The 144,179-nt window shown below is 41.9% G+C and overlaps 1 protein-coding gene and 7 long non-coding RNA genes across 9 annotated transcripts in view; 1 reads left to right on the top strand and 7 right to left on the bottom strand.

The window, feature by feature from the left end:
• LOC121537378 overlaps positions 1–17,447 on the bottom strand; it is a 20,265-nt gene extending 2,818 nt beyond the window's left edge. Inside the window, exons 1-3 of one of the 2 annotated variants that reach the window (XR_005995057.1) lie at positions 17,338–17,447; positions 17,059–17,147; positions 16,139–16,541 (exon numbers count right to left, since the gene is read on the bottom strand). This is a non-coding gene — a long non-coding RNA (uncharacterized LOC121537378). Of the gene's footprint in view, positions 1–16,138; positions 16,542–17,058; positions 17,148–17,337 lie in introns of those variants that run through there. The other variant, XR_006657327.1, reaches the window with a different exon arrangement.
• Positions 17,448–32,245: 14,798 nt separating this feature from the next.
• LOC121537377 lies at positions 32,246–33,544 on the bottom strand. The gene is made up of 3 exons (XR_005995056.1): positions 33,443–33,544; positions 33,164–33,252; positions 32,246–32,648 (listed from the first exon to the last, which is right to left on the bottom strand). It is a non-coding gene; the product is annotated as an uncharacterized LOC121537377 (long non-coding RNA).
• An 8,164-nt stretch (positions 33,545–41,708) lies between these two features.
• Positions 41,709–42,998, bottom strand: LOC121537375. The gene is made up of 3 exons (XR_005995055.1): positions 42,908–42,998; positions 42,629–42,717; positions 41,709–42,106 (listed from the first exon to the last, which is right to left on the bottom strand). It is a non-coding gene; the product is annotated as an uncharacterized LOC121537375 (long non-coding RNA).
• A 5,115-nt stretch (positions 42,999–48,113) lies between these two features.
• On the bottom strand, positions 48,114–49,403 carry LOC121537374. The gene is made up of 3 exons (XR_005995054.1): positions 49,313–49,403; positions 49,034–49,122; positions 48,114–48,511 (listed from the first exon to the last, which is right to left on the bottom strand). It is a non-coding gene; the product is annotated as an uncharacterized LOC121537374 (long non-coding RNA).
• Positions 49,404–76,965: 27,562 nt separating this feature from the next.
• On the bottom strand, positions 76,966–78,255 carry LOC121537373. Its single transcript, XR_005995053.1, has 3 exons — positions 78,165–78,255; positions 77,886–77,974; positions 76,966–77,363 (listed from the first exon to the last, which is right to left on the bottom strand). It is a non-coding gene; the product is annotated as an uncharacterized LOC121537373 (long non-coding RNA).
• A 5,115-nt stretch (positions 78,256–83,370) lies between these two features.
• Positions 83,371–84,661, bottom strand: LOC121537372. Its single transcript, XR_005995052.1, has 3 exons — positions 84,571–84,661; positions 84,292–84,380; positions 83,371–83,768 (listed from the first exon to the last, which is right to left on the bottom strand). It is a non-coding gene; the product is annotated as an uncharacterized LOC121537372 (long non-coding RNA).
• Positions 84,662–90,009: 5,348 nt separating this feature from the next.
• Positions 90,010–91,067, bottom strand: LOC121537370. The gene is made up of 3 exons (XR_005995050.2): positions 90,981–91,067; positions 90,702–90,790; positions 90,010–90,179 (listed from the first exon to the last, which is right to left on the bottom strand). It is a non-coding gene; the product is annotated as an uncharacterized LOC121537370 (long non-coding RNA).
• Positions 91,068–92,171: 1,104 nt separating this feature from the next.
• Positions 92,172–107,621, top strand: LOC121538255 (tumor necrosis factor receptor superfamily member 14-like). Its single transcript, XM_045206932.1, has 7 exons — positions 92,172–92,183; positions 105,687–105,786; positions 106,175–106,300; positions 106,399–106,554; positions 106,776–106,863; positions 106,990–107,152; positions 107,601–107,621. Exons 1-7 carry the CDS (start codon positions 92,172–92,174, stop codon positions 107,619–107,621), a joined length of 666 nt encoding a protein of 221 aa, XP_045062867.1.
• Positions 107,622–144,179: the final 36,558 nt, after the last annotated feature.

Genomic DNA, 144,179 nt, shown 5'->3' with positions numbered 1-144,179 from the left:
CCCGTTCTTAAGTTTTATTTTTGCCCTTTTTACTTTTAGTTTTGTACACCAGCTTCAAGCAGGTAAAATACAATATTTTGTGTTATACAAAACGTTTCCCAGCGGTTTAGATGGTACAATGATTTTCTACACAATGACTGCTTGTTTTGTCACAAACTGAAATTAGGCAAAATATTTTATCAACCAGGAAATGGTGAAGCGATTTCTGCATACTTAATCTTTAAACGTTCTTTCAAGCAACAATACTCCCAATTGGTATTAGATAGAATGTCGTGTCCCCACCCACCTTGGTGGAAAACAACAAGTGGTTACCTCGGTTACCCCATGGCTCACAGCAAAAACGTAACCTTTTTCAAACTCTATAACTCCTATATCTCTACCACCAACATCTCAACTCTTTGCATGTGATTGTTAACCTGCCTAAATATATATGAAATAATAAACTAGTGGAGTGTTTGGTTTTTTCATAGTTTATACAGTACATCATTACATTGGGAAATGTATTTAATAGGGAAAATATTAAATGTGATGTAGATTCAAACATATGGCTATACAGACAGTAGCAAAACATTTGAACAGTCAATATACAACATGGAACACTTTTACAATTCCAGTAACAAAGTAGAAAACAGTGTCCTGTTTTGGTGCTTGATCCTAATTCAGACAACAAGAACACTATAAAACGTTTGATTACCATCTCGTACCATTTACTCTTGTTCATATATGAGGATGCAGCCCCCACCATGCTTGAAAATATGAACAGTGGTACTCTGTGATGTGTTGTGTTGGATTTGCCCCAAACATAACGCTTTGTATTCAGGATAAAAAGTTCATTTCTTGCAGTATTACTTAACTGCCTTGTTGCACACAGGATGCATGTTTTGGAATATTTGTATTCCTCAAATGGACGGAGATGGCGGACAATGGACAGAGATGGCGTCGGAGAAGATGGCTGCCGTTTTACAGCCCTCTAACCAATTCTACTATTATGTAAGTTTTTTTCGCGTTATTTGTAATTTATTCTGTACATAATGTTTCTGCCATCGTCTCTTATAACCAAAAAGAGCTTCAAGATATCAGGACAGCGATTACTCACCTCGTATTGGACGAAGATTTTTTCTTCAACGAGTCAGACGTGAAGGATATCCTACAGACACCTGACAAGGCCCAAATCCCCATCATTCGCAGGAGAAAGAGACTTAGATATCGTGGACGGGGTGCCTTGTAAGGATCCGACGGCGAGCGAGTAAACTGCCTCTTCCATCAATCCTATTAGCCAATGTTCAATCATTTGAAAATAAATTAGATGACCTAAGATTACGGTTATCCTACCAATGGAACATTAAAAACTGTAATATCTTGGCTGAACGACGACATGGACAACATACAGCTGACGGGATATACGCTACATCGGCAGGAGAGAACGGCTGACTCCGGTAAGACAAGGGGTTGCGGTCTGTGTATATTTGTAAACAACAGCTGGTGCACAAAATCAAATGCTAAGGAAGTCTCAAGGTTTTGCTCGCCTGAGGTAGAGTATCTTATGATAAGCTGTAGACCACACTATTTACCAAGAGAGTTTTCATCTATATTTTTCATAGCTGTCTATTTACCACCACAAACCAACGCTGGCATTAAGATTGCACTCAATGAGCTGTATAAGGCCATAAGTAAACAGGAAAACGCTCATCCAGAGGCAGCGTTCCTAGTGGCCGGGGACTTTAATGCAGGGAAACTTAAATCCGTTCTACCTAATTTCTACCAGCATGTTAAATGTGCAACCAGAGGAAAAAAAACTAGACCACCTTTACTCCACACACAGAGACCCATACAAAGCTCTCCCTCGCCCTCCATTTGGCAAATCTGACCATAACTCTATCCTCCTGATTCCTGCTTATAAGCAAAAACTAAAGCAGGAAGCACCAGTGACTCGGTTAATAAAAAAGTGGTAAGATGACGCAGATGCTAAGCTACAGGACTGTTTTGCTAGGACAGACTGGAACATGTTCTGGGATTCTTCAGATAGCATTGAGGAGTACACCACATCAGTCACTGGCTTCATCAATAAGTGCATCGATGATGTCGTCCCCACCGTGACCGTACGTACATACCCAAACCAGAAGCCATGGATTACAGACAACATTCGCACTGAACTAAAGGGTAGAGCTGCCGCTTTCAAGGAGCGGGACTCTAACCCGGACGCTTATAAGAAATCCCGCTATGCCCTCCGACGAACCATCAAACAGGCAAAGAGTCAATACAGGACTAAGATTGAATCGTACTACACCGGCTCTAACGCTCGTCGGATGTGGCAGGGCTTGAAAACTATTACAGACTACAAAGGGAAGCACAGCCGCAAGCTGCCCAGTGACACAAGCCTACCAGACGAGCTAAATTACTTCTATGCTCGCTTCGAGGCAAGCAACACTGAAGCATGCATGAGAGCACTAGCTGTTCCGGATGACTATGGGATCCCGCTCTCCGTAGCCGATGTGAGTAAGACTTTTAAGCAGGTCAACATTCACAAGACGGATTACCAGGACGTGTACTCCGAGCATGTGCTGACCAACTGGCAAGTGTCTTCACTGACATTTTCAACATGTCCCTGACTGAGTCTGTAATACCAACATGTTTCAAGCAGACCACCATAGTCCCCGTGCCCAAGGACACTAAGATAACCTGCCTAAATGACTACGGACCCGTAGCACTGACGTCTGTAGCCATGAAGTGCTTTGAAAGGCTGGTCATGGCTCACATCAACACCATTATCCCAGAAACCCTAGACCCACTCCAATTTGCATACCGCCTCAACAGATCCACAGATGATGCCCTTTCCCACCTGGACAAGGGGAACACCTACATGAGAATGCTATTCATTGACTAGAGCTCAGCGTTCAACACCATAGTGCCCTCAAAGCTCATCACTAAGCTAAGGGTCCTGGGACTAAACACCTCCCTTTGCAACTGGATCCTGGACTTCCTGACGGGCCGCCCCCAGGTGGTAAGGGTAGGTAACAACACATCTGCCAAGGGGGCCCCTCAGGGGTGCGTGCTCAGTCCCCTCCTGTACTCCCTGTTCACCCATGACTGCATGGCCAGGCACGACTCCAACACCATCATTAAGTTTGCCGACAACACAACAGTGGTAGGCCTGATCACCGACAACGATGAAACAGCCTGTAAGGAGGAGGTCAGAGACCTGGCCGTGTGGTGCCAGGATAACAACCTCTCCCTCAACGTGACCAAGACAAAGGAGATGATTGTGGACTATAGGAAAAAAAAGAGGACTGAGCACGCCCCCATTCTCATCGACGGGGCTGTAGTGGAACAGGTTGAGAGCTTCAAGTTCCTTGGTGTCCACATCACCAACGAACTATCATGGTCCAAACACACTAAGACAGTCGTGAAGAGGGCACGACAAAGCCTATTCCCCCTCAGGAGACTGAAAAGATTTGGCATGGGTCCTCAGATCCTCAAAAAGTTATACAGCTGCACCATCGAGAGCATCCTGACTGGTTGCATCACCGCATGGTATGGCAACTGCTTGGCCTCCAACCGCAAGGCACTACAGAGGGTCGTGGGTACGGCCCAGTACATCACTGGGGCCAAGCTTCCTGCCAACCAGGACCTCTATATCAGGGGGTGTCAGAGGAAGGCCCTCAAAATTGTCAAAGACTCCAGCCACCCTAGTTATAGACTGTTCTCTCTGCTACCGCACGGCAAGCGGTACCGGAGCTCCAAGTCTAGGTCCAAAAGGCTTCTCAACAGCTTCCACCCCCAAGCTATAAGACTCCTGAACAGCTAATCATGGCTACCCGGACTATTTGCACTATTATTTTACTTCAGCTCTTTTTTTTCTCAACACTTTTTTATAAAAAAATGTATGCATTGTTGGTTAAGGGCTGTAAGTAAGCATTTCACGGTAATGTCTACACCTGTTGTATTCGGGGGCATGTGGCAAATAAAATGTGATTTAGGTTAGTATTGTGGAGTAACTACAATGTGGTTGATCCATCCTCAGTTTTATCATATCACAGCCAATAAACTCTTTAAGTGTTTTAAAATCACCATTGGCCTCATGGTGAAATAACTGAGCGGTGTCCTTCCTCTTCGGCAACTGAGTAAGGAAGGACGCCTGTATCTTTGTAGTGACTGGGTGTATTGATACACCATCCAAAGTGTAATTAATAACTTCACCATGCTCAAAGGGATATTCAGCACCTGCAATTTTTCTTTTTACACATCTACCAATCGGTGCCCTTTTTTGCAAGGCATTGAAAAAACTCCCTGGTTTTTGTGGTTGAATCTGTGTTTGAAATTCACTACTCGATTGAGGGACCTTATGGATGCGTGGGGTACAGAGATGGGGTAGTCTTTCAAAAATTATATTAACCACTATTATTGAACATGGAATGAGTCCATACAACTTATTATGCAATTTGCTAAGCACATTTTTACTCCTGAACTTATTTAAGCTTGCCTTCTCAAAGGGAGTGAATACTTATTGACTCAAGACATTTCAGCTAAACATTTTTTTCTTAATTTCTCAAATGTTCCACAAACAAAAATTCCACTTGGACATGTTTGTGATGAGGTGTGAATGAAGGAGTCAGGCGCAGGAGGTAAAACACAGAAGTAAAGAGTTTATTCCATTTACATAAATAAAACGCACCCAGCGTCAATACGAAACTATCACAAGGGAAATATTCCACCTTGGCAAAACAAATGGAAGAGTGGCTCAACCGAGCTAGTCGCTCTCACAATGAAACAATCACTCACTCACAAAGACAAGGGGAACAGAGGGAACACTTATACACATACTAATTAGGGAAATGAGCACCAGGTGTGTGTGATTGACAAGACATGACATGACAAGTGGAGTGATGAGAATGGGATCGGCAGTAGCTAGTAAGCCGGTGACGACGAACGCCGAAACCTGCTCGAACAAGGAGGGGAGGCAGCCTCGGCGGAAGTCGTGACAATTATGGGGTATTGTGTGTAGATCAGTGACACAACATCTCAATGTAATTAATTTAAAATTCAGGTTGTAACATCAAAATGTGGAAAAAGAAAAGGGGGTGTGAATACTTCCGGAAGTTACTGTATCTAAGTTTTCAGGTTGTGTTAGTTAATATTGCAAAATAAATCTTCTCATTGGTTGACAAATGGTACTGTTTTGATAGTTATTTAATGTTGTGACAGGTATTGTAAGTTTTGATGTTGTTAGTGCATTTTGCAAAATAAATGTGTTGTTTTTGGCAAACGCACTTCACTTTATTGGGCTTAACGCTTTTGCAAAGGTGAACCCTGATTCCAGAAAAGTGTTCAAGAAATCGTGACAAACTGTAATATATTTGTTGCCATAATGTAATGAATGGTGAGACTACTTTGTCATTAGATAACAAATTCAACTGTTGAGATACTTGTATGTATTTTAAGTTGAAGCACCAATCATAAATGTCATCTCAGGCCTACAGCGTGTTCTCGGCCAAGATAAACCAATAACATCTGTACTTAGGTAACACATTCTTTGAGGGATAGTCAATATGCGGACGTCGGTAAGGGCCTGGAGACGTCCTGGTAGAGAATACACTGTAGGGTAAACATCACTGTCATGTGAGGCCTACAGTGTGTTGTATGATAAGCTATTGCCGATAACAATTGAGGGTTTTAGTTAATTCAAATACATTTTCTAATTATACTGTTTTTATAGTTATTTAAAAGGACATATATGTAATAATGGGTAACGGACAAGGAAACCCTTCACCAATCACCATAGTATTATTTTTCAGTCTATTATAAACATTTGACCCAAAATGTTTGATAAATATGAATTTTAATCTAACGGTTTGAAAAGTACTTTTAAAACTAGAATAAATAACTTTTTGGGCGACATAACCAAATTCACATAGAAATGTGAGTTATAGGTATTTTATTTGAATTGAAAACAAGTTTCAGAAGCGGTAGATCTGTTCTATGTGTGCTATTGTCACGATCGTCGGGAACAGAGGACCAATGCGCAGCGTTGAAGGCGAACATAGTTTTTATTTAATGATTACACAAACAAAACAACAAACGATAACGTGATGTCCTCGGTCTAACACAAACCACACTGGAACAAGATCCCACAAATACTGTGGAAAAACAGACTGTTTAAATATGGTTCCCAATCAGAGACAACCAGCAACAGCTGACACTCGTTGCCTCTGATTGAGAACCACTCTGGCCAACATAGAAACACAATAACTAGAACACCCTAGAAACACAAAACACAAAGAACACTCACACCCTGGCTCAACATACAAGCGTCCCCAGAGCCAGGGCATGACAGTACCCCCCAAAGGCACGGAGTGAAGGATCGGTAGGATAGTCAGTTTTACGAGGGCATGTTTGGCAGCATGAGTGATCATCCTTGAGATGTTTCCAATCAGGCCTTTATGGTAGAGTGGCCAGAAGGAAGCCACTCCTCAGTAAAAGGCACATGACAGCCCACTTGGAGTTTCCAAAAGGCTCCTAAAGGACTCTCAGACCATAAGAAACAAGATTCTCTGGTCTGATGAAACCAAGATTGAACTCTTTGGCCTGAATGCCAAGCGTCACATCTGGAAGAAATCTGGCACCATCCCTACGGTGAAGCATGGTGGTGGCAGCATCATGCTGTGGGGATGTTTTTCAGCGGCAGGGACATGGAGACTAGTCAGGATGGAGGGAAAGATGAACGGAGCAAAGTACAGAGAGATCCTTGATGAAATCCTGCTCCAGAACGCTCAGGACCTTAGACTGGGCTGAAGGGTCAACTTCCAATAGGACAACAACCCTAATACTGAGTAAAGGGTCTGAATACTTATGTAAATTTGGTATTTCAGTTTTTAATTTTTTGTACATTTGCAAGAATTTCTAAAAACGTGTTATTGCTTTGTCATTATGGGGTATTGTGTGTAGATTGATGAGGGGATAAAAACAATTTAATCAATTTTAGAATAAGGCTCTAACGTAACAAAATGTGGAAAACGTCAAGGGGTCTGAATACTTTCCGAATGCACTATACACTTCCTATATTTAGTTTTTATTGTGAGGCTTTTAGGCGAACTAGGGCAAAACAGAAAAAACGATCCTGTTCATGAGAGTCTGAGCTTTAGACAGAGGGGTCAGATTAGTGTAGACAGAAGTAGGAAGAAGAGACTGTACCAACTTCAGGTGAGCTGTCGTATATGATGAATGGTGGCAATTATTGCCGTCAACAAAGAGTCCGCTATGCTGCATCGTGTTCAAAGCTTTTATTAAAATCACGAGATTTACAGCATAGGTACAGACCCGCGGTGTCCGGAGAACGGCTCCTCAGATTGCCATGGCCGTTCTGCCGTCTCATCGTTTACCCCCTATTTATAAACAATGCAAAAAGAGGAGTGACTCCTCTCTTCTGGCCAATCACCAGTCTCCCCTGGGGCATCACCCTCCCAACGCTACATTTGAACTAAGATCATAAAACAACATTCTTTGTTCCTCCAAAACATTTAACAAAGGCATAATCTTCAGATACGATATTCCCCCCTTTCGAGACGAAATAAACGTCTCGAAAACAAACAGAATAAGATTATGACTATTAACCATTTATCTTATTGAGTATCTTTAACATTAAACCAAACACATTCTCCTCTAGAGTGTAAATACCTTTCTATTAAATACCTGTTTATGAAGTGTGAATACATTACTATGAAATATGAAGTGTGAATACATTACTATGAAATATGAAGTGTGAATACATTACTATGAAATATGAAGAAATCTCTATGGAGTGTAAGAGCGAAAAACTGTCTGGCAGCCATCCATCCATATCAATCAAGACAGTAAAATTCTCTCACGGTCCCTCTGCCCCAGGCAACCACCGTCGGTACTCCAGATAACCTCATAAACCATGTAAATGCATTTTGAAACTATGATGCAACTAAATACACATGTAAGGCCCTGCAAACAAAATCCTATCCATAAACATCCATTGTACGGCTGGTCAACCCATAGGACCGGACAATGAAACTCTCCCCTTCCTAGCCTCTCTGTCCCTAAACATTCACCGAAATAAACAAAAACATCTAAGATCCTTACATGTAATCAATAACATCAAACATCATTCTACAAAAATTAATCCCTGAGGCTATTACACAATTATGTATTACACATGTCTATATTTCATTGCAAACACTGGAATGTAGTCCACTACACTTCATCTCCCTGTAGTGTCCTCTTCCCATGGACTTGTTGATGATGGAATCAGCCACACCCTCCTTGTTTCATCTCCTCCAGTCATATTGTCCCTTCATATTGTCTTTGTTTGAGTATTCCAATCTCCACATGTTCTCCCAAATACTTCTGGAATGACAAGAAAATAAACGACCAAACAGTATCTTTTGCAAAACAACATTTTCAAATTAAACCTCAACATCAATTTAAGAATATAAAAATGACCTATAAATGATGTATGAATCACATTAACCTATCCCCCCCTTGATTCATAAATCATACCAACATCACCCTACTATTGAAAAAAATTCGAAAAATAATCAACTCATAAAAAAATGATATTTATCCATCAGTAGTCCATCCATCTTTATCCAGATCAGGAACAGTCAACACCGGCATCTGAGTGTTGTCTCCAGGAATCACTCTCCAACCTATCTCAATATCATAGCTCTCTCCAAGGTCAGTAACAAATTACAAACATCACAGTGTTATCAAAACTGAAACTAAAATCTGACCCATCACTGCCCCTACTGGCCTAATTGATCTTGCATCCTCTCAGATCTCCCAAACACCTCCCTTATAATGCATCTATAACCCCAGTGATATTATCTGAACTATCTGGACTCAAAGTATAACTAATATTTATCAATATTATCTTCCCAAATGTTACACCATACCATGAATGAAGTCCCCCCTTCTCCCTTAGACTTACCCTTCAATGATAGGCTTGAAGACTATGGACATGTAGCCATGTCTCTTTTCACCCCATTTTCAACCCTAGCGTCAGATTTCTGTGTTGGTACCACTCCTCTTTTAATGGTAAAAACCTCATATGGAAGCTTAAACGTTGACCTGTAACAACATCCTATCCCCCATAGGGTAAGAATATACTCTATCATCACAAACCCACCAAATATCTCTAAAATTCCCATAGTCACATTGTCAGTCAAAAGCTAATCTTTTAACCATCAAAGTCCTGCTCTTCTTACTACCTGATATATAAAAAGTAACCTATTATTTGTCATTACTTATCCAAGGTTATCCTATACTCATCACACTCTGATATTCCCATAAACATACCCCTTACCTCATATGTTTTATTAGAACAACAACAACTTTTATCTTCACTGGTTCACCTGAATACTTCAGGTTTCCACTGTTACCTGACTTTACTTTCCATCTAACAATTCCCATAGGGTAATCCATTTACCCAAGAACACTTAAACCCTAGGCTTAAACCACTGTTCTGACAACGACATTATTTTATCGGTCAATGACTGTTGCCGATACCACAGTCATGACAAAGCATAACTCTAACCCATACCTGACAGAGGCCGCGCGACCGTCTAACACGTCTTGGGCTGGCATCCCCAACAGACATCAACCCTCAAGATTCCTCACTGATTCTTACAGAATGAGTTAATCTATCTCTAATTTTCACAACAGAGGAACGAGCAGTACTGATCAGATACCCCCTCTGTCATCAAAATGAAAAGACCCCATCCTGCAGCTTCCATGGTGAATCTATATTCTCCATTTCAGATTAATCTATATTGTTTCTATCTGTTCTCTTATTTTAACCCCATTCGTACCATAACCTCCTTGTTTCCCTCTTGCTACCTCTACTTTCAGAACAGTTGTTGTCATCCTTCCTACATTTGCTATTACCATCGTATCATTAATCCCTTCCCAAAGTTACCATTAACGTTGTTGATTTAGTTGATGAATTAAAACCCTTAATTCCTTCTAGTGGAAAAGCTACCCATATCCCATGTGTATTATTCACTGTTGGAGTGACTACTGTAATAAACTTATCCTTAACTCCCTCTGTGACTGTGGAAACTTCTACAGACTTCAAATCTTCCATTATAAGCGTCACCTTACAAATTACATAGCCCTTTAACCAATAATTCTTAACCAAAACAAATTTTAATGCTTTCACTAGATAAGTACACATATTCTCCCTAATTATCTCTCTCTCTCTCTCTGTGTGAAAGAAACGTCATCATCCTAAATGGCATATTATAATTATTATTCTCCTAACCCTAATAACAGTATTTTCCCCCTATAATTGATGCTGGACTCCTATAAACAACCTAGTTTTCCCAAAGCTCTGAACTCTTTACTTGTACTTCCATCCATCACCACTAGTGTCACTTTTTCCCCCTTTCAGTTCTACCTCTAAACTTTAAACCTTTTGATTACACAAAATACACCTATAATGACCTTGATCTCCCTGCTGGAAACTGTAAATATAGATACTCCATCAACCTCAAATCATTCAGCAACACATACTTTCTCAATGCATCTGCTCCTAACCGATCTAAACTCCTACCCTATCTTCCCATTAAACTTTAAAATGTCCTTCCTCACTGTTCTCTCTCTGTCTTACTACTAACTTTGAAACTTAGCTTACTGTCTTAGAGTCCCTTCAACCTAACCTACCCCTAACTTATTTTAATCTAATCTTTTCTCTCATAACATTTAAAACCTTTTCCCCTGATTTATTGACAAAATCTCTTACCACCAAATTTTTGGAATATGTGATTGGGAAAGTTCCCCACCTGCTTCTGACTCATTACACACAGACTTGGCAAAACGACTAACCACCTTTTAGCCTAGCCTGAAATCCCTTAATGTAAGAATGTAACCCAGAATAACAGTCACCCTATTAAGTTTATTTTCCCAGACAGATTGTCTAATAGGCAATCTAATAGATTATCATCCTTCCTATGATATTATCTTTTTAAGCAAATGATTCCCAAAAACCCTACTTTTTAAAATATTCTACCAGACAGTCAGTCGTCTAGTGTACATCTTATTGTACGCTTCAATTTACACCATGCATCTCTTTCCCAACAATGCCATAGGTATATTGTCCTAATATTAGTATGTCTCTTTTACTTCCTCTTTGACTTTTATAGCAGAGCTCAATTGATTCCCTAAGAGTAATTAAACTGTTTTACTACATCAAACCCCTATCCTACCCTAATTAATTTTACATAGTGAGATGTTTAACCTCTTTAGGCCTAAACCCAAATAAGTTTTTCCCCTATTCACTATCACTTCTAATGGCCGGTTGTTTCAACTGTTAGCTATTTTCTCTTCTCCTCTAATCGAGGCTCTCAGCAATGCACCCCCCTTTCGGATCTTCTAGACACTAACAGGTGCCATTATGTGTCTGTCCAGAAACTGGCTTTGGATATGAATCAACTGGTACCCCCTTGGCTGGTACAATTGCATTATCAATATTGTTCAGTTGAAGCTGTAACAGTGATTGTTGATTTGGTTCACTCTGATTCTTCATAACCAAAACTTATCTTCTCCACCCGTTGTATGATTGAGTTTTCAGAGTTTCTTCTTCTCCAATTCTTGGAATCCTCTCAGCAGTTTTCTTAGTCCTGTTCCTTCTCGTCGTTGACATATCAGTATTCTTCAACCTTAGTTCTAAGTTCTGTCCTCGAAATATCATCTTCCATCATCTTCTTACTTTTCTTCTGTGCCAGTCCTTGTAGGACAAACTCCTCTTGAAAATAAAGCACCTTTAATCTCCAAATCTTCATCGCTTTCTTCATCTTCAACTTCCATCAGAGATCAAATCTCGTGTACCCTTCTTCGTTTCTCTCTTGCCAACTTCCTTCTGATCACAGAGTCATATCCACCCATGACCTCTCTCAATCACTCTCATCTTCATCATCCTCTTCTCCTTCACGTTCCAGACCTCTCATTTTCTTCCGTCTTCTGGATTCATCTTCATCGTTGTTTCTGCTGGTACCCTATCTATTATTTGTCTATATTTCTGATGCAATAATCACTCCTGGATGATCATTGTAAGCTGAGAATAAACATCCCTAAGCTCTACTTTTTAAACCTATCTTATCGCTGACATATTTTATCAATTTCTGTTTGAGAATGAAGGGCAACTTTTGTTTCACTTGCCGGATACCCTAGCAACACTTTAATTAAAGGATTACCACTATTTCAACCCGTATAATGACTTTCATAGTCCTGATATCTTTTTCCCCATTGTAACAAGCCTTTCTATTCCTTTATTGTGAACTATCCTATTTTAGACTATATAACTTATATAGGCTTCCCCCCTGTAATTCTTAATATAACCTAAACAAATCCATTAACAATCCTGAATAATTAACCCCAATTCCTATTCCTATGTCACCAATATCAATTAGTGTTAGCTATCTTACCACAACCCATCAACTGCAAGTAAATGCAAGTTAGTCATCTTCAGACTAAAATACCCATACACAAAGCCTTCTAACCTTACAACCCTTCAATACTCCAATTCCCATAACCCCTTGCTCTATTAGCTCTAATTATCTTAAATTTACAGAACAATCCTCAATCCATCCTTGATTCCCAACACATCTGTAATCAAACCCCAGTGATACACAGAGCCACCAAAATACAATTTTTAATGAAATAGTATTTGCCAAGCCTATGTAAAATTGTCATAACATCACATATTCTGTTAGGATGATTTTGTGTACTAGCCTGATCCGATCCTCTCGTCTGCCTCGTCACACCTTGTTCATGACGCACACGTCAGCCCCTTCTCTCTCTCTCCTCTCGTTCCATGTTCCTCTCATATTTCACAAAAACATAGAAACACACACGATTTCAGCAGTTAATGCAATCACTGAGTATTTCCAACCATTCAATATTCATTCATTCTACATTATTCACTCTAAGACTAAACTCAGAACTAAATAGATCGCTCACAAACATTTTGATTTTAATCCGTCATTTAATTATTTAATTCAATCTATTATAATCCGTTATCATATATTTAATTTATAAATTCAATAGGTCCCAAAACAAGTTTCATCTTAACCCACCGCCGTTTAAACTTATAAGATTCGGTGTTAAAATCTCTTTATGCGCATTTGTTCCGTCGTCTGTGTTCCTCTGTCTCCCCCTGCAGTTTAACCAATGTGTTGTTTTACAGAATTCCACACATGCGCAAATATCATTTTAAGCTCATGCTTGAGTTTCAGCATCCCATCGTGGTGCCGTCTAGTGCCGTACAACAAAACGTTCCCTAATCTCGTGCCATAAACTCCCCCCTTTCTGTAGTGTAGTGTCGCAAAATTAAACGCATGCCCATACATTTATTAAATAGATCGCTCCAAAACTTTTCATTTAATTTTAATCGTCTTAATTTAATTAATTATACTCCGTCAACATATATTTGATCTATAAATGTACTACATCTCGCCAAATAGTTTCACATTCAAACAACAGCCGTTTAACACCTAGGAGATTTTTTCCAAAATCTCTCTATTCTGTGACTATTGTCCCTTCCGACCCCCCACATGGGACCTATGACCCTTACCCATAATGCCGTGCTTTGTAGGCTTAGCACATAAACACATGTTGTAGTTTTAGCCCCGTAAAATCACACGCATGCGCACATCCCCCTTAAGCCCATGCTTACCACACAATAGACCGATAGCATTACGCTACAGCGTCACTATTTTATACGTTATACTCACACAATTACACATAACAGAGCTCACATTTGCGTAAAACTTTCAGTTCCACCACATACAAACAAGTTTAAGAGGCTTGAATCCATCGCAGTGGACCTCTAAGGTTGAGATTATCATGTAGCACGCAACACAATTAGCCTTTAGCATTAGCCTTTCGCTAACTGCGGCCTACAACATGTAACAAAACCCAGCATTGCGTTCCTTTAATTGAGTACTGTTTCGTTTGCCCTAAATTTATTCTGCCGTGGGTAAGGCTATTTAAGTGAGCGATCCCCCCCAATGCAACTATCCCGTCGAACAGAAGTTGAGCAAGCCATCCCCAATAAATTTTCAACCAAACCCCAGTCCAAGACTGACCTGAAAAGTCCTAACGCCCTTCCAGGATTTTGGCCCACCATGCGGTCGCCTCGTCACGAGGGCTTATCTAAACCTGCAATGCTCTAAAATGTATACATATCTGAATTTCCCATTGTCACCCGTTACCAATGGACCATCTTAATGCTCTAAATTATCATTGTCACTCGTTACCAATGAAATCTATCTTAATGCTCTAAAGTATCATTGTCTATTGTTACCAATGAAATAACATTTTAGCAGACTCCAGTCGACCGCAATAACGCCACCGAGGCCAAGTCGAAATGGAACATCTCTCCAGTGTACACAAGTCATATCCAATCTAACAAACTCCGAAGCGGTAAGAAAACACTCACCATTTTTGTTTTGTTTCCTCCCACGCTTCAGAGCGAGTCAGCCCGGCGATTGACTGAAACACAGAAGAGACGCAAACCCAGCCCCACGTTGGGCGCCATTATGTCGTATATGATGAATGGTGGCAATTATTGCCGTCAACAAAGAGTCCGCTATGCTGCATCGTGTTCAAAGCTTTTATTAAAATCACGAGATTTACAGCATAGGTACAGACCCGCGGTGTCCGGAGAACGGCTCCTCAGATTGCCATGGCCGTTCTGCCGTCTCATCGTTTACCCCCTATTTATAAACAATGCAAAAAGAGGAGTGACTCCCCTCTTCTGGCCAATCACCAGTCTCCCCTGGGGCATCACCCTCCCAACGCTACATTTGAACTAAGATCATAAAACAACATTCTTTGTTCCTCCAAAACATTTAACAAAGGCATAATCTTCAGATACGATGGAGCCTTGTGAGGCTTGTGAGCATCCTAGTGCCAAACAGAGTCTCAGCTTTCAATAGAGTGGTGATAATAGTTTGTAGGCCAAACCGGACGCTACAGACATTTTTGTGAGAAGACCAATTTTCGGGATGTCTCATGGTCTGACAAACACCGCTCTAGCTCTGCCACCTTCCACCGCAGATATCGGCAGATGCGGTGGATTGAGAAGCAACCAATGCAAAAACCCACATATCTCTATGTCACACCCTGATCTGTTTCACCTGTCTTTGTGATTGTCTCCACCCCCCTCCAGGTGTCGCCCATCTTCCCCATTATCCCCAGTGTATTTATACCTGTGTTCTCTGTTTGTCTGTTGCCAGTTTGTTTTGTTTCGTCAAAACTACCAGCGGTTTTCCCCTTGCGCCTGTCTTTCTCAAGTTCCTGTTTTCTAGTTTTCCCGGTATTGACCATTCTGCCTGCTCTGACGCTGAGACTGCCTGCCGTTCTGTACCTTTTGGACTCTGATCTGGGTTACTGACTTCTGCCTGCCCTTGACCTGTTGTTTGCCTGCCCCCTGTTTTTGTAATAAACTTTTGTTACTTCGACAATGTCTGCATCTGGGGCTTCTCCTGAAACGTGATACTCTAGCTTAAACAGACAGATTTTTATGGGGATTTTTGAATTATGTTAATTAGACTTATCCTGAAGCCACAGCGCTCTCTTCACAATATATATTTCCTTTTGTGGGAGCATTGCAAAATGTTGATTGGGACGTTTGACCTGGTTTGACGTACATTGTAAAATAAAGAAACTTTTCTGCATGGTTTTTTATTTCTGCATGACAAAAAAATCTACAAGGAAATTAGCTCTTTATCAATGGGGGTCAATGGGGAAGATGGATCGTTTTCCACAAAGGTGGGCGTGGTCTAGGGGAATGCCTTAACCGTGGTATATTGGCCATATACCACACCCACACATACCTTATTGCTTAATTATAGTATTTGTTGAGTTCTAATGAATGGTAAGAAAACCTTCCTATCCCATGACAAATGATACTGTTTTGATAGAGCTATTTAGTTTTGTGACAGGTATTAAGTTAGGACGGTGTAGTTTTGTCAAACACACTTCAGTTTAGTGGGTCTACATACAGTTTTTTGACAAAAGTGGTAGAGCAATAGAGAAATGAATATAATTGCAACACAAAACAAGAAACAACTGCACTAAACATGTATGATGAATTTAAAACAGTGCTAAACATGTATGAGGCTTGAAAGTAGTTTATTGGGCAATCAAAATACTACACGTCACCCATATAGAATTACACCATTTATTCACTTCATTTATCCAGTAACCAATCAATCATGTTTCAAGACAAAGTATGTTTATGCATAAAATGTACACTTCTTTCAGAAACACTAAACTAGTGCTACTCAGTATTTGAAGGACAGGCTTTTGTAATATAATTTTGTTTAATTTTTTGTTAATCAGTGATTGTTTGATTGATTGACTGATATAGTAGTCGTATTGATGATGTCACAGTTAGCTGATGGTTAATTCCATAAGGAGACTGGAGAGGATCTCCGACGGCCCCATGCTGGTCGCTTCTCACCCAAACAGGTTAAACAATTTAGAAAGCGTAGAAATAAATTCTTCATCTTCAGCCACTGAGGAAGATACATTTTCCATTTTAGCAAATCATTTCAAATAAAAACCAGACCACTCAAACACTTACACACGTAAAGTAGTATAATTATTGTTCACTTTACAAAAAGTTGTTTTCACTTTTCACCAAGTCTAATCACATGACATTACTGGTAAAGTCTTTGATCTCATCCAGCTGCAAAAACGGAATAATGCACAGCAGCATTTTACATCAGAACACTCAACATTAGATATTGTAGTTGAGAGGTAAGGAGTGCCAATTTGACTTAGGGCATGATTAGGTGCTATGACAGTACAATACAATATAATATTTTAAAATACATGCCAAAACTTTCCAATTGTATTTCCAACTAAATTCCAATATTCACCCTACTTGTATTTTTAAAGAACATTTTTCCAAATACTTGCTTCGAAATGTATTTGAAATTAATAGAAATAAAAATAAATAGTATTTGAACCCGGATTTGGTACTTTTTTCACACACATACGCACACGCACACACACACACACTAGACGTACCTTCCCTGGGGACAGCTTCATTGAGTGTACTTGCTGCTGACAGGACACTCACAAGAGCGAACAGCAGTATCACAATCTGGATCTTCATCCTTTATTAAAGCACAGATAGCACAACAGGTCAAAACACACACAGGGTCCTCTTTCTCTGCCAGAGCACAGAGAGCACACCAGGTTAACAAAAATGCACAGTCTGCTGTGACAGGGATGGAACGAGTAGTGTCCAGCTGTATACAGCTTTCACATTTGAGAAAAGAAGTGGCTCAGTGAAAGCAAACTTACCTCTGAGTTGGAAGATTCTGGTTGATGCTGGTTGTCTGCTGATGTCTTCTGGACCTCAGTAGTAGAGTAGTGGAGTGTCTCTCTGTCATCTACATCCCTGTCTTATACTCTCTCTGCAGATACCTGCCCCGTCCTGCCACACCTCTCACAGTCAAAACACAAACCAGTTTACATCACAGCCATGTCAATAATCTCTGTCATGAACCCCCCTTGGGGGTATTTCACCCCCTGAAAAAAGAATGTGTACGCTTGTTTTAGGTTTTTTTCAATTGGTTTTGCACATGCACTCAAAACAATCATGATATCCTCTATACAATAGTTTGTCATTTGTCATTGTTCACACACTAACAGCAAATGCTGAAAGTTTTTCTACAAATTACACAAAAGATTAGACACAACTCTATAAACATAAATCAAACATCTACTATGTAAAGAATGTGAAACTTAACAAAATATTTTGTTCACGGTCCATAATATCGATTATTCTCATAACGCTATATCTCTACCACCAACATGTCAACGCTTTGCATGTGATCGACGAGGATGTTTTTAGTTAGTGTTTCTTGAGCAATGATGTGACTAATGGTAAGATGACCTTATTTATTAATTTCTAAAATGTTCTATAAGCAAGAATCCACTTGGACTTTATGGGGTATTTTGTGTAGATCAGTGACACAAAATCTCAATTGAATTTATTTACATTTCAGGCTGTAACAATAAAATGTTGAAAAAGTAAAGGGGTGTGAATGCTTCCTGAAGGCACTGTATCTAAGTTTTCAGGGGGTGTTAGTTAATATAGCAAAATACATATTCTCATTAGATGACACATGGTACTGTTCTGGTAGTAATATACATTTGAGACAGGTTTTGTAAGTTCTGATGGTGTTAGTGCATTTTGCAAAATAAATGTGTTGTCTTTGGCAAACACACATCAGTTTAGTGGGCTGCATCAACTGTTTTGCAAAAGTGAACCCTGATTCCAGAAAAGTGTTCAAGCAATAGTAACAAACTATAATATATTTGTTGCCATAATGTAATGAATGGTGAGACTACTTTGTCATTAGATAACAAATTCCACTGTTGAGATACATGTATGTATTTTAAGTTGAAGCACCAATCATAAATGTCATCTCAGGCCTACAGCGTGTTCTCGGCTAAGATAAACCAATAACATCTGTACTTAGGTAACACATTCTTGAAGGGATAGTCAATATGCGGACGTCGGTAAGGGCCTGGAGACGTCCTGGTAGAGAATACACTGTAGGGCTAACATCACCGTCATGTGAGGCCTACAGTGTGTTGTATGCTAAGCTATTGCCGATAACAATTTTGAGGGTTTTAGTTAATTCAAATACATTTTCTAATTATACTGTTTTTATAGTTATTTAAAAGGACATATATGTAATAATGGGTAACGGACAAGGAAACCCTTCACCAATCACCATAGTATTATTTTTCGGTCTATTATAAACATTTGACAAATATGAATTTTAATCTAACGGTTTGAAAAGTACTTTTAAAACTAGAATAAATAACTTTTTGGGCGACATAACCAAATTCACATAGAAATGTGAGTTATAGGTATTTTATTTTAATTGAAAACAAGTTTCAGAAGCGGTAGATCTGTTCTATGTGTGCTATTGTCACGATCGTCGGGAACAGAGGACCAATGCGCAGCGTTGAAGGCGAACATACTTTTTATTTAATGATTACACAAACAAAACAACAAACGATAACGTGACGTCCTCGGTCTAACACAAACCACACTGGAACAAGATCCCACATACTGTGGAAAAACAGACTGTTTAAATATGGTTCCCAATCAGAGACAACCAGCAACAGCTGACACTCGTTGCCTCTGATTGAGAACCACTCTGGCCAACATAGAAACACAATAACTAGAACACCCTAGAAACACAAAACACAAAGAACACTCACACCCTGGCTCAACATACAAGCGTCCCCAGAGCCAGGGCGTGACAGTACCCCCCCCCAAAGGCACGGACTCCGACCGCACCAACAGAACACCACAGGGGAGGGACCGGGTGGGCACTCCGCCTTGGCGGCGGATCCGGCTCCGGGCATGATCCCCACTCCCTCTCTAACCCCCCACCGTACCCCTGGTCCGGTCTGGCCCTGCTGGCCGGAGCTGGACTGAACACTGGAGGAGCGGATTGCTCTAGCTCCGGAGTGGAGCAGCTGACCGGTACCGGACCAGGTACCGGTGGAACAGGCACAGGCCGGACCGGGCTGACGAAGCGCACTATGGGCTTGGTGCGGGGAGCAGGAACAGGCCGGGCCGGGCTGGCGACGTGCACCATAGGCTTGGTGCGGGGAGCAGGAACGGGCCGGACCGGGCTGACGAAGCGCACCACTGACTTGGTGCGGGGAGCAGGAGCGGGCCGGGCCGGGTTGGCAACGCGCACCATAGGCTTGGTGCGGGGAGCAGGAACAGGCCGGACCGGGCTGACGAAGCGCACCATAGGCTTGGTGCGGGGAGCAGGAACAGGTCGGGCCGGGCTGGCGACGCGCACCATAGGCTTGGTGTGGGGAGCAGGAACAGGCCGGGCCGGGCTGGCGACGCGCACCACAGGCTCGATGCGAGGAACAGGAACAGGCCGGACCGTACTGGGGACACACACCACTGGCCCTACGCAGGGATCAGGAACGGGCCGGACCGGACTGTTAACACACCCCAGTACCTCTCGCCGTGCCTCTACACTTTCCCTCTCCTCTGTGACCAGTGGCCCCCTTAACCTGGCGGCCTCCTATGCAAACCCGCTGGACCGCTCCATCGCGGCCTCCTGCTGCCCCGTCGTCCACGGCGTGAGCCCCCCCCTAATTTTTTTTGGGTGTCTCTCCTCCCCGTGGACCAAGCCTCCCTATCTCTCGCCAGACTCTTCCTCCACTGCTCCAAAGTCCAACCACTCTGCTCTTCATTTGGCTTGACCCAGTCGAGGTTGCCACGGAGATCCGCTAGCGATTCCCCTGGCGATGGCTCCTGGACACGCTGCTTGGTCCAGTTTTGGTGGGATCTTCTGTCACGATCGTCGGGAACAGAAGACCAATGCGCAGCGTTATTTGCAAACATATTTATTAAATAAAGATCACACGAACAAAAACGATAACGTGACATCCTTGGCTCAAACACAACCTACTTGGAACAAGATCCCACAAACACTGTGGGAAAACTGGCTACTTAAGTATGGTTCTAAATCAGAGACAACAAGCAACAGCTGATACACGTTGCCTCTGATTGAGAACCACACTGGCCAACATAGAAATACAATACTAGAATGGAAAACAAAGAGCACAAAACATACACTCTACACACCCTGGCTCAACATAAAAGAGTCCCTAGAGCCAGGGCGTGACAGCTATTGTAACAACAAAATGTGAAAAAAGTAAAGGGGTGTGAATGCTTCCTGAAGGCACTGTATCTAAGTTTTCAGGGGGTGTTAGTTAATATAGCAAAATACATATTCTCATTAGATGACAAATGGTACTGTTCTGGTAGTAATATACATTTGAGACAGGTTTTGTAAGTTCTGATGGTGTTAGTGCATTTTGCAAAATAAATGTGTTGTCTTTGGCAAACACACATCAGTTTAGTGGGCTGCATCAACTGTTTTGCAAAAGTGAACCCTGATTCCAGAAAAGTGTTCAAGCAATAGTAACAAACTATAATATATTTGTTGCCATAATGTAATGAATGGTGAGACTACTTTGTCATTAGATAACAAATTCCACTGTTGAGATACATGTATGTATTTTAATTTGAAGCACCAATCATAAATGTCATCTCAGGCCTACAGCGTGTTCTCGGCCAAGATAAACCAATAACGTCTGTACTTAGGTAACACATTCTTGAAGGGATAGTCAATATGCGGACGTCGGTAAGGGCCTGGAGACGTCCTGGTAGAGAAAACACTCTAGGGCTAACATCACCGTCATGTGAGGCCTACCGTGTGTTGTAGTGTGTTCGCTGCTCTGGCACCCCAATGGTGGAACAAGCTCCCTCACGACGCCAGGACAGCGGAGTCACTCACCACCTTCCGGAGACATTTGAAACCCCACCTCTTTAAGGAACACCTGGGATAGGATAAAGTAATCCTTCTACCCCCACCCCCCCCCCCCCAAAAAAAAAAAAAAAAAAAAGTATAATTGTAAAGTGGTTATCCCACTGGCTATAGGGTGAATGCACCAATTTGTAGTCGCTCTGGTTAAGAGCGTCTGCTAAATGACGTAAATGTGCCCTTGAGCAAGGCACTTAACCCTAATTGCTCCTGTAAGTCGCTCTGGATAAGAGCGTCTGCTAAATGACTAAAATGTCAATGTAAATGTTGTATGATAAGCTATTGCCAATAACAATTTTGAGGGTTTTAGTTAATGAAAAATACATTTTCCAATCAGAAAAAAACATTATACTGTTTCGATAGTTATTTAAAAGGAAACCCTTCACAGAGCACCACAGTATTCTTTTTCAGGCTATTTATAAACATTTGATCCCAAAATGTTTGAATAATATTAATTTTAATCCAACGGTTTGAAAACTACTTTTAAAACTATAAATAACTTATTGGGCGACATGACCAAATTCACATAGAAATTGAGTTATAGATCTTTCATTCTAATTGAAAGCAAGTCTCATAAGCGGTAGATCTGTTCTATGTGCGCTATTTCTATGCTTCCCGTTCTTAAGTTTTATTTTTGCCCTTTTTACTTTTAGTTTTGTACACCAGCTTCAAGCAGGTAAAATACAATATTTTGTGTTATACAAAATGTTTCCCAGCGGTTTAGATGGTACAATGATTTTCTACACAATGACTGCTTGTTTTGTCACAAACTGAAATTAGGCAAAATATTTTATCAACCAGGAAATGGTGAAGCGATTTCTGCATAGTTAATCTTTAAACGTTCTTTCAAGCAACAATACTCCCAATTGGTATTAGATAGAATGTCGTGTCCCCACCCACCTTGGTGGGAAAACAACACGTGGTTACCTCGGTTACCCCAATGGCTCACAGCAAAAACGTAACCTTTTTCAAACTCTATAACTCTATATCTCTACCACCAACATCTCAACTCTTTGCATGTGATTGTTAACCTCCTTAAATATATATGAAATAATAGTAACTAGTGGAGTGTTTGGTTTTTTTCATAGTTTATACAGTACATCATTACATTGGGAAATGTATTTAATAGGGAAAATATTAAATGTGATGTAAATTCAAACATATGGCTATACAGACAGTAGCAAAACATTTGAACAGTCAATATACAACATGGAACACTTTTACAATTCCAGTAACAAAGTAGAAAACAGTGTCCTGTTTTGGTGCTTGATCCTAATTCAGACAACAAGAACACTATAAAACGTTTGATTACCATCTCGTACCATTTACTCTTGTTCATATATGAGGATGCAGCCCCCACCATGCTTGAAAATATGAACAGTGGTACTCAGTGATGTGTTGTGTTGGATTTGCCCCAAACATAACGCTTTGTATTCAGGATAAAAAGTTCATTTCTTGCAGCATTACTTAAGTGCCTTGTTGCACACAGGATGCATGTTTTGGAATATTTGTATTCCTGAAATGGACGGAGATGGCGGACAATGGACAGAGATGGCGTCGGAGAAGATGGCTGCCGTTTTACAGCCCTCTAACCAATTCTACTATTATGTAAGTTTTTTTCGCGTTATTTGTAATTTATTCTGTACATAATGTTTCTGCCATCGTCTCTTATAACCAAAAATAGCTTCTAGATATCAGGACAGCGATTACTCATCTCGTATTGGACGAAGATTTTTTCTTCAACGAGTCAGACGTGAAGGATATCCTACAGACACCCGACAAGGCCCAAATCCCCGTCATTCGCAGGAGAAAGAGACTGAGATATCGTGGACGGGGTGCCTTGTAAGGATCCGACGGCGAGCGAGTAAACTGCCTCTTCCATCAATCCTATTAGCCAATGTTCAATCATTTGAAAATAAATTAGATGACCTAAGATTACGGTTATCCTACCAATGGAACATTAAAAACTGTAATATCTTGGCTGAACGACGACATGGACAACATACAGCTGACGGGATATACGCTACATCGGCAGGAGAGAACGGCTGACTCCGGTAAGAGAAGGGGTTGCGGTCTGTGTATATTTGTAAACAACAGCTGGTGCACAAAATCAAATACTAAGGAAGTCTCAAGGTTTTGCTCGCCTGAGGTAGAGTATCTTATGATAAGCTGTAGACCACACTATTTACCAAGAGAGTTTTCATCTATATTTTTCATAGCTGTCTATTTACCACCACAAACCAACGCTGGCATTAAGATTGCACTCAATGAGCTGTATAAGGCCATAAGTAAACAGGAAAACGCTCATCCAGAGGCAGCGTTCCTAGTGGCCGGGGACTTTAATGCAGGGAAACTTAAATCCGTTCTACCTAATTTCTACCAGCATGTTAAATGTGCAACCAGAGGAAAAAAAACTAGACCACCTTTACTCCACACACAGAGACCCATACAAAGCTCTCCCTCGCCCTGCATTTGGCAAATCTGACCATAACTCTATCCTCCTGATTCCTGCTTATAAGCAAAAACTAAAGCAGGAAGCACCAGTGACTCGGTTAATAAAAAAGTGGTAAGATGACGCAGATGCTAAGCTACAGGACTGTTTTGCTAGGAGAGACTGGAACATGTTCCGGGATTCTTCAGATAGCATTGAGGAGTACACCACATCAGTCACTGGCTTCATCAATAAGTGCATCGATGATGTCGTCCCCACCGTGACCGTATGTACATACCCCAACCAGAAGCCATGGATTACAGACAACATTCGCACTGAGCTAAAGGGTAGAGCTGCCGCTTTCAAGGAGCGGGACTCTAACCCGGACGCTTATAAGAAATCCCGCTATGCCCTCCGACGAACCATCAAACAGGCAAAGAGTCAATACAGGACTAAGATTGAATCGTACTACACCGGCTCTAACGCTCGTCGGATGTGGCAGGGCTTGAAAACTATTACAGACTACAAAGGGAAGCACAGCCGCGAGCTGCCCAGTGACACAAGCCTACCAGACGAGCTAAATTACTTCTATGCTCGCTTCGAGGCAAGCAACACTGAAGCATGCATGAGAGCACTAGCTGTTCCGGATGACTGTGATCCCGCTCTCCGTAGCCGATGTGAGTAAGACTTTTAAGCAGGTCAACATTCACAAGACGGATTACCAGGACGTGTACTCCGAGCATGTGCTGACCAACTGGCAAGTGTCTTCACTGATATTTTCACATGTCCCTGACTGAGTCTGTAATACCAACATGTTTCAAGCAGACCACCATAGTCCCCGTGCCCAAGGACACTAAGATAACCTGCCTAAATGACTACGGACCCGTAGCACTGACGTCTGTAGCCATGAAGTGCTTTGAAAGGCTGGTCATGGCTCACATCAACACCATTATTCCAGAAACCCTAGACCCACTCCAATTTGCATACCGCCTCAACAGATCCACAGATGATGCCCTTTCCCACCTGGACAAGAGGAACACCTACAGTGAGCTCCATAATTCATTGGACAGTGACCATTGTTTTGTTATTTTGGTTCTGTACTCTAGCACTTTGAGTTTGAAAGGATACAATGACAATGAGCGTGAAGTGCAGACTGTCAGCTTTAATTTGAGGGTATTTTCATACATATCGGATGAACCGTTTAGAAATGACAGCACCTTTTGTACATGGTCCCCCCATTTTAAGGTACTACAATTATTTGTTAAATTGGCTTCACAGATGTGTGTCGTTAGGCAGGTGTATTCATTTGTGTCGTTAGTGAATGCAGGAGAGCTGTTGATGAATAGTAATGATTCTAGACGTTGCTATTGCCTTTGGAGGTTGTTATTGGGGTGTGACAACATGAGGAAGACAGCAGTGTCGATGCAAATTTAGTTGGCCGTCATAAGGCTCAGAAATGAAAATCAATCATTCAGGAACATTGCAAAAACCCTGGCCATGCCCAAGTCAACAGTTTTGTTCATCATTAACAAGAAAAAAACAACCGGTGAACTCAATTATGTCGAAAGACCCGGTAGACAGAGGAAGACCACTGTAGTGGATGACCGGAGAATACTCTCTATGGTGAAGAAAAAACCCCTGATAACAGCCCAACAGATCAAAAACACTCTCCTGGATGCAGGTGTAGATGTGTCAAAGTCTACCATACGCAGAAGACTACACCAGCAGGACTACAGAGGGTACACTACAAGATGCAAACCACTGATAAGCCTGAAGAACAGAAAGGCGAGATTACAGTTTGCTAAAAAGCACCTAAAAGAGCCCCAAGAGTTCTGGAAAAAAGTATTGTGGACAGATGAGACAAAGATTAACATGTACCAGAGTGATGGAAAGACAAAAGTGTGGAGAAAAAAAAGAAATGCCCATGATCCAAAGCATACCACCTCATCCATGAAACATGGTGGAGGGGGTGTTATAGCTCGGGCCTGTATGGCTGCCAGTGGAACAGGCTCACTTGTCTTCATCGATGATGCGACTGCAGACAGAAGTAGAACAATGAATTCTGAAGTCTACAGAAATATTTTATCTGCTCAGATAAAACCAAATGCCTCCAAACTCATTGGACGGCACTTAATCATGCAACAAGACAATGACCCTAAACATACTGCTAGAGCAACAAAGGGGTTTTTGATGGCCAAAAAGTGGAAAATCCTTGACTGGCCGAGTCAATCACCAGATCTGAATCCAATTGAACATGCATTTTACATGCTGAAGAGGAGACTTAAGGCAATAAGTCCCCGAAACAAGCAGGAACTTAAGATGGCTGCAGTACAGGCCTGGCAGAGCATCACCAGGAAGATACCCAGCGTCTGGTGATGGCGATGCATCGCAGACTTCAAGCAGTCATTGCATGCAAAGGATATGCGACCAAATATTAACAATGATTACTTTATTCTACATTATGTTAAACTGTCCAATGTTTTTTGATGCCCGAAAATGGGGGGACCATGTACAAAAGCTTCTATAATTCGTAAACGGTTCATCCGATATGTATGAAAATACCCTCAAATTAAAGCTGACAGTCTGCACTTCACCCTCATTGTCATTGTATCCTTTCAAACTCAAAGTGCTAGAGTACAGAACCAAAATAACAAAATAATGGTCACTGTCCAGTGAATTATGGAGCTCACTGTACATGAGAATGCTATTCATTGACTACAGCTCAGCGTTCAACACCATAGTGCCCTCAAAGCTCATCACTAAGCTAAGGGTCCTGGGACTAAACACCTCCCTTTGCAACTGGATCCTGGACTTCCTGGCGGGCCGCCCCCAGGTGGTAAGGGTAGGTAACAACACATCTGCCAAGGGGGCCCCTCAGGGGTGCGTGCTCAGTCCCCTCCTGTACTCCCTGTTCACCCATGACTGCATGGCCAGGCACGACTCCAACACCATCATTAAGTTTGCCGACGACACAACAGTGGTAGGCCTGATCACCGACAACGATGAAACAGCCTGTAAGGAGGAGGTCAGAGACCTGGCCGTGTGGTGCCAGGATAACAACCTCTCCCTCAACGTGACCAAGAAAAAGGAGATGATTGTGGACTATAGGAAAAAAAAGAGGACTGAGCACGCCCCCATTCTCATCGACGGGGCTGTAGTGGAACAGGTTGAGAGCTTCAAGTTCCTTGGTGTCCACATCACCAACGAACTATCATGGTCCAAACACACTAAGACAGTCGTGAAGAGGGCACGACAAAGCATATTCCCCCTCAGGAGACTGAAAAGATTTGGCATGGGTCCTCAGATCCTCAAAAAGTTATACAGCTGCACCATCGAGAGCATCCTGACTGGTTGCATCACCGCATGGTATGGCAACTGCTTGGCCTCCAACCGCAAGGCACTACAGAGGGTCGTGGGTACGGCCCAGTACATCACTGGGGCCAAGCTTCCTGCCAACCAGGACCTCTATATCAGGGGGTGTCAGAGGAAGGCCCTCAAAATTGTCAAAGACTCCAGCCACCCTAGTCATAGACTGTTCTCTCTGCTACCGCACGGCAAGCGGTACCGGAGCGCCAAGTCTAGGTCCAAAAGGCTTCTCAACAGCTTCCACCCCCAAGCTATAAGACTCCTGAACAGCTAACCATGGCTACCCGGACTATTTGCACTGCCCCCCCCCATCTTTTTATACTGCTGCTACTCTGTTAATTATTTATGCATAGTCACTTTAACTCTACCCACATGTACATATTACCTCAACTACCTCAACTAGCCGTTGCCCCCACACATTGACTCTGCACCGGTACCCCCCTGTATATAGCCTCCCTACTGTTATTTTATTTTACTTCAGCTCTTTTTTTTCTCAACACTTTTTTATAAAAAAATGTATGCATTGTTGGTTAAGGGCTGTAAGTAAGCATTTCACGGTAATGTCTACACCTGTTGTATTCGGGGGCATGTGGCAAATAAAATGTGATTTAGGTTAGTATTGTGGAGTAACTACAATGTGGTTGATCCATCCTCAGTTTTATCATATCACAGCCAATAAACTCTTTAAGTGTTTTAAAATCACCATTGGCCTCATGGTGAAATAACTGAGCGGTGTCCTTCCTCTTCGGCAACTGAGTAAGGAAGGACGCCTGTATCTTTGTAGTGACTGGGTGTATTGATACACCATCCAAAGTGTAATTAATAACTTCACCATGCTCAAAGGGATATTCAGCACCTGCAATTTTTCTTTTACACATCTACCTATCGGTGCCCTTTTTTGCAAGGCATTGAAAAAACTCCCTGGTTTTTGTGGTTGAATCTGTGTTTGAAATTCACTACTCGATTGAGGGACCTTATGGATGCGTGGGGTACAGAGATGGGGTAGTCTTTCAAAAATTATATTAACCACTATTATTGAACATGGAATGAGTCCATACAACTTATTATGCAATTTGCTAAGCACATTTTTACTCCTGAACTTATTTAAGCTTGCCTTCTCAAAGGGAGTGAATACTTATTGACTCAAGACATTTCAGCTAAACATTTTTTCTTAATTTCTCAAATGTTCCACAAACAAAAATTCCACTTGGACATGTTTGTGATGAGGTGTGAATGAAGGAGTCAGGCGCAGGAGGTAAAACACAGAAGTAAAGAGTTTATTCCGTTTACATAAATAAAACGCACCCAGCGTCAATACGAAACTATCACAAGGGAAATATTCCACCTTGGCAAAACAAATGGAAGAGTGGCTCAACCGAGCTATTCGCTCTCACAATGAAACAATCACTCACAAAGACAAGGGGAACAGAGGGAACACTTATACACATACTAATTAGGGAAATGAGCACCAGGTGTGTGTGATTGACAAGACATGACATGACAAGTGGAGTGATGAGAATGGGATCGGCAGTAGCTAGTAAGCCGGGTGACTGACGAACGCCGAAACCTGCCCGAACAAGGAGGGGAGGCAGCCTCGGCGGAAGTCGTGACAATTATGGGGTATTGTGTGTAGATCAGTGACACAACATCTCAATGTAATTAATTTAAAATTCAGGTTGTAACATCAAAATGTGGAAAAAGAAAAGGGGGTGTGAATACTTCCGGGAAGTTACTGTATCTAAGTTTTCAGGTTGTGTTAGTTAATATTGCAAAATAAATATTCTCATTAGTTGACAAATGGTACTGTTTTGATAGTTATTTAATGTTGTGACAGGTATTGTAAGTTTTGATGTTGTTAGTTCATTTTGCAAAATAAATGTGTTGTTTTTGGCAAACGCACTTCACTTTATTGGGCTCAACGCTTTTGCAAAGGTGAACCCTGATTCCAGAAAAGTGTTCAAGCAATAGTAACAAACTATAATATATTTGTTGCCATAATGTAATGAATGGTGAGACTACTTTGTCATTAGATAACAAATTCCACTGTTGAGATACATGTATGTATTTTAAGTTGAAGCACCAATCATAAATGTCATCTCAGGCCTACAGCGTGTTCTCGGCCAAGATAAACCAATAACGTCTGTACTTAGGTAACACTTTCTTGAAGGGATAGTCAATATGCGGACGTCGGTAAGGGCCTGGAGACGTCCTGGTAGAGAATACACTCTAGGGCTAACATCACCGTCATGTGAGGCCTACAGTGTGTTCTATGCTAAGCTATTGCCGATAACAATTTTGAGGGTTTTAGTTAATTCAAATACATTTTCTAATTATACTGTTTTTATAGTTATTTAAAAGGACATATATGTAATAATGGGTAACGGACAAGGAAACCCTTCACCAATCACCATAGTATTATTTGTCAGTCTATTATAAACATTTGACCCAAAATGTTTGATAAATATGAATTTTAATCTAACGGTTTGAAAAGTACTTTTAAAACTAGAATAAATAACTTTTGGGGCGACATAACCAAATTCACATAGAAATGTGAGTTATAGGTATTTTATTTTAATTGAAAACAAGTTTCAGAAGCGGTAGATCTGTTATATGTGTGCTATTGTCACGATCGTGGGGAACAGAGGACCAATGCGCAGCGTTGAAGGCGAACATACTTTTTATTTAATGATTACACAAACAAAACAACAAACGATACCGTGACGTCCTCGGTCTAACACAAACCACACTGGAACAAGATCCCACAAATACTGTGGAAAAACAGACTGTTTAAATATGGTTCCCAATCAGAGACAACCAGCAACAGCTGACACTCGTTGCCTCTGATTGAGAACCACTCTGGCCAACATAGAAACACAATAACTAGAACACCCTAGAAACACAAAACACAAAGAACACTCACACCCTGGCTCAACATACAAGCGTCCCCCAGAGCCAGGGCATGACAATACCCCCCCCAAAAGGCACGGAGTCAAGGATCGGTAGGATAGTCAGTTTTACGAGGGCATGTTTGGCAGCATGAGTGATCATCCTTGAGATGTTTCCAATCAGGTCTTTATGGTAGAGTGGCCAGAAGGAAGCCACTCCTCAGTAAAAGGCACATGACAGCCCACTTGGAGTTTCCAAAAGGCTCTAAAGGACTCTCAGACCATGAGAAACAAAATTCTCTGGTCTGATGAAACCAAGATTGAACTCTTTGGCCTGAATGCCAAGCGTCACATCTGGAAGAAATCTGGCACCATCCCTACGGTGAAGCATGGTGGTGGCAGCATCATGCTGTGGGGATGTTTTTCAGCGGCAGGGACATGGAGACTAGTCAGGATGGAGGGAAAGATGAACGGAGCAAAGTACAGAGAGATCCTTGATGAAATCCTGCTCCAGAACGCTCAGGACCTTAGACTGGGCTGAAGGTTCAACTTCCAATAGGACAACAACCCTAAGTACTGAGTAAAGGGTCTGAATACTTATGTAAATTTGGTATTTCCGTTTTTTTATTTTTTTACATTTGCAAGAATTTCTAAAAACTTGTTATTGCTTTGTCATTATGGGGTATTGTGTGTAGATTGATGAGGGGATAAAAACAATTTAATCAATTTTAGAATAAGGCTCTAACGTAACAAAATGTGGAAAACGTCAAGGGGTCTGAATACTTTCCGAATGCACTGTACACTTCCATTATTTAGTTTTTATTGTGAGGCTTTTAGGCGAAGTAGGGCAAAACAGAAAAAAACATCCTGTTCATGAGAGTCTGAGCTTTAGACAGAGGGGTCAGATTAGTGTAGACAGAAGTAGGAAGAAGAGACTGTACCAACTTCAGGTGAGCCTTGTGAGGCTTGTGAGCATCCTAGTGCCAAACAGAGTCTCAGCTTTCAATAGAGTGGTGATAATAGTTTGTAGGCCAAACCGGACGCTACAGACATTTTTGTGAGAAGACCAATTTTCGGGATGTCTCATGGTCTGACAAACATCCCTCTAGCTCTGCCACCTTCCACCGCAGATATCGGCAGATGCGGTGGATTGAGAAGCAACCAATGCAAAAACCCACATATCTCTATGTCACACCCTGATCTGTTTCACCTGTCTTTGTGATTGTCTCCACCCCCCTCCAGGTGTCGCCCATCTTCCCCATTGTATTTATACCTGTGTTCTCTGTTTGTCTGTTGCCAGTTTGTTTTGTTTCGTCAAAACTACCAGCGGTTTTCCCCTTGCGCCTGTCTTTCTCAAGTTCCTGTTTTCCCGGTATTGACCATTCTGCCTGCTCTGACGCTGAGACTGCCTGCCGTTCTGTACCTTTTGGACTCTGATCTGGGTTACTGACTTCTGCCTGCCCCCTGTTTTTGTAATAAACTTTTGTTACTTCGACAATGTCTGCATCTGGGGCTTCTCCTGAAACGTGATACTCTAGCTTAAACAGACAGATTTTTATGGGGATTTTTGAATTATGTTAATTAGACTTATCCTGAAGCCACAGCGCTCTCTTCACAATATCTATTTCCTTTTGTGGGAGCATTGTAACATGTTGATTGGGATGTTTGACCTGGTTTGACGTACATTGTAAAATAAAGAAACTTTTCTGCATGGTTTTTTATTTCTGCATGACAAAAAAATCAACAAGGAAATTAGCTCTTTATCAATGGGGGTCAATGGGGAAGATGGATCGTTTTCCACAAAGGTGGGCGTGGTCTAGGGAATGCCTTAACCGTGGTATATTGGCCATATACCACACCCACACATACCTTATTGCTTAATTATAGTATTTGTTGAGTTCTAATGAATGGTAAGAAAACCTTCCTATCCCATGACAAATGATACTGTTTTGATAGAGCTATTTAGTTTTGTGACAGGTATTAAGTTAGGACGGTGTAGTTTTGTCAAACACACTTCAGTTTAGTGGGTCTACATACAGTTTTTTGACAAAAGTGGTAGAGCAATAGAGAAATGAATATAATTGCAACACAAAACAAGAAACAACTGCACTAAACATGTATGATGAATTTAAAACAGTGCTAAACATGTATGAGGCTTGAAAGTAGTTTATTGGGCAATCAAAATACTACACGTCACCCATATAGAATTACACCATTTATTCACTTCATTTATCCAGTAACCAATCAATCATGTTTCAAGACAAAGTATGTTTATGCATAAAATGTACACTTCTTTCAGAAACACTAAACTAGTGCTACTCAGTATTTGAAGGACAGGCTTTTGTAATATAATTTTGTTAAATGTTTTGTTAATCAGTGATTGTTTGATTGATTGACTGATATAGTAGTCTTATTGATGATGTCACAGTTAGCTGATGGTTAATTCCATAAGGAGACTGGAGAGGATCTCCGACGGCCCCATGCTGGTCGCTTCTCACCCAAATATGCGAAACAATTTAAAAAGCGTAGAAATAAATGCTTCATCTTCAGCCACTGAGGAAGAGAGATTTTCCATTTTAGCAAATCATTTCAAATAAAAACCAGACCACTCAAACACTTACACACGTAAAGTAGTATAATTATTGTTCACTTTACAAAAAGTTGTTTTCACTTTTCACCAAGTCTAATCACATGACATTACTGGTAAAGTCTTTGATCTCATCCAGCTGCAAAAACGGAATAATGCACAGCAGCATTTTACATCAGAACACTCAACATTAGATATTGTAGTTGAGAGGTAAGGAGTGCCAATTTGACTTAGGGCATGATTAGGTGCTATGACAGTACAATACAATATAATATTTTAAAATACATGCCAAAACTTTCCAATTGTATTTCCAACTAAATTCCAATATTCACCCTACTTGTATTTTTAAAGAACATTTTTCCAAATACTTGCTTCGAAATGTATTTGAAATTAATAGAAATAAAAATAAATAGTATTTGAACCCGGATTTGGTACTTTTTTCACACACATACGCACACGCACACACACACACTAGACGTACCTTCCCTGGGGACAGCTTCATTGAGTGTACTTGCTGCTGACAGGACACTCACAAGAGCGAACAGCAGTATCAAAATCTGGATCGTCATCCTTTATTAAAGCACAGATAGCACAACAGGTCAAAACACACACAGGGTCCTCTTTCTCTGCCAGAGCACAGAGAGCACACCAGGTTAACAAAAATGCACAGTCTGCTGTGACAGGGATGGACCGAGTAGTGTCCAGCTGTATACAGCTTTCACATTTGAGAAAAGAAGTGGCTCAGTGAAAGCAAACTTACCTCTGAGTTGGAAGATTCTGGTTGATGCTGGTTGTCTGCTGATGTCTTCTGGACCTCAGTAGTAGAGTAGTGGAGTGTCTCTCTGTCATCTACATCCCTGTCTTATACTCTCTCTGCAGATACCTGCCCCGTCCTGCCACACCTCTCACAGTCAAAACACAAACCAGTTTACATCACAGCCATGTCAATAATCTCTGTCATGAACCCCCTTGAGGGTTTTTCACCCCCTGAAAAAAGAATGTGTACGCTTGTTTTAGGTTTTTTTCAATTGGTTTTGCACATGCACTCAAAACAATCATGATATCCTCTATACAATAGTTTGTCATTTGTCATTGTTCACACACTAACAGCAAATGCTGAAAGTTTTTCTACAAATTACACAAAAGATTAGACACAACTCTATAAACATAAATCAAACATCTACTATGTAAAGAATGTGAAACTTAACAAAATATTTTGTTCACGGTCCATAATATCGATTATTCTCATAACGCTATATCTCTACCACCAACATGTCAACGCTTTGCATGTGATCGACGAGGATGTTTTTAGTTAGGGTTTCTTGAGCAATGATGTGACTAATGGTAAGATGACCTTATTTATTAATTTCTAAAATGTTCTATAAGCAAGAATCCACTTGGACTTTATGGGGTATTTTGTGTAGATCAGTGACACAAAATCTCAATTGAATTTATTTACATTTCAGGCTGTAACAATAAAATGTTGAAAAAGTAAAGGGGTGTGAATGCTTCCTGAAGGCACTGTATCTAAGTTTTCAGGGGGTGTTAGTTAATATAGCAAAATACATATTCTCATTAGATGACAAATGGTACTGTTCTGGTAGTAATATACATTTGAGACAGGTTTTGTAAGTTCTGATGGTGTTAGTGCATTTTGCAAAATAAATGTGTTGTCTTTGGCAAACACACATCAGTTTAGTGGGCTGCATCAACTGTTTTGCAAAAGTGAACCCTGATTCCAGAAAAGTGTTCAAGCAATAGTAACAAACTATAATATATTTGTTGCCATAATGTAATGAATGGTGAGACTACTTTGTCATTAGATAACAAATTCCACTGTTGAGATACATGTATGTATTTTAAGTTGAAGCACCAATCATAAATGTCATCTCAGGCCTACAGCGTGTTCTCGGCTAAGATAAACCAATAACATCTGTACTTAGGTAACACATTCTTGAAGGGATAGTCAATATGCGGACGTCGGTAAGGGCCTGGAGACGTCCTGGTAGAGAATACACTGTAGGGCTAACATCACCGTCATGTGAGGCCTACAGTGTGTTGTATGCTAAGCTATTGCCGATAACAATTTTGAGGGTTTTAGTTAATTCAAATACATTTTCTAATTATACTGTTTTTATAGTTATTTAAAAGGACATATATGTAATAATGGGTAACGGACAAGGAAACCCTTCACCAATCACCATAGTATTATTTTTCAGTCTATTATAAACATTTGACAAATATGAATTTTAATCTAACGGTTTGAAAAGTACTTTTAAAACTAGAATAAATAACTTTTTGGGCGACATAACCAAATTCACATAGAAATGTGAGTTATAGGTATTTTATTTTAATTGAAAACAAGTTTCAGAAGCGGTAGATCTGTTCTATGTGTGCTATTGTCACGATCGTCGGGAACAGAGGACCAATGCGCAGCGTTGAAGGCGAACATACTTTTTATTTAATGATTACACAAACAAAACAACAAACGATAACGTGACGTCCTCGGTCTAACACAAACCACACTGGAACAAGATCCCACATACTGTGGAAAAACAGACTGTTTAAATATGGTTCCCAATCAGAGACAACCAGCAACAGCTGACACTCGTTGCCTCTGATTGAGAACCACTCTGGCCAACATAGAAACACAATAACTAGAACACCCTAGAAACACAAAACACAAAGAACACTCACACCCTGGCTCAACATACAAGCGTCCCCCAGAGCCAGGGCGTGACAGTACCCCCAAAGGCACGGACTCCGACCGCACCAACAGAACACCACAGGGGAGGGACCGGGTGGGCACTCCGCCTTGGCGGCGGATCCGGCTCCGGGCATGATCCCCACTCCCTCTCTAACCCCCCACCGTACCCCTGGTCCGGTCTGGCCCTGCTGGCCGGAGCTGGACTGAACACTGGAGGAGCGGATTGCTCTAGCTCCGGAGTGGAGCAGCTGACCGGTACCGGACCAGGTACCGGTGGAACAGGCACAGGCCGGACCGGGCTGACGAAGCGCACTATGGGCTTGGTGCGGGGAGCAGGAACAGGCCGGGCCGGGCTGGCGACGTGCACCATAGGCTTGGTGCGGGGAGCAGGAACGGGCCGGACCGGGCTGACGAAGCGCACCACTGACTTGGTGCGGGGAGCAGGAGCGGGCCGGGCCGGGTTGGCAACGCGCACCATAGGCTTGGTGCGGGGAGCAGGAACAGGCCGGACCGGGCTGACGAAGCGCACCATAGGCTTGGTGCGGGGAGCAGGAACAGGTCGGGCCGGGCTGGCGACGCGCACCATAGGCTTGGTGTGGGGAGCAGGAACAGGCCGGGCCGGGCTGGCGACGCGCACCACAGGCTCGATGCGAGGAACAGGAACAGGCCGGACCGTACTGGGGACACACACCACTGGCCCTACGCAGGGATCAGGAACGGGCCGGACCGGACTGTTAACACACCCCAGTACCTCTCGCCGTGCCTCTACACTTTCCCTCTCCTCTGTGACCAGTGGCCCCCTTAACCTGGCGGCCTCCTATGCAAACCCGCTGGACCGCTCCATCGCGGCCTCCTGCTGCCCCGTCGTCCACGGCGTGAGCCCCCCTAATTTTTTTTTGGGTGTCTCTCCTCCCCGTGGACCAAGCCTCCCTATCTCTCGCCAGACTCTTCCTCCACTGCTCCAAAGTCCAACCACTCTGCTCTTCATTTGGCTTGACCCAGTCGAGGTTGCCACGGAGATCCGCTAGCGATTCCCCTGGCGATGGCTCCTGGACACGCTGCTTGGTCCAGTTTTGGTGGGATCTTCTGTCACGATCGTCGGGAACAGAAGACCAATGCGCAGCGTTATTTGCAAACATATTTATTAAATAAAGATCACACGAACAAAAACGATAACGTGACATCCTTGGCTCAAACACAACCTACTTGGAACAAGATCCCACAAACACTGTGGGAAAACTGGCTACTTAAGTATGGTTCTAAATCAGAGACAACAAGCAACAGCTGATACACGTTGCCTCTGATTGAGAACCACACTGGCCAACATAGAAATACAATACTAGAATGGAAAACAAAGAGCACAAAACATACACTCTACACACCCTGGCTCAACATAAAAGAGTCCCTAGAGCCAGGGCGTGACAGCTATTGTAACAACAAAATGTGAAAAAGTAAAGGGGGTGTGAATGCTTCCTGAAGGCACTGTATCTAAGTTTTCAGGGGGTGTTAGTTAATATAGCAAAATACATATTCTCATTAGATGACAAATGGTACTGTTCTGGTAGTAATATACATTTGAGACAGGTTTTGTAAGTTCTGATGGTGTTAGTGCATTTTGCAAAATAAATGTGTTGTCTTTGGCAAACACACATCAGTTTAGTGGGCTGCATCAACTGTTTTGCAAAAGTGAACCCTGATTCCAGAAAAGTGTTCAAGCAATAGTAACAAACTATAATATATTTGTTGCCATAATGTAATGAATGGTGAGACTACTTTGTCATTAGATAACAAATTCCACTGTTGAGATACATGTATGTATTTTAATTTGAAGCACCAATCATAAATGTCATCTCAGGCCTACAGCGTGTTCTCGGCCAAGATAAACCAATAACGTCTGTACTTAGGTAACACATTCTTGAAGGGATAGTCAATATGCGGACGTCGGTAAGGGCCTGGAGACGTCCTGGTAGAGAAAACACTCTAGGGCTAACATCACCGTCATGTGAGGCCTACCGTGTGTTGTAGTGTGTTCGCTGCTCTGGCACCCCAATGGTGGAACAAGCTCCCTCACGACGCCAGGACAGCGGAGTCACTCACCACCTTCCGGAGACATTTGAAACCCCACCTCTTTAAGGAACACCTGGGATAGGATAAAGTAATCCTTCTACCCCACCCCCCACCCCCCCCCAAAAAAATAATAAAAAAAAGTATAATTGTAAAGTGGTTATCCCACTGGCTATAGGGTGAATGCACCAATTTGTAGTCGCTCTGGTTAAGAGCGTCTGCTAAATGACGTAAATGTGCCCTTGAGCAAGGCACTTAACCCTAATTGCTCCTGTAAGTCGCTCTGGATAAGAGCGTCTGCTAAATGACTAAAATGTAAATGTAAATGTTGTATGATAAGCTATTGCCAATAACAATTTTGAGGGTTTTAGTTAATGAAAAATACATTTTCCAATCAGAAAAAAACATTATACTGTTTCGATAGTTATTTAAAAGGAAACCCTTCACAGAGCACCACAGTATTCTTTTTCAGGCTATTTATAAACATTTGATCCCAAAATGTTTGAATAATATTAATTTTAATCCAACGGTTTGAAAACTACTTTTAAAACTATAAATAACTTATTGGGCGACATGACCAAATTCACATAGAAATTGAGTTATAGATCTTTCATTCTAATTGAAAGCAAGTCTCATAAGCGGTAGATCTGTTCTATGTGCGCTATTTCTATGCTTCCCGTTCTTAAGTTTTATTTTTTGCCCTTTTTACTTTTAGTTTTGTACACCAGCTTCAAGCAGGTAAAATACAATATTTTGTGTTATACAAAATGTTTCCCAGCGGTTTAGATGGTACAATGATTTTCTACACAATGACTGCTTGTTTTGTCACAAACTGAAATTAGGCAAAATATTTTATCAACCAGGAAATGGTGAAGCGATTTCTGCATAGTTAATCTTTAAACGTTCTTTCAAGCAACAATACTCCCAATTGGTATTAGATAGAATGTCGTGTCCCCACCCACCTTGGTGGAAAACAACACGTGGTTACCTCGGTTACCCCAATGGCTCACAGCAAAAACGTAACCTTTTTCAAACTCTATAACTCTATATCTCTACCACCAACATCTCAACTCTTTGCATGTGATTGTTAACCTCCTTAAATATATATGAAATAATAGTAACTAGTGGAGTGTTTGGTTTTTTCATAGTTTATACAGTACATCATTACATTGGGAAATGTATTTAATAGGGAAAATATTAAATGTGATGTAAATTCAAACATATGGCTATACAGACAGTAGCAAAACATTTGAACAGTCAATATACAACATGGAACACTTTTACAATTCCAGTAACAAAGTAGAAAACAGTGTCCTGTTTTGGTGCTTGATCCTAATTCAGACAACAAGAACACTATAAAACGTTTGATTACCATCTCGTACCATTTACTCTTGTTCATATATGAGGATGCAGCCCCCACCATGCTTGAAAATATGAACAGTGGTACTCAGTGATGTGTTGTGTTGGATTTGCCCCAAACATAACGCTTTGTATTCAGGATAAAAAGTTCATTTCTTGCAGCATTACTTAAGTGCCTTGTTGCACACAGGATGCATGTTTTGGAATATTTGTATTCCTGAAATGGACGGAGATGGCGGACAATGGACAGAGATGGCGTCGGAGAAGATGGCTGCCGTTTTACAGCCCTCTAACCAATTCTACTATTATGTAAGTTTTTTTCGCGTTATTTGTAATTTATTCTGTACATAATGTTTCTGCCATCGTCTCTTATAACCAAAAAGAGCTTCTGGATATCAGGACAGCGATTACTCACCTCGTATTGGACCAAGATTTTTTCTTCAACGAGTCAGACGTGAAGGATATCCTACAGACACCCGACAAGGCCCAAATCCCCGTCATTCGCAGGAGAAAGAGACTGAGATATCGTGGACGGGGTGCCTTGTAAGGATCCGACGGCGAGCGAGTAAACTGCCTCTTCCATCAATCCTATTAGCCAATGTTCAATCATTTGAAAATAAATTAGATGACCTAAGATTACGGTTATCCTACCAATGGAACATTAAAAACTGTAATATCTTGGCTGAACGAACGACATGGACAACATACAGCTGACGGCTTTGGTGACTAAACGGATGGCACTGTGATAGACTACATCCAATTTGCTGAGTAGAGTGTTGGAGGCTATTTTGTTAATGACATCGCCGAAGTCAAGGATCGGTAGGATAGTCAGTTTTACGAGGGCATGTTTGGCAGCATGAGTGATCATCCTTGAGATGTTTCCAATCAGGCCTTTATGGTAGAGTGGCCAGAAGGAAGCCACTCCTCAGTAAAAGGCACATGACAGCCCACTTGGAGTTCCCAAAAGGCTCCTAAAGGACTCTCAGACCATGAGAAACAAGATTCTCTGGTCTGATGAAACCAAGATTGAACTCTTTGGCCTGAATGCCAAGCGTCACATCTGGAAGAAATCTGGCACCATCCCTACGGTGAAGCATGGTGGTGGCAGCATCATGCTGTGGGGATGTTTTTCAGCGGCAGGGACATGGAGACTAGTCAGGATCGAGGGAAAGATTAACGGAGCAAAGTACAGAGAGATCCTTGATGAAATCCTGCTCCAGAACGCTCAGGACCTTAGACTGGGCTGAAGGTTCACCTTCCAGTAGGACAACAACCCTAAGTACTGAGTAAAGGGTCTGAATACTTATGTACATTTGGTATTTCAGTTTTTTATTTTTGTACATTTGCAAGAATTTCTAAAAACGTGTTATTGCTTTGTCATTATGGGGTATTGTGTGTAGATTGATGAGGGGATAAAAACAATTTAATCAATTTTAGAATAAGGCTCTAACGTAACAAAATGTGGAAAACGTCAAGAGGTCTGAATACTTTCCGAATGCACTGTACACTTCCATTATTTAGTTTTTATTGTGAGGCTTTTGGGCGAACTAGGGCAAAACAGAGAAAACCATCCTGTTCATGAGAGTCTGAGCTTTAGACAGAGGGGTCAGATTAGTGTAGACAGAAGTAGGAAGAAGAGACTGTACCAACTTCAGGTGAGCCTTATGAGGCTTGTGAGCATCCTAGTGCCAAACGGAGTCTCAGCTTTCAATAGAGTGGTGATAATAGTTTGTAGGCCAAACCGGACGCTACAGACATTTTTGTGAGAAGACCAATTTTCGGGATGTCTCATGGTCTGACAAACACCGCTCTAGCTCTGCCACCTTCCACCGCAGATATCGGCAGATGTGGTGGATTGAGAAGCAACCAATGCAAAAACCCACATATCTCTATGTCACACCCTGATCTGTTTCACCTGTCTTTGTGATTGTCTCCACCCCCCTCCAGGTGTCGCCCATCTTCCCCAGTATCCCCAGTGTATTTATACCTGTGTTCTCTGTTTGTCTGTTGCCAGTTTGTTTTGTTTCGTCAAAACTACCAGCGGTTTTCCCCTTGCGCCTGTCTTTCTCAAGTTCCTGTTTTCTAGTTTTCCCGGTATTGACCATTCTGCCTGCCCTGACGCTGAGACTGCCTGCCGTTCTGTACCTTTTGGACTCTGATCTGGGTTACTGACTTCTGCCTGCCCTTGACCTGTTGTTTGCCTGCCCCCTGTTTTTGTAATACACTTTTGTTACTTCGACAATGTCTGCATCTGGGGCTTCTCCTGAAACGTGATACTCTAGCTTAAACAGACAGATTTTTATGGGGATTTTTGTATTATGTTAATTAGACTTATCCTGAAGCCACAGCGCTCTCTTCACAATATCTATTTCCTTTTGTGGGAGCATTGCAAAATGTTGATTGGGATGTTTGACCTGGTTTGACGTACATTGTAAAACAAAGAAACTTTTCTGCATGGTTTTTTATTTCTGCATGACAAAAAAATCTACAAGGAAATTAGCTCTTTATCAATGGGGGTCAATGGGGAAGATGGATCGTTTTCCACAAAGGTGGGCGTGGTCTAGGGGAATGCCTTAACCGTGGTATATTGGCCATATACCATACCCACACATACCTTATTGCTTAATTATAGTATTTGTTGAGTTCTAATGAATGGTAAGAAAACCTTCCTATCCCATGACAAATGATACTGTTTTGATAGAGCTATTTAGTTTTGTGACAGGTATTAAGTTAGGACGGTGTAGTTTTGTCAAACACACTTCAGTTTAGTGGGTCTACATACAGTTTTTTTGACAAAAGTGGTAGAGCAATAGAGAAATGAATATTATTGCAACACAAAACAAGAAACAACTGCACTAAACATGTATGATGAATTTAAAACAGTGCTAAACATGTATGAGGCTTGAAAGTAGTTTATTGGGCAATCAAAATACTACACGTCACCCATATAGAATTACACCATTTATTCACTTCATTTATCCAGTAACCAATCAATCATGTTTCAAGACAAAGTATGTTTATGCATAAAATGTACACTTCTTTCAGAAACACTAAACTAGTGCTACTCAGTATTTGAAGGACAGGCTTTTGTAATAATTTTGTTTAATTTTTTGTTAATCAGTGATTGTTTGATTGATTGACTGATATAGTAGTCTTATTGATGATGTCACAGTAAGCTGATGGTTAATTCCATAAGGAGACTGGAGAGGATCTCCGACGGCCCCATGCTGGTCGCTTCTCACCCCGTTCTGCGAAACAATTTAGAAAGCAATATAGCTGCTTCATCTTCAGCCACTGAGGAAGAGAGATTTTCCATTTTAGCAAATCATTTCAAATAAAAACCAGACCACTCAAACACTTACACAGATAAAGTAGTATAATTATTGTTCACTTTACAAAAAGTAGTTTTCACTTTTCACCAAGTCTAATCACATGACATTACTGGTAAAGTCTTTGATCTCATCCAGCTGCAATGTGTAAAAACGGAATAATGCACAGCAGCATTTTGCATCAGAACACTCAACATTAGATATTGTAGTTGAGAGGTAAGGAGTGCCAATTTGACTTAGGGCATGATTAGGTGCTATGACAGTACAATACAATATAATATTTTAAATACATGCCAAAACTTTCCAATTGTATTTCCAACTAAATTACAATATTCACCCCTACTTGTATTTTTAAAGAACATTTTTCCAAATACTTGCTTCGAAATGTATTTGAAATTAATAGAAATAAAAATAATTAGTATTTGAACCCGGATTTGGTACTTTTTTCACACACACACGCACACGCACACACACACACTAGACGTACCTTCCATGGGGACAGCTTCATTGAGTGTACTTGCTGCTAACAGGACACTCACAAGAGCGAACAGCAGTATCACAATCTGGATCTTCATCCTTTATTAAAGCACAGATAGCACAACAGGTCAAAACACACACAGGGTCCTCTTTCTCTGCCAGAGCACAGAGAGCACACCAGGTTAACAAAAATGCACAGTCTGCCGTGACAGGGATGGACCGAGTAGTGTCCAGCTGTATACAGCTTTCACATTTGAGAAAAGAAGTGGCTCAGTGAAAGCAAACTTACCTCTGAGTTGGAAGATTCTGGTTGATGCTGGTTGTCTGCTGATGTCTTCTGGACCTCAGTAGTAGAGTAGTGGAGTGTCTCTCTGTCATCTCTGTCTTATACTCTCTCTGCAGATACCTGCCCCGTCCTGCCACACCTCTCACAGTCAAAACACAAACCAGTTTACATCACAGCCATGTCAATAATCTCTGTCATGAACACCCTTGAGGGTATTTCACCCCCTGAAAAAAGAATGTGTACGCTTGTTTTAGTATTTTTTTTCAATTGGTTTTGCACATGCACTCAAAACAATCATGATATCCTCTATACAATAGTTTGTCATTTGTCATTGCAAATGCTCAACGGTTTTCTACAAATTACACAAAACATTAGACACAACCCTATACACATAAAGCAAACATCTACTATGTAAAGAATGTGAAACTTAATAAAATATTTTGTTCACGGTCCATATTATCGATTAATCTCATAACGCTATATCTCTACCACCAACATGTCAACTCTTTGCATGTGATCGACGAGGATGTTTTTAGTTAGTGTTTCTTGAGCAATGATGTGACTAATGGTAAGATGACCTTATTTATTAATTTCTAAAATGTTCTATAAGCAAAATCCACTTGGACTTTATGGGGTATTTTGTGTAGATCAGTGACACAAAATCTCAATTGAATTTATTTACATTTCAGGCTGTAACAATAAAATGTGGAAAAAGTAAAGGGGGTGTGAATGCTTCCTGAAGGCACTGTATCTAAGTTTTCAGGGGGTGTTAGTTAATATAGCAAAATAAATCTTCTCATTAGATGACAAATGGTACTGTTCTGGTAGTAATATACATTTGAGACAGGTTTTGTAAGTTCTGATGGTGTTAGTGCATTTTGCAAAATAAATGTGTTGTTTTTGGCAAACACACATCAGTTTAGTGGGCTGCATCAACTGTTTTGCAAAAGTGAACCCTGATTCCAGAAAAGTGTTCAAGCAATAGTAACAAACTATAATATATTTGTTGCCATAATGTAATGAATGGTGAGACTACTTTGTCATTAGATAACAAATTCCACTGTTGAGATACATGTATGTATTTTAAGTTGAAGCACCAATCATAAATGTCATCTCAGGCCTACAGCGTGTTCTCGGCCAAGATAAACCAATAACATCTGTACTTAGGTAACACTTTCTTTAAGGGATAGTCAATATGCGGACGTCGGTAAGGGCCTGGAGACGTCCTGGTAGAATACACTCTAGGGCTAACATCACCGTCATGTGAGGCCTACAGTGTGTTGTATGATAAGCTATTGCCAATAACAATTTTGAGGGTTTTAGTTAATGAAAAATACATTTTCTAATCAGATAAAAAATGATACTGTTTCGATAGTTATTTAAAAGGAAACCCTTCACCAATCACCATAGTATTATTTTTCAGGCTATTTATCAACATTTGATCCCAAAATGTTTGAATAATATTAATTTTAATCCAACGGTTTGAAAAGTACTTTTAAAACTATATATAACTTCTTGGGCGACATGACCAAATTCACATAGAAATTGAGTTATAGATCTTTCATTCTAATTGAAAGCAAGTCTCATAAGCGGTAGATCTGTTCTATGTGCGCTATTTCTATGCTTCCCTTCCCAGTTTTTTTTGTTGCCCTTTTTACTTTTAGTTTTGTACACCAGCTTCAAGCAGGTAAAATACAATATTTTGTGTTATACAAAATGTTTCCCAGCGGTTTAGATGGTACAGTGATTTTCTACACAATGACTGCTTGTTTTGTCACAAACTGAAATTAGGCAAAATATTTTATCAACCAGGAAATGGTGAAGCGATTTCTGCATAGTTAATCTTTAAACGTTCTTTCAAGCAACAATACTCCCAATTGGTATTAGATAGAATGTCGTGTCCCCACCCACCTTGGTGGAAAACAACACGTGGTTACCTCGGTTACCCCAATGGCTCACAGCAAAAACGTAACCTTTTTCAAACTCTATAACTCTATATCTCTACCACCAACATCTCAACTCTTTGCATGTGATTGTTAACCTCCCTAAATATATATCAAATAATAGTAACTAGTGGAGTGTTTGGTTTTTTCATAGTTTATACAGTACATCATTACATTGGGAAATGTATTTAATAGGGAAAATATTCAATGTGATGTAGATTAAAACCTATGGATATACAGACAGTAGCAAAACATTTGAACAGTCGTAATACAGCATGGAACACTTTTACAATTCCAGTAACAAAGTAGAAAACAGTGTCCTGTTTTGGTGCTTGATCCTAATTCAGACAAAAAGAACACTATAAAACGTTTGATTACCATCTCGTACCATTTACTCTTGTTCATATATGAGGATGCAGCCCCCACCATGCTTTAAAATATGAACAGTGGTACTCAGTGATGTGTTGTGTTGGATTTGCCCCAAACATAACGCTTTGTATTCAGGATAAAAAGTTCATTTCTTGCAGCATTACTTAACTGCCTTGTTGCACACAGGATGCATGTTTTGGAATATTTGTATTCCGCCATCTCAAATGGACGGAGATGGCGGACAATGGACAGAGATGGCGCCGGAGAAGATGGCTGCCGTTTTACAGCCCTCTAACCAATTCTACAATTATGTGAGTTTTTTCGCGTTATTTGTAATTTATTCTGTACATAATGTTTCTGCCATCGTCTCTTATAACCAAAAAGAGCTTCTGGATATCAGGACAGCGATTACTCACCTCGTATTGGACCAAGATTTTTTTCTTCAACGAGTCAGACGTGAAGGATATCCTACAGACACCCGACAAGGCCCAAATCCCCGTCATTCGCAGGAGAAAGAGACTGAGATATCGTGGACGGGGTGCCTTGTAAGGATCCGACGGCGAGCGAGTAAACTGCCTCTTCCATCAATCCTATTAGCCAATGTTCAATCATTTGAAAATAAATTAGATGACCTAAGATTACGGTTATCCTACCAATGGAACATTAAAAACTGTAATATCTTGGCTGAACGACGACATGGACAACATACAGCTGACGGCTTTGGTGACTAAACGGATGGCACTGTGATAGACTACATCCAATTTGCTGAGTAGAGTGTTGGAGGCTATTTTGTTAATGACATCGCCGAAGTCAAGGATCGGTAGGATAGTCAGTTTTACGAGGGCATGTTTGGCAGCATGAGTGATCATCCTTGAGATGTTTCCAATCAGGCCTTTATGGTAGAGTGGCCAGAAGGAAGCCACTCCTCAGTAAAAGGCACATGACAGCCCACTTGGAGTTCCCAAAAGGCTCCTAAAGGACTCTCAGACCATGAGAAACAAGATTCTCTGGTCTGATGAAACCAAGATTGAACTCTTTGGCCTGAATGCCAAGCGTCACATCTGGAAGAAATCTGGCACCATCCCTACGGTGAAGCATGGTGGTGGCAGCATCATGCTGTGGGGATGTTTTTCAGCGGCAGGGACATGGAGACTAGTCAGGATCGAGGGAAAGATTAACGGAGCAAAGTACAGAGAGATCCTTGATGAAATCCTGCTCCAGAACGCTCAGGACCTTAGACTGGGCTGAAGGTTCACCTTCCAGTAGGACAACAACCCTAAGTACTGAGTAAAGGGTCTGAATACTTATGTACATTTGGTATTTCAGTTTTTTATTTTTTGTACATTTGCAAGAATTTCTAAAAACGTGTTATTGCTTTGTCATTATGGGGTATTGTGTGTAGATTGATGAGGGGATAAAAACAATTTAATCAATTTTAGAATAAGGCTCTAACGTAACAAAATGTGGAAAACGTCAAGAGGTCTGAATACTTTCCGAATGCACTGTACACTTCCATTATTTAGTTTTTATTGTGAGGCTTTTGGGCGAACTAGGGCAAAACAGAGAAAACCATCCTGTTCATGAGAGTCTGAGCTTTAGACAGAGGGGTCAGATTAGTGTAGACAGAAGTAGGAAGAAGAGACTGTACCAACTTCAGGTGAGCCTTATGAGGCTTGTGAGCATCCTAGTGCCAAACGGAGTCTCAGCTTTCAATAGAGTGGTGATAATAGTTTGTAGGCCAAACCGGACGCTACAGACATTTTTGTGAGAAGACCAATTTTCGGGATGTCTCATGGTCTGACAAACACCGCTCTAGCTCTGCCACCTTCCACCGCAGATATCGGCAGATGTGGTGGATTGAGAAGCAACCAATGCAAAAACCCACATATCTCTATGTCACACCCTGATCTGTTTCACCTGTCTTTGTGATTGTCTCCACCCCCCTCCAGGTGTCGCCCATCTTCCCCAGTATCCCCAGTGTATTTATACCTGTGTTCTCTGTTTGTCTGTTGCCAGTTTGTTTTGTTTCGTCAAAACTACCAGCGGTTTTCCCCTTGCGCCTGTCTTTCTCAAGTTCCTGTTTTCTAGTTTTCCCGGTATTGACCATTCTGCCTGCCCTGACGCTGAGACTGCCTGCCGTTCTGTACCTTTTGGACTCTGATCTGGGTTACTGACTTCTGCCTGCCCTTGACCTGTTGTTTGCCTGCCCCCTGTTTTTGTAATACACTTTTGTTACTTCGACAATGTCTGCATCTGGGGCTTCTCCTGAAACGTGATACTCTAGCTTAAACAGACAGATTTTTATGGGGATTTTTGTATTATGTTAATTAGACTTATCCTGAAGCCACAGCGCTCTCTTCACAATATCTATTTCCTTTTGTGGGAGCATTGCAAAATGTTGATTGGGATGTTTGACCTGGTTTGACGTACATTGTAAAACAAAGAAACTTTTCTGCATGGTTTTTTATTTCTGCATGACAAAAAAATCTACAAGGAAATTAGCTCTTTATCAATGGGGGTCAATGGGGAAGATGGATCGTTTTCCACAAAGGTGGGCGTGGTCTAGGGGAATGCCTTAACCGTGGTATATTGGCCATATACCATACCCACACATACCTTATTGCTTAATTATAGTATTTGTTGAGTTCTAATGAATGGTAAGAAAACCTTCCTATCCCATGACAAATGATACTGTTTTGATAGAGCTATTTAGTTTTGTGACAGGTATTAAGTTAGGACGGTGTAGTTTTGTCAAACACACTTCAGTTTAGTGGGTCTACATACAGTTTTTTGACAAAAGTGGTAGAGCAATAGAGAAATGAATATTATTGCAACACAAAACAAGAAACAACTGCACTAAACATGTATGATGAATTTAAAACAGTGCTAAACATGTATGAGGCTTGAAAGTAGTTTATTGGGCAATCAAAATACTACACGTCACCCATATAGAATTACACCATTTATTCACTTCATTTATCCAGTAACCAATCAATCATGTTTCAAGACAAAGTATGTTTATGCATAAAATGTACACTTCTTTCAGAAACACTAAACTAGTGCTACTCAGTATTTGAAGGACAGGCTTTTGTAATAATTTTGTTTAATTTTTTGTTAATCAGTGATTGTTTGATTGATTGACTGATATAGTAGTCTTATTGATGATGTCACAGTAAGCTGATGGTTAATTCCATAAGGAGACTGGAGAGGATCTCCGACGGCCCCATGCTGGTCGCTTCTCACCCCGTTCTGCGAAACAATTTAGAAAGCAATATAGCTGCTTCATCTTCAGCCACTGAGGAAGAGAGATTTTCCATTTTAGCAAATCATTTCAAATAAAAACCAGACCACTCAAACACTTACACACGTAAAGTAGTATAATTATTGTTCACTTTACAAAAAGTAGTTTTCACTTTTCACCAAGTCTAATCACATGACATTACTGGTAAAGTCTTTGATCTCATCCAGCTGCAATGTGTAAAAACGGAATAATGCACAGCAGCATTTTGCATCAGAACACTCAACATTAGATATTGTAGTTGAGAGGTAAGGAGTGCCAATTTGACTTAGGGCATGATTAGGTGCTATGACAGTACAATACAATATAATATTTTAAAATACATGCCAAAACTTTCCAATTGTATTTCCAACTAAATTACAATATTCACCCTACTTGTATTTTTAAAGAACATTTTTCCAAATACTTGCTTCGAAATGTATTTGAAATTAATAGAAATAAAGATAATTAGTATTTGAACCCGGATTTGGTACTTTTTTCACACACACACGCACACGCACACACACACACTAGACGTACCTTCCATGGGGACAGCTTCATTGAGTGTACTTGCTGCTAACAGGACACTCACAAGAGCGAACAGCAGTATCACAATCTGGATCTTCATCCTTTATTAAAGCACAGATAGCACAACAGGTCAAAACACACACAGGGTCCTCTTTCTCTGCCAGAGCACAGAGAGCACACCAGGTTAACAAAAATGCACAGTCTGCCGTGACAGGGATGGACCGAGTAGTGTCCAGCTGTATACAGCTTTCACATTTGAGAAAAGAAGTGGCTCAGTGAAAGCAAACTTACCTCTGAGTTGGAAGATTCTGGTTGATGCTGGTTGTCTGCTGATGTCTTCTGGACCTCAGTAGTAGAGTAGTGGAGTGTCTCTCTGTCATCTCTGTCTTATACTCTCTCTGCAGATACCTGCCCCGTCCTGCCACACCTCTCACAGTCAAAACACAAACCAGTTTACATCACAGCCATGTCAATAATCTCTGTCATGAACCCCCTTGAGGGTATTTCACACCCTGAAAAAAGAATGTGTACGCTTGTTTTAGGTTTTTTTCAATTGGTTTTGCACATGCACTCAAAACAATCATGATATCCTCTATACAATAGTTTGTCATTTGTCATTGCAAATGCTCAACGTTTTTCTACAAATTACACAAAACATTAGACACAACCCTATACACATAAAGCAAACATCTACTATGTAAAGAATGTGAAACTTAATAAAATATTTTGTTCACGGTCCATAATATCGATTATTCTCATAACGCTATATCTCTACCACCAACATGTCAACTCTTTGCATGTGATCGACGAGGATGTTTTTAGTTAGTGTTTCTTGAGCAATGATGTGACTAATGGTAAGATGACCTTATTTATTAATTTCTAAAATGTTCTATAAGCAAGAATCCACTTGGACTTTATGGGGTATTTTGTGTAGATCAGTGACACAAAATCTCAATTGAATTTATTTACATTTCAGGCTGTAACAATAAAATGTTGAAAAAGTAAAGGGGTGTGAATGCTTCCTGAAGGCACTGTATCTAAGTTTTCAGGGGGTGTTAGTTAATATAGCAAAATAAATATTCTCATTAGATGACAAATGGTACTGTTCTGGTAGTAATATACATTTGAGACAGGTTTTGTAAGTTCTGATGGTGTTAGTGCATTTTGCAAAATAAATGTGTTGTTTTTGGCAAACACACATCAGTTTAGTGGGCTGCATCAACTGTTTTGCAAAAGTGAACCCTGATTCCAGAAAAGTGTTCAAGCAATAGTAACAAACTATAATATATTTGTTGCCATAATGTAATGAATGGTGAGACTACTTTGTCATTAGATAACAAATTCCACTGTTGAGATACATGTATGTATTTTAAGTTGAAGCACCAATCATAAATGTCATCTCAGGCCTACAGCGTGTTCTCGGCCAAGATAAACCAATAACATCTGTACTTAGGTAACACTTTCTTGAAGGGATAGTCAATATGCGGACGTCGGTAAGGGCCTGGAGACGTCCTGGTAGAGAATACACTCTAGGGCTAACATCACCGTCATGTGAGGCCTACAGTGTGTTGTATGATAAGCTATTGCCAATAACAATTTTGAGGGTTTTAGTTAATGAAAAATACATTTTCTAATCAGATAAAAAATGATACTGTTTCGATAGTTATTTAAAAGGAAACCCTTCACCAATCACCATAGTATTATTTTTCAGGCTATTTATCAACATTTGATCCCAAAATGTTTGAATAATATTAATTTTAATCCAACGGTTTGAAAAGTACTTTTAAAACTATATATAACTTCTTGGGCGACATGACCAAATTCACATAGAAATTGAGTTATAGATCTTTCATTCTAATTGAAAGCAAGTCTCATAAGCGGTAGATCTGTTCTATGTGCGCTATTTCTATGCTTCCCTTCCCAGTTTTTTTTGTTGCCCTTTTTACTTTTAGTTTTGTACACCAGCTTCAAGCAGGTAAAATACAATATTTTGTGTTATACAAAATGTGTCCCAGCGGTTTAGATGGTACAATGATTTTCTACACAATGACTGCTTGTTTTGTCACAAACTGAAATTAGGCAAAATATTTTATCAACCAGGAAATGGTGAAGCGATTTCTGCATAGTTAATCTTTAAACGTTCTTTCAAGCAACAATACTCCCAATTGGTATTAGATAGAATGTCGTGTCCCCACCCACCTTGGTGGAAAACAACACGTGGTTACCTCGGTTACCCCAATGGCTCACAGCAAAAACGTAACCTTTTTCAAACTCTATAACTCTATATCTCTACCACCAACATCTCAACTCTTTGCATGTGATTGTTAACCTCCCTAAATATATATCAAATAATAGTAACTAGTGGAGTGTTTGGTTTTTTCATAGTTTATACAGTACATCATTACATTGGGAAATGTATTTAATAGGGAAAATATTCAATGTGATGTAGATTAAAACCTATGGATATACAGACAGTAGCAAAACATTTGAACAGTCGTAATACAGCATGGAACACTTTTACAATTCCAGTAACAAAGTAGAAAACAGTGTCCTGTTTTGGTGCTTGATCCTAATTCAGACAAAAAGAACACTATAAAACGTTTGATTACCATCTCGTACCATTTACTCTTGTTCATATATGAGGATGCAGCCCCCACCATGCTTTAAAATATGAACAGTGGTACTCAGTGATGTGTTGTGTTGGATTTGCCCCAAACATAACGCTTTGTATTCAGGATAAAAAAGTTCATTTCTTGCAGCATTACTTAACTGCCTTGTTGCACACAGGATGCATGTTTTGGAATATTTGTATTCCGCCATCTCAAATGGACGGAGATGGCGGACAATGGACAGAGATGGCGCCGGAGAAGATGGCTGCCGTTTTACAGCCCTCTAACCAATTCTACAATTATGTGAGTTTTTTTCGCGTTATTTGTAATTTATTCTGTACATAATGTTTCTGCCATCGTCTCTTATAACCAAAAAGAGCTTCTGGATATCAGGACAGCGATTACTCACCTCGTATTGGACCAATATTTTTTCTTCAACGAGTCAGACGTGAAGGATATCCTACAGACACCCGACAAGGCCCAAATCCCCGTCATTCGCAGGAGAAAGAGACTGAGATATCGTGGACGGGGTGCCTTGTAAGGATCCGACGGCGAGCGAGTAAACTGCCTCTTCCATCAATCCTATTAGCCAATGTTCAATCATTTGAAAATAAATTAGATGACCTAAGATTACGGTTATCCTACCAATGGAACATTAAAAACTGTAATATCTTGGCTGAACGACGACATGGACAACATACAGCTGACGGCTTTGGTGACTAAACGGATGGCACTGTGATAGACTACATCCAATTTGCTGAGTAGAGTGTTGGAGGCTATTTTGTTAATGACATCGCCGAAGTCAAGGATCGGTAGGATAGTCAGTTTTACGAGGGCATGTTTGGCAGCATGAGTGATCATCCTTGAGATGTTTCCAATCAGGCCTTTATGGTAGAGTGGCCAGAAGGAAGCCACTCCTCAGTAAAAGGCACATGACAGCCCACTTGGAGTTCCCAAAAGGCTCCTAAAGGACTCTCAGACCATGAGAAACAAGATTCTCTGGTCTGATGAAACCAAGATTGAACTCTTTGGCCTGAATGCCAAGCGTCACATCTGGAAGAAATCTGGCACCATCCCTACGGTGAAGCATGGTGGTGGCAGCATCATGCTGTGGGGATGTTTTTCAGCGGCAGGGACATGGAGACTAGTCAGGATCGAGGGAAAGATTAACGGAGCAAAGTACAGAGAGATCCTTGATGAAATCCTGCTCCAGAACGCTCAGGACCTTAGACTGGGCTGAAGGTTCACCTTCCAGTAGGACAACAACCCTAAGTACTGAGTAAAGGGTCTGAATACTTATGTACATTTGGTATTTCAGTTTTTTATTTTTTGTACATTTGCAAGAATTTCTAAAAACGTGTTATTGCTTTGTCATTATGGGGTATTGTGTGTAGATTGATGAGGGGATAAAAACAATTTAATCAATTTTAGAATAAGGCTCTAACGTAACAAAATGTGGAAAACGTCAAGAGGTCTGAATACTTTCCGAATGCACTGTACACTTCCATTATTTAGTTTTTATTGTGAGGCTTTTGGGCGAACTAGGGCAAAACAGAGAAAACCATCCTGTTCATGAGAGTCTGAGCTTTAGACAGAGGGGTCAGATTAGTGTAGACAGAAGTAGGAAGAAGAGACTGTACCAACTTCAGGTGAGCCTTATGAGGCTTGTGAGCATCCTAGTGCCAAACGGAGTCTCAGCTTTCAATAGAGTGGTGATAATAGTTTGTAGGCCAAACCGGACGCTACAGACATTTTTGTGAGAAGACCAATTTTCGGGATGTCTCATGGTCTGACAAACACCGCTCTAGCTCTGCCACCTTCCACCGCAGATATCGGCAGATGTGGTGGATTGAGAAGCAACCAATGCAAAAACCCACATATCTCTATGTCACACCCTGATCTGTTTCACCTGTCTTTGTGATTGTCTCCACCCCCCTCCAGGTGTCGCCCATCTTCCCTAGTATCCCCAGTGTATTTATACCTGTGTTCTCTGTTTGTCTGTTGCCAGTTTGTTTTGTTTCGTCAAAACTACCAGCGGTTTTCCCCTTGCGCCTGTCTTTCTCAAGTTCCTGTTTTCTAGTTTTCCCGGTATTGACCATTCTGCCTGCCCTGACGCTGAGACTGCCTGCCGTTCTGTACCTTTTGGACTCTGATCTGGGTTACTGACTTCTGCCTGCCCTTGACCTGTTGTTTGCCTGCCCCCTGTTTTTGTAATACACTTTTGTTACTTCGACAATGTCTGCATCTGGGGCTTCTCCTGAAACGTGATACTCTAGCTTAAACAGACAGATTTTTATGGGTATTTTTGTATTATGTTAATTAGACTTATCCTGAAGCCACAGCGCTCTCTTCACAATATCTATTTCCTTTTGTGGGAGCATTGCAAAATGTTGATTGGGATGTTTGACCTGGTTTGACGTACATTGTAAAACAAATAAACTTTTCTGCATGGTTTTTTATTTCTGCATGACAAAAAAATCTACAAGGAAATTAGCTCTTTATCAATGGGGGTCAATGGGGAAGATGGATCGTTTTCCACAAAGGTGGGCGTGGTCTAGGGGAATGCCTTAACCGTGGTATATTGGCCATATACCATACCCACACATACCTTATTGCTTAATTATAGTATTTGTTGAGTTCTAATGAATGGTAAGAAAACCTTCCTATCCCATGACAAATGATACTGTTTTGATAGAGCTATTTAGTTTTGTGACAGGTATTAAGTTAGGACGGTGTAGTTTTGTCAAACACACTTCAGTTTAGTGGGTCTACATACAGTTTTTTGACAAAAGTGGTAGAGCAATAGAGAAATGAATATGATTGCAACACAAAACAAGAAACAACTGCACTAAACATGTATGATGAATTTAAAACAGTGCTAAACATGTATGAGGCTTGAAAGTAGTTTATTGGGCAATCAAAATACTACACGTCACCCATATAGAATTACACCATTTATTCACTTCATTTATCCAGTAACCAATCAATCATGTTTCAAGACAAAGTATGTTTATGCATAAAATGTACACTTCTTTCAGAAACACTAAACTAGTGCTACTCAGTATTTGAAGGACAGGCTTTTGTAATATAATTTTGTTAAATTTTTTGTTAATCAGTGATTGTTTGATTGATTGACTGATATAGTAGTCTTATTGATGATGTCACAGTTAGCTGATGGTTAATTCCATAAGGAGACTGGAGAGGATCTCCGACGGCCCGATGCTGGTCGCTTCTCACCCAAATAGGTTAAACAATTTAGAAAGCGTAGAAATAAATTCTTCATCTTCAGCCACTGAGGAAGAGAGATTTTCCATTTTAGCAAATCATTTCAAATAAAAACCAGACCCCTCAAACACTTACACACGTAAAGTAGTATAATTATTGTTCACTTTACAAAAAGTTGTTTTCACTTTTCACCAAGTCTAATCACATGACATTACTGGTAAAGTCTTTGATCTCATCCAGCTGCAAAGTGTAAAAACGGAATAATGCACAGCAGCATTTTGCATCAGAACACTCAACATTAGATATTGTAGTTGAGAGGTAAGGAGTGCCAATTTGACTTAGGGCATGATTAGGTGCTATGACAGTACAATACAATATAATATTTTAAAATACAGTTGATGGGATATACGCTACATCGGCAGGAGAGAACGGCTGACTCCGGTAAGACAAGGGGTTGCGGTCTGTGTATATTTGTAAACAACAGCTGGTGCACAAAATCAAATACTAAGGAAGTCTCAAGGTTTTGCTCGTCTGAGGTAGAGTATCTTATGATAAGCTGTAGACCACACTATTTACCAAGAGAGTTTTCATCTATATTTTTCATAGCTGTCTATTTACCACCACAAACCAACGCTGGCATTAAGATTGCACTCAATGAGATGTATAAGGCCATAAGTAAACAGGAAAACGCTCATCCAGAGGCAGCGTTCCTAGTGGCCGGGGACTTTAATGCAGGGAAACTTAAATCCGTTCTACCTAATTTCTACCAGCATGTTAAATGTGCAACCAGAGGAAAAAAAACTCTAGACCACCTTTACTCCACACACAGAGACCCATACAAAGCTCTCCCTCGCCCTCCATTTGGCAAATCTGACCATAACTCTATCCTCCTGATTCCTGCTTATAAGCAAAAACTAAAGCAGGAAGCACAAGTGACTCGGTTAATAAAAAAGTGGTAAGATGACGCAGATGCTAAGCTACAGGACTGTTTTGCTAGTACAGACTGGAACATGTTCCGGGATTCTTCAGATAGCATTGAGGAGTACACCACATCAGTCACTGGCTTCATCAATAAGTGCATTGATGATGTCGTCCCCACCGTGACCGTACGTACATACCCCAACCAGAAGCCATGGATTACAGACAACATTCGCACTGAGCTAAAGGGTAGAGCTGCCGCTTTCAAGGAGCGGGACTCTAACCCGGACGCTTATAAGAAATCCCGCTATGCCCTCCGACGAACCATCAAACAGGCAAAGAGTCAATACAGGACTAATATTGAATCGTACTACACCGGCTCTAACGCTCGTCGGATGTGGCAGGGCTTGAAAACTATTACAGACTACAAAGGGAAGCACAGCCGCGAGCTGCCCAGTGACACGAGCCTACCAGACGAGCTAAATTACTTCTATGCTTGCTTCGAGGCAAGCAACACTGAAGCATGCATGAGAGCACTAGCTGTTCCGGATGACTATGTGATCCCGCTCTCCGTAGCCGATGTGAGTAAGACTTTTAAGCAGGTCAACATTCACAAGACGAATTACCAGGACGTGTACTCCGAGCATGTGCTGACCAACTGGCAAGTGTCTTCACTGACATTTTCAACCTGTCCCTGACTGAGTCTGTAATACCAACATGTTTCAAGCAGACCACCATAGTCCCCGTGCCCAAGGACACTAAGATAACCTGCCTAAATGACTACGGACCCGTAGCACTGACGTCTGTAGCCATGAAGTGCTTTGAAAGGCTGGTCATGGCTCACATCAACACCATTATCCCAGAAACCCTAGACCCACTCCAATTTGCATACCGCCTCAACAGATCCACAGATGATGCCCTTTCCCACCTGGACAAGAGGAACACCTACATGAGAATGCTATTCATTTACTACAGCTCAGCGTTCAACACCATAGTGCCCTCAAAGCTCATCACTAAGCTAAGGGTCCTGGGACTAAACACCTCCCTTTGCAACTGGATCCTGGACTTCCTGACGGGCCGCCCCCAGGTGGTAAGGGTAGGTAACAACACATCTGCCAAGGGGGCCCCTCAGGGGTGCGTGCTCAGTCCCCTCCTGTACTCCCTGTTCACCCATGACTGCATGGCCAGGCACGACTCCAACACCATCATTAAGTTTGCCGACGACACAACAGTGGTAGGCCTGATCACCGACAACGATGAGACAGCCTGTAAGGAGGAGGTCAGAGACCTGGCCGAGTGGTGCCAGGATAACAACCACTCCCTCAACGTGACCAAGACAAAGGAGATGATTGTGGACTATAGGAAAAAAAAGAGGACTGAGCACGCCCCCATTCTCATCGACGGGGCTGTAGTGGAACAGGTTGAGAGCTTCAAGTTCCTTGGTGTCCACATCACCAACGAACTATCATGGTCCAAACACACTAAGACAGCCGTGAAGAGGGCACGACAAAGCCAATAGGCCCTTTTCACGTGACGTCAGACAACTTCCGTTCTGCCGCGATGCAGGTTATGTTTACATCCGGTGTCGCTCATCTACATGGATGTCTTCTTAAGTTATAAAACATAAGGCAGAATTTTATGTGTAAATAGTGTTAAGGTAAATGTGGAAGGTGAACCTTTGACATTTTTTTCTTTAACTGCAAATTAACTTGTCATATACTGTATATCTCCTATGTACTGAAACACACATTTTGAAAAGGATTGTGATGTAAATGTCGACATGTTTTTCTTTAACTGCAAATGAACTTAATTGTGTTATATACTGTATATCTATGTATTGAAATACAAATTTTGAAAAGGATTGCGATGTTGTAAATGCTCTTACCAAAATCAAAAAGGATTGGAAGCAGTTGCTTGCAAACATATATTTAATAGTTCCATCAGTGCCATGACACATAAGCACATAACATGGTTAATAGTTGGATATTTTTACAATATATCACATTAGGTTCATTAATAGCTATGAAAAAGTTATTACCCTTAACAAAAACATACAGTATAACATTAGATCAATTAAATTACCAACAAAGTTAATTCATATTTACATTTTTTTGTACATACAATACAGTAATATAAAAGTACTTCTATTTACAGCCCATCTAGCTTACTCAGGAAATATACAACTTCCAGTTGACAAAAACATCAGACTAGTTTGTCTCCTTTAATGTCAAGAGGTCCCTGATAGTTCGACATGAGGCAGCAGATGGCCCACAGCTGATTCACTGAACCCACTGTGGAAAGAGGAACAAGCCCATCCCAGATATGGTACTCCTTCACCCTCCGTATGGCCCTCTCGACTAAAATCCTCAGCCGGGCGATGGCCTGGGTCTTAAGAGTGTCCTCCCTGCTGAGCTGAGGAGATTTTTTCAGTGGAGGGATGACGAGTGTTGCCCCCACTTCTGACAACATCCTCTCGATCAGGAAACCCTTGTCCGCCATTAATTCATCTCCGGGTTGAAGTAAATGCAAGATCTGACATTTCCGTGTTATTTCCATGTCGGAGATGGAGCCTGTGTAGAGCTTTGATACAAATGTGATAACACCACATGGAGCTACACCAATCAGCCCTTTAAAGGTGGTGTGATTTTTGTAGCTCGAAAAGGTTTCTGACTGTAGTGAGAGGGAGGATGGTGTTTCACAGCGAATCTCGGTGCAGTCTACTATAACTCTCACCTGAGGGCAGTAGAGCTTGAACTTATCAGGCATTGTGGCCTGCACCTGCTCTCTTGTCATCCACACCGGCAGTGAGCCAAGAAGCTGGTAAAGGTAGCTAGTCCATGTTAAAATGATGCGGCTAACTGTGGACAGGCTGACCTCAAAGATGGTAGACAAGGTTTTCTCCTGAAGCCCAGCTGCAACACGACACAGAAACATAAATAGTTCATCAATAAGTGGAAGTTTTCGGTGAGGGCTAGGTGTCACATGTGCCGTTTGCTGTGCCTTAGACCAGTATACAAGCCGTGAAGCAGAGGGATAAACAGAATCCCAAAACACAGTGAAGACCTCCTTTGAGCTGAATCGTGTGTAGTAGCGATAGTCCTCATCTGTGACACAAAAATTAAAAAGGAGTGGATGCTGCTTCTTAACTGTCAGGTGCTGGATCTCAATTTCTAGGGACAACACTTGCAGCTCCAACTCTCGAATTCTTTGAGTAGCACTGTCCAGTTTACCTTAAGGGGAAGAAAAAGCATACATGTTGGTAGGTTAGTTATTACTCATCTATCCCATCCCATTTTCAATAAATAAAACTGAAGAAGCTTCTAAGATGGATGAGGTTTAAAACGCCAAGTCTTTTCACAGAGAGACCAGTTACTCCAAATCGTAGTATAAAATAGTATTTTTACTTAACTGCCATATACTTTTACTTTTTTTGCCAAACAGATACATGGTTACTCTTATTTGTAATACTAACCAGGAGAAGGACGGCAGGCATAGTCGTGATCGTTTGTCACTGCAGGCAAAGCACCCTCTGTGCTGTCAGGCATCTCATGATCAGAATCATCCAGGACAGCAACACCAAGACGCTTTCTTGCTCGCTGGTAAACTGACTCCCGAGCTTGTGAGCCGCCTCCTATATGTGTGAAATTAACCATATGCTTGTCATGATACATTTTGGTAATCACTTTTCAGTCCCTAAAATGACAAAATGTAGCAGCTATATTGCATCAGGATTAAATTATTAAACATTTTGTACAAGTAATATATTATTGGATTACAGTAGTATTACGTTTAACGCTGTCTACCTATCCTTACCCCAATCATTCCAGTGGAATCTAGACGGCACTGATCCCTGTTTAATACGGATCCGTCCACTGGCCGATGTGTATCTATCCTCAGGGGGAAAGTGCTGACTGCAAACAAAGGTGCTCCCACGAAGAATCTTAAAACTTGGTCCCTCATCTCTCCTGATCGCCCTCACCCAACGGGCACGTATTTCTCCATCAACAGGGAAATCGTGAAAACTCAGATACGGGAATTTCTGTTTGTTGTTTGAACAAAATGGTACACTGCAATAGCATCTTCTCGAAGATTGTGCCATGCTTCGGTGTTGGATGGGATACTGTTGCGATACAGACACCGGGAGAAAAGAAACAGCTAAATTAACATTCAGCTTTGACCAGGAATCAATATTTATCTAGCTATCATGCACAACAGTATTTGAATAGGTGAGTTACTATACATTCATGAATAAACTAACTGCCTAACAAAGGGTTAGATAGCTAGCTAAGTAAACTTGTTACATTACAGCCAGGCAGCAATGTAACGCTACCTTTTAACGTTATCGGTATCTGGTACTAAGTTGTTGTTAGCTAACGTTAGCCCACTTTTAAGTAACTAAGGCAGTGAACAATTATGAATTAACAATAACGTTAGCAAGTTACAAACCATTGCATATACGTAAACATTATTACTCTTAACTTTACTAATTTAACTTAAACGTACCTTTTGGAATTTCTTCAAGTAGCTAACTTGCTAGTTAGTGGTCAACACTTGTATTTTCGTTGAGAAGTCTCAGGTTACGGGCGAACGGAAGTGAAGTTAACCTGCTACGCGGAAAGGCGGAAGTTAGATGACGTCATCGTGAAAAGGGCCTATTCCCCCTCAGGAGACTGAAAAGATTTGGCATGGGTCCTCAGATCCTCAAAAAGTTATACAGCTGCACCATCGAGAGCATCCTGACTGGTTGCATCACTGCATGGTATGGCAACTGCTTGGCCTCCAACCGCAAGGCACTACAGAGGGTCGTGGGTACGGCCCAGTACTTCACTGGGGCCAAGCTTCCTGCCAACCAGGACCTCTATATCAGGGGGTGTCAGAGGAAGGCCCTCAAAATTGTCAAAGACTCCAGCCACCCTAGTCATAGACTGTTCTCTCTGCTACCGCACGGCAAGCGGTACCGGAGCGCCAAGTCTAGGTCTAAAAGGCTTCTCAACAGCTTCCACCCCCAAGCTATAAGACTCCTGAACAGCTAATCATGGCTACCCGGACTATTTGCACTGCCCCCCCCACCCCATCTTTTTATGCTGCTGCTACTCTGTTAATTATTTATAGTCACTTTATCTCTACCAATAATAAATAAACCAATAACATCTGTACTTAGGTAACACATTCTTTAAGGGATAGTCAATATGCGGACGTCGGTAAGGGCCTGGAGACGTCCTGGTAGAGAATACACTGTAGGGTAAACATCCCTGTCATGTGAGGCCTACAGTGTGTTGTATGATAAGCTATTGCCAATAACAATTTTGAGGGTTTTAGTTAATGAAAAATACATTTTCTAATTATACTGTTTTTATAGTTATTTAAAAGGACATATGTAATAATGGGTAACGGACAAGGAAACCCTTCACCAATCACCATAGTATTATTTTTCAGTCTATTATAAACATTTGACCCAAAATGTTTGATAAATATGAATTTTAATCTAATGGTTTGAAAAGTACTTTTAAAACTAGAATAAATAACTTTTTGGGCGACATAACCAAATTCACATTGAAATGTGAGTTATAGGTATTTTATTTTAATTGAAAACAAGTTTCAGAAGCGGTAGATCTGTTCTATGTGTGCTATTTCTATGCTTCCCCTTCTTAAGTTTTGTTTTTGCACTTTTTACTTTTAGTTTTATACACCAGTTTCAAGCAGCTGAAATACAATCATTTTGGTTATGTAAAATATATTTCACAGCGGTTTTGAATGTTTTATTTGATTTTCTACACAATGACTGCTTGTTTTGACACATAAACTGAAATTAGGCAAACTATTTTATCAACCAGGAAATGGTGGAGCGATTTCTGCATAGTTAATCTTTAAACGTTCTTTCAAGCAACAATACTCCCAATCGGTATTAGATAGAACGTCGCGTCCCCACCCACCTTGGTGGAAAACAACACGTGGTTACCTCGGTTCTCCCAATGGCTCACAGCAAAAACGTAACCTTTTTCCAAACACAATTTTCTTGTTTTCTGCTTGTTTTAGTCAATTACAAAACAACATTTAAGAAAAGTAAAACATGTGTAAGGATTACTTTTCCAACATTGTCTGCTCCCAAGCGTTCTCGCTACTTAAAAAAACGAAATATTGTAGGTCTTTCCTCATGCCCCTTTTCATGGTGGCGCTAGCCATGTGAGTGAGTGCTAGATAGCTAGCTACCGACCGGAACATTGGCTAGCTAGCCAGGACCAACAACACAAACAGACGGACTATACAGCTAGAAGTAGTGAGTGGGGTTACAAGTCAATTATACTAAACAAGTTAAATGTATTACTGTGAGTCTAGAGTCTAAGCCCTGTCAAAGCCGGGGGATGGGGGGGGTTCTAAGCTAACATATGGATTTTTTTTAAGATGGTCATACCAAAGATCATTTAGCTATTTGAGTTTGAATTTCCATTTAGAACCCTCTGTGGAAAGGGTTCTACCTGGAACTGAAAATGGTTCTGCTATGGGGACATCCGAAGAACCCTTTTAGGTTCTAGAAAGCACCTTTTTTTGTAAGAGTGTACTACCCCACCCATAGACTTTCTATATGAGGTTTTTGGGGAAATACTTTCTGTTTCTCTATGAGGGTTTGGAGAAATTGGAGCATCATTTTCCCAGGAATTGGGTAAATACTTATTGTTTCTCTATGAGGTTAAGGGGAAATACTTTCTGTTTCTCTCTGAGGTTTTAGAGTACCATTAAACTTTACGGTACAAGATGTGATTAAACACAGTATTAATGTTCACTTGCTGTGTCTATCATTTGAAATGTATGAAGGAAGACTGTTTCAAAAATATCCCTTGTTCCAGTTTCAGTTTGTCTGTGTCACCAGCCCCTCCTCTGTGTGACATTAGCTCTTCAAAAGTGGTTAGTCTATCTGGTATTCAGTTGATTTAAGGTTTGATTTAAGGGGCCTCATTTATAAATGTTGTGTATGCACAAAATATTTGTGTGACTTTACTTTAATAAAATGTTTGTTTTATTTAATTCCAAGTCATCTATAGATGACTAAATCATTATTTTGTAGTTCTTACTAAATCATTATGTAACCCTCTCACCAGGCTCGAATTTGACTCTCAAGATATTACCTTATTTAGAATATCTGAACAGCATGGGATATTAGGTGAGAAGGACATCTCCAATAAGAATCCCTATTGTAAACTTGCTAGGGTGAATGACAAATAGGGTATTAACTTCAGATAGAATGATTATAGACTTGGTTATTGGTATAAGGATATGCTTTCCCATGCATTAAATGAAACTGAAACAGTAAATGACTCCACCAATACAACAGACATAAGGTTCAATATCTATATTAATCAAATGTTCAATATATCACATCAACAGAAATACAAATTATAAACCCCAATGATTTTCCCACAACCCATGTCCAAATTATTTGCAAGCTTGCCAAACCCTGGGCGCGGCGTTGGAGCTCATAAAAAAAAATGACGACATACATAAAGTCCTGAAGTCCACCACACATTTGTAGTTACTCACTACTTGTAGATAATGCCTCAGCAAAATATAGTAGTTCCGTGCAGGTGTCCTCCCAAGATCCACAGCGAACACAGCTATCAATGCAGCCAGTAATCCGTAGCAGCAACAGACATCCGTTGGAAACCCGAACTCGTTGCGTCACAAGCAATTCTCTCCAAGTCTTGCACGATGCTAGGCTAACCTCTAGAATGTCAGTGTCTCCACAATGTGCCCGGCAGCTTCAGTCTCTACTAGGTCTTTCTTAACGAACTAATAAACACTTTCTTATAGAAATAAAATCAGGATTTCCCTTTAAAACAAACTCTGTAGGTATAGTTTTGTTTTATCTTTATCGTTTGCTTGGGTCGTTTTTTTCTTCCCCAACGCCACTAACGTCTCTCCTCTTTCTCCCTCTCAACTTTTTTCCCTCTCTTTCCTTCCTAGCAACCAGTCCACTCTCCCATTGGCCACAACTCAACAAGTTACCTCATTGGTCAAAACTTTTAACAAGATACGTGGGAAATTTAAACTTAAAAATAAACCAACCTATTACTTGTACATTTTTTTTAAACATTGCTTCAAAAGAAATGCATTAATGACATTACAAATCAGGAGCTATTCGATCACCTTTTAAATCTAATACCAATGAATTATAACAAATAAACTCTATACTTGGTTTTAGCAAGGTATTACACTCTCCCCCCACCAAAATAGGCATGTCCTCATGACTTGTGAACATAAGTGAAATGTAATGACAAGTAAATGTGTCAACTCTTAACTACAACCTACAGCTGAGACAAAACTTGTTAGATAATTGAAAATGAGATACATTTGTGTTTCCCTTATCCAATCCACTTGTACAATGTGGAACAATATCTGACAACTGGGGCTATACTTGGAACTCGGGTTTATCATAGGTAAGTAATACAGGTGCTTTCTTTACTCTCTGAGATCTTCTTATCCCTGGTCCTTCCATTTCCTCCGAAGTTTCCACTTCTCCCTGAACTTCTCGTTCCTCTTCTGTAATCTCTTCAACTGAGTTAGATGCCTCATTATCATCTACTTCAACTCCAGTTACGACCTCAGCTTCTTGACTGGACTCTTTTACTTCAGAACTTGGTCTGCTCTTTCAGGTTCCCCTGTCATTTGATTCCAAACTATGTCTAAGTCCAAGCTAAATGGTTCCAGCATCTCTTCCACTTCTCGCTTATACAGTTTGTATTTGGCACTTCATACCATACTCCGATGTCTTCATCTTCTGAGTCAAAATCCTTCTCATCTTCTGGATTCTCAACCTCTTCAACTTTCTCATCATTCTGAGGAGTACAGTTTCCAGGCAACTTTTCATTTCCCTTTCTCTTCCTCCTTCTTTGCAGGGTCCTTCTACCAGGTGTTGGTTCTATGTTAACCCCAGGTTCTATGCGCACTTTCTGCCCCAGTGGTAGCAGGTGGTTTCGATGAAGAATCTTAATGGGTCCATCTCCAATTTCAGGCTTCAAACGAAACACAGGTAAGTTTGACATCTGACTTTCCACCACATATGGCGTAGAGGCCCAGCGATCTGCCAGCTTATGTTTTCCTTGCAGTCCTAGATTCCGTATGAGGACTCTGTCTCCAGGCATAAGTTGCGTGTAGCGGATCTTCTTATCATATCGCTGTTTGTTTTCTTGGTTTTGCTTTCCAGCAGTGCTCTCAGCAAGTTTGTAAGTAGCTTGTAACTGTTTCTTCATATCAGATACATACTTGAGATAAGTTCTCTCTGAAGAGCTATCACTCGAGACTCCAAAACAAATATCAACAGGCAATCTAGCTTCACGTCCAAACATCAAAAATATGGCGAATAGCCAGTCGCTTCATTCCGACTACAGTTATACGAGTGCACTAGATGCCCAACATACTGACTCCATTTGTTCTTTCGTGTAGGATCAAGAGTTCCAAGCATGTTCAACAAGGTTCGGTTGAATCTCTCGGGTTGCGGATCTCCCTGAGGATGATATGGTGTTGTCCTTGACTTCTCCACTCCAAGCATATTCAGTAGCTCATGGATGAGTCGACTTTCAAAATCTCTACCTTGATCACTATGCATCCTCTTGGGCAGACCATAATGGATGAAGTACCTCTCCCACAATACCTTGGCGACCGTGGATGCTTTCTGATCCTTCGTAGGAAAAGCTTGAGCGTATCTTGTGTAATGATCCGTAATGACAAGAACATTCGCTGTGTTACTGGAGTCTGGCTCAATGGACAGGAAATCCATACACACAAGGTCCATAGGTCCATCGCTTTGCATATGACCAAGCGGCGCAACTATCTTTGGAAGTGTTTTCCCTCTGTACACAGCGAGCACAGGACTTACAGTACTCTTCTACTTCCATCTTCATGCGTGGCCAGTAGAACCCGGTCTCTGACAAGTCCATATGTCTTGTCAAATCCTAAATGACCTGAGTCATCATGCAGCGCGTGAGAACCATAGTTCTGAACTTCTCTGGAAGAAGTAACTGAGCACGACGAGTCTTGTTTGGCGGATGTGTGATCCTGTACATAACTCCATCTTCCATCTTTAGCTTCTCCCACTCTCTCAGGAGCAAAGAGATGAGTGGATGTTTTGTCTTGGTCACCCTGGTGATATCATGTTTATTCAAGAGCAACCCACATCTCTCCTAAGCAAGAATCTTCTTGTTGCGATGCAGAAAGTTCCATAGTGCTCAATCTGGGCATGTTAGACTTCAGCATGCTCAGGTTACAGTATGCTTGAGGCACAGCATGCATAGAGGCTCCCAACTGATCAATCACTCTACTATGAGATGATCCAGGAGTTATTCTAACAACATTAGACATCTGGCACATGGCTCTAACACCGGATGCAGGAATGTCTCTCCAATCTTGTTCCACTGCATATTGCTGATGTAGGGCGGCGAGATAAAGCATCGGCATCTATGTTCTGCCTGCCTGGCCTGTACTTGAGACTAAAGTCATAGGTAGACAACGCAGCCAGCCAACGATGACCAGTGGCATCCAGTTTTGCGGACGTGAGGACATATGTCAATGGGTTGTTGTCTGTTCTAACCTCGAACTTGACCCCATACAGGTAATCATGTAGTTTATCAACCACGGCCCACTTCAACGCAAGAAACTCTAACTTGTGAGCTGGGTAGTTGCGTTCAGAAGCGGTCAGGCTTCGACTCACAAATGCCACAGGACGCAGACCCTCACCTTGGTCTTGGTACAGTACTCCACCTAACCCTTCGCGGCTAGCATCTACATGTAGAACGTATGGTAACTGAGGATCAGCAAAAGCTAACACAGGAGCTTTTGTGAGGCTTTCCTTCAATGTCTCGAATGCCAATTCACACTTCTCATTCCACCTTGATCCAAATGGTTCTGAGTTGTTGAAGTAGGCTTTCACCTCTTCCTTGGGCTTTCTCCCTTTCTTGCCTGCGGGAAGATATCCACATAAGAGCTGATTCAGGGGGTAACTCACTTTAGAGTAGTCTTTCACAAATCTCCTGTAATATCCACAGAATCCTAGGAAAGAACGCAGAGCAGTCACAGTTTCAGGCCTTGGCCACGTGGTGACAGCTTCAATTTTTGATGGGTCTGTGGCCACTCCATTCTGGGATATGATATGTCCAACATAGTTGACAGATGTGCGGCAAAACTGACACTTGTCAAGGGACAGTTTTAGGCCTTCACTTTTCAAGCGGTCCAACACCTTGAGCAACCTCTGCTCGTGTTCTTCCAGCGTCCTTCCAAACACGAATTAAGTCGTCAAGGTAAACAAGAACTTCGAGTAGATTCATGTCTCCAACTGTCTGTTCCATGACACGTTGAAATGTTGCAGGTGCTCCGGACACACCCTGTGGCATCCTCTCAAATTGGTAAAATCCAACTGGACAGATAAATGCAGTCTTCTCTTTATCTGTGTCACCCATTGGGATTTGATAGTATCCGCTTGGAGATCTAACACACTGAACCATTTGCTCCCACTCAAACATGTCAGAGCATCCTCCACACGTGGGACTGTGTACTGGTCGGGAACAGTGCGCTTGTTGAGGGTCCTGTAATCAACACACATGCGTATGGTGCCATTCTTTTTCCCTCACCACCACAATAGGAGATGCATAGGGGCTTCTCGACTCAGATATGATCCCAGAACTTTTCAAGTTATTTAGATGCTTCCTTACATCTTCAACATCAGCTGGAGCCAAGCGGCGAGATCTCTCCCTAAACGGTTTGTCTTCAGTAACTCTGATGGTGTGATGAGTACTCTTTGAACAACCCACATCAAACTCATGTGTTGAGAACACTTCTTTCCGTTCCATCATCTTTTCACATAACCTCTTCTTCCATCCCTCAGGCACTGGAGAATCTCCAAAGTTGAATGAAGAAGACGTCAACTTCTCAGATGAATCCTGCTCTCGTTTCAATGGAAACCCAGGAGCAATATCTACAGGAAACAGATGAGCAATAGGCATACCTCGTTTCAGAGTGATCTCCTTTGTCGAGACATTCCTGACAGTAAGGGTGATTCTTCTAGACGACACAACTGCAACCGTCTGGATTTCAGGCCTCACTAGTAATTCTTCAGGGAACCGGGGTTCTTCAGGCCTCTCTACCAGAAGGGTTTGAGTAGAAGGTACCCCAGGAAACTTTGGAATTCCAGTAACTCTCGCCTGCCCACCAGGTGGCAGGGTGACAGGTTTTGTCTGTGCAAACCAGACCGTTCCTTTCTTCTCATCATCATCAGTTGAGCTTTCTCTCATCCTCTCATATGCCTCCTTGATAGCAGGATGAACTTGTAGTGTGCTAAGGAAACCTTCACCTTCCTTTTCTCTGCAAGCAGTCATAAGTCTCTTCACTACAGACGTATTTGTGCCGACCAGAATAGACACGTCACCTTTCATGGCCGGATCTGGACATACCAACACAAGTGCTTCAATGGTCTCTGCTACGCCCACAACCGATCCCGAGAACTCAAGCTTGAGCGACAAATAGCCATCATATGGATACTGCTCAGAGCTAAGGCCCCATATCTCTAAGTTTCCTATAGGAATCAATGGCAAATGCGTCAGGTACTTGTCATAAAAGGATCTGTAAAGTAGAGTAATCTGAGAACCACTATCTAGTAAAGCTTTAGTATAGACACCTTCAATCTGTACAGAAACGACAGAACTTGGGCCAACTAAACCTGTAGGTAGCATGTCTTTCATGTCTTCATACTTGTGGCACTTTGTGGAACGTATCTTCACCGGGGACGTCAGGCCGCTCCTTTACTGGGTCCCTCTGTAGTTTCCCATAGACCGTTTTTGTTTGATCAGGCGTGTGTTGACTTTCCTCAAGTTCTCTTCACCTTCACAGTTTCTCTTGAAATGGCCATCTTCTCCACATCTATAACAGAACACTCCAGGGTTTCTGTCGGCCTGTGTCTGTTCTTGTGATGGATTTACCCTTTTCTTTTTGCTTTTAAGTGCAACATCTGACCTTTGTGTGTCAGAGTGAGCTGCTGTGACGTTAGCAGACATGAGACGTGTCATTTCAATTTTCAAACCTTTTAGCTCTTTTCTCAGCACTTCTATCTCAGTATTAGCTTCTTCACAAACTGTAGCAACAGGAGCAACAGCTGATGACTTCACAACACTCTTCGTTGTGTTCCCTGTCTTGAATCATGTCCTCCTCCTCCCTTACCTCCTGCAGCAGCTCAGTAAAGGTTGGTGGATCACGCAGCTTATAGGTCATGCGAATACGAAGCGCAACCATGTCATGTGAGGATGCACCTCTCGCTACTTGGCCAATGCGTGTGCGATTCATCTCTGACAGCTCAATGCCTCCTTTTCGATATACAGTGTGTAGCAATTTGTCAAGTCTCAATAGGTAAGCTGAAAGCTTCTCTCCTTCACTCTGGAATGTGCTTCTGAACCTTACCATGACATCAGGTGCACTTTCGGTGGTACGAATACGGTTTCTAGAGCCTTCATGTATTCGATCGCTGTAGCATGGGGGTTTCCGGTCCTAAAGAACCTCACAATGTCAGCAGCAGGCCCTTTAAGACTTTCTATTATTCTCTGTTTTTCACATTGTCGGTGCACTGCCATTCCTCTAGAAAATGGGTGGTTTGCTCAGCCCATGCATCATACTCTTCCTCTCCACTAGGAGTGGGCTTCACACCTGAGAACATACGTAGCTTACGGTAACTCTGAGTCTCAGATGGCACATTGTTGCATTTTTTCTACCAGTGAACTTATGGCAGTAACCAGTTCAGCGTTGAGGTCAGCACCAGAGGGACTTACCAGGCCTTTAACATCAGCCACAGTCTTCCCTTCATATCTCAGAAAGGATAATAGCTTTGCCTGGAAATCTTCACCCTCTCTCTCAACTGGAGATGTGACTTGTGAAACTACATGTACAGGCCAGGGACCCAACTCTCCAGGTATCCCAACAACACTTGGCACAGCTATTTCGTTAAGGTTGTTTGATATCTCTACCAAAACATACTGCTTTTTACCAGCTGAATAGGAACAACGACCATGCAGTCTAATTTTACCAAAAGCCTTAACATAAGTCAGCGTTTCCAGCAGAACCTCATCAGACACATCATCTGTAACACTGCTAAGGACAACTGCACGATTAGTAGCTAGCTGTTTCTCTCTACACCAGGTAACAATCTCTTCAACATGCATATTGTAGGTTTATGCCTATACAGCAATGTCAGAAGAAAATCCAAAATTTCAATTCAAAATTGTCAAATGAGAGTCAAAAATATCCCATCAACAATAACCAAGATCCCGGACGAGCCCCCAAAATGTAACCCTCTCACCAGGCTCGAATTTGACTCTCAAGATATTACCTTATTTAGAATATCTGAACAGCATGGGATATTAGGTGAGAAGGACATCTCCAATAAGAATCCCTATTGTAAACTTGCTAGGGTGAATGACAAATAGGGTATTAACTTCAGATAGAATGATTATAGACTTGGTTATTGGTATAAGGATATGCTTTCCCATGCATTAAATGAAACTGAAACAGTAAATGACTCCACCAATACAACAGACATAAGGTTCAATATCTATATTAATCAAATGTTCAATATATCACATCAACAGAAATACAAATTATAAACCCCAATGATTTTCCCACAACCCATGTCCAAATTATTTGCAAGCTTGCTTAAACCCTGGGCGCGCGTTGGAGCTCATAAAAAAAATGACGACATACATAAAGTCCTGAAGTCCACCACACATTTGTAGTTACTCACTACTTGTAGATAATGCCTCAGCAAAATATAGTAGTTCCGTGCAGGTGTCCTCACAAGATCCACAGCGAACACAGCTATCAATGCAGCCAGTAATCCGTAGCAGCAACAGACATCCGTTGGAAACCCGAACTCGTTGGTCGTCACAAGCAATTCTCTCCAAGTCTTGCACGATGCTAGGCTAACCTCTAGAATGTCGAGTGTCTCCACAATGTGACGGCAGCTTCAGTCTCTACTAGGTCTTTCTTAACGAACTAATAAACACTTTCTTATAGAAATAAAATCAGGATTTCCCTTTAAAACAAACTCTGTAGGTATAGTTTTGTTTTATCTTTATCGTTTCCTTGGGTCGTTTTTTTCTTCCCCAACGCCACTAACGTCTCTCCTCTTTCTCCTCTCAACTTTTTTCCCTCTCTTTCCTTCCCAGCAACCAGTCCACTCTCCCATTGGCCACAACTTAACAAGTTACCTCATTGGTCAAAACTTTAACAAGATACGTGGGAAATTTAAACTTAAAAATAAACCAACCTATTACTTGTACATTTTTTTTAAACATTGCTTCAAAAGAAATGCATTAATGACATTACAAATCAGGAGCTATTCGATCACCTTTTAAATCTAATACCAATGAATTATAACAAATAAACTCTATACTTGGTTTTAGCAAGGTATTACAATTATTTTGTAGTTCTTCAAAGTAAATAAGGCATTATTTTATGACTTCTGAATACCAAATATCAATCACTTAGATCATTTATTTTCAGGTAGAGATACCATGCGAAGCAACTGCTTTCTATCACTCTCTACCACAGTGTTATCTCTTCTCTCATTCTCCATTCCACACCGTTATTATTATACACTGAACAAAAATATAAATGCAACATGCGACAAATACTCCTCAGTCTCATCAACTGTCCGGGTGGCTGGTCTCAGACGATCCCTCAGGTGAAGATGCCGGATGTGGAGGTCCTGCAGTCAGCATGACAATTGCACGCTCCCTCAAAACTGCCCATTTTAGAGTGGCCTTTTATTGTCCCCAGCACAATGTGCACCTGTGTAATGATCATGCTGTTTAATCAGCTTCTTGATATGCCACACCTGTCAGGTGGATGGATTATCTTGGCAAAGGAAAAATGGTAACTAACAGGGATGTAAACAAATGTGTGCACAACATTTGAGAGAAATAAGCTTTTTGTGCGTATGGGACATTTTTTGAATATTTTATTTCAGCTCATGAAACCAACACTTTACATGTTGCCTTTAAATTTTTGTTCAGTAAAGCCCGCTATGCCCTCCGACGAACCATCAAACAGGCAAAGAGTCAATACAGGACTAAGATTGAATCGTACTACACCGGCTCTAACGCTCGTCGGATGTGGCAGGGCTTGAAAACTATTACAGACTACAAAGGGAAGCACAGCCGCGAGCTGCCCAGTGACACGAGCCTACCAGACGAGCTAAATTACTTCTATGCTTGCTTCGAGGCAAGCAACACTGAAGCATGCATGAGAGCACTAGCACAGGTACCCCCCTGTATATAGCCTCCCTACTGTTCTTTTATTTTACTTCAGCTCTTTTTTTTCTCAACACTTTTTTATTAAAAAATTAATGCATTGTTGGTTAAGGGCTGTAAGTAAGCATTTCACGGTAATGTCTACACCTGTTGTATTCGGCGCATGTGGCAAATAAAATGTGATTTAGGTTAGTATTGTGGAGTAACTACAACATGGTTGATCCATCCTCAGTTTTCTCATATCACAGCCAATAAACTCTTTAAGTGTTTTAAAATCACCATTGGCCTCATGGTGAAATCACTGAGCGGTGTCTTCCTCTTCGGCAACTGAGTAAGGAAGGACGCCTGTATCTTTGTAGTGACTGGGTGTATTGATACACCATCCAAAGTGTAATTAATAACTTCACCATGCTCAAAGGGATATTCAGCACCTGCAAATTTTTTTTTACACATCTACCAATCGGTGCCCTTTTTTGCGAGGCATTGAAAAAACTCCCTGGTTTTTGTGGTTGAATCTGTGTTTGAAATTCACTACTCGATTGAGGGACCTTATGGATAATTATATGCGTGGGGTACAGAGATGGGGTAGTCTTTCAAAAATTATATTAACCACTATTATTGAACATGGAATGAGTCCATACAACTTATTATGCAATTTGTTAAGCACATTTTTACTCCTGAACTTATTTAGGCTTGCCTCATCAAAGGGGGTGAATACTTATTGACTCAAGACATTTCAGCTATACATTTTTTCTTAATTTCTAAAATGTTCTACAAACAAAAATTCCACTTGGACATCATTGTGATGAGGTGTGAATGAAGGAGTCAGGCGCAGGAGGTAAAACACCGAAGTCCAGAGTTTATTCCGTTTACATAAATAAAACGCACCCAGCGTCAAAACAAAACTATCACAAGGGAAATATTCCACCTTGGCAATAACAAATGGAAGAGAAGCTCAACTGAGCTACTCACTCTCACAATGAAACAATCACTCACAAAGACAAGGGGAACAGAGGGAACACTTATACACATACTAATTAGGGGAATGAGCACCAGGTGTGTGTGATTGACAAGACAAGACATGACAAGTGGCCGCGTCGCAGCCGGCCGCGACCGGGAGACTCATGGGCGGCGCACAATTGGCCCAGCGTCGTCCAGGGTAAGGGAGGGAATGGCCGGCAGGGATGTAGCTCAGTTGATAGAGCATGGCGTTTGCAACGCCAGGGTTGTGGGTTCGATTCCAACGGGGGGCCAGTATAAAAAAAAAAAAAAAATGTATTCACTAACTGTAAGTCGCTCTGGATAAGAGCGTCTGCTAAATGACTAAAAAATAAATAAAAATAAAAATAAAAAATGGAGTGATGAGAATGGGATCGGCAGTAGCTAGTAAGCCGGTGACGACGAACGCCGAAACCTGCCCGAACAAGGAGGGGAGGCAGCCTCGGCGGAAGTCGTGACAATTATGGGGTATTGTGTGTAGATCAGTGACACAACATCTCAATGTAATTAATTTAAAATTCAGGTTGTAACATCAAAATGTGGAAAAAGAAAAGGGGTGTGAATACTTCCGGAAGTTACTGTATCTAAGTTTTCAGGTTGTGTTAGTTAATATTGCAAAATAATTATTCTCATTGGTTGTCAAATGGTACTGTTTTGATAGTTATTTAATGTTGTGACAGGTATTGTAAGTTTTGATGGTGTTAGTGCATTTTGCAAAATAAATGTGTTGTTTTTGGCAAACACACTTCACTTTATTGGGCTCAACTCTTTTGCAAAGGTGAACCCTGATTCCAGAAAAGTGTTCAAGAAATCGTGACAAACTGTAATATATTTTTTTCCATAATGTAATGAATGGTGAGACTACTTTGTCATTAGATAACAAATTCCACTGTTGAGATACATGTATGTATTTTAAGTTGAAGCACCAATCATAAATGTCATCTCAGGCCTACAGCGTGTTCTCGGCCAAGATAAACCAATAACATCTGTACTTAGGTAACACTTTCTTTAAGGGATAGTCAATATGCGGACGTCGGTAAGGGCCTGGAGACGTCCTGGTAGAGAATACACTCTAGGGCTAACATCACCGTCATGTGAGGCCTACAGTGTGTTGTATGCTAAGCTATTGCCAATAACAATTTTGAGGGTTTTAGTTAATTCAAATACATTTTCTAATTATACTGTTTTTATAGTTATTTAAAAGGACATATGTAATAATGGGTAACGGACAAGGAAACCCTTCACCAATCACCATAGTATTATTTTTCAGTCTATTATAAACATTTGACCCAAAATGTTTGATAAATATGAATTTTAATCTAATGGTTTGAAAAGTACTTTTAAAACTAGAATAAATAACTTTTTGGGCGACATAACCAAATTCACATTGAAATGTGAGTTATAGGTATTTTATTTTAATTGAAAACAAGTTTCAGAAGCGGTAGATCTGTTCTATGTGTGCTATTGTCACGATCGTCGGAAACAGAGGACCAATGCGCAGCGTTGAAGGCGAACATACTTTTTATTTTATGATTACACAAACAAAACAACAAACGATAACGTGACATCCTCGGTCTAACACAAACCACACTGGAACAAGATCCCACAAATACTGTGGAAAAACAGACTGTTTAAATATGGTTCCCAATCAGAGACAACCAGCAACAGCTGACACTCGTTGCCTCTGATTGAGAACCACTCTGGCCAACATAGAAACACAATAACTAGAACACCCTAGAAACACAAAACACAAAGAACACTCACACCCTGGCTCAACATACAAGCGTCCCCAGAGCCAGGGCGTGACAGTACCCCCCAAAGGCACGGAGTCAAGGATCGGTAGGATAGTCAGTTTTACGAGGGCATGTTTGGCAGCATGAGTGATCATCCTTGAGATGTTTCCAATCAGGCCTTTATGGTAGAGTGGCCAGAAGGAAGCCACTCCTCAGTAAAAGGCACATGACAGCCCACTTGGAGTTTCCAAAAGGCTCCTAAAGGACTCTCAGACCATGAGAAACAAGATTCTCTGGTCTGATGAAACCAAGATTGAACTCTTTAGCCTGAATGCCAAGTGTCACATCTGGAAGAAATCTGGCACCATCCCTACGGTGAAGCATGGTGGTGGCAGCATCATGCTGTGGGGATGTTTTTCAGCGGCAGGGACATGGAGACTAGTCAGGATCGAGGGAAAGATGAACGGAGCAAAGTACAGAGAGATCCTTGATGAAATCCTGCTCCAGAACGCTCAGGACCTTAGACTGGGCTGAAGGTTCAACTTCCAATAGGACAACAACCCTAAGTACTGAGTAAAGGGTCTGAATACTTATGTAAATTTGGTATTTCAGTTTTTTATTTTTTGTACATTTGCAAGAATTTCTAAAAACGTGTTATTGCTTTGTCATTATGGGGTATTGTGTGTAGATTGATGAGGGGATAAAAACAATTTAATCAATTTTAGAATAAGGCTCTAACGTAACAATGTGGAAAACGTCAAGGGGTCTGAATACTTTCCGAATGCACTGTACACTTCCATTATTTAGTTTTTATTGTGAGGCTTTTAGGCGAACTAGGGCAAAACAGAAAAAAACATCCTGTTCATGAGAGTCTGAGCTTTAGACAGAGGGGTCAGATTAGTGTAGACAGAAGTAGGAAGAAGAGACTGTACCAACTTCAGGTGAGCCTTGTGAGGCTTGTGAGCATCCTAGTGCCAAACGGAGTCTCAGCTTTCAATAGAGTGGTGATAATAGTTTGTAGGCCAAACCGGACGCTACAGACATTTTTGTGAGAAGACCAATTTTCGGGATGTCTCATGGTCTGACAAACACCGCTCTAGCTCTGCCACCTTCCACCGCAGATATCGGCAGATGTGGTGGATTGAGAAGCAACCAATGCAAAAACCCACATATCTCTATGTCACACCCTGATCTGTTTCACCTGTCTTTGTGATTGTCTCCACCCCCCTCCAGGTGTCGCCCATTTTCCCAGTATCCCCAGTGTATTTATACCTGTGTTCTCTGTTTGTCTGTTGCCAGTTTGTTTTGTTTCGTCAAAACTACCAGCGGTTTTCCCCTTGCGCCTGTCTTTCTCAAGTTCCTGTTTTCTAGTTTTCCCGGTATTGACCATTCTGCCTGCCCTGACGCTGAGACTGCCTGCCGTTCTGTACCTTTTGGACTCTGATCTGGGTTACTGACTTCTGCCTGCCCTTGACCTGTTGTTTGCCTGCCCCCTGTTTTTGTAATACACTTTTGTTACTTCGACAATGTCTGCATCTGGGGCTTCTCCTGAAACGTGATACTCTAGCTTAAACAGACAGATTTTTATGGGGATTTTTGTATTATGTTAATTAGACTTATCCTGAAGCCACAGCGCTCTCTTCACAATATCTATTTCCTTTTGTGGGAGCATTGCAAAATGTTGATTGGGATGTTTGACCTGGTTTGACGTACATTGTAAAACAAAGAAACTTTTCTGCATGGTTTTTTATTTCTGCATGACAAAAAAATCTACAAGGAAATTAGCTCTTTATCAATGGGGGTCAATGGGGAAGATGGATCGTTTTCCACAAAGGTGGGCGTGGTCTAGGGGAATGCCTTAACCGTGGTATATTGGCCATATACCATACCCACACATACCTTATTGCTTAATTATAGTATTTGTTGAGTTCTAATGAATGGTAAGAAAACCTTCCTATCCCATGACAAATGATACTGTTTTGATAGAGCTATTTAGTTTTGTGACAGGTATTAAGTTAGGACGGTGTAGTTTTGTCAAACACACTTCAGTTTAGTGGGTCTACATACAGTTTTTTGACAAAAGTGGTAGAGCAATAGAGAAATGAATATTATTGCAACACAAAACAAGAAACAACTGCACTAAACATGTATGATGAATTTAAAACAGTGCTAAACATGTATGAGGCTTGAAAGTAGTTTATTGGGCAATCAAAATACTACACGTCACCCATATAGAATTACACCATTTATTCACTTCATTTATCCAGTAACCAATCAATCATGTTTCAAGACAAAGTATGTTTATGCATAAAATGTACACTTCTTTCAGAAACACTAAACTAGTGCTACTCAGTATTTGAAGGACAGGCTTTTGTAATAATTTTGTTTAATTTTTTGTTAATCAGTGATTGTTTGATTGATTGACTGATATAGTAGTCTTATTGATGATGTCACAGTAAGCTGATGGTTAATTCCATAAGGAGACTGGAGAGGATCTCCGACGGCCCCATGCTGGTCGCTTCTCACCCCGTTCTGCGAAACAATTTAGAAAGCAATATAGCTGCTTCATCTTCAGCCACTGAGGAAGAGAGATTTTCCATTTTAGCAAATCATTTCAAATAAAAACCAGACCACTCAAACACTTACACACGTAAAGTAGTATAATTATTGTTCACTTTACAAAAAGTAGTTTTCACTTTTCACCAAGTCTAATCACATGACATTACTGGTAAAGTCTTTGATCTCATCCAGCTGCAATGTGTAAAAACGGAATAATGCACAGCAGCATTTTGCATCAGAACACTCAACATTAGATATTGTAGTTGAGAGGTAAGGAGTGCCAATTTGACTTAGGGCATGATTAGGTGCTATGACAGTACAATACAATATAATATTTTAAAATACATGCCAAAACTTTCCAATTGTATTTCCAACTAAATTACAATATTCACCCTACTTGTATTTTTAAAGAACATTTTTCCAAATACTTGCTTCGAAATGTATTTGAAATTAATAGAAATAAAAATAATTAGTATTTGAACCCGGATTTGGTACTTTTTTCACACACACACGCACACGCACACACACACACTAGACGTACCTTCCATGGGGACAGCTTCATTGAGTGTACTTGCTGCTAACAGGACACTCACAAGAGCGAACAGCAGTATCACAATCTGGATCTTCATCCTTTATTAAAGCACAGATAGCACAACAGGTCAAAACACACACAGGGTCCTCTTTCTCTGCCAGAGCACAGAGAGCACACCAGGTTAACAAAAATGCACAGTCTGCCGTGACAGGGATGGACCGAGTAGTGTCCAGCTGTATACAGCTTTCACATTTGAGAAAAGAAGTGGCTCAGTGAAAGCAAACTTACCTCTGAGTTGGAAGATTCTGGTTGATGCTGGTTGTCTGCTGATGTCTTCTGGACCTCAGTAGTAGAGTAGTGGAGTGTCTCTCTGTCATCTCTGTCTTATACTCTCTCTGCAGATACCTGCCCCGTCCTGCCACACCTCTCACAGTCAAAACACAAACCAGTTTACATCACAGCCATGTCAATAATCTCTGTCATGAACACCCTTGAGGGTATTTCACCCCCTGAAAAAAGAATGTGTACGCTTGTTTTAGTTTTTTTTTCAATTGGTTTTGCACATGCACTCAAAACAATCATGATATCCTCTATACAATAGTTTGTCATTTGTCATTGCAAATGCTCAACGGTTTTCTACAAATTACACAAAACATTAGACACAACCCTATACACATAAAGCAAACATCTACTATGTAAAGAATGTGAAACTTAATAAAATATTTTGTTCACGGTCCATATTATCGATTAATCTCATAACGCTATATCTCTACCACCAACATGTCAACTCTTTGCATGTGATCGACGAGGATGTTTTTAGTTAGTGTTTCTTGAGCAATGATGTGACTAATGGTAAGATGACCTTATTTATTAATTTCTAAAATGTTCTATAAGCAAGAATCCACTTGGACTTTATGGGGTATTTTGTGTAGATCAGTGACACAAAATCTCAATTGAATTTATTTACATTTCAGGCTGTAACAATAAAATGTGGAAAAAGTAAAGGGGTGTGAATGCTTCCTGAAGGCACTGTATCTAAGTTTTCAGGGGGTGTTAGTTAATATAGCAAAATAAATCTTCTCATTAGATGACAAATGGTACTGTTCTGGTAGTAATATACATTTGAGACAGGTTTTGTAAGTTCTGATGGTGTTAGTGCATTTTGCAAAATAAATGTGTTGTTTTTGGCAAACACACATCAGTTTAGTGGGCTGCATCAACTGTTTTGCAAAAGTGAACCCTGATTCCAGAAAAGTGTTCAAGCAATAGTAACAAACTATAATATATTTGTTGCCATAATGTAATGAATGGTGAGACTACTTTGTCATTAGATAACAAATTCCACTGTTGAGATACATGTATGTATTTTAAGTTGAAGCACCAATCATAAATGTCATCTCAGGCCTACAGCGTGTTCTCGGCCAAGATAAACCAATAACATCTGTACTTAGGTAACACTTTCTTTAAGGGATAGTCAATATGCGGACGTCGGTAAGGGCCTGGAGACGTCCTGGTAGAGAATACACTCTAGGGCTAACATCACCGTCATGTGAGGCCTACAGTGTGTTGTATGATAAGCTATTGCCAATAACAATTTTGAGGGTTTTAGTTAATGAAAAATACATTTTCTAATCAGATAAAAAATGATACTGTTTCGATAGTTATTTAAAAGGAAACCCTTCACCAATCACCATAGTATTATTTTTCAGGCTATTTATCAACATTTGATCCCAAAATGTTTGAATAATATTAATTTTAATCCAACGGTTTGAAAAGTACTTTTAAAACTATATATAACTTCTTGGGCGACATGACCAAATTCACATAGAAATTGAGTTATAGATCTTTCATTCTAATTGAAAGCAAGTCTCATAAGCGGTAGATCTGTTCTATGTGCGCTATTTCTATGCTTCCCTTCCCAGTTTTTTTTGTTGCCCTTTTTACTTTTAGTTTTGTACACCAGCTTCAAGCAGGTAAAATACAATATTTTGTGTTATACAAAATGTTTCCCAGCGGTTTAGATGGTACAGTGATTTTCTACACAATGACTGCTTGTTTTGTCACAAACTGAAATTAGGCAAAATATTTTATCAACCAGGAAATGGTGAAGCGATTTCTGCATAGTTAATCTTTAAACGTTCTTTCAAGCAACAATACTCCCAATTGGTATTAGATAGAATGTCGTGTCCCCACCCACCTTGGTGGAAAACAACACGTGGTTACCTCGGTTACCCCAATGGCTCACAGCAAAAACGTAACCTTTTTCAAACTCTATAACTCTATATCTCTACCACCAACATCTCAACTCTTTGCATGTGATTGTTAACCTCCCTAAATATATATCAAATAATAGTAACTAGTGGAGTGTTTGGTTTTTTCATAGTTTATACAGTACATCATTACATTGGGAAATGTATTTAATAGGGAAAATATTCAATGTGATGTAGATTAAAACCTATGGATATACAGACAGTAGCAAAACATTTGAACAGTCGTAATACAGCATGGAACACTTTTACAATTCCAGTAACAAAGTAGAAAACAGTGTCCTGTTTTGGTGCTTGATCCTAATTCAGACAAAAAGAACACTATAAAACGTTTGATTACCATCTCGTACCATTTACTCTTGTTCATATATGAGGATGCAGCCCCCACCATGCTTTAAAATATGAACAGTGGTACTCAGTGATGTGTTGTGTTGGATTTGCCCCAAACATAACGCTTTGTATTCAGGATAAAAAGTTCATTTCTTGCAGCATTACTTAACTGCCTTGTTGCACACAGGATGCATGTTTTGGAATATTTGTATTCCGCCATCTCAAATGGACGGAGATGGCGGACAATGGACAGAGATGGCGCCGGAGAAGATGGCTGCCGTTTTACAGCCCTCTAACCAATTCTACAATTATGTGAGTTTTTTTCGCGTTATTTGTAATTTATTCTGTACATAATGTTTCTGCCATCGTCTCTTATAACCAAAAAGAGCTTCTGGATATCAGGACAGCGATTACTCACCTCGTATTGGACCAATATTTTTTCTTCAACGAGTCAGACGTGAAGGATATCCTACAGACACCCGACAAGGCCCAAATCCCCGTCATTCGCAGGAGAAAGAGACTGAGATATCGTGGACGGGGTGCCTTGTAAGGATCCGACGGCGAGCGAGTAAACTGCCTCTTCCATCAATCCTATTAGCCAATGTTCAATCATTTGAAAATAAATTAGATGACCTAAGATTACGGTTATCCTACCAATGGAACATTAAAAACTGTAATATCTTGGCTGAACGACGACATGGACAACATACAGCTGACGGCTTTGGTGACTAAACGGATGGCACTGTGATAGACTACATCCAATTTGCTGAGTAGAGTGTTGGAGGCTATTTTGTTAATGACATCGCCGAAGTCAAGGATCGGTAGGATAGTCAGTTTTACGAGGGCATGTTTGGCAGCATGAGTGATCATCCTTGAGATGTTTCCAATCAGGCCTTTATGGTAGAGTGGCCAGAAGGAAGCCACTCCTCAGTAAAAGGCACATGACAGCCCACTTGGAGTTCCCAAAAGGCTCCTAAAGGACTCTCAGACCATGAGAAACAAGATTCTCTGGTCTGATGAAACCAAGATTGAACTCTTTGGCCTGAATGCCAAGCGTCACATCTGGAAGAAATCTGGCACCATCCCTACGGTGAAGCATGGTGGTGGCAGCATCATGCTGTGGGGATGTTTTTCAGCGGCAGGGACATGGAGACTAGTCAGGATCGAGGGAAAGATTAACGGAGCAAAGTACAGAGAGATCCTTGATGAAATCCTGCTCCAGAACGCTCAGGACCTTAGACTGGGCTGAAGGTTCACCTTCCAGTAGGACAACAACCCTAAGTACTGAGTAAAGGGTCTGAATACTTATGTACATTTGGTATTTCAGTTTTTTATTTTTTGTACATTTGCAAGAATTTCTAAAAACGTGTTATTGCTTTGTCATTATGGGGTATTGTGTGTAGATTGATGAGGGGATAAAAACAATTTAATCAATTTTAGAATAAGGCTCTAACGTAACAAAATGTGGAAAACGTCAAGAGGTCTGAATACTTTCCGAATGCACTGTACACTTCCATTATTTAGTTTTTATTGTGAGGCTTTTGGGCGAACTAGGGCAAAACAGAGAAAACCATCCTGTTCATGAGAGTCTGAGCTTTAGACAGAGGGGTCAGATTAGTGTAGACAGAAGTAGGAAGAAGAGACTGTACCAACTTCAGGTGAGCCTTATGAGGCTTGTGAGCATCCTAGTGCCAAACGGAGTCTCAGCTTTCAATAGAGTGGTGATAATAGTTTGTAGGCCAAACCGGACGCTACAGACATTTTTGTGAGAAGACCAATTTTCGGGATGTCTCATGGTCTGACAAACACCGCTCTAGCTCTGCCACCTTCCACCGCAGATATCGGCAGATGTGGTGGATTGAGAAGCAACCAATGCAAAAACCCACATATCTCTATGTCACACCCTGATCTGTTTCACCTGTCTTTGTGATTGTCTCCACCCCCTCCAGGTGTCGCCCATCTTCCCCAGTATCCCCAGTGTATTTATACCTGTGTTCTCTGTTTGTCTGTTGCCAGTTTGTTTTGTTTCGTCAAAACTACCAGCGGTTTTCCCCTTGCGCCTGTCTTTCTCAAGTTCCTGTTTTCTAGTTTTCCCGGTATTGACCATTCTGCCTGCCCTGACGCTGAGACTGCCTGCCGTTCTGTACCTTTTGGACTCTGATCTGGGTTACTGACTTCTGCCTGCCCTTGACCTGTTGTTTGCCTGCCCCCTGTTTTTGTAATACACTTTTGTTACTTCGACAATGTCTGCATCTGGGGCTTCTCCTGAAACGTGATACTCTAGCTTAAACAGACAGATTTTTATGGGGATTTTTGTATTATGTTAATTAGACTTATCCTGAAGCCACAGCGCTCTCTTCACAATATCTATTTCCTTTTGTGGGAGCATTGCAAAATGTTGATTGGGATGTTTGACCTGGTTTGACGTACATTGTAAAACAAAGAAACTTTTCTGCATGGTTTTTTATTTCTGCATGACAAAAAAATCTACAAGGAAATTAGCTCTTTATCAATGGGGGTCAATGGGGAAGATGGATCGTTTTCCACAAAGGTGGGCGTGGTCTAGGGGAATGCCTTAACCGTGGTATATTGGCCATATACCATACCCACACATACCTTATTGCTTAATTATAGTATTTGTTGAGTTCTAATGAATGGTAAGAAAACCTTCCTATCCCATGACAAATGATACTGTTTTGATAGAGCTATTTAGTTTTGTGACAGGTATTAAGTTAGGACGGTGTAGTTTTGTCAAACACACTTCAGTTTAGTGGGTCTACATACAGTTTTTTGACAAAAGTGGTAGAGCAATAGAGAAATGAATATTATTGCAACACAAAACAAGAAACAACTGCACTAAACATGTATGATGAATTTAAAACAGTGCTAAACATGTATGAGGCTTGAAAGTAGTTTATTGGGCAATCAAAATACTACACGTCACCCATATAGAATTACACCATTTATTCACTTCATTTATCCAGTAACCAATCAATCATGTTTCAAGACAAAGTATGTTTATGCATAAAATGTACACTTCTTTCAGAAACACTAAACTAGTGCTACTCAGTATTTGAAGGACAGGCTTTTGTAATAATTTTGTTTAATTTTTTGTTAATCAGTGATTGTTTGATTGATTGACTGATATAGTAGTCTTATTGATGATGTCACAGTAAGCTGATGGTTAATTCCATAAGGAGACTGGAGAGGATCTCCGACGGCCCCATGCTGGTCGCTTCTCACCCCGTTCTGCGAAACAATTTAGAAAGCAATATAGCTGCTTCATCTTCAGCCACTGAGGAAGAGAGATTTTCCATTTTAGCAAATCATTTCAAATAAAAACCAGACCACTCAAACACTTACACACGTAAAGTAGTATAATTATTGTTCACTTTACAAAAAGTAGTTTTCACTTTTCACCAAGTCTAATCACATGACATTACTGGTAAAGTCTTTGATCTCATCCAGCTGCAATGTGTAAAAAACGGAATAATGCACAGCAGCATTTTGCATCAGAACACTCAACATTAGATATTGTAGTTGAGAGGTAAGGAGTGCCAATTTGACTTAGGGCATGATTAGGTGCTATGACAGTACAATACAATATAATATTTTAAAATACATGCCAAAACTTTCCAATTGTATTTCCAACTAAATTCCAATATTCACCCTACTTGTATTTTTAAAGAACATTTTTCCAAATACTTGCTTCGAAATGTATTTGAAATTAATAGAAATAAAAATAAATAGTATTTGAACCCGGATTTGGTACTTTTTTCACACACACACGCACACGCACACACACACACTAGACGTACCTTCCATGGGGACAGCTTCATTGAGTGTACTTGCTGCTAACAGGACACTCACAAGAGCGAACAGCAGTATCACAATCTGGATCTTCATCCTTTATTAAAGCACAGATAGCACAACAGGTCAAAACACACACAGGGTCCTCTTTCTCTGCCAGAGCACAGAGAGCACACCAGGTTAACAAAAATGCACAGTCTGCCGTGACAGGGATGGACCGAGTAGTGTCCAGCTGTATACAGCTTTCACATTTGAGAAAAGAAGTGGCTCAGTGAAAGCAAACTTACCTCTGAGTTGGAAGATTCTGGTTGATGCTGGTTGTCTGCTGATGTCTTCTGGACCTCAGTAGTAGAGTAGTGGAGTGTCTCTCTGTCATCTCTGTCTTATACTCTCTCTGCAGATACCTGCCCCGTCCTGCCACACCTCTCACAGTCAAAACACAAACCAGTTTACATCACAGCCATGTCAATAATCTCTGTCATGAACACCCTTGAGGGTATTTCACCCCCTGAAAAAAGAATGTGTACGCTTGTTTTAGTTTTTTTTTCAATTGGTTTTGCACATGCACTCAAAACAATCATGATATCCTCTATACAATAGTTTGTCATTTGTCATTGCAAATGCTCAACGGTTTTCTACAAATTACACAAAACATTAGACACAACCCTATACACATAAAGCAAACATCTACTATGTAAAGAATGTGAAACTTAATAAAATATTTTGTTCACGGTCCATAATATCGATTATTCTCATAACGCTATATCTCTACCACCAACATGTCAACTCTTTGCATGTGATCGACGAGGATGTTTTTAGTTAGTGTTTCTTGAGCAATGATGTGACTAATGGTAAGATGACCTTATTTATTAATTTCTAAAATGTTCTATAAGCAAGAATCCACTTGGACTTTATGGGGTATTTTGTGTAGATCAGTGACACAAAATCTCAATTGAATTTATTTACATTTCAGGCTGTAACAATAAAATGTGGAAAAAGTAAAGGGGGTGTGAATGCTTCCTGAAGGCACTGTATCTAAGTTTTCAGGGGGTGTTAGTTAATATAGCAAAATAAATATTCTCATTAGATGACAAATGGTACTGTTCTGGTAGTAATATACATTTGAGACAGGTTTTGTAAGTTCTGATGGTGTTAGTGCATTTTGCAAAATAAATGTGTTGTTTTTGGCAAACACACATCAGTTTAGTGGGCTGCATCAACTGTTTTGCAAAAGTGAACCCTGATTCCAGAAAAGTGTTCAAGCAATAGTAACAAACTATAATATATTTGTTGCCATAATGTAATGAATGGTGAGACTACTTTGTCATTAGATAACAAATTCCACTGTTGAGATACATGTATGTATTTTAAGTTGAAGCACCAATCATAAATGTCATCTCAGGCCTACAGCGTGTTCTCGGCCAAGATAAACCAATAACATCTGTACTTAGGTAACACTTTCTTTAAGGGATAGTCAATATGCGGACGTCGGTAAGGGCCTGGAGACGTCCTGGTAGAGAATACACTCTAGGGCTAACATCACCGTCATGTGAGGCCTACAGTGTGTTGTATGATAAGCTATTGCCAATAACAATTTTGAGGGTTTTAGTTAATGAAAAATACATTTTCTAATCAGATAAAAAATGATACTGTTTCGATAGTTATTTAAAAGGAAACCCTTCACCAATCACCATAGTATTATTTTTCAGGCTATTTATCAACATTTGATCCCAAAATGTTTGAATAATATTAATTTTAATCCAACGGTTTGAAAAGTACTTTTAAAACTATATATAACTTCTTGGGCGACATGACCAAATTCACATAGAAATTGAGTTATAGATCTTTCATTCTAATTGAAAGCAAGTCTCATAAGCGGTAGATCTGTTCTATGTGCGCTATTTCTATGCTTCCCTTCCCAGTTTTTTTTGTTGCCCTTTTTACTTTTAGTTTTGTACACCAGCTTCAAGCAGGTAAAATACAATATTTTGTGTTATACAAAATGTTTCCCAGCGGTTTAGATGGTACAATGATTTTCTACACAATGACTGCTTGTTTTGTCACAAACTGAAATTAGGCAAAATATTTTATCAACCAGGAAATGGTGAAGCGATTTCTGCATAGTTAATCTTTAAACGTTCTTTCAAGCAACAATACTCCCAATTGGTATTAGATAGAATGTCGTGTCCCCACCCACCTTGGTGGAAAACAACACGTGGTTACCTCGGTTACCCCAATGGCTCACAGCAAAAACGTAACCTTTTTCAAACTCTATAGCTCTATATCTCTACCACCAACATCTCAACTCTTTGCATGTGATTGTTAACCTCCCTAAATATATATCAAATTATAGTAACTAGTGGAGTGTTTGGTTTTTTCATAGTTTATACAGTACATCATTACATTGGGAAATGTATTTAATAGGGAAAATATTCAATGTGATGTAGATTAAAACCTATGGATATACAGACAGTAGCAAAACATTTGAACAGTCGATATACAGCATGGAACACTTTTACAATTCCAGTAACAAAGTAGAAAACAGTGTCCTGTTTTGGTGCTTGATCCTAATTCAGACAAAAAGAACACAATAAAACGTTTGATTACCATCTCGTACCATTTACTCTTGTTCATATATGAGGATGCAGCCCCCACCATGCTTGAAAATATGAACAGTGGTACTCAGTGATGTGTTGTGTTGGATTTGCCCCAAACATAACGCTTTGTATTCAGGATAAAAAGTTCATTTCTTGCAGCATTACTTAAGTGCCTTGTTGCACACAGGATGCATGTTTTGGAATATTTGTATTCCGCCATCTCAAATGGCAAAGATGGCGGACAATGGACAGAGATGGCACCGGAGAAGATGGCTGCCGTTTTACAGCCCTCTAACCAATTCTACTATTATGTGAGTTTTTTTCGCGTTATTTGTAATTTATTCTGTACATAATGTTTCTGCCATCGTCTCTTATAACCAAAAAGAGCTTCTGGATATCAGGACAGCGATTACTCACCTCGTATAGGACGAAGATTTTTTGTTCAACGAGTCAGACGTGAAGGATATCCTACAGACACCCGACAAGGCCCAAATCCCCGTCATTCGCAGGAGAAAGAGACTGAGATATCGTGGACGGGGTGCCTTGTAAGGATCCGACGGCGAGCGAGTAAACTGCCTCTTCCATCAATCCTATTAGCCAATGTTCAATCATTTGAAAATAAATTAGATGACCTATTATTACGGTTATCCTACCAATGGAACATTAAAAACTGTAATATCTTGGCTGAACGACGACATGGACAACATACAGCTGACGGCTTTGGTGACAAAACGGATGGCACTGTGATAGACTACATCCAATTTGCTGAGTAGAGTGTTGGAGGCTATTTTGTTAATGACATCGCCGAAGTCAAGGATCGGTAGGATAGTCCGTTTTACGAGGGCATGTTTGGCAGCATGAGTGATCATCCTTGAGATGTTTCCAATCAGGCCTTTATGGTAGAGTGGCCAGAAGGAAGCCACTCCTCAGTAAAAGGCACATGACAGCCCACTTGGAGTTTCCAAAAGGCTCCTAAAGGACTCTCAGACCATGAGAAACAAGATTCTCTGGTCTGATGAAACCAAGATTGAACTCTTTGGCCTGAATGCCAAGCGTCACATCTGGAAGAAATCTGGCACCATCCCTACGGTGAAGCATGGTGGTGGCAGCATCATGCTGTGGGGATGTTTTTCAGCGGCAGGGACATGGAGACTAGTCAGGATCGAGGAAAGATTAACGGAGCAAAGTACAGAGAGATCCTTGATGAAATCCTGCTCCAGAATGCTCAGGACCTTAGACTGGGCTGAAGGTTCACCTTCCAATAGGACAACAACCCTAAGTACTGAGTAAAGGGTCTGAATACTTATGTACATTTGGTATTTCAGTTTTTTATTTTTTGTACATTTGCAAGAATTTTTAAAAACGTGTTATTGCTTTGTCATTATGGGGTATTGTGTGTAGATTGATGAGGGGATAAAAACAATTTAATCAATTTTAGAATAAGGCTCTAACGTAACAAAATGTGGAAAACGTCAAGGGGTCTGAATACTTTCCGAATGCACTGTACACTTCCATTATTTAGTTTTTATTGTGAGGCTTTTGGGCGAACTAGGGCAAAACAGAGAAAACCATCCTGTTCATGAGAGTCTGAGCTTTAGACAGAGGGGTCAGATTAGTGTAGACAGAAGTAGGAAGAAGAGACTGTACCAACTTCAGGTGAGCCTTGTGAGGCTTGTGAGCATCCTAGTGCCAAACGGAGTCTCAGCTTTCAATAGAGTGGTGATAATAGTTTGTAGGCCAAACCGGACGCTACAGACATTTTTGTGAGAAGACCAATTTTCGGGATGTCTCATGGTCTGACAAACACCGCTCTAGCTCTGCCACCTTCCACCGCAGATATCGGCAGATGCGGTGGATTGAGAAGCAACCAATGCAAAAACCCACATATCTCTATGTCACACCCTGATCTGTTTCACCTGTCTTTGTGATTGTCTCCACCCCCCTCCAGGTGTCGCCCATCTTCCCCATTATCCCCAGTGTATTTATACCTGTGTTCTCTGTTTGTCTGTTGCCAGTTTGTTTTGTTTCGTCAAAACTACCAGCGGTTTTCCCCTTGCGCCTGTCTTTCTCAAGTTCCTGTTTTCTAGTTTTCCCGGTATTGACCATTCTGCCTGCCCTGACGCTGAGACTGCCTGCCGTTCTGTACCTTTTGGTCTCTGATCTGGGTTACTGACTTCTGCCTGCCCTTGACCTGTTGTTTGCCTGCCCCCTGTTTTTGTAATAAACTTTTGTTACTTCGACAATGTCTGCATCTGGGGCTTCTCCTGAAACGTGATACTCTAGCTTAAACAGACAGATTTTTATGGGGATTTTTGTATTATGTTAATTAGACTTATCCTGAAGCCACAGCGCTCTCTTCACAATATCTATTTCCTTTTGTGGGAGCATTGCAAAATGTTGATTGGGATGTTTGACCTGGTTTGACGTACATTGTAAAATAAAGAAACTTTTCTGCATGTTTTTTTATTTCTGCATGACAAAAAAATCAACAAGGAAATTAGCTCTTTATCAATGGGGGTCAATGGGGAAGAAGGATCGTTTTCCACAAAGGTGGGCGTGGTCTAGGGGAATGCCTTAACCGTGGTATATTGGCCATATACCACACCCACACATACCTTATTGCTTAATTATAGTATTTGTTGAGTTCTAATGAATGGTAAGAAAACCTTCCTATCCCATGACAAATTATACTGTTTTGATAGAGCTATTTAGTTTTGTGACAGGTATTAAGTTAGGACGGTGTAGTTTTGTCAAACACACTTCAGTTTAGTGGGTCTATATACAGTTTTTTGATAAAAGTGGTAGAGCAATAGAGAAATGAATATAATTGCAACACAAAACAAGAAACAACTGCACTAAACATGTATGATGAATTTAAAACAGTGCTAAACATGTATGAGGCCTGAAAGTAGTTTATTGGGCAATCAAAATACTACACGTCACCCATATAGAATTACACCATTTATTCACTTCATTTATCCAGTAACCAATCAATCATGTTTCAAGACAAAGTATGTTTAGGCATAAAATGTACACTTCTTTCAGAAACACTAAACTAGTGCTACTCAGTATTTGAAGGACAGGCTTTTGTAATATAATTTTGTTTAATTTTTTGTTAATCAGTGATTGTTTGATTGATTGACTGATATAGTAGTCTTATTGATGATGTCACAGTTAGCTGATGGTTAATTCCATAAGGAGACTGGAGAGGATCTCCGACGGCCCCATGCTGGTCGCTTCTCACCCCATTCTGCGAAAAAATTTAGAAAGCGCAGAAATAGCTGCTTCATCTTCAGCCACTGAGGAAGAGAGATTTTCCATTTTAGCAAATCATTTCAAATAAAAACCAGACCACTCAAACACTTACACACGTAAAGTAGTATAATTATTGTTCACTTTACAAAAAGTTGTTTTCACTTTTCACCAAGTCTAATCACATGACATTACTGGTAAAGTCTTTGATCTCATCCAGCTGCAATGTGTAAAAACGGAATAATGCACAGCAGCATTTTACATCAGAACACTCAACATTAGATATTGTAGTTGAGAGGTAAGGAGTGCCAATTTGACTTAGGGCATGATTAGGTGCTATGACAGTACAATACAATATAATATTTTAAAATACATGCCAAAACTTTCCAATTGTATTTCCAACTAAATTCCAATATTCACCCTACTTGTATTTTTAAAGAACATTTTTCCAAATACTTGCTTCGAAATGTATTTGAAATTAATAGAAATAAAAATAAATAGTATTTGAACCCGGATTTGGTACTTTTTTCACACACACACGCACACGCACACACACACACTAGACGTACCTTCCATGGGGATAGCTTCATTGAGTGTACTTGCTGCTAACAGGACACTCACAAGAGCGAACAGCAGTATCACAATCTGGATCTTCATCCTTTATTAAAGCACAGATAGCACAACAGGTCAAAACACACACAGGGTCCTCTTTCTCTGCCAGAGCACAGAGAGCACACCAGGTTAACAAAAATGCACAGTCTGCCGTGACAGGGATGGACCGAGTAGTGTCCAGCTGTATACAGCTTTCACATTTGAGAAAAGAAGTGGCTCAGTGAAAGCAAACTTACCTCTGAGTTGGAAGATTCTGGTTGATGCTGGTTGTCTGCTGGTGTCTTCTGGACCTCAGTAGTAGAGTAGTGGAGTGTCTCTCTGTCATCTCTGTCTTATACTCTCTCTGCAGATACCTGCCCCGTCCTGCCACAGCTCTCACAGTCAAAACACAAACCAGTTTACATCACAGCCATGTCAATAATCTCTGTCATGAACACCCTTGAAGGTCTTTCACCCCCTGAAAAAAGAATGTGTACGCTTGTTTTAGTTTTTTTTTCAATTGGTTTTGCACATGCACTCAAAACAATCATGATATCCTCTATACAATAGTTTGTCATTTGTCATTGCAAATGCTCAACGTTTTTCTACAAATTACACAAAACATTAGACACAACCCTATACACATAAAGCAAACATCTACTATGTAAAGAATGTGAAACTTAACAAAATATTTTGTTCACGGTCCATAATATCGATTATTCTCATAACGCTATATCTCTACCACCAACATGTCAACTCTTTGCATGTGATCGACGAGGATGTTTTTAGTTAGTGTTTCTTGAGCAATGATGTGACTAATGGTAAGATGACCTTATTTATTAATTTCTAAAATGTTCTATAAGCAAGAATCCACTTGGACTTTATGGGGTATTTTGTGTAGATCAGTGACACAAAATCTCAATTGAATTTATTTACATTTCAGGCTGTAACAATAAAATGTGGAAAAAGTAAAGGGGTGTGAATGCTTCCTGAAGGCACTGTATCTAAGTTTTCAGGGGGTGTTAGTTAATATAGCAAAATAAATCTTCTCATTAGATGACAAATGGTACTGTTCTGGTAGTAATATACATTTGAGACAGGTTTTGTAAATTCTGATGGTGTTAGTGCATTTTGCAAAATAAATGTGTTGTTTTTGGCAAACACACATCAGTTTAGTGGGCTGCATCAACTGTTTTGCAAAAGTGAACCCTGATTCCAGAAAAGTGTTCAAGCAATAGTAACAAACTATAATATATTTGTTGCCATAATGTAATGAATGGTGAGACTACTTTGTCATTAGATAACAAATTCCACTGTTGAGATACATGTATGTATTTTAAGTTGAAGCACCAATCATAAATGTCATCTCAGGCCTACAGCGTGTTCTCGGCCAAGATAAACCAATAACATCTGTACTTAGGTAACACATTCTTTAAGGGATAGTCAATATGCGGACGTCGGTAAGGGCCTGGAGACGTCCTGGTAGAGAATACACTCTAGGGCTAACATCACCGTCATGTGAGGCCTACAGTGTGTTGTATGCTAAGCTATTGCCAATAACAATTTTGAGGGTTTTAGTTAATTCAAATACATTTTCTAATTATACTGTTTTTATAGTTATTTAAAAGGACATATATGTAACAATGGGTAACGGACAAGGAAACCCTTCACCAATCACCATAGTATTCTTTTTCAGTCTATTATAAACATTTGACCCAAAATGTTTGATAAATATAAATTTTAATCTAACGGTTTGAAAAGTACTTTTAAAACTAGAATAAATAACTTTTTGGGCGACATGACCAAATTCACATAGAAATGTGAGTTATAGGTATTTTATTTTAATTGAAAACAATTTTCAGAAGCGGTAGATCTGTTCTATGTGTGCTATTTCTATGCTTCCCCTTCTTAAGTTTTGTTTTTGCGCTTTTTACTTTTAGTTTTATACACCAGTTTCAAGCAGCTGAAATACAATCATTTTGGTTATGTAAAATATATTTCACAGCGGTTTTGAATGTTTTATTTGATTTTTCTACACAATGACTGCTTGTTTTGACACATAAACTGAAATTAGGCAAACTATTTTATCAACCAGGAAATGGTGGAGCGATTTCTGCATAGTTAATCTTTAAACGTTCTTTCAAGCAACAATACTCCCAATCGGTATTAGATAGAACGTCGTGTCCCCACCAACCTTGGTGGAAAACAGCACGTGGTTACCTCGGTTATCCCAATGGCTCACAGCAAAAACGTAACCTTTTTCAAACACAATTTTCTTGTTTTCTGCTTGTTTTAGTCAATTATAAAACAACATTTAAGAAAAGTAAAACATGTGTAAGGATTACTTTTCCAACATTGCCTGCTACCAAGCGTTCTCGCTACTTAGAAAAATGAAATATTGTAGGTCTTTCATCATGCCCCTTTTCATGGTGGCGCTAGCCATGTGAGTGAGTGCTAGATAGCTAGCTACCAACCGGAACATTGGCTAGCTAGCCAGGACCAACAACACAAACAAACAGACTATACAGCTAGAAGTAGTGAGTGGGGTTACAAGTGAACTATACTAAACAAGTTAAATGTATTACTGTGAGTCTAGAGTCTAAGCCCTGTCTAAGCCGTGGGATGGGGGGGGTTCTAAGATAAGATATGGAATTTTTATAAGATGTTCATACCAAAGATCATTTAGCTATTTGAGTTTGAAGGTATCAAAAAACATTATAATTTTTTGGGGCGCTGAAACATTGAATTTGGCATTACTGCAATTAGCTCATAGAAACACATTAAATAACAGATTCACTACAAAAGTTTGGACACACCTACTCACTCAAGGGTTTTTCTATATATTTTTTTACTATTTTCTACGTTGTAGAATAATAGTGAAGACATCAAAACTATGAAATAACACACATGGAATCATGTAGTAACCAAAAAAGTATTAACCACTACGGGATTGGTGTCCCATATACGGGACGGTTGAGCTAACGCGCGCTAATGTGATTAGCATGACTGTTTGAAGTAACAGCAAACTTTCCAGGTCATAGCCATGTAAGCAGAAAGCTTACATTTTTGTTAATCTAACTGCACTGTCCAATTTACAGTAGCTATTACATTGAAAAAATACCATGCTATTGTTTGAGGAGAGTGCACAACAACAAAAAATGTATCACTGCAACTGGTTTGATACATTCACCTCTGAAGGTAAATAATGTACTTACATTCAGTAATCATACACTGATGTGTCATCCTAAGGGTCCCAGAGATAAAATGTAGCATAGTTTTGTTTGATAAAATCAATTTTTATATTCAAATGTAGGAACTGGGTTCTACAGTTTGAACCCCTGCTGTCTCTGGTTCCACACCCACCCCGCCAGGCCATCTAGATGTGTATAAGCTAATGTATGACATTCCTGGGAGTGTGTAAACATACATTTTGCATTACCATATCATTTTTCATAGTGTTGATGTCTTCACTATTATTCTACAATGTAAAAAATTGTAAAAATAAAGAAAAACCCTTGAATGAGTAGGTGTGTCCAAACTTTTGACTGGTAGTGTATATACACACACGCACATATATACATATAAATTGTTTTGGGGTCCGGACCCTTAGTGGCCCGGGGCCCTAATCGACCACTTATGTCGCTTATGCCTTTAGCCGGCCCTGCTGGTGGTTATGCAATGCACACTCATACACTCTTAGAATAAAAGGGTTCCAAAAGGGTTCTTAGGCTGTCCCCATACGATAACACTTTCAGGTTCCAGGTAGAACCCTTTTTGGTTTCAGGTAGAACCCTTTTGGGTTCCATTTAGAACCCTCTGTGGAAAGTGTTTTACATTGAATGAAAAAGGGTTCTACCTGGAACTGAAAAGGGTTCTTAGAAGGGATCTCCTATGGGGACATCCGAATAACCTTTTAGGTTCTAGAAAGCACCTTTTTTTCTAAGAGTGTACTACCCCACCCATAGACTTTCTATATGAGGTTTTTGGGGAAATACTTTCTGTTTCTCTATGAGGGTTTTGGGAAATTGGAGCATCATTTTCCCAGGAATTGGGTAATTACTTCTTGTTTCTCTATGAGGTTAAGGGGAAATACTTTCTGTTTCTCTCTGAGGTTTTAGAATACCATTCAACTTTATTGTACAATATGTGATTAAATACAGTATTAATGTTCACTTGCTGTGTTTATCATTTGAAATGTATGAAGGAAGACTGTTTCAAAAATATCCCTTGTTCCAGTTTCAGTTTGTCTGTGTCACCAGCCCCTCCTCTGTGTGACATTAGCTCTTCAAAAGTGGTTAGTCTATCTGGTATTCAGTTGATTTAAGGTTTGATTTAAGGGGCCTCATTTATAAATGTTGTGTATGCACAAAATATTTGTGCGACTTTACTTTAATAAAATGTTTGTTTTATTTAATTCCAAGTCATCTATAGAGATGCTGTCTATGCTGTCTGACTAAATCATTATTTTGTAGTTCTTACTAAATCATTATTTTGTAGTTCTTCAAAGTAAATAAGAAATTATTTTATGACTTCTGAATACCAAATATCAATCCCTTAGATCATTTATTTTCAGGTAGAGGTACCATGCGAAGCAACTGCTTTCTATCACTCTCTATCACAGTGTTATCTCTTCTCTCATTCTCCATTCCACACCGTTATTATTATACACCGAACAAAAATATAAATGCAACATGCGACAAATACTCCTCAGTCTCATCAACTGTCCGGGTGGCTGGTCTCAGACGATCCCTCAGGTGAAGATGCCGGATGTGGAGGTCCTGCAGTCAGCATGACAATTGCACGCTCCCTCAAAACTGCCCATTTTCGAGTGGCCTTTTATTGTCCCCAGCACAAGGTGCACCTGTGTAATGATCATGCTGTTTAATCAGCTTCTTGATATGCCACACCTGTCAGGTGGATGGATTATCTTGGCAAAGGAAAAATGGTAACTAACAGGGATGTAAACAAATTTGTGCACAACATTTGAGAGAAATAAGCTTTTTGTGCGTATGGGAAATTTTTTGAATATTTTATTTCAGTTCATGAAACCAACACTTTACATGTTGCTTTTACATTTTTGTTCAGTAAAGCTCCGTTCTCCACACAGACCGGACGAGTAGGCGGCTGTGCAATGGATTATGGTCATTGAAGTTAATTACCACGTTTTCTGTGCTAAACAAAATGGAATTCAAATAATTGAACCAAGGCTCGTTCCAAATGGTAGATGGGTTGCCCCTTCCTGTATTCCCATATCTTGCAATGTGTTCACGTAGAAATGTATCAAATTGGCTGACAACTTTAAGCATACCCAAATAATTGCCATTTGAGATGGAACCAAATATTTATTGTAATTCCATTGTGAATTCATGCAACATATCTTGACAGGCATATAACTTGACCACATCAGTGCATTCGTTACGATAAAGTTAAGTCATTTGTTAATTTAGAGACAGGTGTGAAAGTGAAACCATTGTTGAAATACTATAAATGACTGAGATAGTGGGAAAACAAATTAGGCTGATCTTGCTCTGTGGGAAGATGTGGCACACACTGCATTTCACAGAGAGCGCTTTTTTTTAGAGAGATGGGACTTTTTTTGTTGCAGAAAGTACAGATTAGCTGTTTCCCTAAACCAATCTTATAGGATTTTTGCGAGGATTTAAGATCTACTTTAAAATGGCAAACGCATGACATTCCGGTGCACATCCAAGTGCTATTCACCCTCGGGTTTTTGGCAACGGGCACTTTTCAGCGGGAGCTTGACTATCGGCATCTCACAGCCCTCGATGAGCCTATGTTTTGGATGCAAGCATCAGCAAAAGGAACTGTAACATACAATTTCCATACACCATCGCACAACAGGTTGAAGTCAAGAGGGGTTTCTTTGCCATCAATTGGTTCCCAAATACGAACGGAGCGAAAGAAGGCACCCACAACGCCATAAAAGCACCATCCTAAAACGAGTTCAACTCTGTGAACAAAAATGGCTTCCTTCCACTCTTAATGTGCAGGTGCTAGGTTATGTGATGCGCAAAAGATGCTGCTGAATGTGGTGGCAAGGTGGAGCGCACAACTCATTAATTCTGCAGAACTACAGTACAATGTTGGCCTATACAGGAGGGAGCTGTTGAGGATGGATTACCAATTGGTGAGTGTTGTATGCTCATTTGAAGTATATTTGCCATTGCTAAAGCAACTTGAATTGTTCTCTTTGTAGGTATGTTTTTATATTTACTCGTCAAGCCACAACTGAGCGAACCAAATAAAAAGTTTTGGTTGTACTTTGACAATCTCTTTTTTTTCGTTCTTTTTTTTTTTGGTTGTGCTGTTTTATTTCAGCGTTCTATATTCCCCATGGGCTTTAAGTCTTGTATCAATGCACTGCTCTCATTCTGTTTATAAAGCCCTCTTGTGAAAACTTAATTCAGGGATGGGCAACTGGGGGCACATGGCCCCCCGTTTTGAAGGCCCTCAGCTAAACAAAATTAGGAACCCAGTCGGGTTCTTTTCTACTTTTGCACATGTGGTACGCAGACCCGCAAGCAACTGCAGCCCATGTGGGTACGCACATGTGGGTACGCAGACCCGCAAGCAACTGCAGCCCTTCATGATGAGTTCAGATTTTTTGTGGCCCCCACTCCCATCAAAGTTGCCCATCCCTGCCTTACTTCATTGTTAAATTCCAGACATTTTTTTAATTTATTTTTTATTTCACCTTTATTTAACCAGGTAAACCAGTTGAGAACAAGTTCTCATTTACAACTGCGACCTGGCCAAGATAAAGCATAGCAGTGCGATAAAAACAACAACACAGAGTTACATATGGGGTAAAAAAAAAAAAAAAAAAAAAAAAAAATACAACAGAAATACAATTAATATACAGTGTGCAAATTTAGCAAGTTATGGAGGTAAGGCAATAAAATAGGCTATAGTGCAAAATAATTACAATTTAGTATTAACACTGGAATGATGTGCAAGAGATGATGTGCAAATAGAGATACTGGGGTACAGATGAGCAAAATAAATAACAATATAGGGATGAGGTAGTTGGGCGGGCTAATTTCAGATGGGCTGTGTACAGGTGCAGTGATCGGTAAGGTGCTCTGACAACTGATGCTTAAAGTTAGTGAGGGAGATAAGCGTCTCCAGCTTCAGAGATTTTTGCAATTTGTTCCAGTCATTGGCAGCAGAGAACTGGAAGGAATTGCGGCCAAAGGAGGTGTTGGCTTTGGGGATGACCAGTGAGATATACCCGCTGGAGCGCAGACTACGGGTGGGTGTTGCTATGGTGACCAATGAGCTAAGATAAGGCGGGGATTTGCCTAGCAGTGATTTATAGATGGCCTGGAGCCAGTGGGTTTGGCGACGAATATGTAGTGAGGACCAGCCAACAAGAGCGTACAGGTCACAGTGGTGGGTATTATATGGGGCTTTGGAGACAAAACGGATGGCACTGTGATAGACAACATCCAATTTGCTGAGTAGAGTGTTGGAGGCTATTTTGTAAATGACATCGCCGAAGTCAAGGATCGGTAGGATAGTCAGTTTTACAAGGGCATGTTTGGCAGCATGAGTGAAGGAGGCTTTGTTGCGAAATAGGAAACCGATTCTAGATTTAACTTTGGATTGGAGATTCTTAATGTGAGTCTGGAAGGAGAGTTTACAGTCTAACCAGACACCTAGATATTTGTAGTTGTCCACGTACTCTAGGTCAGACCCGTCTAGAGTAGTGATTCTAGTCGGGTGGGCGGGTGCAAGCAGCGTTCGGTTGAAGAGCATGCATTTTGTTTTACTAGTGTTTAAGAGCAGTTGGAGGCTACTGAAGGAGTGTTGTATGGAATTGAAGCTCGTTTGGAGGTTTGTTAACACAGTGTCCAATGAAGGGCCAGATGTATACAAAATGGTGTCGTCTGCGTAGAGGTGGATCTGAGAGTCACCAGCAGCAAGAGCGACGTCATTGATATACACAGAGAAAAGAGTTGGCCCAAGAATTGAACCCTGTGGCACCCCCATAGAGACTGCCATAGGTCCAGACAACAGGCCCTCCGATTTGACACATTGAACTCTATCTGAGAAGTAGTTGGTGAACCAGGCGAGGCAGTCATTAGAGAAACCAAGGCTATTTAGTCTGCCAATAAGAATGCGGTGGTTGACAGAGTCGAAAGCCTTGGCCAGGTCAATGAAAACGGCTGCACAGTACTGTCTATTATCGATCGCGGTTATAATATCATTTAGGACCTTGAGCGTGGCTGAAGAGCACCCATGACCAGCTCGGAAACCGGATTGCATAGCGGAGAAGGTACGGTGGGATTCGAAATGGTTGGTGATCTGTTTGTTGACTTGGCTTTCAAAAACTTTTGAAAGGCAGGGCAGGATGGATATGGGTCTGTAACAGTTTGGATCTAGAGTGTCACCCCCTTTGAAGAGGGGGATGACCGCGGCAGCTTTCCAATCTCTGGGGATCTCAGACGTTACGAAAGAGAGGTTGAACAGGCTAGTAATAGGGGTTGCGACAATTTCGTCGGCTAGTTTTAGAAAGAAAGGGTCCAGATTGTCTAGTCCAGATGATTTGTAGGGGTCCAGATTTTGCAGCTCTTTTAGAACATCAGCTGTCTGGATTTGTGTGAAGGAGAAGCGGGGGGCATGGGCAAGTTGCAGCGGAGGGTGCAGAGCTGGTGGCCGGGGTAGTGGTAGCCAGGTGGAAAGCATGGCCAGCCGTAGCAAAATGCTTGTTGAAATTCTCGATTATTGTAGATTTATCGGTGGTGATAGTGTTTCCTAGCCTCAGTGCAGTGGGCAGCTGGGAGGAAGTGCTCTTATTTTCCATGGACTTTACAGTGTCCCAAAACTTTTTGGAGTTAGTGCTACAGGATGCAAATTTCTGTTTGAAAAAGTTAGCCTTTGCTTTCCTAACTGCTTGTGTATATTGGTTCCTAACTTCCCTGAAAAGTTGCATATCACGGGGGCTATTTGATGCTAATGCAGTACGCCACAGGATGTTTTTGTGCTGGTCAAGGGCAGTCAAGTCTGAGGAGAACCAGGGGCTATATCTGTTCTTAGTTCTGTATTTTTTGAATGGGGCATGTCTATTTAAGATTGAGAGGAAATTACTTTTAAAGAACAACCAGGCATCCTCTACTGACGGTCATCAGACCCGATCACAGGGATGGCTAACTCTGGAGATCCCTTCAGTCTCCACTGAGTTAAGGAGTGAACTTTATTTCTAATGAGGTTTACATGGAGAAAATCTGACCTCTCGTTGTATTGGGCAGTTCAATGGTGAGAAATGTCTCAGTCCCTGGAGCAAAAAACGTACAGGACATCAACGTACAGGACATCAATAAGCTGCACACAAACATTATAAACCAGCATCCGGAAATCATAGTTCATGTGGGATTCAATGACATTATGAAGGGCAGCTCAGAACAGCTGAAGATGGATTTTAAAGAACTGATTGGGTCTCTTCTTGACACCAACACATGCTCTATAATATCTGGCCCTGTGCCCTCCCTAAATCGTGGCATTGAACATTTCAACAGACTTTTAGCCCTCCATAACTGGCAACGAGACTATTGCAGCTCTGTGGGTAACATGTATTATTTTGTTACCTTCTGCAAATGAAGCTTGTTTTATAAGGAGGATGGGATCCACCCAAATCATTTGGGTTCCTGTATCCTTTTACAGCATGATAAGGCTGCGTTGAGACAATTACTTATCAATGACCCAAGCCCAGCTCAGTTAATCCCTACCATTGTGTCGCTGAGTTGTCACAATGCTTCAGCAAATGTACATTATCCCAGGGGTGTTGGAAGACACAATATAAGTAACCTAATTTACAGTGCATTCGGTAAGTATTCAGACCCCTTGACTTTTTTCACATTTTGTTACCTATTTCCCTCATCAATCTACACACAATACCCCATAATGACAAAGCAAAAACAGGTTTTTAGAAATGTGTACAAATTTATAAAAAATTTAAAACTGAAATATAACATTTACATACGTTTTCAGACCCTTTTCTCAGTACTGTATTGAAGCACCTTTGGCGGCGATTACAGCCTCGAGTCTTCTTGTGTATGACGCTACAAGCTTGGCACACCTGTATTTGGGGGGTTTCTCCCATTCTTCACTGCAGATCCTCTCAAGCTCTGCACAGCTATTTTCAGGTCTCTCCAGAGATGTTCGATCAGGTTCAAGTCCGGGCTCTGGCTGGGCCACTCAAGGACAATCAGAGACTTGTCCCAAAGCCATTCCTGCATTGTCTTGGCAGTGTGCTTAGGGTCGTTGTCCTGTTGGAAGGTAAACCTTCACCCCAGTCTGAGGTACTGAGCGCTCTCGAGCAGGTTTTCATCAAGGATCTCTCTGTACTTTGCTCCGTTCAACAGTCCCTCGATCCTGACTAGTCTCCCAGTCCCTGCTGCTGCAAAGCATCCCCACAGTATGATAATGCCACCACCATGCTTCACCGTAGGGATGGTGCCAGGTTTCCTCCAGACGTGTCGCTTGGCATTCATGCCAAAGAGTTCAATCTTGGTTTCATCGGACCAGAGAATCTTGTTTCTTATGGTCTGAGAGTCATTATGGGCCTTTTGGCAAACTCCAAGCGGGCTGTCGTGCCTTTTACTGAGGAGTGGCTTCTGTCTGGCCACTCTACCATAAAGGCCTGAAATATGGAGTGCTGTAGAGATGGTTGTCCTTCTGGGAGGTTCTCCCATCTCCACAGCGGAATGCTGGAGCTCTGTCAGAGTGACCATCGGGTATGTATGATCCCCAATCAGAGACAACGAGCGACAGCTGCCTCTGAAAGGGGAACCACACCGGCCAACATAGATCTAAAACACCTAGATCACAAACATAGAAAAAACAAAATAGAAAATCCACCCCCCGACTCAACATATAAGAGTCCCCTGAGTCAGGGCGTGACAGTTCCCCCCCCCAAAGGTGCGGACTCCGACCGCACAACATAAACATAACAGGGTAGGGGCCGGGTGGGCATTCCACCTCGGAGGCGGATCCGGCTCCGGGCGTGACGACCTCTTACTCTCCGCCTCCCTGTTGCGCCCCTGGTCTGGTCTGGACCTCGGCGCGCTCCTTCCCCTCTCCTTCCTCCCACGATGTACCAAGCCCTGTCTGGGCCCTGGTGTGGGAGCACCCGAACCTGGAGAGGGGCTGACGTCTGGATCTGGACTGGAGCCGTTGACCGGAGTTGGACCAGACGACGGTGGAGCGGACTGCTCTGGCTCCGGACTGGAGCCGCTGACCGGAGCTGGATCAGGCACCGGTGGAACGGGCACGGGCCGTGCCGGACTGGACACTCGCACCACAGGTCTGGTGCGAGGAGCAGGAACGGGCCGGACCGGACTAGGAACACGCACCACTGGCTTGGTGCGAGGAGCAGGAACAGGCCGGGCCGGGCTGGCGACGCGCACCACTGGCTTGGTGCGAGGAGCAGGTTCAGGCCGGGCCGGGCTGGCGACGCGCACCACTGGCTTGGTGCGAGGAGCAGGAACAGGCCGGGTCGGACTGGGAACACGCACCACTGGCTTGGGGCGAGGAGCAGGAACAGGCCGGGCTGGCGACGCGCACCACTGGCTTGGTGCGAGGAGAAGGAACAGGCCGGGCCGGGCTCGCGACGCGCACCACTGGCTTGGTGCGAAGAGCAGGAACAGACCGGGCCGGGCTGGCGACGCGCACCACTGGCTTGGTGCGAGGAGCAGGAACAGGCCGGACCGGGCTGTCGACGCGCACCACTGACTTGGTGCGAGGAGCAGGAACAGGCCGGGCCGGGATGGCGACGCGCAGCACTGGCTTGGTGCGAGGAGCAGGAACAGGCCGGGCCGGGCTGGCGACGCGCACCACTGGCTTGGTGGGAGGAACAGGAACAGGCCGGGCCGGGCTCGCGACGCGCACCACTGGCTTGGTGCGAAGAGCAGGAACAGACCGGGCCGGGCTGGCTACGCGCACCACTGGCTTGGTGCGAGGAGCAGGAACAGGCCGGGCCGGGCTGGCGACGCGCACCACTGGCTTGGTGCGAGGAGCAGGAACAGGCCGGGCCGGGATGGCGACGCGCTTCACTGGCTTGGTGCGAGGAGCAGGAACAGGCCGGGTCGGGCTCGCGACGCGCACCACTGGCTTGGTGGGAGGAGCAGGAACAGGCCGGGCCGGGTTGGCGACGCGTACCACTGGCTTGGTGCGAGGAGCAGGAACAGGCCGGGCCGGGCTGGCGACGCGCACCACTGGCTTGGTGCGAGGAGCAGGAACAGGCCGGGCCGGGCTGGCGACGCGCACCACTGGCTTGGTGCGAGGAGCAGGAACAGGCCGGGCCGGGCTGGCGACGCGCACCACTGGCTTGGTGCGAGGAGCAGGAACAGGCCGGGCCGGGCTGGCGACGCGCACCACTGGCTTGGTGCGAGGAGCAGGAACAGGCCGGGCCGGGCTGGCGACGCGCACCACTGGCTTGGTGCGAGGAGCAGGAACAGGCCGGGCCGGGCTAGCGACGCGCACCACTGGCTTGGTGCGAGGAGCAGGAACAGGCCGGCCTGGCTGGCGACGCGCACCACTGGCTTGGTGCGAGGAGCAGGAACAGGCCGGGCCGGACTGGGTAAACGCACCACTGGCTTGGTGCGAGGAGCAGGAACAGGCCGGGCCGGGCTGGCTACGCACACCACTGGCTTGGTGCGAGGAGCAGGAACAGGCCGGGTCGGACTGGGAACACGCACCACTGGCTTGGTGTGAGGAGCAGGAACAGGCCGGGCCGGGTTGGCGACGCGCACCACTGGCTTGTTGCGAGGAGCAGGAACAGGCCGGGCCGGGCTGGTGACGCGCACCACTGGCTTGGTGCGAGTAGCAGGAACAGGCCGGGCCGGGCTGGCGACGCGCACCACTGGCTTGGTGCGAGTATCAGGAACAGGCCGGGCCTGGCTGGCGACGCGCACCACTGGCTTGGTGCGAGGAGCAGGAACAGGCCGGGCCGGGCTGGCGACGCACACCACTGGCTAGGTGCGAGGAGCAGGAACAGGCCGGGCCGGGCTGGCGACGCACACCACTGGCTTGGTGCGAGGAGCAGGAACAGGCCGGGTTGGACTGGGAACACGCACTACTGGCTTGGTGCGAGGAGCAGGAACAGACCGGGCCGGGCTGGCTACGCGCACCACTGGCTTGGTGCGAGGGACAGGAACAGGCCGGGCCGGGCTGGCGACGCGCACCACTGGCTTGGTGCGAGGAGCAGGAACAGGCCGGGACGGGCTGGCGACGCGCACCACTGGCTTGGTGCGAGGAGCAGGAACGGGCCGGGCCGGACTGAGAACACGCACCACTGTCTTGGTGCGGGGAGCAGGAACAGGCCGGGCCGGACTGGGAACACGCACCACAGGTCTGGTGCGAGGAGCAGGAACAGGCCGGGCCGGGCTGGCGACGCACACCACTGGTTTGGTGCGAGGATCAGGAACGGGCCGGGCCGGGCTGGCGACGCGCACCACTGGCTTGGTGCGAGGAGCAGGAACGGGCCGGGCCGGACTGGGAACACGCACCACAGGTCTTGTGCGAGGAGCAGGAACGGGCCTGACAGGACTGGGAACACACACCACTGGCTAAGTGCGAGGAACAGGAACGGGCCGGACCGGACTGTGAAGGCGGACTGGAAGTCTGGAGTGGTACAGTGCGTTTCTCCGCATACCTGGGTTCCATTATTAACCCCCGCTCCTGATGCTGCCTAACCAGCTCCTCTCGCCGTGCCTCTACTTCCTCCTTCTCCCTACGCGCCTCCTGCAGTGCCTCCTCCTGAATGGATCTCTCCCGCTCTATTCTATCTAACAGCCCCCGTAATATGGTGGCCTCCTCTCTTACCCGGCACTCCTCTTCCCGTGAGGACTCCTCCGGGAGCCCCCACGAGTTAGGGAACAGAAACTCGTCGTCGTCGTCATCCTTCGACTCCTCAGTATAATACTGTTCCCACTCCTCTTCCCATGGTCGTAGGGACCCAATCTGGAAACCCACCGGGTGCAGTGGTCGGGGCTCTTCTCTCTCGTTCCCCGACCACCCCTTTAGCCCCCACCCAACATTTTCTTGGGGCTGCTTCTCGGGCTTCCTCCTCGGCCGGCTTCCGTGTTGCCGTTGCTCCTCTCCTGCCTGGGCTTCCTTCTTCGCCCAGGGTCATTTTCCCGCAAATATCTCCTCCCATGACCAAATCTTCCCCACCTGTGTCCAGGGTGTTCGGTCCTCCTGGGCACGCTGTTTGGTCCGTGTTTGTTGGGATCTTCTGTCACGGACATTTAAGGACGGGTCAGACCAAGGTGCAGCGTGAAATGCGTACATGTTTATTTAACTGATAAACACACGACAAAACAACAAACCAACGAAACGTGAAGTCCTAAGGCTACACACAAAACAAGCCTCTAAACACGGAACAAGATCCCAAGCTTCCTCTGATTGGGAACCACACCGGCCAACATAGATCTAAAACACCTAGATCACAAACATAGAAAAAACAACATAGAAAATCCACACCCTGACTCAACATATAAGAGTCCCCTGAGTCAGGGCGTGACATGAATGAGTAGGTGTGTACAAACTTTTGAATGGGACTGTATGTAAATAAGGTATTTGTGTTTTTAATTTTTATACATGTGCAAAAAAGGCTGTAACGTAACAAAATGTGGAAGAAGGGAAGGGGTCTGAATACTTTCCAAAGGCACTGTACATCTATTTTGTATAGTGATGGAGTTAATTTTGATTAATCTAAATCCCTTGGAACAATGTTCATCCACTCCAGTGATGATCATCAATAGGGTTATAAGGATCACTCAATAATGGGGCAGTTAAATACATTGGTAAGCCTAATCATTTTTCAATATTTTCAATCTGGTAGTAGGGAAGAAATCCATAAAAAATATTTGAAAACAATCATGATGAACAATTATAAAAATATTAACTCACTTCTTTTTTTTCTCTCTCCCTTTCTGGAGATATTTACAGTATTACTTCTGAAGTGCTTCAAACTCCATGATGCATGCGGTCGAGCAGAGTACAGAATAGGTGATGAGTGCTGTCCTATGTGTTCTCCTGGTAAGATATACCTTTATATAAGGGTGTGAGGTAATATCATTTCTGGATTGTGTTAAAATGAAGAGTGAAATCCAATCAATTTATGCAAAACACCCAAGGAATTACAGAAATAGTTCTGAACAACACTCATTGTATTTGTCTGTGGCCTAGATTAGAGGAGCAACTATGGTAGCATTGCTTTGATGTGTTTGAAGGATGCACTAATGTCCCAATTTGTTGAGGGACGCACTTGTGGACACATTAATGGACTATTTATATGTTACACAGAGAGTCAGGACTCAGCTCTGAGTGTCTCTGAAATCTCAACTAGTCCATCAAAGTTTTTCTGAAATATCTGATGATCATCTTGATTGACTAAGTGCTTATGTTTTGATCATTTCCCCGTCAGGAAACCATGTACACAAGCACTGCACTGAGTTCACCAGTACATCCTGTGTACCCTGTATTGACTCCACGTTCCTTGGCGAGCCAAACGGTCTCATGAGATGTGAACCGTGTACCATCTGTGACTCAGGTCAGTAAAGCCAGACATAAAACACGTGTTTTCAATGTGATGTGTGAATAAAAACAGCACATCTTAGCCTTATAATAAACTCCATGTGTTTTTCCTAGGTTTGGGTTTGAAGGTAAAGCAGCCATGTAGACCTTCATCAGACACTGTCTGTGGGACACTGGAGGGGTTCTACTGTCTAGACCCAACTAAGGATGGTTGTAGAGCAGCCCAGAGACACAGCAGCTGTAAACCTGGTCAATACATCAGCCACACAGGTTGGTCTCCTCTCAAGTATTCAACATGATTTTTCCATGATTTCTAGTGTGCCAAGGTACTCTACTGAATTTAAAAGTAGCTGATCGTTTGATTGATTGAAATCATTGGACAATTAAAATTAAGTCAAGATAAGTACATGGGAAAAGTTTAAGTACAATGTTTACAAGTTTGTTTTGGGAAGTATAGTTTTTTATTTATGTTTAAACCTCCATTTGTACAGGAACAACATCTACAGATACTGTGTGTTCTGACTGCACTGGTGATACTTATTCAGATGGATCATTAACAGCCTGCCAGTCACACACTGGGTAAGTGTGGCTTACACAAATAGTTTCCCCCCTAAATACAAAGTTACCTAACACACATCTAAAACTGAAAGATGTATGACCAAGTTATAAAGGAATCATTAATGGCCAGTATTTATCTGTTTATAGATGTGAATCCTTGGGACTTCAGGAAATGAAACCAGGATCTCCTTGGTCGGATTCAGAGTGTGGACCACAACTATCCCATTCCACAGCTAGAAGCGGAATGTGTGCTGTGGCATCCATGACAGTTCTCATGATATTAGCTGGAGCTGTTTCCTTATTAATATTAGTGAGAAAAAGAATTCTATCTGTTTCTAACAAAAGCGATCTCTAGTGTTCTGGAACAGAACCGTTATTTACAAATCTTGAGAACCGGTTTATATAATGTTGTTTTGTTTTTGTTTATTTTCCTTTAGTTAACATTTTAGTCAACCTTGAGGGTTCAAAGGCAGAGGGATAGATGGTACTGTTAAAGTTAGAGCACTGCTGTGGTAATCAGTATATGGCTGTATACCCATCAAACCTTATCAAATGGACAAAAGTCACAACTTGTTGTTCAGTACATGAGCTGAAATACTATCACAGAACTCTGAAATATACAGTGCAGAGGAGTCCCTCCTTCCTCCCTGACCTCTGGCCACATCCTCATTATGAGAAATGATCAGTTCTGTCAGCTTCTCTTGAAGCACAGAGATCTCTTTGTCTTTCTTCAAACACTCCTCTTCAAACTCTGACAGGCGAGTGATTTCCTCACCTAACATCAGTATGTTCTGCTCCTGTAAAAAGAGGGATTACAATACTACAACTACAGTCACTACCAACCTCTAATATGGTGCACAGCCCACTGAGCCAACCATAGTGCTAGCAACCATCAGATCCTTCTAGATCTACTAGGGGACATTAAAGTGTACACAAGGTTTTCAGACTGGGCCACACTAATCTGTATAAAATTATGTACTTTCTCATGTAGTAGGGTCATGTACCATGGTACCTTCCCCCCTGTGTCATCAGACATGGTGGTACTGGTGAAGTTAGGCTTGTTCTGATGACCTTCTCTGGCTGCCCCTGGGTCCAAGCAGACTAAACTGGTAATTTCCCTTTCTAGAGTCATTAACCTGCAGGTTTCAGAGAAAAACATTTCCAGTTGAGCATGGTTGTAGAAGCACAACACTGGCTGAAAGGTTACAAACAATCCAACGGCTTAAAGGGGCTGACAATTACACTTTTAAAGGCAACCAAAGGTAAAATGTGGACTTTATTACAGATTCATACATTTCAATAAGCTGGCAACATTAATTAACTTACACCTGAGGGAAGGGGCAGATTTAGGGATGACTTTTGGATGATCTGCTGATGCTCTGGAACATGATGGACACTTCTGATTGTCCTCAACTAAAGGGCAGATGGACCTTCTCTCTCTGACCGTTGAGAGGATTCCTTGTCATTGACAGTGTCAGATTAGTCTTTCAAAAGAAGTGACTGTAGCCTCTCGAGTGGCGCAGCCATTGGATTGTTTGTAACATTTCTCCTTTGCCAAGATAATCCATCCACCTGACAGGTGTGGCATATCAAGAAGCTGATGAAACATTACACAGGTGCACCTTGTGCTGGGGACAATACAAGTTTTGTCACATGTAGTGTCTGAGGGTCTATGATTTTGCTGAGGTTTGCAAAAAGTGTGTTAGAGGAAACTTGGCTCTGCTTTCGGAAACATCTGGAAATCAATCAATCAATCAATTTTATTTTATATAGCCCTTCTTACATCAGCTAATATCTCGAAGTGCTGTACAGAAACCCAGCCTAAAACCCCAAACAGCTAGTAATGCAGGTGTAGAAGCACGGTGGCTAGGAAAAACTCCCTAGAAAGGCGAAAACCTAGGAAGAAACCTAGAGAGGAACCAGGCTATGAGGGGTGGCCAGTCCTCTTCTGGCTGTGCCGGGTGGAGATTATAACAGAACCATGCCAAGATGTTCAAAAATGTTCATAAGTGACAAGCATGGTCAAATAATAATCAGGAATAAATCTCAGTTGGCTTTTCATAGCCGATCATTAAGAGTTGAAAACAGCAGGTCTGGGACAGGTAGGGGTTCCATAACCGCAGGCAGAACAGTTGAAACTGGAATAGCAGCAAGGCCAGGCGGACTGGGGACAGCAAGGAGTCACCACGGCCGGTAGTCCCGACGTATGGTCCTAGGGCTCAGGTCTCTCAGTTGGCTTTTCATAGCCGATCATTAAGAGTTGAAAACAGCAGGTCTGGGACAGGTAGGGGTTTCGTAACCGCAGGCAGAACAGTTGAAACTGGAATAGCAGCAAGGCCAGGCGGACTGGGGACAGCAAGGTGTCATCATGCCCGGTAGTCCTGACGTATGGTCCTAGGGCTCAGGTTCTCAGAGAGAAAGAGAGAACGAGAGAATTAGAGAGAGCATACTTAAATTCACACAGGACACTGGATAAGACAGGAGAAGTACTCCAGGTATAACCAACTAACCCCAGCCCCCCGACACATAAACTACTGCAGCATAAATACTGGAGGCTGAGACAGGAGCGGTCCGGAGACACTGTGGCCCCATCCGAAGAAACCCCCGGACAGGGCCAAACAGGAAGGATATAACCCCACCCACTCTGCCAAAGCACAGCCCCCGCACCACTAGAGGGATATCCTCAACCACCAACTTACAATCCTGAGACAAGGCCGAGTATAGCCCACAGAGGTCTCCACCACAGCACAAACCAAGGGGGGGCGCCATTACTACATTCCTGGAAAAGAGGATATGGGAAGATATGTGATTGGTGTATTAAAATCACGCCATATTATGTCACATAGGATATAAATACCATGTCTTAAACAAAGAAGAAAGAGACAACATATTGGATCAACAGATTGGCCGTTTCTCTCCAGATATAACTGCAGATATCTGTAAATTAATACTGTGAACTTTGATACAATAAATCTTTATAATCAAAGAACAGTGTAAGCGGACTTCTTATCATCACAGCATAATTAGCAACGTTGACTTGGACACCACATTTAATGGCGACGAGGTTTTTGGGACGTGCTGCCTCTTTTCTCTGCATTCCATTAATGGGCTACGAAGTGACTCCCGCTCAAGATGCCGGCAGATAAGTTGAGATTTCTCACAGTTTTTGGGCGCTGGTCGGTTCGTGTGCTTGCGCATGTGTGTGCGTTCAGACGTACCGTCAAAGGACTTGTGTGTGCGCTTTGCTGTTATTTGCTGTGTGATGAGAATTCCGTTCTAAATTTTTACATTTGTTTGCGTTGGAAACAACGCAAACAGGGGGGAATGTATATAGGAATTATTGACACTGGGCACACATATTTTGGCTTGGAAAAAAATGTGAGAGAGTGTCCAGGAAAAGCATGAAGGAATAAGGCCAGGAAATAAGGAAAAGTATACTTTTAGGACGTCGCTGATTTAAGGAAGCCCTCAAAACGAGGCGATCATTATGATGGGCCATGAATCTTGATAGTTATTAGATTAACTCTCAAATCAGTTCTGGGAACTGCAGATTGTAGAATATATATTCAATTGTATGTTACCTCTCAGAATCTATTTGACGAAGTATTTGTCTACAACCTGAGGTAGCAGAAATTTAGGAAGGAATATAAAGGAAAATAGGAGCGACGGTAGCATGCTTATTTTATTGTATGAACGGATGCATTCTTGTTTGAACTGTGTATGTGTGTGTATGAGAGGAACAGAGCCTATGTCTCTGTGTGTGTATGAGAGGAGAACCTATGTCTGTGTGAGAGAGAAAAAAAAAAAGAGGTCTCTGATGTGTTCCAGCTGTGTGTCGACTAAGGCTATGACAACAGGGGTTTTAGTCTTTTGTAAGGAAATATGTTAGTTAAGGTTAAAACCTTATGAGTCTCTATAAAAAGAGAACGTTCATTAACTATTAGAATAGCATGACCCTACAGGGAGGACTTTTTAAGAAGTGTATAGAGATGTTTTGTAATTGATAACAACATAACTATGAATCTGTAGATTAGGATAAGTGCAGATAACAAACTTGGAAGTAGGATTTGTGTTCTATGTTCTATGTTTTCGTGTTCGTTTGTGAGCTCTGTTAAGTGTTATTGTTTGTCAAAGGGGGAGAGAACGGAGCGATAGCTGGTCTGTCTACTCTGTTGTTTAGCTGGGAGAGAGCTTTTTAGGAGAGTTCTGTTCACTCTGAAATCGCATTGGTGACTGAACTGCGCACGCGTGGGATTTTATGAGTTTAGAGTTACGTAGAACAGATGTGCCACTCCCCTGCCTCCACTGAACTGCTGGGAGACGCAGTCTTAGAGCAGACAAAGAGGGAGGGGGAGACTTGCACACAAGTGGAATGTTCTGCTTGTTGAATTAACTGTTGCTTGACTGTGAAACTGTTTGGTTGATATCGGTTGAGTTGATGAATGAGAGATATATTGACGGATTAAAAATAATAATAATAAAATAAATAAATAAAATAAAATGTTATTGAGCTATTTATAATATTCCTGAGTTAAGCTGTTTGTATATTTCTCAGCGTGAATGTGAACATAAGTATGCATAAAAAACTAAATTCTTGTCTGTTCCTTTGTTCTTCTGTCATATGAGAGACGAGTAGGAGGAGACAGAAAAAGAGAGGAAGTGCTGACGTCATGACATCACGCGACAGAGTGTGCGACTGATCCAGTCAAAATCAAGGCCAGTACTGTTCTTATCCACAAAACCTACTTTCCCTTACAGGATATAATACATACATTGTGTATACATAGAATATTTCATGTTGTGACCATTTCGCAGGAACTTGGCAACAGACTGATGAATTGATGTAATTGTTAATTCCACATTAGAGTTTTTGTGAATGACTTGTTTTGATGATAGTTGTGTTGGAAATCCAGCATTGACATTATTCTGTAAAATTAAGGTAATTGGGTGATTATTAAGCAATTGGTTTGTGAGTGCTGTAGTGTTGCTGGATTACAGGTCCTTCCTTTTTGGATTGCTCTGGAGTTTACTACTTTCCTTTACCTTTCCTGATCGGATGTGGTAAGATTGCCACTAATCAATAATTTGGTAAAATAAAATTCATAAAATAAATTGATATATTGATTAATTAATTGATTAATTGATTAATTAATTATTTTTAATTAAATTTAAAAAATGGATTAAAAAAAAGAAATAAAAAAAGAAGAGGGAAACATATAACAGAGTCGTTACAATGGGGAAAAAGGACATCAAAACTACAAAAGCAATTACTCCTCTTGATGTAGTACAGAATAGTAATCCTCTAGTTAATGGTATTGCAAGGTTATCTGAAAAATTGAATAAACGTTGGCCTGACATTGAACAATGTGAGTTTTAATTTTTTTTTTAACAACCATGGCCAGTGGAAGGGACTCTTAACCCAGACGTCATCAAGATAATGCAAGTGCTTGTATCCACGTATAAGGCAGATCAAAAGAAGGGGAAAAAAGGACAACAACGTAAAGAAAAGAGACAAAGAGAGCTGGGTGTTCTTAAGCTGTTTGAAAATGAAGGACAAAAACTGATAAAAGATACAAAAGATAAAAGAGACAGAGGTACATAGAAAATGGCAAAAGAAGTGAAGGTAACAGAAAAACTAATGGCAGAAGTCAATACACCTTTCTCACATATGGATTCAGCAAAAACACCCCCACCTTATGAGAAAGAAGTCAAGTTTAAGGACGTCTATCCTCAGCTTCCAGTGATCATTCAGGGGGGTGATTATTGCATCAGAGATGAAGATGAACGAATAATAGAGAGAGGACAAGCAGAAACGACCATAAAGATGAATCCAAACTCCAAAAGTAGGATGAAAACGAGATGTCTGGAAACTAAGGGTAGAGTGAGGTTCAGGAGGATGGAACTTGATGATGATGATGATGATGATGATGATCAGAGTGATTCAGAAGAGATCATGGGTGGATATGACCCTGTCATCAGACAGAGGTTGGCCAGAGCGGAAAGAAGGGGTGATGGAAGTTGGAAGAAGAAGAATACAAGGGATTCGAGTTCTGATGAAAATGAAGATGGAGACAACGATGAAGATTTGGAGATTAAAGGTGCTTCATATTCAAGAGGATTTTATCCTACAATGACTAGCACAGAAGAAATATAACAAGATATAGATCGATGCATATCATGCCTGGATAAGGCCAATAATTTAGAAGAAGTAAGACAATTGGAAGAACAACTCAAGAAGCTGAAGATACAGAAGAAAAAACTGCTGAAAAAAGGATCCCAAGAATTAGAGAAGAAGTATACATTGAGGCCAAGACAAGGGAGCACAAGTAAGAAGATGATGCCAGTGATCATTCGAGGACAAAACCTAGAATATAAGCCTTTGCAGAATACCGATATGTCAGATATACTTGAGAAGCTGCCTACTCTTCAAGATGGAGCATATCCTTGGATTTCAAAGTTGGAAGAAATTATGGTGGGAACACAGTCTGCCATAGGAGACATTAAGAGACTTTTGGCTAATCTCCTTGGGATTTTTCAGAGAGCTGGACTTCATAGATATGTGGGGACTGCAGTGAACGACCCTGAATTGTTGGCTGCAAGTAGAAATCGGCTGTGGAGAGCACTGAGAGATACGTTTCCAACAAATGTGCATCCTGACAACATTCTGATTGATCCACTAGGACAACAAGAAAATCTGAGAGCCTACGTGTCAAGAGTTCATCAAGTGTGGAGAAATATTACCGGAAATGATCCAGATGTGAGTCAAATTGAGCAGTCAATCTTGAGAGCTAAACTACAGATGGGACTGCCCTCACCAATAAGAAGCAAACTGGCAGAGGTGGTTGGACTTGGAAGCATGACAAAAGGTGTCTATACAGATCATATAGCCCATCAAGTGGATCTGCACCGGAAAAAGGAACACAACCAGAAAGAACAGGACCAAGAAACTCTCAGAAAACTCAATCAAATTCAACTGGTGGAGAATAAGAAGGAGAAGAAAAGCTTTGGTTATGAAGAATCAGTGTGAACCAAATCAACAATCACTGCTACAGCTTCAACTGAACAAGGTCAAATGCAATTGTACCAGCCACAACTAGTGGTACAAGTTGTTTCATATCCATAGACAGTTTCTGGACAGAGACAGAATTGGAGAGGAAGAGGACGAGAAGACTTAGAAAGAGGAAGAGGAGGAAGATTTAAGCCATACTTCCAGCAATCTTCAGAAGTGTGTTATAATTGTGGACAGGTTGGTCACTTTGCCCGTGAGTGTAATGGGCCAGGAGGAAACACCAGAGGAATTTCAGAGGAAAATACAGGAGCAAGTCAAGATCATCTGGAGGACAGGTGAACCCTTATAGGGGCAAGGAGCAAGGATTCTAGAGGTGCCCAGAAGATCCGAAAGGGGGGTGTCAGCTGGTAGCATCAGGACCGGAAAAAGATCCAACAATTGAAGTGAAAATAAACAATGGACTATGGAAAGTGATGATGGATAGCGGAACGGCTTTTATCTGTGTTCGGCCTGAAGATGCTACACATTTCCCTATGTCCAATCAACTAATTAGGACAATCGGATTTGAGGGAGTGAAACAGCTGATTCCTCTTACGGAACCAATTGAGCTCTGCTATGAAAATCAGAAAATTACAATACCCATACTAGTATCAGAACATACACCTATTGCATTGTTGGGAAGAGATGCATTGTGTAAATTGAACTGTACAATAAAATGTACACCAGACGACTGTCTGGTAGAGGTGCCAAAGGAAAATGTTTACCAATTGTCGATGACGACAGAGATGGATTCTTCTTCAGTATTCTGGATTGGAAATCTCAGTGAAGATTTTTTGAAGCAGGCTAAGATATGGGAGAAATTCGTTGTGACAAACATGCCAGATGCGAGGCTTCCGGAATATCCATTTCATTGTACGCTCAAGTATTTCAAGAATGCTGCTCAATCGGACTCAGAGGAATGGTTGAGTCATCAACCAAAGAAAGTTCAACTCAGCTCATGTTGCATAATTTTAGGACCACAAGGAGCAGCTATGAAGATAAACACAGACGATTATCTGGATAAAGAATTTGAGATTGAGAAGAGTGTGCCACATGTAACCTTGTTGGTTTCGGAAGGCTATGAGCAGAAGCAAATAGGAGAAATGATGACAGAAGCAGAGAAAGCTGTTTTCATACCGATGAAAGAGAATTTGGCGATTTGGAGGAGTGAAGATCATCGATTTCTCAAAATCATGATTTCGGCTCAAGGACAAGGAGAGCCACAAGCTGTACGGATGACACATGAATCTATTTGCAGTGTGAAGATGGATTCAGACCCTATGAAAGAGAAGATGTTGCAAAAAGTTCAAGAATGTTTGTGATATCAAAGTAGTACTGATATTGGACATATGAAATCAGCCCAATTGAGGTGAAAGTTGAACTTCGACGAGGAGGAAGACCTCCTTGGAAGAATCAGTATCCATTGAAAGATGAAGCAATCCAAGGGATTGAACCAGGAATTGAAGGACTTTCAAAAGCAAGTGTTTTGAAGACAATAGAAAAATCCTTAGAGTAGGAATCAAATGTTGTTTTGGGAGAAACCATGAGGGGTTGTTAGTAACGCCTCTGGACCTATTAGGTCTGATGATTTAGGAAGCACATGGGTTAGCTCATGTTGCAAAAGGGGAGATTAGGAGAAAGATCACAAAGGAGTATGGTTTTTGGAATCATATTTGCTTGAATAGGTTGACTATGTCATAGGCAGGTGCACAATCTGTCCAAAATAATGTGTGACTGTTATTTTTGGTTACATTCCTACACCAAGAGGTGCATAAGATGTCCACCTAAGCTAAAAGATGCTCAGTCGGTTGCAAAGTTCTTGTGCAAAGAAGTCATAAGCAGGTGGGAATTTCCCGATTTAATATCCTCAGAAAATGGGAGAGAGTTTTGTGAATAAATCAGTGAAATGGTTTTAGAAAAAATTAGTGGGAAAGGAATTTGTGGTTAAATCAGTGAAATGGTTTTTGAAAAAAATTGAAAACTAGGGTTGAAATAATTATAGGAAATTTTGAATATCTGATTGTGGGATAGTTATATTATTGTGATATTTAGTATTTTCTTATGAATCCAAGGGGGGAAATGGAATTCATATCATTTTTGGAATTCTTATATTTTTAGTTGATATTGAAGTTTTAATTTGAATGTGTTGTTTTGCAAAAGATACTGTTTGGTCTTTTCTTTTCATCCAGAAGCATATGGAAATGTGTAGAGGGGACTCAAATACTCAAACATGGACAACATGAATGGACTGGAGAAAGTGGAACAAGGAAGGTGTGGAAATGTTCAGATTCCATTATCGACGTCGCATTGAAAGTCGACACTGTGGAGGAGCTGCAGTGTAGTGGACTACATTCCAGTGTTATATTATTTCTGTATTAATTTTTGAAGAGTTATGTTTTCTGTTGTTGGGTACATGTGGGGACCTCAGATGTTTTTGTTTATTTCGTTGCTTAGGGATATTGGGTCTAGGCAGGGACAGAGAGAATCCACAGGAGGGTCCGATGGGTCGACCAGCCTGAATGTGGACATTTTTGATTGTATTTTGTTTGCTGGGGTTTTCATGTGTATTCAATTGCATCATAGCTTAAAATGCATTGATAAAGATGTATAAATTGATCTGGAGTACTTAGGTGGTCGCCTAGGGCAGAGGGGCCGTGAGACAATTTTCCTGTCTTGATTGACTGATGGATATTTGGAATGAAAGCTGCCAGACAGGTTTTTCGCTCTTACACTCCATAACAATTTATTTACACTCCATAACAATTTATTTACACTCCATAACAATGTATTTACACTACATACAAAAATGTGTCTATATAAACATGTGTTTACTCTCCATAAATGTTGGTTTATTGCTAAAGTTACTCAAGAACAAAAATTGTTATTTGTCATAATTCTATTCTTTTTGTTTTCGAGACTTAATTAGTCTCGAAGGGGGGAAATATGTAGTGTCTGAGGGTCTATGATTTTGCTGAGGTTTGCAAAAAGTGTGTTAGAGGAAACTTGGCTCTGCTTTCGGAAACATCTGGAAAGCATTACTACATTCCTGGAAAAGAGGATATGGGAAGATATGTGAAAAGCCAGGGATTGGTGTATTAAAATCACGCCATATTATGTCACATAGGATATAAATACCATGTCTTAAACCAGTGCTTCTCAATTATTTTCTGTTACGCCCCCCCTAAGAAGAAGTAAACATTTCGCGCCCCCCAACTCTCCGCCACGACTGTAAATAGCATAATTTGTCTATCAAATTGTTATAAGTACACCTCTGCATAACATTGTATCCTTATTAACATTAAAGAAAACTAAAAAAGAAAGAAATATAGATCAACTTACAACAAAGAATATCTTTATTAACATTGTTTTTTAGTCTGTAACAGAAAATACTTAAAGTGCATCAATTTGCCTGAAATTTAAAAAAAAATTCAAACCTTATTTAAACTGTAAACATTTTTTGACCATTTGATACTGAAAAATAAAATAAAATATAATCAATAAATAATAATACATTCAAATTGATCAGCAACATTAACTCAGGAGCACAAAGATGAAACACTTTGACCTATAAAACAAAAATGAATAAAACAATTTGTGCTGATTTTTTTTAAATCAAAATGAGGAAGTCAGGATTAATGGCTACAATGAGCACGTTTTGCAGTGCACAGCTTTTCGAAGCGGGGTTTGAAGCATGATACTGCAACTCTCAGCTCCTGCTCAATGTTTAGCTGGGACCTGTACTTGGTCTTCAGTGCAGCAACAGCAGAGAAGCCAGTCTCACAAAGATAAGATGTTGCAAAAGGAAGAAGAATGCCCCATGGCCCTCTGCCCTAAGAGTGGATACTGCCTCTCTACACTCAGCCAGAATTCACTCAGTGTCTGTGATGTGAACCTCAGTCTCAATGTGGAGTCAGACGTCATATCAATGAACTGGTCCTCCTCTGCAGAGCTGAAACCAGTTGGAGCTGGTGCATTAAAAGGATCTCTGACCCAGTCATATTGGGAACTGTTTTCAGGGAAGTACTTTTTAAAGAATCCCATCAGTGATGAAATATGCTCCTTAATATATGGAATCACTGAGGTGGCATCATAGTCAGTAGTGTCAACAAATTCATGCAGGTTCTCGAATGAATCAATATTTCCTTCATCAAGTCGCCTGCCCCACATTGCAAGCTTTCGAGTGAAAGAGCTGATCTTGTCTGTGACCTGAGGGAGGTGTTTATCTTTCCCTTGAAGCTGTAGATTTAGTTCATTTAGCTTTCCAAATATATCACTCAGGTAGGCCAGCTTTGCCAGGAAGTTCTCATCACTAAATTTTTCTGCGAGGTCATACTTGTGCTCCTGCTCCGAAAACATTCTTATCTGCTCTCTGAGCTCAAAAACTCAGGACAAGACTTTTCCTCGTGACAGCCACCTTGCTTCACTGTGAAACAGCACAGCTTGATGTTCAGCTCCCATCTCCTCACAGATAGCAGAGAAGACTCTTGTTTTTAGTGGTCTGGTCTTTATAAAATTGACTACACCTACAATGTCAGTCATAACCTCACTTAATTCAGAGGAAAGGTGCCTTGATGCTAGTGCTTCTCTGTGTATAACACAGTGTGTCCACTCAGCATTAGGTGAGGCCTTCTTGATGAGTGCCCGAAGTCCTTTTCTCATCCCTGCCATGGTCTGTGCACCATCACTGCAAACACCAATGCAGTTCTCCCACTTTAGCCCATTCTCAGTCAGGAAGCAGTTCAGCATTTTGAATAGCTCTTCAGCTGTGGCTCTGTCCCTGACATATTTACAAAAAAGTAGATCCTCACACAGGGAGTTTGTCATGTCAAAACATACATAAGTTTCTTTGAGTTTATCTACCAGCTGTTCTTTAAGATTGTTAGCAATGTCATTTATACGTCTGGCGACAGTGTCATTGGACAGAGGGATAGTTTTTATTTTTGCAGCACTTGCGTCATCCAGCATGACAGAGACCATGTCTAATGCTGCAGGCAGTATCAGCTCCTCTGCTATGGAGTGTTTTTTTTTTGCACTGAGCAATTTGGTACGCCACCTTATATGATGCTAACAGTGCTCGCTGGTTTACTGAAGTAGCATTCACAAAGCGGGACGATTGTTGGCAATATTCGGCACGTTTTCGCTGAAAAAACTCACGCGGCTTATCAGCGTGATTGGGGTGTAATGTCTTTAAGTGACGCCTTAATTTATTTGGCTTCATGCTGTCCGCTGCCAAAAATTTTAGACACAGTAAACATACCGGTCTTTCCTCGTCTCCCACCGTAGTCACAGTGAAGCCAAGCGCTACATACGCTTCGTCATATTTCCTCGTCTTAGCTTTCGGGAGACTTACGTTTGTCTCATTATCTCCGTCTCTCTCCGCCTTTCTTTTCATCCCTGTTAAATATTTTTCCATGGTGTCTCTTAAGGGTTTGTTATCAGCACTTCATATCTCCTGCTCTGTGCTGTGTGCTCTTGTTCGGTGCAAAAAAAACCTACTCCCTGCGGCAAAAAAAATACATGTTCCACGGGGTCACACGCGCCCCCCCTGGCATTGCTCCGAGCCCCACCAGGGGGGCGCGCCCCACTATTTGAGAAGGACTGTCTTAAACAAAGAAGAGAGAGACAACATATTGGATCAACAGATTGGCCATTTCTCTCCAGATATAACTGCAGATATCTGTAAATTAATACTGTGAACTTTGATACAATAAATCTTTATAATCAAAGAACAGTGTAAGCGGACTTCTTATCATCACAGCATAATTAGCAACGTTGACTTGGACACCACACACACAACACAATGCCACAGGTGTCTCAAGTTTTGAGGGAGTGTGCAATTGGAATGCGGACTACAGGAATGTTCACCAGAGCTGTTGCCAGAGAATTGAATGTTCATTTTTCTACCATAAGCTGCCTCCAACGTCGTTTTAGAGAATTTGGCATTACGTCCAACCGGCCTCACTACCGCAGACCACAGGTAACCACGCCAGACCAGGACCTCCACATCCGGCTTCTTCACCTGTGGGATGAGTATTTCTGTCTGTAATAAAGCCCTTTTGTGGGGAAAAACTCATTATGATTGGCTGGGCCTGGCTCCCCAGTGGGTGGGCCTATGCCCTCCCAGGCCCACCCATGGCTGCATCCCTGCCCAGTCATGTGAAATCCATAGATTAGGGCCTAATGAATTTATTTAAATTGACTGATTTCCTTATGCACTGTAACTCAGTAAAATATTTGAAATTGTTGCATGCTGCATTTATATTTTTGTTCAGTATATTTTGAAAACAGGATGAAGCATTTTATTTACGTTTCTACGTGGAATTTTCCTCACAATTTCAACTTATATGTCACGCCCTTGCTCTGGGGACTCTTAAAGGTTGAGCCAGGGTGTGGATTTTTCTATGTTTAGATTTTCTATGTTTTCGTTCTAGATCGTTTAGATCTATGTTGGCCAGGGTGGTTCCCAATCAGAGGCAGCTGTAGCTCGTTGTCTCTGATTGGGGACCATACTTAGGCAGCCTGTTTTGCACTAGTCTTTGTGGGATCTTGTTCCGTAAGGTTTGTTTTGTATTAACCTAGGACGTCACGTATCGTTTGGTTTGTTGTTTTGTTTGTGTTGTGTACGAAATAAAATATACGCTTATCACGCTGCGCCTTGGTCCGTGTCTTCAGTCGACGATCGTGACAGTATACATAGTTCTGATGATTTGTTGAAATTAGATTGATGTAACAACCTGTTAGTCAGGTGATGTCAATGCGTTATTTACAACGCTGGTTGAAATTAGATTAAAACAGTACTGGTTGATGACCTTTTTAAAATCCAATGTATTTTCCAAGTTACAATACTTTGACAAATTGCATTGAAACAACAAGTGTTTGCCCCGTGGGTTGCTGCTCTCATAATTGTTTACAGTTTAGTCATTTAGCAGACGCTCTTATCCAGAGCCACTTACAGGAGCAATTAGGGTTAAGTACCTTGCTCAATGGCACATGGGACAGATTTTTCACCTAGTCAGCTCAAGGACTCGAACCAGCAATCTTTCGGTTACTGGCCAAACACTTTTAAGCCCTAGGCTACCTACCTTAGCTGAGAGCTCTTTCCTGAAAATGGAAACAAAATATAGTTCAGTGTTGATTCCAAAGTTTGTGGTATGTGACTGCTTCACCTTTTCCTCTCTGTTGAAACCTTTGGATCAAGCCCACTGGAAACTCCTAGTCTAGTGGTATTGTTTTCAGCGGGAACCCCATTGTTTTGCCAGAATTTCTGGCGACCCCACCCCTGCCCAAATCAAAATATGGATGCCATTTAATGAAACAATTCAAATCTGTACATTTGTCTTTTTACATCAACAAATAACCTAATTTCTAATTTTAAAAAACAATAAATACATTTACTCAATAAAATTGTATTTTAAAATTACCCTCCTGAAAAAAGTATATTGTCCGTACAATAATCTGTGCTCTTCATTTTTTGTTCCCCAAATATAAAGATATTTTGTGAAGATATGTGTCGCGACCCCTTTGAATAATACTGCTCTACTCCATGTCTCCCCCAATGCTTTTAGATTGGAAGGAAGTAGTGCGCGTGTGCACACTTATTTGGGATATCCATTTTTTGACTTATAAATATATGATATATACCCACTGATCCTTGAAGAATATACCTTATAAATGCGTCATGAGCTTAGTTCAACTGTCGCACCCCATCAGAACCCAAAATATAAGCTTGTTCACTCCAATGTTTGAAAAAGTACAGTAAATGTAAAACAAACAATATATCGCCTCAAAACATGGTTAAAACTATAATTTTGATATCATGGATGATCAGTCCCACATCCATAGCTCTGTCTATGAATTTGAGAGTGGTTACATTTCTCCAGGCCCATCCCTCAGCTTTTTCCCGAAACAGGGGTGTGGAAAACGCTATGTTATTGTTTCAGCTGCTGATTGCCGCTTTAAGGTAAGGCTTGAGGAAAGGCATAAACATCAACATTGGGTTAACATACTGCCGTGCACCGCCATTCATTTTCTGCTGGTTATATATACACTACCTTTTTGTTTTGGTCAGAGCCTGGTGTAGTGATATTGATGGTTTCTCACAACTAATGGCTTCTACGGTTGTGGCTAAATGGAGTATAGCTACAGACAAAAGTGACTTTACGTAGCAGGTTAGGAGAACTAACGCAACAGGTTAGATGAATTAACGTAGCAGGTTAGGAGCATTAGGTGAAGGTTAGGAAAAAGTTTAGGGAAGAGGTTTAGCTAAAATGCTACAGTTGTCCCTGACGTGACAACTGGAGCTGCAACCATACTCCATCTAGCCCCAACCGTAGAAGCCATCAACTCCGAGAAACCATCAATATCACTAAACCGAAATTGGTATAGCTTACAACTGGCACTACCATAGGAAATTGTGAATGGCTTGGAACCAGCTTGGCACTGCATTTCAGCCAATCAGATTGCAGATTTCTCTGAACCGTTTTTGATCTTCCCAGTTGTTTTCCTGAATTTCCCGATATCTTTTCACCCAAAGGTCCCAGGGTTCCGGTCTAGAAGCACGCTTTCCACTGTGCAAGAGGACACTTTGGGTATTACAGTTTAGCTGAAGTAGAGCCCAAAAAGACAATTCCCATAGACTGCCCCATAGAGAGGGCCAAAAAGACAATTCCCATAGACGGCCCCATAGCGAAGTCCAAAAAGACAATTCCCATAGACGGCCCCATAGCAAAGTCCAAAAAGACAATTCCCATAGACGGCCCCATAGAGAAGTCCAAAAATACAATTCCCAAAGACGGCCCCATAGAGAAGTCCAAAAAAAGCAAATTAATTACTTAAAAATCATACAATGTGATTTTCTGGATTTTTGTTTTAGATTCCGTCTCTCACAGTTGAAGTGTACCTATGATAAAAATTACAGACCTCTACATGCTTTGTAAGTAGGAAAACCTGCAAAATCGGCAGTGTATCAAATACTTGTTCTCCCCACTGTAAGTTGTGATTCCCTTTCATTGTCTCTGGATCCTCCAAGCAGAACTCGGCGTAAATGCGCTCTCTTACACTGTCTGTGACTCAGTGTTGGACTGTCTGTCACAGTGTGCACCTCTCTCACTCAGGGACAGCTATGTCACAAGGTTATGAATATATATGTACAATTGAAGTCGGAAGTTTACATACACTTAGGCTGGTGTCATTAAAACTTGTTTTTCAACCACTCCACACATTTCTTGTTAACAAACTATAGTTTTGGCAAATCTACTTTGTGCATGACACAATTAATTTTTCCAACAATTCTTTACAGACATATTATTTCACTTATAATTCACTGTATCACAATTCCAGTGGGTCAAAAGTTTACATACACTAAATTGACTGTGCCTTTAAACAGCTTGGAAAATTCCAGAAAATTATGTCATGGCTTTAGAAGCTTCTGATAGGGTAATTGATATCATTTGAGTCAATTGGAGGTGTACCTGTGGATGTATTTCAAGGCCTACCTTCAAACGCAGTGCCTCTTTGCTTGACATCATGGGAAAATCAAAATAAATCAGCCAAGACCTCAGAAAAAAATTTGTAGACCTCCACAAGTCTGGTTCATCCTTGGGAGCAATTTCCAAACGCCTGAAGGAACCACTTTCATCTGTACAAACAATAGTACGCAAGTATAAACACCATGGAACCACGCAGCCGTCATACCGCTCAGGAAGGAGACACGTTCTGTCTCCTAGAGATTAACGTACTTTGGTGCGGAAAGGGCAAATCAATCCCAGAACAACAGCAAAGGACCTTGTGAAGATGCTGGAGGAAACAGGTACAAAAGTATCTATATCCACAGTAAAACAAGTCCTATATCGACATAACCTGAAAGGCCGCTCAGCAAGGAAGAAGCCACTGCTCCAAAACCGTCATGAAAAAGCCAGACTACGGTTTGCAACTGCACATGGGGACAAAGATCATACTTTTTGGAGAAATGTCCTCTGGTCTGATGAAACAAAAATACAACTGTTTGGCCATAATGACCTTGTTATGTTTGGAGGAAAAAGGGGGTGCCTTGCAAGCCGAAGAACACGATCCCAACCGTGAAGCACGGGGGTGGCAGCATCATGCTGTGGGGGTGCTTTGCTGCAGGAGGGACTGGTGTACTTCACAAAATAGATGGCATCATGAGGAAGGAAAATGATGTGGATATATTGAAGGAACATCTCAAGACATCAGTCAGGAAGTTAAAGCTTGGTCGCAAATGGGTCTTCCAAATGGACAATGACCCCAAGCATACTTCCAAAGTTGTGGCGAAATGGCTTAAGGACAACAAGTCATGGTATTGGAGTGGCCATCACAAAGCCCTGACCTCATCCTATAGAAAATGTGTGGGCAGAACTGAAAAAGCGTGTGCGATCAAGGAGGCCTATAAACCTGACTCAGTTACACCAGCTCTGTCAGGAGGAGTGGGCCAAAATTCACCCAACTTATTGTGGGAAGCTAGTGGAAGGCTACCTGAAATGTTTGACCCAAGTTAAACAATTTAAAGGCAATGCTACCAAATACTAATTGAGTGTATGTAAACTTCTGACCCACTGGGAATGTGATGAATGAAATAAAAGCTGAAATAAATCCTTCTCTCTACTATTATTCTGACATTTCACATTCTTAAAATAAAGTGGTGATCCACACTGACCTAAGATAGGGAATTTTTACTATGATTAAATGTCAGGAATTGTGAAATACTGAGTTTAAATGTATTTGGCTAAGGTGTATGTAAACTTCCGACTTCAACTGTATATATATATATATATATATATATATATATATATATATATATATATATATATATATATATATATATAACACCCTACCGTTCAAAAGTTTGGGTTCACTTAGAAATGTCCTTGTTTTCGAAAGAAAAGCTAATTTTTTGTCCATTAAAATAACATAAAATTGATCAGAAATAGAGTGTAGACATTGTTAATGTTGTAAATGGCTATTGTAGCTGGAAGCGGCTGATTTTTAATGGAATATCTACATAGGCGTAAAGAGGCCCATTTTCAGCAACCATCAGTCCTGTGTTCCAATGGCACATTGTGTTTGCTAATCCAAGTTTATCATTTTAAAAGGCTAAATGATCATTAGAAAACCCTTTTGCAATTATGTTAGCACAGCTGAAAACTGTGGTGCTGATTAAAGAAGCAATAAAACTGGCCTTCTTGAGACTAGTTGAGTATCTGGAGCATCAGCAATTGTGTGTTTGTGGGTTCGATTACAGGCTCAAAATGGCCAGAAACAAAGAACTTTCTTCTGAAACTCGTCAGTCTATTCTTGTTCTGAGAAATGAAGGCTATTCCATGCGAGAAATTGCCAAGAAACTGAAGATCTCGTACAATGCTGTGTACTACTCCCTTCACAGAACAGCGCAAATTGGCTCTAACCAGAATAGAAAGAGGAGTGGGAGGCCCCGGTGCACAACTGAACAAGAGGACAAATACATTAGAGTGTCTAGTTTGAGAAACAGATGCCTCACAGGTCCTCAATTGGCAGCTTCGTTAAATAGGACCCACAAACCACCAGTCTCAACGTCAATAGTGAAGAGGCGACTCTGGAATGCTGACCTTCTAGGCAGAGTTGCAAAGAAAAAGCCATATCTCAGACTGGCCAATAAAAATAAAATATTAAGATGGGCAAAATAACACACACTGGAGAGAGGAAGATTGGAAAGAAGTGTTATGGACAGACAAATCGAAATTTGAGGTGTTCGGATCACAAAGAATAACATTTGTGAGACGCAGACCAAATGAAAAGATGCTGGAGGAGTGCTTGATTACATTTACATTTACATTTACGTCATTTAGCAGACGCTCTTATCCAGAGCGACTTACAAATTGGTCCATTCACCTTATAGCCAGTAGCCAGTGGGATAACCACTTTAAAATGTTTTTTCTTTTTTTTTCTTTTTTGGGGGGGTGGGGTGGGGTAAGGGGGTGTAGAAGGATTACTTTATCCATCTGTCAAGTATGGTGGAGGCAATGCGATGGTCAGGGGGTGCTTTGGTAGTGGTAAAGTGGGAGATTTGTACAGGGTAAAAGGGATCTTGAAGAAGGAAGGCTATCACTCCATTTTGCAACGCCATGCCATACCCTGTGGACAATAACCCAAAGCGCAGCTCCAAACTATGCAATAACTATTTAGGGAAGAAGCAGTCAGCTGGTATTCTGTCTATAATGGAGTGGCCAGCACAGTCACCGGATCTCAACCCTATTGAGCTGTTGTGGGAGCAGCTTGACCGTATGGTACGTAAGAAGTGTCCATCAAGCCAATCCAACTTGTGGGAGGTGCTTCAGGAAGCATGGAGTGAAATCTCTTCAGATTACCTCAACAAATTGACAACTGGAATGCCAAAGGTCTGCAAAGCTGTAATTGCTGCAAATTGAGGATTATTTGATGAATGCAAAGTTTGAAGGACACAATTATTATTTCAATTAAAAATCATTATTTCTAAACTTGTCAATGACTACATTTCCTGTTCATTTTGCTATATTTCCAATTCAAACACATTTCACATATGTTTTCATGGAAAACAAGGACATTTCTATGTGACCCCAAACTTTTGAACGGTAGATATATATATATATATATATATATATATATATATATATATATATATATATATATATATATATACAGTACCAGTCAAAAGTTTGGATACACCTACTCATTCCAGGGTTTTTCTTAATTTGTACTATTTTCTACATTGTAGAATAATAGTGAAGACATCAAAACTATGAAAGAACACATATGGAATCATGAAGTAAACAAAAAAGTGTTAAACAAATCAAAATATATTTTATATTTCAGATTCTTCAAAGTAGCCACCATTTGCCTTGATGCAGATTGCACACTCTTGGCATTCTCTCAACCAGCTTCACCTGGAATGCTTTTCCAACAGACTAGAAGGAGTTCCCACATATGCGGAGCACTTGTTGGCTGCTTTTCCTTCACTCTGCTGTCCGACTCATCCCAAACCATCTCAATTGGGTTGAGGTCGGGGGATTGTGGAGGCCAGCTAATCTGATGCAGCACTCCATCACTCTCCTTCTTGGTAAAATAGCCCTTACACAGCCTGGAGGTGTGTTGGGTAATTGTCCTGTTGAAAATCAAATGATAGTCCCACTAAGCCCAAACCAGATGGGATGGCGTATTGCTGCAGAATGCTGTGGGAGCCATGCTGGTTAAGTGTGCCTTGAATTCTAAATAAATCACAGACTGTGTCACCAGCAAAGCACCTCCACACCTCCACACCTCCTCCTCCATTGTCAGGTTTGACGTGTATGCGGAAAACGAAGTCAAGCACAGGACACCGAGCTACTGGCAGACGTTCTTTACTAAAGACAGTAATGAAATTACAAAAACCAAAACCTCCAAACAGGGAGGAAACAACACTAGCATACAACAGTACTGCCGACCTAACGGAGAACAATCACACACAACAAACAAATGAGAGACAGGGTTTTTTAAAGGGAACAAACAACACATACCAAACAAGACAAACACCGAAACATAGATCGGTAGCAGCTAGTACTCCAGGGATGACGAACGCCGAAGCCTGCCCGAGCAAGGAGGAGGACCAGCCTCGGCTGAATCCGTGACAGTACCCCCCTCCAGCCGTGCGCCGACCCCGGCCTCGGGACGGTCAGGAGGACGCGGAGCAGGGCGTGTCGGATGACTCCGGTGGTAATCCCTCAACATGGAGGGATCTAGGATGTCCCTCCTAGGGACCCAGCACCGTTCCTCCGGACCGTACCCATCCCACTCCACGAGATACTGCAGGTCCCCCATCCAACGCCTCGAATCCAAGATGGAACGGACTGAGTATGCCAGAGCCCCCTCGATGTCCAATGGGGGCGGAGGAGCCTCTCATACCTCACTCTCCTGGAGTGGACCAGCTACCACCAGCCTGAGGAGAGACACATGGAACGAGGGGTTAATGCGATAATCATTTGGCAGTTGTAACCTGTATCATACCTCGTTCAATCTCCTCAGGACTTTAAATGGCCCCACAAACCGCCGACCCAGCTTCCGGCAGGGCAGGCGAAGGGGCAGGTTTCGGGTCGAGAGCCACACCCGATCTCCCGGTGCATACACCGGAGCCTCACTACGGTGGCGATCGGCGCTCGCCTTCTGCCGCCTGATAGCCCGTTGCAGATGGACATGCGCAGCGTTCCATGTTTCTTCCGAGCGCCGAAACCACTCGTCCACCACAGGGGCTTCGATCTGGCTCTGATGCCAAGGTGCCAGGACCGGCTGATAACCCAGCACACACTGAAAAGGCGTAAGGTTAGTGGAGGAGTGGCAGAGTGAATTTTGGGCTATCTCTGCCCAGGGGATATATCCCGACCACTCCCCCTGCCGGTCCTGGCAAAAGGACCTCAGAAACCTACCCACATCCTGGTTCACTCTCTCCACCTGCCCATTACTCTCGGGGTGAAAACCCGAGGTAAGGCTAATCGAGACCCCCAGACGTTCCATAAACGCCCTCCAGACTCTAGAGGTGAACTGGGGACCCCGATCAGACACTATATCCTCAGGTACCCCGTAGTGCCGGAAGACGTGTGTAAACAGGGCGTCAGCAGTTTGTAGGGCTGTAGGGAGACCTGGCATAGGAATGAGATGGCAGGCCTTTGAAAACCGATCCACAACGACCAAGATCGTCGTGTTCCCCTGGGAGGGGGGAAGGTCTGTGACAAAATCCACCGATAGGTGAGACCACGGCCGTTTTGGAACGGGTAGGGGTTGTAACTTCCCTCTGGGCAGGTGTCTAGGCGCCTAACACTGGGTGCACACCGAGCAGGAGGAAACATAAACCCTCACGTCCTTAGCTAAAGTGGGCCACCAGTACTTCCCACTAAGGCAGTGCACTGTCTGACCAATAGCAGGATGACCAGAGGAGGGTGACATGTGAGCCCAATATATCAATCGATCACGAACCTCGAGCGGCACGTACTTCCGACCCTCTGGACACTGTGGGGGAGTAGGATCGGTACGTAACGCCCGCTCGATGTCCGCATCAACCTCCCACAACACCGGTGCCACCAGTCAAGACTCCAGAAGTATGGGAGTGGGCTCAATGGACCTCTCCCCTGTGTCATATAGTCTGGACAGGGTGTCTGCCTTAGTGTTCTGTGACCCTGGTCTATAGGTGAGCTTAAACACAAATCGGGTAAAAAACATAGCCCACCTTGCCTGGCGAGGGTTCAGCCTCCTCGCTGCCCGGATGTACTCCAGGTTACAATGGTCAGTCAAAATGAGAAAAGGGTGGTTAGCCCCCTCAAGCCAATGTCTCCACACCTTCAGGGCTTGAACCACAGCCAATAGCTCCCTGTCCCCCACGTCATAATTGCGCTCCGCCGGACTGAGCTTCTTAGAAAAGAAAGCACAGGGGCGGAGTTTTGGTGGCGTACCCGAGCGCTGAGACAGTACAGCACCGATCCCAGCCTCGGACGCATCCACTTCAACTTGGAACGCCAAAGAGGGATCCGGATGTGCCAGCACCGGAGCCGAGTTTAACAGGTCCTTCAGATGTCTAAAAGCCCTGTCCACCTCAGTCGACCACTGCAGACACACCGGACCCCCCTTTAGCAGGGAGGTAATGGGAGCTGCTACCTGTCCAAAGCCCCAGATAAACCTCTGGTAGTAATTGGCAAAACCCAAGAACCGCTGCACTTCCATCACCGTGGTGGGAGTCTGCCAATTACGCACGGCTGAAACGCGGTCAATCTCCATCTCCACCCCTGACGCGGACAACCGATGCCCCAGGAAGGAGATGGACTCCTGGAAGAACAGACATTTCTCCGCCTTCACAAACAGGTCATGCTCCAACAGTCTACCAAGCACCCGACACACCAGGGACACTCGGCGCGTGTAGCGGAGTATATTAGAATGTCATCAATATACACCACTACACCCTGTCCATGCAAGTTCCGGAAAATCTCGTCCACAAACGATTGGAAGACTGAAGGAGCATTCATTAAACCGTATGGCATGACTAGGTACTCATAGTGACCCGAGGTTGTACTGAATGCTGTCTTCCACCCATCTCCCTCCCTAATGCGCACCAGCTTGTACGCGCTCCTGAGATCCAATTTTGTGAAGAATCGTGCCCTGTGTAATGACTCCGTCATACTAGCAATCAGAGGGAGAGGATAGCTGTATTTGATTGTGATCTGATTGAGACCATGGTAATCAATACACGGGTGTAAACCCCCATCCTTCTTCTTCACAAAAAAGAAACTCGATGATGCAGGGGAAGTGGACGGCCGTATGTATCCCTGTCCCAGAGATTCGGTGACATATGTCTCCATAGCATCCGTCTCCTCCTGAGACAGAGGATACACATGACTACGAGGAAGCGCAGCGCCTACTTGGAGGTCTATCGCACAATCCCCCTGTCGATGAGGTGGTAATTGAGTCGCCTTCTTTTTACAGAAGGCGAGTGCCAAATCGGCACACTCAGGTGGAATGTGCATGGGGGGAACTTGGTTCGGACTTTCCACCGTCGTTGCCCCTACGGAAACACCTACACACCGCCCGAAACACTGATCAGACCATCCCTTGAGAGCCCTCCGTTGCCATGAAATGTTGGGGTCATGAGATTAACCAGGGAAGTCCCAACACCACGGGAAACGCAGGAGAATCAATCAAATACAAACAAATTATCTCCTCATGTTGACAGTTGCGGCGTCTATTCCCCCCCACTCGGCGTTGGCCCACTCCAGCACCTTGCCGGACAGGCAGGAGATGAGGGCGGACACGCTCTCGAATCCCGAGGGCACCGGGTGGATGGTTGCCAGGTAGAGTTCAACGTGGACCAGGAAACCCTGACACCCGGCAGCTGTGCCATCATAAGCCCTCGGGAGCGAGAGCCGAATCCCACTGGACCCCGGAGGTGAAGCGATGGGCATCGCCGATGGTGGTGGTATCGTCGGAGGAGGTGTTGGCAGACCACCTCTTTCCCATCGCTCCATAGTGCTCACCACCCGTTCCATTGCGGTGCCGAGAGCCTGGATCATGGCCGCTTGTTGTTCGACGCGTTCCTCCAATGATCCAGCTGGCACTGCCGCTCCTGCTGACTCCATGTGAGGTGTGTGATTCTGTCAAGTTTGACATGTATGCGGAAAACGAAGTCAAGCGCAGGACACCGAGCTACTGGCAGACGTACTTTACTAAACACAGTAATGAAAGTACAAAAACCAAAACCTCCAAACAGGGAGGAAACAACACTAGCATACAACAGTACTGCCGACCTAACGGAGAACAATCACACACAACAAACAAATGAGAGACAGGGTTTTTTAAAGGGAATACAATCAACACTAATGGGACACAGGTGTAAACAATACAGACCAAACAAGACAAACACCGAAACATAGATCGGTAGCAGCTAGTACTCCGGGGACGACGAACGCCGAAGCCTGCCCGAGCAAGGAGGAGGAGCAGCCTCGGCTGAATCCGTGACATCCATACTTTACGTTGGGAACTACACATGCAGAGATTATCCGTTCACCCACACCGTGTCTCACAAAGACACAGCGGTTGGAACCAAAAATCTCCAATTTGGACTCCAGACCAAAGGACAAATTTCCAGCGGTCTAATGTCCATTGCTCATGTTTCTTGGCCCAAGCAGGTCTCTTCTTATTATTGGTGTCCTTTATTAGTGGTTTCTTTGCAGCAATTCGACCATAAATGCCTGATTCACACAGTCCCCTCTGAACAGTTGATGTTGAGATGTGTCTGTTACTTGAACTCTGTGAAGCATTTATTTGGGGTGCAATTTCTGAGGCTGGTAACTCTAATGAACTTATCCTCTGCAGCAGAGGTAACTCTGGGTCTTCCATTCCTGTGGCAGTCCTCATGAGAGCCAGTTTCATCATAGCGCTTGATGGTTTTTGCGACTGCACTTGAAGAAACTTTCTAAGTTCTTGAAATGTTCCGTATTGACTGACCTTCATGTCTTAAAGTAATGGTGGACTGTCATTTCTCTTTGCTTAATTGAGCTGTTCTTGCCATAATACGGACTTGGTCTTTTACCAAATAGGGCTATCTTCTGTATACCCCCCAACTACCTTGTCACAACACAACTGATTGGCTCAAACGCATTAAGAAGGAAATCAATTCCACAAATTAACTTTTACGAAGGCACACCTGTTAATTGAAATGCATTTCAGGTGTCTACCTTATGAAGCTGGTTGAGTGAATGCCAATATTGTGCAAAGCTGTCATAAAGGCAAAGGGTGGCTATTTGAAGAAACTCAAATATAAAATATATATTGATTTGTTTGATTGGTTACTACATGATTCCACATGTGTTATTTCATAGTTTTGATGTCTTCACTATTATTCTACAATGTAGAAAATAATAAAAATAAAGAAAAACCCTTGAATGAGTAGGTGTGTCCAAACTTTTGACTGGTACTGTATGTAGAAATTATATATATATATATATATATATATATATATATATATATATATATATATATATATATATATATTTGTAGCTGTTTCAGGGGTTGTGTGGTGGATGGACGGTATGTGCCTGCGAGGTTTCTTTGTTTTCTGGCTGCCAGGTCAACGGACAGCAATGTGAAGTATTTCCCAGAGGCAGGACCATGGACAGCTCAGGGGAAAACTTATAGACTGCAGCAGAACAGCCACACCTGTCTCCAGTTGTAATCAGAGCCAAGCTGCAGACAAGTGAAACCAATCAGGGCCTCTACTTAACCACGCCCTGGGTTTTCTTGGTCTTTTATCTGATGATCATCTTGATTGACTAAGTGCTTATGTTTTGATCATTTCCCCGTCAGGAAACCATGTACACAAGCACTGCACTGAGTTCACCAGTACATCCTGTGTACCCTGTATTGACTCCACGTTCCTTGGCGAGCCAAACGGTCTCATGAGATGTGAACCGTGTACCATCTGTGACTCAGGTCAGTAAAGCCAGACATAAAACACGTGTTTTCAATGTGATGTGTGAATAAAAACAGCACATCTTAGCCTTATAATAAACTCCATGTGTTTTTCCTAGGTTTGGGTTTGAAGGTAAAGCAGCCATGTAGACCTTCATCAGACACTGTCTGTGGGACACTGGAGGGGTTCTACTGTCTAGACCCAACTAAGGATGGTTGTAGAGCAGCCCAGAGACACAGCAGCTGTAAACCTGGTCAATACATCAGCCACACAGGTTGGTCTCCTCTCAAGTATTCAACATGATTTTGTCATGATTTCTAGTGTGCCAAGGTACTCTACTGAATTAAAAGTAGCGGATCGTTTGATTGATTGATTGAAATCATTAGACAATTAAAATTCAGTCAAGAAGAGTACATGGGAAAAGTTTAAGTACGATGTTTACAAGTTTGTTTTGGGAAGTCTAGTTTTTTAAATAATTTAAACGTATCTTTAAACCTCCATTTATGCAGGAACAACATCTACAGATACTGTGTGTTCTGAATGGCCACAGTTGGTGCAGGGGACGGCCTCCCTACTAGTCTCTCTCTTGGTCTCCCTAGCTCCAGCACCTCCGAGCGCCATAGGGGTCGGCTCGGAAGTGCTGGGGGATGGAATGGACGGCCCTGAATCCGGACGTCCGCGGGTAGCCAACAGGGTATCCAGGCGAATTGACATGTCCACCAGTTGGTCGATGCTGAGGTTGGTGTCCCTGCAGGCCAATTCCCGACGCACGTCCTCCCTCAGGCTACATCTGTAGTGGTCGATGAGGGCCCTCTCATTCCATCCCGCGTTGGCAGCCAGCATCCGGAAGTCCAGCGCGAACTCCTGTGCGCTCCTCCTCCCCTGCCTGAGGTGGAATAGACGCTTACCCGCCGCTTTTCCCTCTGGTGGATGATCGAAAACTGCCCTGAAGCGCCGGGTGAACTCCGCATAGTTGACAGTTGCGGCGTCTATTCCCCCCCACTCGGCGTTGGCCCACTCCAGCACCTTGCCGGACAGGCAGGAGATGAGGGCGGACACGCTCTCGTATCTCGAGGGCACCGGGTGGATGGCTGCCAGGTAGAGTTCAACATGGAGCAGGAAACCCTGACACCCGGCAGCTGTGCCATCATAAGCCCTCGGGAGCGAGAGCCGAATCCCACTGGACCCCGGAGGTGAAGCGATGGGCATCGACGATGGTGGTGGTATCGTCGGAGGAGGTGTTGGCAGACCCCCTCTTTCCCATCGCTCCATAGTGCTCACCACCCGTTCCATTGCGGTGCCGAGAGCCTGGATCATGGCCGCTTGTTGTTCGACGCGTTCCTCCATTGATCCAGCTGGCACCGCCGCTCCTGCTGACTCCATGTGAGGTGTGTGATTCTGTCAGGTTTGACATGTATGCGGAAAACAAAGTCAAGTGCAGGACACCGAGCTACTGGCAGACGTACTTTACTAAACACAGTAATGAAAGTACAAAAACCAAAACCTCCAAACAGGGAGGAAACAACACTAGCATACAACAGTACTGCCGACCTAACGGAGAACAATCACACACAACAAACAATTGAGAGACAGGGTTTTTTAAAGGGAATACAATCAACACTAATGGGACACAGGTGTAAACAATACAGACCAAACAAGACAAACACCGAAACATAGATCGGTAGCAGCTAGTACTCCGGGGTTAGACTTCCCAGGTAGACTAGAGGGGAGGCAGGTAGACTAGAGGGGAGGCAGGTAGACTAGAGGGGAGGCAGGTAGACTAGTGGGGAGGAGGTAACCCAGCGGTAAAGAGCGTTAGGCCCATCGCGGCCAGACATACATAGCCATAACAGAAATGTTTGTGACCTTATTTGACCTTTTCTGCAGCTTTTGAGACACGGTTCGTTCCCACCTTGGGGCACTACTTGTTGGGTAATTAAAACATTAAACAATCACAATACAGTAACTTTTGGTCACTCTATTATGGATTATTATTCTAATATGTATTCATTATAGAATTGTCATTTATTAATGATAATATTAATGATAAACCTTTTTTTACTGCACTCTAGAGAGTTGTAGGCCTAGATATCTTACAATGTATTTACATATTTACAGACTGTCTGTGTGTGTGTCAGTTTGTCCGGAGCGATGTGGATGGGTAGCCAGGAAATGGCCTTGGTATATTAAAAATACTTTTGCAGGACAATAAACATATTAGCCTGCCACTCCTGGGAACCCTGTACATATGTGAGGGCTGTTGGGGCCCCATTTCAGCTCCAGATGACAAAACCTCCACACACTCCCAGAGGGTTGCAGGTCTGCCGACTTCCTTTTGGTCATTCATTTTAAATCAGAGAAATATCTAATAAACCAAACTGTTTCTTTAACTGTGAATGCACTTTATTGCACACAATCCTCAAATAAAATGTAGCATACATAAAATCAACAATGTATTTACATTGGGTCTAGTGTGTGTGTGTGAGTGAGAGAGAGGCATGTTTTTCTACTCAGAAAAAAGCACACAGAAATTCCTCAAACTGCACACTTGAGCTATACTCTTTTATAATATTATCAATCACACTATGATTTGATAGATATTTAGAGTAATGGTGTAGATTTTTATAATGGATGTGTCGGCATAGATATCTCCAACCCCCCCAAAAAAATGGAGCATACATAAAATAAACAAGTAATTACGATTTATTTACATTGGGGATAATGTGTGTGTGACAGGGAGACAGAGAGAGAGAGAGAGAGAGTGTGTGCATGTTGTGTTTTATTTTTCCTTGTCAGCCACCCATCTCTTCTTTGTCAGTCTTGATAGGCCTAGTGTATGCACTTCTGGTGAGGCTGTCGGGCAGTGGTGGAGTGCATGGCAGATCTGAAAGAGAGATGCACAAAGAGACAGTAAGTATACAGCTCAACAACATGTCTGTGTGCACATCTGTTGGTGTGAGTGAGCATATGTAATATAATTCTGAATTACCTGTATCCATCTGGGAATCCTCAAAAGTTTCTCCCTTCACGGCCAGTGTAGTAGGAACTGGTGCAGCCGGTAAATGAAATACCACAGCAGAGGACCACTGTGACAGCAGCTGAAGTGCTGGGGGTGGCAGAGCTAAAAGAGAGAGGCACAATTTTTTAAACTGACAATAATCATACAACTAAACAGACTGAACGAGTGTAAGGCCTAGATTCAATCAGATCAAGCGTTAACTGCCGATAGCCGACACCCGCATAGCTGATGTTTTGGCGGTGTCAGAGGTGTAACTGTGTTGGAGCTGTCAAATTGGTAAGCAGCTGTTCATGATCATTGTCACAAAGCTACACCCGTCCTACTTGAGTTACAAGTTCAGAATGAGAAAGTGTAGGCTTTATAGAACTAATGACGCTCAAATTCAAAACCATTGAAAAAAATAATGAGGATTTATATCAGCCAAATGGAGGTGTAGATTACATCTCACATTCCAGTGTTCAAACTTGTAAACAGGGATGAGATTTCTGTTCATGCGACTCCGTGCAGCCAATGGCAATGTCCACTTTAGGTATAATGCCAGGAGCCGCTTGTGGATTTGACAGCTCTAACACAGTCCCACCTCAGACATCGCCAAAACAACCACTATGCGGATGTCGGCTAAAGTATAATATAATAATAATATGCCATTTAGCAGACGCTTTTATCCAAAGCGACTTACAGTCATGCGTGCATACATTTTTGTGTATGGGTGGTCCCGGGGATCGAACCCACTACCTTGGCGTTACAAGCGCCGTGCTCTACCAGCTGAGCTACAGAGGACCACGTACAGAGGACCAGCTACAGAGCTGAGCTAAAGTGAACATGATTGATTAGAGCCCCAAGTGAGGGAGACTATGCGTGTGTATACATGTACTGTACGTGTGTGTGATAATTACCTGGACCACATCACATTGCTTCGGGTCCACAGGCCTCTGGAAGTTCCAGCGTGCCACTCCAGGCCTGGAACAGCTTGGTGGAAACACGGTTACCTGTCAACCACCGAGCCTGGTTGGCAGATCTGAAAGATAGGCACAATATTATGATTATTTAAATGACAAACCTTTGAATACACACTAACCTAAATTAAGTATGTTTGTATGTGTGTGTGTGTGTGTGTGTGTGTGTGTGTGTGTGTGTGTGTGTGTATACACTACCAGTCAGTAGTGTATACACACAGTTTGCTGGTGACACTGTCTTTGACTTATTTAGAATTCAAGGCACACTTAACCAGCATGGCTACCACAGCATTCTGCAGCAATACGCCATCCCATCTGGTTTGGGCTTAGTGGGACTATCATTTGTTTTTCAATAGGACAATGACCCAACACACCTCCGGGCTGTGTAAGGTCTATTTTACCAAGAAGGAGAGTGATGGAGTGCTGCATCAGATGACCTGGCCTCCAGAATCACCCGACCTCAATCCAATTGAGATGGTTTGGGATGAATCGGACCGCAGAGTGAAGGAAAAGCAGCCAACAAGTGCTCAGCATATGTGGGAACTCCTTCAAGACTGTTGGAAAAGCATTCCAGGTGAAGCTGGTTGAGAGAATGCCAAGAGTGTGCAAAGCTGTCATCAAGGCAAAGGGTGGCTATTTGAAGAATCTCAAATATAAAATATATTTTGATTTGTTTAACACTTTTTTGGTTACTACATGATTCCATATGTGTTATTTCATAGTCTTGATGTCTTCACTTTTATTCTACAATGTAGAAAATAGTAAAAATAAAGAAAAACCCTTCAGTGAGTAGGTGTGTCCAAACTTTTGACAGGTACTGTATATCGGGCAACCACGCAGCAGACTTCGTTTTCCCAACTGCTCATTGTACTTCTGTGTTATTGTGACTCAGAAGTGTGTCAACCTGACCACATCCTTGTAGTAGGACATTCAGTGATTAGCTTTGGAAAAGTAAAGTAAAGTAAAAAAGGATATTAAATATTCAGATCTGGATTGATAAGTAGGCTAAATCATGTGAAGTTACAAAACCTCTAGGGCTTAGTTAAATTAAATAAAGGATGCAGGACCTGAGCTCTAGGACCATGCCTCAGGACTACATGGCCGGAGGAGTCCTGGCTGTCCCCAGTCCACTTGGTCGTGGTGCTGATCCAGTCTCTGCTGTTTCTGTCTGGAAGTTGTACCTTAAGCCAACACTTTTTCCTGGTCTTTCCTGCTGGGGACAGACTGGGGGCTTCAGGTTAGGGAATGGAGGACCTAGAGAATTGGAATATTAACTATAATTAGTGCCCACATTTATTAATTAAATTTAATGAGTTAGCTGTGTATCTCATCTGATTGAGAATTGCTGATGATACTGTATATGTCAATGATCTTTCGAAAATCTGCCACTGAACCACATAATTCTACATTTACATTTACATTTTAGTCATTTAGCAGGGGGGGTGGAGAAGGATTACTTTATCCTATCCCAGGTATTCCTTAAAGAGGTGGGGTTTCAAATGTCTCCGGAAGGTGGTGAGCGACTCCGCTGTGTGTGTGGGGGGGTAGAAGGATTACTTTATCCTATCCCAGGTATTCCTTAAAGAGGTGGGGTTTCAAATGTCTCCGGAAGGTGGTGAGCGACTCCGCTGTGTGTGTGGGGGGGGTAGAAGGATTGCTTTATCCTATCCTAGGTATTCCTTAAAGAGGTGGGGTTTCAAATGTCTCCGGAAGGTGGTGAGTGACTCCGCTGTCCTGGCGTCGTGAGGGAGCTTGTTCCACCATTGGGGTGCCAGAGCAGCGAACAGTTTTGACTGGGCTGAGCGGGAACTATGCTTCCGCAGAGGAAGGGGAGCCAGCAGGCCAGAGGTGGATGAACGCAATGCCCTCGTTTGGGTGTAGGGACTGATCAGAGCCCGAAGGTACAGAGGTGCCGTTCCCCTCGCTGCTCCAAAGGCAAGCACCATGGTCTTGTAACGGATGCGAGCTTCAACTGGAAGCCAGTGGAGTGTGCGGAGGAGGGGGGTGACGTGAGTGCACACAATGGTTAGCTTATTTTACCAGGTCAAAAATAACACCATTTTGTCAAGGGAGACCTGGCAAAGAGGACAGAGCTCTCAAGTAAAAGGCTTATCCATAGCAGCAGCTATTGTATGGATTAAGACAATGTGACATGACCACAGCTGCATGAATGTGTGATCTCTCTGTAATATTAGCTAATTTAACAATTTCCAGACCCAACGAAAAACAGAACAGTAGGAAGGCTATTGACTGTTGCTGTATTGTAGCCTAATCTACCCCACCCCATATACCAACTACTAGCTAGTTACATTACATTTAGTAATGTTGTACTGTAGCCTACCGTACACCACATTAACCACTGACCTAGATAGCTAGTGATAGCTTAGCATTAGCTAGATAGCAGCGCTAGCATGTTAGCTATCAAACTATCTATCCAGTAAGAAAGTCGGTCAAAAAGGAAAGAAACTATGTTAAGCCATGCTGATTTAGTAAAATAAGTCCAATCTGACTGAAATAATTAACAGTCTGAGCGCACATTTCTGTGACTCACTATCTAACTTTAGCTTTCTAGCGGAGTGATTGCTGCTGCTGGGTGAAAAATATGCAAGTCTTCCTGTTTACAGTGTTCACTATGGAAAATCAGACTAGCGGCACAAAACCAAACCCCATTGACAATACATGGTAAATGGTTTAGGGCTGTTTAGCCAAACCGCCGCGAGCCTGCGCCGGGACAGGTTGTACTGCCCTCTAGTATCAGTAGCATTAACAGATATGAACTAAGTCTAATGTCAATCCAATACCAATACAAGCTATTTGTCATTGATCCACTGAGTCTGTCTGTGATCCTCCAGGTTGTAGTCCAGCTGCAGGAGGAAGTGTCCCAGAGGAAACAGGAAGTAGCTGAGGTTAAAGGTCAGACGAAGCAGCTCAGCCAGGCGCTGAAGGTGGAGAGAGAAGCCCAGAGGAGCCTGAGGAGAGAGGTCCAGGTCTGCCAGGAGACCATTGACTCTCTGAACCTGCAGAGCAACAACAGCCTAGTGGCTCTGGAGTAGATACAGACCAGGGTATGATTGACCTCTCTCCTCATTCATAGTCATCTGGAGTACAGACCAGGGTATGACTGACCTCTCTCCTCATTCATAGTCATCTGGAGTACAGACCAGGGTATGACTGACCTCTCTCCTCATTCATAGTCATCTGGAGAACAGACCAGGGTATGACTGACCTCTCTCCTCATTCATAGTCATCTGGAGTACAGACCAGGGTATGACTGACCTCTCTCCTCATTCATAGTCATCTGGCGTACAGACCAGGGTATGACTGACCTCTCTCCTCATTCATAGTCATCTGGAGAACAGACCAGGGTGTAACTGACCTCTCTCCTCATTCATAGTCATCTGGCGTACAGACCAGGGTATGACTGACCTCTCTCCTCATTCATAGTCATCTGGAGTACAGACCAGGGTATGACTGACCTCTCTCCTCATTCATAGTCATCTGGAGTACAGACCAGGGTATGACTGACCTCTCTCCTCATTCATAGTAATCTGGAGAACAGACCAGGGTATGACTGACCTCTCACCTCATTCATAGTCATCTGGAGTACAGGCCAGGGTATGACTGACCTCTCTCCTCATTCATAGTCATCTGGAGAACAGACCAGGGTGTAACTGACCTCTCTCCTCATTCATAGTCATCTGGCGTACAGACCAGGGTATGACTGACCTCTTTCCTCATTCACAATCATCTTAATCATGCTGCTACTGAATGCAATGATGTAGTCACCGATGATGTAGTCACCAATGATATAGTCACCAGTGATGTAGTGTAGTGTCGAGTCAAATGTTGCTAGTTATGCCGTAACAAAGGAGTCCGCTTATACTGAACTTTGATCATAAGTTTTATTCATATCACAAGATTTCAGCATAAGTGTACAGGTGTCCAGATCACCCACAAAGGAGTCCGCTTATACTGAACTTTGATCATAAGTTTTATTCATATCACAAGATTTCAGCATAAGTGTACAGGTGTCCAGATCACCCGGAGAGCAGTGGTTCCCAAATTGCAATGGCCGCTCTGGTCTTCTTTGTCTCCATCCAGTATAAATAATCTTCCCCAAAATATGGGTGGCTCCCTCTACTGTCCAATCCCCTGTCTTGTATGGGGCGTCACCCTAAAAACGGCTCTCTTTCTTCTAAATAAACATCCTCTCAAGTTCCACTTAAAACCTTATCAAAGTCATAATCTTAATACACTACAGTAGTCACCAATGATGTAGTGACCAATGATGTAGTCACCAATGATGTAGTCACCAATGATGCAATGATGTTAACTATACGTTTATAGATAGTATGCAATGATGTAGTTATGAAAACAACAGAAAGGCCTGCACACTGTCTGTATTGAATTACCACCTTTAATCACAATGTTTCTAACCTGTTTTTATGTATACTTTATTAGCCCAGCACCTACCTTTTTAAGGATCTGACCACAAACATTTCTATAGCAATGATGTAAGGCATTAATAGGAAGGCATACTTAATGAAGGATTTATGAAGTGTTTATAAGTAGATCAACTATTAATTATAGGTTAGTTTATTAATTCATAATTAAACCTGGTTCCATGTCTTCCAGTGTGAGAGGCTGAGATTGAAGATCATCCAGGCTGTGTTCTCTTCTCCTGGAGCCAAACAACCCCAGACTGAAGTCAAATTCAATCAATCAAATGTATTTATAAAGCCCTTTTTACATCAGCAGATGTCACAAAGTGATATACAGAAACCCAGCCTAAAACCCCAAACAGTAAGCAATGCAGATGGCTGGAAAAACTCCCTAGAAAGGCAGGAACCTAGGAAGAAACCTAGGGAGGAACCAGGGTCTGAGGGGTGGCCAGTGCTCTTCTGGCTGTGCCGGATGGAGATTATAAGAATACATGGCCATTAAGGCCAGATTGAAGTCAGTGATCAGGCTCTTCTCTCCACCATGCAGGTACCTCTACGGAGTAGTTTGATTGAAATTTGATAAAGATTCATCCAGGTCAATGTTTTGTACGCCGCAGATAACAGATTCCCAAACAGGTTAAACACGTAAATCTACTGGATACTATACATGTCATCCAATTTTTTTGTCATTTTCTGACTTCAAAAGGTACAACCTGGTAAAAATGAAGGTTGATTAAGTAAAATACAAAATTTACCAGAACTGATGCCCCTGTATCAGCCATTCCAATAGTAATGCTAGTGTTTACCAATAAACTATGCCCATGCAAATTTGGAAGCTTTAAAACATTGCATAAAATACTGATTGATTTTTGTTTGTTTTAGAAAATCATTGATGACAGTTCAAAGTTCTACCAAAAACTGAATCAAGAAGTAGAGCAAATCCCTCCTCTTACTTTGTGATGTACAGGGAGCTAAAGCTGAGGCTGGGGGAGTGAAAACAACAGCTCCAACACCACAGAAGAAGATCTAACGAGAGAAAGCAGCAGCTCCAACACCACAGAAGAAGATCTAATGTCACACACAGTGGAGGAACTCCTGACAGCTGCAACTGGAAGGGATATTTTTGAAGCAGGCGTCCTCCATGCATTTCGAATAATAAACACTTATGGCAATTGTATATACTTTTGTAATCGCCAATCAGAATGCTACAACTGAACATAGACTGACCTGCACCTGTTCTGATAGGCCTATTTAATCTCATCTCCAAGGTTACACTAAAACAGAGTAAATCCTTGAGTGTGGCTGTAACTGTTACACTTGTCCGCCATCTTGTGGAATGACATGTACATTAATTTAGGCTACTACTGGAATCAATTCACTAGTGGCCTAGGTATTTTTTAAAATTGAGCAACAAATGTTTTATTTGTCAAATTAACAGCAAAATATAAGGCACTCTTGCTGAATGGATGTTGATTATTTTCACAATATTAACAAATGTACAAGTGTTTTGTGCCCATACAAATTACTGTACAGAAAAACAACAAGTAATGTAAAATGTATCAGATCATTTAAATAGAATTTACATAGAATTGTTATTCAAATATTCTGCTAAACGGTTTGGTTAGAAGGCACAAGTAAAGAATGTTCATATCACATTTTATTTTTCTAACACAATTAACAGTACAAAATGACATGGTCTTGATATACAGTTCATTCGAAAAGTTTTCAGACCCCTTGACTTTTTACACATTTTGTTATGTGACAACCTTCTTCTAAAATTGATTAAATTGGAAAAACAGAAATATCACATTTACATAAGTATTCAGACCCTTTACTCAGTGCTTTGTTGAAGCACCTTTGGCAGCGATTACAGCCTCAAATCTTCTTGGGTATGACGCTACAAACTTGGCATACCTGTATTTGGGGAGTTTCTCCAATTCTTCTCTACAGATCCTCTCAAGCTCTGTCAGGTTGGATGGGGAGCGTCGCTGCACAGCTATTTTCAGGTCTCTCCAGAGATGTTAGATCGGGTTCAAATCCGGGCTCTGGCTGGGCCACTAAAGGACATTCAGAGACTTGTTCCGAAGCCACTCCTGCGTTGTCTTGGCTGTGTGCTTAGGGTCGTTGTCCTTTTGGAAGGTGAACCTTCACCCCAGTCTGTGGTCCTGAGTGCTCTGGAGCAGGTTTTCATCAAGGTTCTCTCTGTACTTTGCTCCGTTCATCTTTCCCTCGATCCTGACTAGTCTCCCAGTCCCTGCCGCTGAAAAGCATCCCCACAGCATGATGCTGCCACCACCACGCTTCGCCGTAGGGATGGTGCCATGTTTCCTCCAGACCTGACGCTTGGCATTCAGGCCAAAGAGTTCAATCTTGGTTTCATCAGACAAGATCATCTTGTTTCTCCTTTATGGTAGAGTCCTTTAGGGGCCTTTTGGCAAACTCCAAGCGGCCTGTCATGTGCCTTTTACTGAGGAGTGGCTTCCGTCTGACCACTCTACCATAAAGGCCTGATTGGTGGACTGCTGCAGAGATGGTTGTCCTTCTGGAAGGTTCTCCCATCTCCACAGAGGAACTCTGGAGCTCTGTCAGATTGACCATCGGGTTCTTGGTCACCTACCTGACCAAGGCCCTTCTCCCCCGATTGCTCAGTTTGGCCGGGCGGCCAGCTCTTGGAAGAGTCTTGATGGTTCCAAACTTCATCAATTTTAGAATAATGGAGGCCACTGTGTCCTTGGGAAACTTCAATGCTGCAGACATTTTTTGGTACCCTTCCCCAGATCTGTGCCTTGACACAATCCTGTCTCGGAGCTCAACTGACAATTCCTTCGACCTCATGGCTTGGATTTTGCTCTGACATGCACTGTCAATTGTGGGACCATATGTAGACAGGTGTGTGCATTTCCATATCCTGTCCAATCAA

This window comes from Coregonus clupeaformis, chromosome 24 (assembly GCF_020615455.1).
Source record: "Coregonus clupeaformis isolate EN_2021a chromosome 24, ASM2061545v1, whole genome shotgun sequence".
NCBI classification, from domain to species: domain Eukaryota; kingdom Metazoa; phylum Chordata; class Actinopteri; order Salmoniformes; family Salmonidae; genus Coregonus; species Coregonus clupeaformis.
This window is presented reverse-complemented; position numbering and strand designations above follow the sequence as displayed.

Excerpts from the sequence above, each read along its gene's own strand:
- LOC121538255 (XM_045206932.1), top strand. Across the intron at positions 105,787-106,174 it reads CTGTCCTATGTGTTCTCCTG|GAAACCATGTACACAAGCAC; the intron begins GTAAGATATACC and ends TTTCCCCGTCAG. Across the intron at positions 107,153-107,600 it reads CTGTTTCCTTATTAATATTA|GCGAGTGATTTCCTCACCTA; the intron begins GTGAGAAAAAGA and ends AAACTCTGACAG.